At 39.7% G+C, this 144,179-nt stretch overlaps 2 protein-coding genes and 1 long non-coding RNA gene across 5 annotated transcripts; 1 reads left to right on the top strand and 2 right to left on the bottom strand.

The window, feature by feature from the left end:
- Nucleotides 1-40,161: 40,161 nt before the first annotated feature.
- On the bottom strand, nucleotides 40,162-45,169 carry LOC115947403 (uncharacterized). Its single transcript, XR_004081332.1, has 4 exons — nucleotides 45,038-45,169; nucleotides 43,822-43,968; nucleotides 41,327-41,534; nucleotides 40,162-40,447 (listed from the first exon to the last, which is right to left on the bottom strand). It is a non-coding gene; the product is annotated as an uncharacterized lncRNA (long non-coding RNA).
- A 2,999-nt stretch (nucleotides 45,170-48,168) lies between these two features.
- Nucleotides 48,169-135,354, bottom strand: AKAP7 (A-kinase anchoring protein 7). Of its 3 annotated transcripts, XR_004549497.1 has the most exons (9): nucleotides 135,080-135,354; nucleotides 131,773-131,922; nucleotides 130,648-130,793; nucleotides 126,933-127,069; nucleotides 121,644-121,804; nucleotides 109,765-109,877; nucleotides 97,857-98,001; nucleotides 49,692-50,414; nucleotides 49,309-49,451 (listed from the first exon to the last, which is right to left on the bottom strand). XR_004549497.1 is itself a non-coding variant. In XM_034061079.1 (8 exons), the coding sequence occupies exons 1-8, from the start codon at nucleotides 135,264-135,266 to the stop codon at nucleotides 49,252-49,254; spliced, it is 1,239 nt and encodes a 412-aa protein (XP_033916970.1). In that variant the 5' UTR covers nucleotides 135,267-135,354; the 3' UTR covers nucleotides 48,169-49,251. The 3 variants fall into 3 exon arrangements, 2 of the variants coding, with proteins under 2 accessions (XP_033916970.1, XP_033916969.1); XM_034061079.1 differs by lacking the exon at nucleotides 49,692-50,414 and having other exon boundaries at nucleotides 48,169-49,451; XM_034061078.1 differs by having other exon boundaries at nucleotides 49,315-50,414.
- Nucleotides 102,922-105,351, top strand: MSH5 (mutS homolog 5). The gene has a single exon (XM_005154737.1). It carries the CDS (start codon nucleotides 102,922-102,924, stop codon nucleotides 105,349-105,351), a length of 2,430 nt encoding a protein of 809 aa, XP_005154794.1.
- Nucleotides 135,355-144,179: the final 8,825 nt, after the last annotated feature.

Raw genomic sequence — 144,179 nt, 5'->3', positions numbered from 1 at the left:
AAGAGTGTAACACAGACCAAATCAGAGTAGTCCCGTGGTTTGCATAGAAGTTCAAGGTAGACGTCCATGGTAGACTTTCTGCTCTTCCTGCCTCTGAATCCAGGACCATTTCATTTGATTCAGCCAGTGAAGACAGCAAAAGGGGAAAAAAGGTTAACCAGTCAGCTTGTCTAAGGGAAACAGCTGTGTCAGAGAATAAAGGGATGTTTAAATGTCCCACTCCAGTTTAACAAGTGCCACTGGATCTGACTTTGTCTGGCTTTCCACTGGGATGGCTCAGAGCTGTGTGAGTGAGGTTACTGGGGAAGTCAGAGGGGTGGCCACGGTGTTGTCTCATCTTTGGAAGACTTTAGCTGTCTGAGGTGGAAAAGGGGGCTGCCCTCGCTTCTGTCCTGGCCCTCAGCTGCTATGTCACAGCAGCCATGAGCTCTGCCACTTGTTCCAATTTACACCTAATTCCCTGGGTGGAAAATGCACCATCCTCTGCTATTCAGGCAATAGCTTGTGAGTGAGCAGCGGGAGCCTTAACCATTGCACCTCGGGCTGTGGCTGCATAGTCAGTGCAAAGGCAGTTTGCCCTGGCCCACCCAGCCATTAGCCTGCTACAGGCTACATTAGCTCCAGCTACACCAAGGCATGCACTGACCCCAGAACGGCTGCCCACTTCTTGAGCAGAAGAGCAGCATGGTGAGGAAGCTTAGGGAGCACTTCCAGCTTGCTCATTCTTCAGCTGGGCCTGGGTCACCATAAAATGGCAGAAGCAACAGTACCAGAGCTAAGCAGTAGGTGATGAGAGGGTAGAACAAGTGGTTGGGGAATGCAGGAAGTCAAAGATGCTTGAGTCAGTTGAGGCTGGTCAATGCTGTCAGCCAAATCCACAAGCAAATGCATTTTGCAGCCCTCCTGGCACTGAGCCCAGGCTGAACCCACTGCTTCAGTGACACTAGTCTGAGCTGCCCTGTTTAATGCTAACTCAGGTATAACTACAGAAATCTCAGCCCCATCTTACATTGTCATACAGGCATAGAATCATAGAATTATAGAATCGTTAGGGTTGGAAAGGACATTAACATCATCAAGTTCCAACCCCCTGCCATGGGCAGGGACACCTCACACTAAACCATACCACCCAAGGCTCTGTCCAATCATTTGTCCATCACCAAGGTATGTCCTGTGAGAGTCTCATATACTGTAAGCAAGCTTTCTCCCTAGTGCCTTTCATTTGTCCCGAGTATTTTGCTTGAAAAACAGTCTCCACAGGAGGAAGGAAGCACCCTGGGTGCTGGGGCTGTGGGGTAAGCTAGTGAGGAGCAGACCTGCACTGGGTGCTCCCCAGCCAGGTGCCTGTAGCCTTTGAGAGAGAGGCAAAGTGTCAGTTTGCACAACCTCTGTCATTGGGAAACTGTGCCCAGCACTTGCTCAGAACACGCTGAGAGGTGATTCAAGACACATTTATTCCTACTTTCTTTTCAGATAAGCATTTGGTAAATAGGTGTCAAGGTGCTGGGGCTGTTGTAGTCTTCCAGTGGCAGACTGGCTTTACTTGAGTACATATGTGACTGGCTTTGATGCAGTAGAACACCTCATATTTTCAGTATTAGAAATGGGGAAGCTATTGATCTGAGCTGGCCTGTTCCACTTTTCATCTCCCAGCTTGAGCCATGCATTGGAATTCAAAGATATAGTCTAATGCTATGTGGCTATACTCCAGACAATGATGAGGGGGAAATGGACGATGCTGGTATTGCTCTTCTGAATTAAAAGTGGCACCCACATTTCTGCATTTTGCAACCCGGTGTTACATGGCTCTACAAGGAATAGCAGTGTACACTGTGGCTGCCAAGTCACATCCCCAGAAAGTGAAGTCCTGGCTAGTCTGGTGCAAGACTAGGCCAGTGCAGCAATCTACTGGCTCAGGTTAGGGTGTAAGCTGCCCAGTTGCTTACGGTCTAGCACCAGTGCTAAAAGGAAGTCCTTATTGCCAGATCCTGAGTAAAAAGCATCTGATCCCTGGAGAAGGGCAGGATCATTCTGTGTGACCTATTTTCTTCAATATTTTTTGGAGGCATGATTAATTTTCCTATAAATGTACACAAATGAATAGGGACCTTGCAGAAAGTTGTCTATTGCACTTGCAACACAAGAAACCCAACAGTTTCCCCAGGTCTCTGGTGCGACCGGCCCAGCCCCACTAGTGCAGGTACCTGCAGGCTGCTGGGGCCACCTTTGGGATGAGCAGTGGGTGCAGCCCAAATTCTCCTTCTCCATGTCACAGTGCAGTCTTTGCTGTTTCACTGCCACACTGCAGCCAAAGCTCATTTTGGAAGCTTACCAGCCTATGATGTGGTCCCCAGCAGATGCCTTACAGAAGACCTGTGTGTACCTCTGCTGATGCTGTTTTCTTTCCCCATGTGACCCCCCTGCAGACACCAGAGGGAAGGAGCTGCTGGCTCTTCCTGAAGAAACTGCAGCTCAAAGGGCCTCATGCTAGCCTAGAAAACATAAGATAAAAAGAAGAGCCCAGTTTTTATGCAAGGAAGAAATAAAAAACTCTAGGGGATGGTGCAGGAGAGATCTTTAAATACTAGAAAAGGTTTTAATAGCAGTATATCTGCCTGAATCAACACAGTCAAGCAATAGTGTTACAGAGTTAAATATCACACTAATTTCCTTCATATCTTCCTCCCTATGGTCCTAACCTTTACTCTTCCATCCCTGCTACCTGCCTTCTGTGTTTCCTATCTTCTTTCTCTTTCTGAACCTGTTTTGCTTTCCCTGCCTGATGCCCACATGTTTCCCAGCAGAAATACCAGCTGCTGTTTGGAAGTCAGCGATGGACTGGGAATAAAAGAAGCTGAAGCCAAATTTTCTGTGCTTATTAAAAAGCACTCAGTCTGACTCTGGAGACTCACCACTCTGAAACCCCTGGTCTCTCTTGTCAAAGCTGTTGCCCAAGGAAAACTTGTGTGTGGAGGGGGGAAAGCTGGTGGTCTGCACATGGTTCACAGCCAGGCTGGTACCAGTCTCTGTGTGAACGGAACAGAGCAGAAGGCAACACCTAAGTTTTGCTCTGCTTTTCTTGGGAGCCAGTAAGACCTACTCGGAAAGCAGTCACCCATCTGCATGGACTGCCCAGAGGACATACCTGTTTCTGCCCTGGGAGGTGTGTTAGTGAGGGATGGGACAGGGGCTCCCAACTCTTTGCCCAAGTTTGCATCTAATTAACAATGTGGTACTGTGAAATTTCCTTAGCCCAAGCAATACAATACCTGTAATGGGCCTCAGAAGGGCTTTTGGGAGGAGGCTTTGATGAGGATTAAGCTGTGCAGAATAAAGGAGTTGCTTTTCACTTTGGCAGCATGGACAACCTTAGTAGTTATTTCACTCAGCGAGTCCTGTCAGGGTTTAATGATTCAGATACTCAGCTGGGATTTATTATTTAGTCGAAAGCAGAGACAAAATTAGCAGGGATAAAGCAGAATTTACAACAGCTATGTGTAAACCTCTATCAAACACCCCTTTTGCTAAGAGCTTAACCTACAAATATGCCATGTAGCCCTCATTTTCTTTGCAGAACAAGTGTGTGGCGTCTTTATAGTGGGAGATCTAGCATAAGAATAAAGTCTCTTTTGCACTCATCTTCAATCACACTGATGCAAACACGCAGAGGTGTCTGTAACTGTGCTGTAAGTTAAGAGCTAAGAAAACTGGCATGCATATATTTTATTCTAGACTCCCAGGAGCTGTGAGTCAATCACAGCTGAATATGCACAGAAAATCCCAGATAACCTAATTTCATTACAGGCACTGTGCAAAAATTGTGCAGAAGTACAGAGGTTCAGTTAGTATATAGAAACCATAATATAATAGTTTTAAATGTTTAAAAATTTTAAATGTTTAAAATTCATAAATGTTTAAAAACTGCTGGTAAATGCAAAGGAGTTCTGCAGCCAGCCTTCATGGGTATGGTTTTCTCCTGTTATTACTATAATCTTTAGCTTTTCAATCTTCATTTCCTCTAATTATCTCAGTGCAAGCATAACACAAGTGTCAGCAAAACTAGTCTTCTCTTGGCATCCTAAGGGCCCACAGTGAGTGTGGTCCCTGAGAACCCACACTGATGGGTACATGAGAGTGATGGTCCCTGTGGGCTCCCCTGCCCCTGTGCACTCTTGCCAAGCTGTGGTGCCACAGCTCCTCCTGGGGAGCTCTGCTTCCTCCCATGGTGGAGACAGATGTGCAAAAACATGTCATGACAAAAAAAGGATTGGCATTAGCTCAGATCATGGCTTCACCTTCAACAAGGTGGAAAGCAGAGCAGGGATAAAGGCTTGCAACGTCAGCATCCCAAATGGGGCAGGGTCAGCCCCTTGCTCAGCCCCTCTGGAACTGGGTTAGGAGGCTGCACAGTGGCTTGCCCTGAGCTGTAGCCAAATGCAATGGCACTAAGAAATAATAAGACTTGAAGGCTGGTGTGATGATTTTCTCCTTTCTGCTTTTCCTTGGTGCTCTGTACCATCCCTAAATAAATGAAGCAGAGTCCATAAACCCTGCTATTAATTTAGCCGAAAAACATGCTAGCTTGTTTTTCAGTGGCATATTAATTGAATAAGATATTTGGATAGCAAGGCATGTGAATAAATACATGTATTACTCAGCAAGTATTTAAAAGATACGTTATTTGTTATGTTCTGTTCATAGATATTTCTCTTAGATATGTGTATATATTGTAGTTAATGTCTTCTGTATTTTGATATTTATCCACATACATATACATTTGGGGAAAAATGAATGTGTGTAACTAGTTTTTAAGATATTAAGTATGCACTCACTCATGTATTCTGCAACACCTTTTCCATCAAAAGTATGATTGTTTTACATGCTCACAACTGGAAAGGCTTGAGTATTTGGCCTACAGTTTTCTGTGCTTGAGTAGCCTAACCAAGAATGATGTTCTTGGAGGAATAAGTAAAATTTCTTGAGATTTTTTTTCCTATCATGGAAAGATAAAAACTGAACATCTCCTGTGTTTGTTCTTTTGAACCTGGATGTTGATATTAAAAAGTTGTCAAAGGTATTATTTAATTACTTACTGAGGACTGCGATGTTAAAAATCACCATCATAACAATAACAGCAATAGTAGAAGTAATAAATAACAAACAACAATGATATTAATAAATAATGCAGCAAGGGCCTGGCCATCCTCGGGATCCCCTGCAGTGCAATGGAGGGTGCTGTGTCTCACTGCTGTGGACAAAATTCCCCATTGTGTGGCTATTCTGGGAGAGGAAGGGAGCCAGTGTCAGTCTGCTTTTCCAGGACTTCCTCCTGCAACTTTACCTTAGGGAACCTAAGTGAAACCTGACTCTGTCTTTGTACTACCATAGGATTTTACTCCTTGTTTAACTTTCGTCATCTTGAGATTTTGAATCAAAAACTAGAGAAATTGGTGTCACTATTTTACAATTTACATATTTCATTAATGGAGCTTTCTTCTCTTACTATATTCAGGACAACTGATTGCCTGGGTTAGAGCAGACCTCTATTACAATATCCTTTATAGGAAATGATCCAGTGCAAACCATGGCTTTGAAGGGGAAGCTCTGTGACTGACCCTCACATTGCTTGGAGAAAGGTTCTGCTCTGCCATGTATTAAAGCTGATTTAAGGGTGGGCTAGTATCAAAAGAGTTGGTTTTATCTTCTCTCCTCACCCTTCATCCTGCCACTGGCCACATGTTGTGATGTCCCTCAAACTGGTACCAGTGTTCACATTGCCAGCAAATGAGATGGATCCCACAGTTTATCTGGCTTAGGGCTAATCTTTACTTTTGTAATGGTCATTGACAGATTAAATTTCAGCAGCTGGCTGGGCAAAGGTAGTGTTCACTTAAGGAAGGCAGTAAGGAGTGAGGTCTACAGGACCAACCCTCGTAGTAAAAAATAGGTCACATACTTGACGACCTTGGCTTGCAATAGGTAATACTGTTAAAGGACATTTCCTCCCGTCCTCTCTGTTCAATTTGCACTAAATAAGCTGTTTTCTAGACAACTAAAATACTAAAAAAATATCGAGTCTGTTTTTTCCCTATATTTCACTGTTCTTCAATTTTCCAATAAAGCAAAGAAGGGGAGGCAGTGAGGGAATTAAGGAAAAGAAAGAGAAGATAAGGGAATTTAAAAATGGGTCTTTGACCTCCAAAGCAGTGGTGAGAAGAGAATTTTCTCTCTAGTTATGGAAATTACAGTCTGCTGCCTAGATAGAGATAACTGCAGTGCAACTTTATTCTTGCTGAGCTTTTCTTTCCTTTAATCCTGCTGACTAGAAACAGTCTATTTCTGTTCTGTAAGCATCATCAACTGAAAAGCCTTAATTTAATTCTTCTAGACAGGACTGTGATGTGTTTTTGTGGCTGATATTATTAATAGAAAAAAGCTAGTGAAAACTATTTCTTTCTTAAAGATAGTGACTGCAGAATTTAATCCTATTAAATTGGGCAGCACATTTTTAATTCATCTGTATCACCTCCAGAGATTCATATATGTGACTACTGTTTTCTGTCTCCAGAGAGAGAATAAAATTTATAAATCAAGCACTGAAGTTCATCTGCATTTCATCTGCTGGGAAAGGGAGAATAACAGCAGGAGCCCTTGTGAAGATTCATCTGCTAACAAAATTATGAATTAGACGCTTGCCTGGTGTCAGCTGTTGTGACATGAGGAGTGCAAAGGGGAGTACAGAAATGCATAGCTAGCTCATGAAACTTGTCATTGCTAGCTTAATTTCACTGATGGTGCTGGAACTGCCTCCGTAGTTTTTTCCAGATGAAGAGCAAAATAGTGAAGAGCTTCCCTCAGAAGCAGTGTAAAAATGTTTTTCACAAAGACTTAAATATTGGGCTGATGGGTTTGAAAGAGGCAGAAAAGAAGTCTGAGAGAGAGTTTCTCATTTGGGAGAGAGTTACTGACACAGACTGATGCACTCCAGATAACTGAGTTAATCTACTCAATACCACTGTAGGAAAAGATGGAGGAATTGCCAGTGTTGGTGAAATGGCTGGCAACACAAAATGCTGCAATGCTGCAAGAAGCACTTCATTGTGTGGCCCTGCTGCCATGGTCATCCATATAATTTAAAAACCAAGTTGGTTGTTTTTCCTGCAGCACTGTAGATTTGTGAAAGCTCTGACCATGGCTTAACAGTGCATGAGTGGTTCCCAGCAGCTGGGCTCTCTTGCTGCAGCAACCATGGCTGTCACTGCACATCCATCCCCCGTGAAAAATAACCCTGTTCCCCCAGTGATACATTTATCAACTTTAAATTTCTGGTGTGAGCTAGAATTTTTATCTAAGGTCTTTTGAGTCTTGACCCATGGTTTTTGTCTTTGTCTTTGTGGTTTTCTTTCCTGTATTCCTTACAAACAGGCGGAGAGTCACTTCACTCTCTGCAGCACCCAGTGCACAGCTTTCAGAGGGTGTAAATCATGGATATAGTTTTGCAATAGAAATTGCAATACCAGTTATGGATATCATGGATTTGTCATCTGCAGTTCACACACCTGTTTCTGTAGTATTGGTTGTAAAATATGGACACTGCCACCACAGGAACCTTATGTTTTACATTTGCTGCCGGGGTTGGTTTTATGAGTGAGAAAGCGGAGCAGCAAATTTGAGCATGCATCTCCAATATATGTATACTTATTTACAAATTATACACAACTGTACTAATATAGCATGAACATTATAAAACATACACAGAAAATAAAATTAAAATAGGATGAGATAAATGTGAAACAAATGTTGGTTTTATTTTATTTTTAAATTTAATTAATTAATGATACAAAAAGTATTTTCTTCCCACACCCCAATGGCTTGTCCTGAGCAGCTTTGATGTGCACATACCTTGCTTTTGAGACCATCAGGGTGCCCTCATGGTTCAGGTGCCCTGAAACCCTCTCTGGAAATCACTGTCTTCCCTTTCCCCACAGGGGGCCATGGATGTTTGCCTTACATCTAACCACCTCCTCCTCCCCACCCTCCTAGTTCTCTGCTGAGCTGTCTCCACTCCTGCACCTACTGCTGCTCCTGGAAAGCATCGCCTTTAGAAATCCCCTGCCCTGGGCACCTCTGTTAACCACTTTAACATTGCTTGTATCAGATTAGTGCAATCACTTAAGCAGCAGGTGTTGAGCTTTTAATTACATCCACAGTATGTTCTGGCTGCACAGCACACAGATGTGTTATTTTTCTACTCGATATACCCATCAGTTCTAATTATTCTAAACAATTGGAATCAGAACAGACAAAAATGTCAAGGTATACTCTTTTGACTCTTTGAATTACTAGTGTTCAGGCAATAAACTAACCCCAACCCTAAGACCTAACAGAAACTCAATGACAGCCTGGGCAGACCAGATGCCTGGCCATGGATCAACTTGCAGCATCACCCACCTTTCCTCTTTGCTTTTGGGGGTTTTTCTTGCATAAGCTATGCAGGAAACCTAACCAGAGTTACTCCCCCTGCAAGATGATGAAGATGTTTGGCTCTGCTCTGTACTAGGGCTGTCCCTCACCCACTGGGCCCTAGAGGAGGCAGCCCCTGCTGTGGCTTGGGGGTGCAGTCTCCCACGCCGAGGAGATGGTAAGCAGCTAGTTATCCTAGGTAGGAAGGGCTTTGCTTTTCTTTCTTGGTAGAGTTTGTGCCAAGTTATGGTTTCTGTGAGGGTTATAAAAAAAATCCAGACCAAGACCCAAGAAGTTTGTCACGAATTTAGTAGGACTTCGACCATCGTCAGCAATGTAGCTGATGGTGATAACTGAGGGGTTTTTGGTGCATGCACCTTTGGGTGGGTCTGTGGGCTGTCATTCAGCTTAGGACTAGGCTTTCATAGGGTAATTGAATCAAACAATCCAGAACTTCCAATTCCCCAGGTGGAGATCTCACTGCACAGGAGGCTGAGCTAGGAAGGAGGCTGGCATGACTCAAGTGCAAAGCCTTTTCTCACCTTTTACAGTCTGAGTCACATAGTGTACCTCAGGGATCTGTAAGCTGATCACAAATCTAGGGTTGAACCCTGTGGGGAAAGAGGACTAATGACCTCACCAAATGTCTGCAATTGCACTCTTCATAGCTACTTATGCCCCTAAAATCTGATAACTACATTTCACAGAATCACAGAATCCCAAGGGTTGGAGGGGACCTCAAAAGATCATCTAGTCCAACTCCCCTGCAAGAGCAGGGTAACCTAGAGTACATCACACAGGAACTTGTTCAGGCGGGCCTTGAATATCTCCAATGTAGGAGACTCCATGACCTCCCTGGGCAACCTGTTCCAGTGCTCTGTCACTCTTACAGTAAAGAAGTTCTTCCTGATGTTAACGTGGAACCTCCTATGCTCCAGTTTACACCCATTGCCCCTTGTCCTATCACTGGATATCACTGAAAAAAGCCTAGCTCCATCATCCTGACACCCACCCTTTACATATTTGTAAACACTGATGAGGTCACCCCTCAGTCTCCTCCAAGCTAAAGAGACCCAGCTCCCTCAGCCTCTCCTCATAAGGCAGATGTTCCACTCCTTTAATCATCTTTGTGGCTCTGCGCTGGACTCTTTCAAGCAATTCCCTGTCCTTCTTGAACTGAAGGGCCCAGAACTGGATGCAATATTCCAGATGCGGCCTCACCAAGGCAGAGTAGAGGGGGAGGAGAACCTCTCTTACCCTACTAACCACATCCTTTCTAATGCACCCTAGGATGCAATTTGCCTTCTTGGCCACAAGGGCACATTGCTGGCTCATGGTCATCCTCCTATCCACCAGGTCCCTTTCCCCTTCACTCCTTTCCAGCAGGTCAACCCCCAGCCTGTACTGGTACATGGGGTTGTTCTTCCCCAAATGCAAGACTCTACACTTGCCCTTGTTGAATTTCATTTGCTCATGTCTGCAGCACCTGAGGAGTTATGAAAGTGGCTGCCTTCAATTGCAACCCATGTTTTCTCTCCTTTCTTAAGAGTAATTCTCCCCCTGGATGGATATAAGGGCAAGGTACTGGTGAGAGCTGGAAAATCAATAGCCTCAAGAATGAAAGACATCGCTGGCATTTGGATAAACTGGAGTTTACAGAAGAAAAAAAGCTGGCAGTATTAGCCAAAGATTTTGTTCTCTTCTTGCTCTTCCTCAGTGTGTTATTCAGGCTAGGTTAGGATTTCTTCTAACTGGCAGTTAGGAAACCTGCAGCCAGATTTCTCCTGGGCAGGGCTGGACAGGGGAAGCTACTTAAGGGAGCCACAATCCTTCATCTGTTGGAGCAAGGATCAGTTCCCTCACTAATTACTTCAGGTTAGCGTTGGAGTTATCTATATTTTCCCCTAGGGTCAGGCAAACCTGGGAACATTACAGAACAGAAAAATCCTATATACACAGCTTCTTCAAAACTATTTCTGTACCAATACTAAACTAACAGCTGTGTTGCACAGCCTATTAGAAAACGAGAAGGCAAAGCAAGACCCCTGCTGTTGAGTCTGAGGTCCAGTAAACATGCTTTGAAATAATTTTCCAGGAAAAGTTTCATTTTTTTCTTCCTGAGAAGTATTTATAAGAGGAGTTAAATCTGTAAGACCAAAAAACACTGATCTCCGGTAGAGCTATATTCTTTCAGTATCTTAGAAAAGTAGTTTCAGGGGAACACATTTATATAACCAAACAGTTTGACTAATTTCCTGAGTACTAGTCTTAATTCCTGGTTCTAACACGAAAATGGTAAACTTTGTTGCTGGTACACAAGGATCAGGCCTGTTTCAGTCTTTTGGGGTTTTTTAAGTAGCTGAAAGAGACCAGAACTCCTTCTGTTTCACAGCTTTAAGAGTTGGCCTTATTTTAATAGTTGTATCATTGAAGAGGGTGTTTTCTTTCAGATTTCTAGGTGAAAATATCAAGCTCTGAAATTCTCACAGAATGTCCTTTTTGTCCTCTGCTTATAGCATTTTTATGGCACATGTTAATAATTCATGGAGAAAAAAAATAATTGTGGTTAAAATTCTACTCCTAGCTGCATAAAGGCAGTTTATTGACCTTTCTAAAGGCTTTTATTTTCATCTTTTTATTGGCTTATCCATACGTTTTTCTAAAAGTTGACCTTCAGAGCTTCCTGATGCAAAGCACAACTTCTTGTTTGTATGACTCTGGATAACCTTGAAGCGCCCTGAGCCAATGGGTAACCTTGAAGCACCCTGAGACAACTGAAAATTCGGGAGGGACAAAATAGAAACAACAAATTGAATCATTTCCCAGGTGCCTAAAACACACCTGCACCAGCAAGTCAGGTTGTACACAGTGGGGTATCCTCTGCTGTCAAGGATGTTTTGGAACTGTTTTAATTATGCAAAAGTCTGTCATCAGAAAAAAAGGATGAGTGCTGACCATGAATACTATCAAGAAATGTGTTCTTAATGGTACACTATATCCAGAAATGCACAAATACTTTACATGATTCAGTTCTTACGGTACTGCTTTGAACTAGCAATATTTTACCTAGCTGCACACAAAGATGCGTAAACTGAAGCACTGAAGAGCTTCCTTGTCTTATATTAAGGCATTGCCCTGAGTTCTCTGTTCTGAATTCCAGTTTCTGCTCACCCCATCAGCTATCAAAAAGGCAAATGGAAAAGACAGCTTGTAGACACACTAATGACATCCTGGTATTGACAACTGCCACTTGCTGCCAGGCACACAAACTGATTCATTTTCACCCATCTTATGTTCAATGTGACACAATGGCAGTTTTGCTGGTCTGCTCCTAAAATTATAGCCCCAGTCTCTGGAGCTTTTAATGTAATGGGATATTACATGGGGACACAAGTACCAGAATTCTCAATGATTTTCCTGAACTTTTCTGGGGGTAGGAGGTGGCAATAAGGGGCAATAAAGCAGTGATAATTGGGAAGATTTTTTTCCTGTGAACTATCTGTATCCTATGTAAGAGCTAGGGTAAATTTCAACACTGCATGTGGGATTATTTGTGTTGACAGTGAACAAGGATATCTTGTATCTTTTTTTCTCTTCTTAGCTCTGGCCTAAGCCTTGAAAATAGAATAGTTTATGGCTGACTGTAAGGAATTAGAGCCTATGTGGAAAATTTTTCTAGAAAAAGTTTTCTAGAAAACTTCTAACTCTACCTCCACATTATCATTCAGCTCCATGATTGAATCTAGCCTACAGTAAACAAGAATTTACTGTAAAGCAATCAATATTCTGTTCTAGCTGGGTCTGGAAGAAGAAAAGTTCCTGATGAGCCATTAACATTCGTAGTGCCAGCAGAATTTACACTATCTGAAGATCTGAATTCTACAGTCTGCTCACAGCACTGTTTTATGTCTTATCCTTCCTTCCATTTCCTGTGTTATTGAAGCCTTTCTTGGATGAGGTCCAGCTCTCCCCTGGGAAGTCAGCTGTATGGTATCAGATATACCAACACAAGCTTCAGGCTGCTGTGAATTCAAGTTTTGCATGTGAAGAAGCTTCTTCAACTGTTGCATTCATAACACATAGCACGGGATGTTGGTTAGCAAGGACCCCGCTGCCCATGCTGGCTGCATGCTGCTCACACCTGGAGAGTAAATAGAAGCACTGTGTGCCTCCCCAGTCTATAGGTACAGGCAGTTGTTTCCATCACATTCAGCATCTTTTGTTAAAAAAAATATCACACATACACACTGCCTCAGGAAACTCAGTTTCATTTGTAAGTCTGGGGATTAATCCACTGTAAATACACCAGACACAGCAGTCAAGCTAAACGCTGAAAGGCAGTGCTGTACCATCACTGCATTAATTCAGCAGGCTCATCAGTATTTTAATCGCAAGACCCAGGTGGCTTTTCTGAACCATGGGATTATTAAAGCACAGTGGGATATCTCCTATCTATTGACACTCTATTCAGGAAGCAACTATTCTGCAGTAACAATAGATTTACTTCCTACAGCTGCCAAACATTGCCACCAGTACATATTAATGTTTCTGAAGAGAAGCTATTCCTTCTAGATAGAGCATGTCAGACCACAGGGTTGTAGCTGCAACAGACATCTCAGCTCTGCAGCCTGCGGTCTAAAAAGTCTGAGAAGTAAATACCAATATTAAGAAATTAAAACCAAAGTCATGTTTTCTCATGGCCTGGGAAAAAATCTCCACAGTTCAGTTCCAGCTTCAGCTCCCTCTGCACTGAATCTGCCATCTGAAATGGCTTATTTTAGCACAGGAACATGTGGAGGAAATGGATCGGGCCAGTTCTGTGTGCCAAGCTGCTCCCAGCTGCTGCCCAGTGCCAAAACACCACTGCATCCAATGGCATGTATGTACCATCAGACTGAGAAGGAGGGCAGAGAACAGCAAAGATGCTCTGGGGCACCAACATTGCATAGTGTCTTGTGCAAGCCCTGGGCTACAGGACCATAGAGGAGAAGCTGAGGACAAATGGTAAACAACACCATGACATTTTACCTAGTCTTCTTTAGATTCTGATCATCAATTAATGTCTTGCAGAGAAGAGTTGTGATTCCCCATCCTTGGAGATATTCAAGACTAAACTACACAAGGCTCTGAACAACCTGATCTAAGTTATGTTGCTCCAGGTACCCCTTCCATCTTAAATTGCTCTATTACCCAAAAGCGCAGGATAATAAGTAGATAGCAGATAAAAATAGAGAAAATATTTGTAAGGAGACATTGCTATGGTCTCTATGGTTATAGAGATGTGATGTGAACCCTGAAAGGCCACAGTGTTTCTACTTCCAGAAAAGAGCTGTGAATTAAATACATCATTAAGAGGAAACCTTCACAGTATGGCTTTCTAAAAAGATGTATCACATGCTCTATTTTTCTCTAAGAGAATAGGCTCTCATTCTCATTTTCCTGTGTATATACTTTATGGCTCTTCATTGAGATGCAATACCGGGTAAGCAGGTACCATTACACTAGATTAAGTAAATGTGAATTAGTACTTTGGCAAGACAATAGAAAATCAGCGATCTTAGCATTTGTTTTTGCTGGAAACTCATTTCTTAGGGGGAAAGCAGTAGCTTTACTAAACAATTAAGTAATAGATGTGAATTGACTAGACTTCTTCCATGTGTTTTGGAAAGTTCTGTGCTACTTAGGACAGTTCACAGCTTGGCTACAGTCTAGCAGCACCAAGCTCCACCAGGTTTATAGTGGATTCCTGAAGTGCTTTTTTGTTATGTGTCGAAGTTTGTACTACATATCTTATATATTCCATGTGCCCCTACTGTTCCTATTTTAGAATATATGTATGTACCTTTATCTTTATGGTCTTTATAGAGCTGAAAATTTTTTATTGACTTCACACGGAGGAAAATCACTGACTTGATCTTATGATCATGTGCTGAGCTGGCAAGCTGCACTGGTAGACACAATGCCTTTGGGGAAAGATGTGTAAAGAACAAGCAATGTGAAGCCAAGTCCTAGTCTGGGTCCTATTGCTGCTTCTGAAACTCAGATATTCAATGATTACGAATCTTATCTGGATCATCAGCATCACATAATTTCTCATCAGCATTGGCTGTACTGTGTGAAGACATAGGCAAACAGTCACAGTGGTGGTCCTTGCATGTAAGGGGAAAGAGACACCAAAAGGCATCAGTGACAACTCACCCCCCAGAAAACACTAATGGGAAGGTGCAGCCAGCAGCAGTGAGTGGCAGCTCTTCAAGCATTCAAGTACCATAAAAGTGCTTTATAGTTACAGTATAGTTTATAGTATAGAACTATTTATATAGTTCCATATATTCCTTTGAATGCATGCCATGCTTTTTTTCCCTCCTTTTCCATGCCTCATGGAAGGCTCTCAGAGTCATTCTGCATCCTCTTTATTGCAAGGTTTGTGGCAGCAGCATCAGCTTCTCAAACCCCAGAAAACCAAGACAAAGAAGGGCAGAGGGGAAGGAGAGGAATAAGTTGTGCATTACCATCATGGTGAAAAATGTATGAAAGAAAACCAAAGGCTTGCAGCAAAAATTTGCCTAGAAACATGGTTTTGCTGATCAGACCTGTTTAAAATACAATGGGAATTGAGCTCATGCTCTTGCTTCTGCTGCACATTACAGAAGCCTTCATAGTGCATGGTCCAATGTACCACACTCTTGTTTCCAGAGCAAGGCAGGATGAAGAAAGGCAGCACTGTGGTTCTGCTTTGTCATCTTCCTGTACTCTCTCAGTTTATGTCAGAACATCAAATTGATTTGTTTTGATGTGTACTTTTCTGTTTAGTTAAAGCTAAACTGACCTTAGCCTGTTCAGTATGCTGATCTGAGCCAATGTAATTGTGTCAAAACAGGTTGATTGAAGAAGTGCTTCTTGTTGTATTTATAAGGTTAGACCTGCTTCTGCTTTTGAAAAACCTTCGCTGGAGTTAAGTTTCTGCAAAAGACAAGCCCATTCTCCCTGTTTCACAGCTGGGCACAACCTGACACATGATTCCAGGGGTTTAGAAACATCTGACAACTCCCCTAAATCACTTCTTTGTATAGAAAGGGTTGAAATGAAAAACAAATACTTCAGTCATCATTTCCCATGGCTCTTTTTATTGATATGAGATTATTGATTAAAAAAATCAAACTTATTTAGAGTTCTGTTTATGTTGAAAATCTTGCCAGTCTGTTTTCAGTCAAAATACTGTTTAAAAAAGATGGAATAAGTAAGACACAGAGAGAAAACTTCACACAAAACTGCTGGCTTTCAATCAGGAACATTTTAAAGAAGAGTTGTAACATAAAAAAAAAAAGATTACTCTTAGGCATGACGATAAGACAAGGTTTGTAGATAAAGTCAATCTTTTTAGTAAACGAAGTAGGTTAATTGGAAAAAAATAAGGTTTTGGTTACCAAAACTCTGCTCCAAGAGTCTCTGAAGAACCTGGATATTTGAGATTGCTAAATTTGTTGGTATCTATTATTTTAAGAGACTTCTGTTGGAGAAGCTCCCAGACTGCCTCCTCTCCTTAAGCTGCCTCAGCCTGGAACATTCAGACTCATTTGAAAAACAGGGTTGTAGAAGATGTAAAATAGGCACAGAAAAAGGGATTAGCCACCTAAATAGCATAGTTAGAAAGAGACAGTTAAGCTAAATTGTATCTTCTTTAATTTCACGGTCCTTATTAACTTCTGAAGGAGCTTGGCAAATATAACCAAGGGCATGGTTTGGTGTTTGAAGTGCAAATTCAGCTCTCCTTGTCCCAGTTGGAAGCTCTCGTACCAGTTTGTAAAACCTAGGAGTACTTTTTTCACGCTACTTTGGTAATATATTCCACAAATTGTACCCACAGTGGCAGTGTTATTACTGCTCACGAGTCAGTTAAACACACAGCCTTTCCGACACTGGTGCACAGAATTCACCCCAGCCATCACCCTGCTGGAGGTAACATTGATTCCTTTGAAGTCAGTGGAAAAACTTCAGAAATTCACCTTGAATTTCTGTGGAATCTGTGAAACATGAGATGAAAAATATCTAGAAATACTCTTAGTGCCACAGGGACTAATAAAGACTCTTGCTTGTGTAATTGCCACTTCATTAGACATGTAATGATTTCATGCCTGGAGAATTTGGAGGAACAGCGTAGCAAATACACATGCCAGCACACATTTTCCTTGCTCTCTTCTGCTAAAACTTTCTGTGCTGACAGCATATCTGAACAGCTGGAAGATTCATAATCATTGATCTAGTTTAACGCCTTCATGGCTGAATCTTTAATCCACAGCAATCTGCACTTTAGGCCATGTGGATGAGCATACTCCCACATTAGAGCAACTTCATTACAGTTGTTTATCAAAAACTCCTCTATGCTCATCTGAAAAAATAACTGGGCAGGAAATGGAGACCAAAAAAAAGATATATGTCCTACCTCTGCTTAATTCTAATCCTGTGAGAAGGAAAAGCTCTTGAAGGGTCTTTTATGACTATTTGAAAATATATAACTGACTAAAAAGGTAAATGTTTATATTATTGCCTCCTACAGTGAGAAAAGAAACACCAAGCATCTAAGCTCATCTTAAGTAAAGCTCCAGCACCCACAATTACTTAAGCTCTTGAGACCATTGATAACCAGTGCCTTCACTTCTCTTTCCCTTTAGTTGCTCTCAGTTCACCAACGGCCACCAGCTGGTGACAGTCTTTGTCACCTCCAGCTGCCAGGCTGTATTCCTCCTCCATCATCCTCTTGCACCCAGTTGTTCTCCATGAAGCCTGGCCTGGCCAAGTGAGAGGGGAGGGAGGTGTGCCTCACCAGCATGAGCAGAGCTCACCCTGCGAAGCCCAAACTGTGTTTTTGCTGTATGAATCACCCTCAAAGCACACACTCAGCAGCCAGCTCTGCACGTCAGCTCACATCTACTTGGAGCAGCAGGGCCTGCAGTGCAGGAACACAAAGGGCATTCAAGAGACTGAAGGGAATACAGTGTACAATTCAGAGCGCAGAAGCACTTTGATGTCCTTGGATAAAAGCATAAAATATTTTCTGACACATAACAGATAGGTCAAGGTGGGGTTAGTCTTGTTTCTTAATAAGATAAAGATACATTATGTTCTTGTGAAAACAACTTCTAAAATTCACAGATTTTTCTGAATGCAATGTGCTACTGAGCTTTCCTTAGTGGTTTTCAGACCACAACAGTGTGCTGTTTGTCTTTCTTCTTTTTTTGTCTCTAAATGAAATCCAGACTAATCTACTCTGAATATGCCCCTAGCACCAAGAACTTTCCTTCCTGCCTCATGCAGCCTCCCATGTTCAGTGACTCCCTGATTGAATTTCTAGGGTTACTAGCAGGAAAAGGTTGGGGGGACAGGGACAGAGATGCCTCCCCTGCTCCAGAAGTTGGGAAACAAGGTTCAATTGAAAAATGCTGCAAGCCTCATGGGCAGCATCTCTGCTGAGGCTGGTGTCAGCACACACTAAGTCCCTGAGGCTGGAGCAGAATGAGGGAGAAGCAAGTAGGGCTGGCTGTTTTTGTCTTCCTGCAACCTAATTGAATGGAAATGTTTTGGGAACACACAGCTGCCATTACACATGGCACTGGCCCATATGTGGAAGCAGATAGAAATGTCTGTTTAACCAACCACAGGATTTCTATGTGGCTGCAGGAAAATGTGCTTTTCCTAACCCTGACAGCCAAGCCCTTGGCAATTTCTCCATCCACAGCAGCCATCTGTTTCAATAAGGATCATCTGCACCCAAGGACAGGTGGGACCATAAATCTGCATGGCAAAGCTAATGTTTTCGCTCTGTCTCTAAAGACAGATAGTTGCCAAGTGACACCTCTGCCATCATCAGCCTTTTAATGAGAAGCACTGATTGCTGGAGACGTTTTGGGAACCCAGTTAACATCTGTCCTTTTCTGCTCCTGGACTAGAGGTTCCCATCAGCAAAGCTCTTCTCTTTGGTACTTGACTTGTACGTGCTGATGCCACCCCAGGAAACACCCTCCCTCCATCTGCTCTGTTGCCAACCAAAGTGCCAGGCATGCACCATCCCCATGGGCCTTCTGCAGCTCATCCACCCTTGTGCTCTGGGTTAGGAGGGAGACAAGGGTTCATCTCTTCACAGAGGGATTACTTAGTTCACATGCTTTTTGGGGGTCTGTATGTTACTTGACTCCACTTTTCCGCATCAAACTCCCACAGGGGCACTTCAGCAGTGCCCTTTTACCACACCCCATCTCAAAAAGATACTGGAATTAAGGCTGAGAAAATGTGGCCCAGATTTTCTTCAGCCTGCTGTTAATTAGGAGAGACAGAGCAGTCACTGGCTGCATGCAAATGTAATTGTGAGGCTTTTTAATGGATTTAAATGGGTTTAGCTATTCCAAAGCAGCTTTCATACATGTCTCTCAGCTACAGAGTGTTTAGACCTCCATGGAGAATTTGACTTCTCACAAACTAGCTTTGTTGGTTAGTTTACGCAAGGATTTAGGCATTTTGGGTGTTAGAGAAGCTTTAAAACGTTATTGGCTGCAAAGCAAAAGAACCTGGTTGTCAGCCCAGGGTAAAGGCAATAGCTGATCTGCCTGATGAGAATGGTTTATTCAAAATTAAATTGGTCACGCTTACGGCTTACCCCAAAAAGTGCTCTCCCTGATCACCTCATAAATTCAAAGGAAGCCTGTGCTCTATGTATGCACAGAAACTGAGTACCTTTGACATGGAGGCAGAGAAGAGTCAGATCACAGCCTGCCCCAAGGTATTAAACTTGTTCAGTCCCCTAAAGTTTTCAGCAATGACAAGCGCTGCAGGGAAAATGCCCTTCTTGAATTGCAGCCACAGCCTAATACGTGCACATGCTGCTCAGCCCGTATTAACTGCTGTTTCACACTGGCTGCTCCATTTTCTTCCCAGGATAATATCTCAGTGGATTTGCCCAAGAGGATCATGTTATCTGTCTGTAACCCAAATACTTCTTTCTTACCTTGCTTACCACTCAGAGCCACACAGAGTCTGGTGGCTGCACTGACCTTTGGTATGTTTACTATTGCTCACCAGTGAGGCAGCCCTATAAATCTACAGTGTTTTATGAATGTAAATACATTGTTCCTGTTCAAGGCCAGGTTGAACAAGGCTTTGAGCAACCTGGTCTAGTGGAAATCGTCCGTGCCCATGGCAGTGGGTTTGGACCTAGATAATCTTTAATTTCTCTTCCAACCCAAATAATTCCATGATTCTGGAAGTGTTTTATAAATCTGTTCTGAGGAAGGACCATATCAGTTTAAAAAGGGCTGTGCCAGGAGAATAGTTGGATCAAGGTTAATAAGCTAGTCAAGTATGATCGGAGACAGGTCACATGTGTAAGGATGTAGGTGACTGTTTTAATCTCAGCCCGGCAGAGCTAAAACTAATGCTGCTCTCACCTGGTATTACGAGAAATAAAAGCCAGTTCAATACTTAGCAGTGTTGAAAAATTGAAGCAGAGCATTCAGTACCAGGCATTTTCCACCTTAGTTATCATTTCTGCAATAAAACCTGGCTTTCCATGAGGGAGGCTGCATGAGAAGTGAAAGAAGTGAAGAAAGAAACAGTGATGACGAGAGGAAACTTCCATAGCATTTGCAGCTGAGCAAACTGGTTGAAACTCTTGTGTTGCTTTGGTTCATCAGGACACACAATTACCCCCCCACTGGTGCTACCTGCCCTCCTCACACCACACATTGCTCTCACAGCAGAATAGGTTTCTCCATCACTCAGCTGGAAGCTGAGAGAGGGGTGGCTGCAGAAGGGGAAGAGACTGCACAGAAAACCTCTCCAATGCCTCCTGGTTGTATGTGGGAGATGTGACTTAGCCTGAGACAGCCCACAGGGGTTAGAGAACTGAATCTATTTTGAACTTTTTTGTCTTTGGAATAATCTTGATGTAAAAATCTGCTTGGAGTCATTGATACCCTTTTGTTCTTCCTCATACCTTTTTCTGTTACAGTGAGTGTCATGGTCTAAGACCTTTTCATCTTCTAGCCAGAGCTCTAGCATTTGCAGGGTTTTACCTCAGATTTCAGAAATGTGCGGTTTTTCTGTGAATGTTGAACAAACCATAGTGCACAATTACCTACAAATTGCCATCGGATGGATGTTGATTGCAACAAATAAGAACTGCAGAGATTGTACAGAAGCAACTTGAAAGCAACAAAAATGAAGCTCATTTATGTTTTCTCAGCCTGCCTTCAGTAGCTTTGTTGCATATACACATTTTCTACCCTGATTGAAATTCAAATTAGTTTTTATGTGGGTAGGTCTAGTGAGAACTAAGGATACCCTTCATCTGCAGATTTGGGAATCTTGTATTTAAAATGCGGTGTTTAGCCAAAAGGCAGGTTTTCAAGCCAAGCAGCCTGACCTGAGCAAACAAAGGGGAAGTACCTCACCAAAGGGAAAACTTCACCGTGGGGTTTGGGCAGAGTGAGACCCTTGCCCCGACCCCATCTGTTCATTCACAGAAATCTGTGAGTGCTGTTGAATGGACTAAGCAGCACCGCAACAAGGAAGCAAGAGGGAAAAGCACGAGAAATGAGCCTCATGTTCAGCATGTGTAACTCAGCAGGCTTCCTATCTGCAATTAGCCCTTTTACAGAACTGCTGCTCCAGCACAGCAGAGCTTGCCTATGAACTGAGAGCCATTAATACATTCTTTTTCTCGGTCGCTTGCTGTGAAATTGCAGTGACATGGTATGAGGGAAGGAAAGCGCTGGTGCCATTGATGAAAGCACTGAGATGCATCTTCAAAAGAGGATGAAATTTTATTCTTCCAAAAGAGAGAAGGCAAGAGATAAAAAAGGCAACAGCTCCCACCACCTGCTCCCACTTCAGTGGTGAGGGATATTTGGAGAGTGGATGCTCTTTAATATTTACAGTACCATACGTGAGAGAAGACAAACCCACTAGTGCTTTGCTCTGTTTCACAAGCCCAGTTAGCTCTGGGGGAAACAGGAAGCTCTCTCTGCTTTCTGAATTGTAGGGATTGTGTTTGAAAAGCCACTCACTCCTGAAGAGTGCTCACACAACACAAGCTGACTTCACTCATTCAGAAAGTACTCCCTGCCATCTGACATTGGGATGGTTTCTAAGTGCAGTAACCAACTTTTTGGGTCCATATTGTATGTTCATTTGTAAGCAAATCACCTGACTCTTATAGTGAAGGGTTATGACTTGTGGCTCCAAGTCCTGTACTTGGGCCACAACAACCCCATTCAACACTACATGCTTGGAAAGAGTGGCTGGAAAGACCCTGGGGTGCTGATTGACTGCCAGCTTTACATAAGCCAGAGTGTGCCCTGCAGTGTGTGCCCAGCAGCCAAGAAGGCCAATGTCATCCTGGGCTATATCAGCAATAGTGTGGCCAGCAGGGCCAGGACAGTGATTGTCCCCTTGTACTTGCCACTGATGGGGCAGCACATCGAGTCCTGTGTTCAGTTCTGGGCCCCTCACTATAAGAGAGATATTATGGTGCTGAAGTGGGTCCAGAGAAGGGCAACAAAACTGGTGAAGGGCCTGGAGTACAAGTCTGATGAGGAGCAGCTGAGGGAACTGGGGTTGTTTAGTCTGTGGAAGACAAGGCTCAGGGTGACCTGATCACCCTCTACAACTGCTTGAAATGAGGTTGTAGCAAGGTGGGTGCCAGCCTCTTCTCCCAGGTAACAAGTGATAGGACAAGAAGAAATGGCCTCAAGTTGTACCAGAGGAGATTTAGTCTGGATATTAGGAAAAAATTTTCCAACTGAAGGGCTGTCAGGCATTGGAAGAGGCTGCCCAGGGAAGCAGTTGAGTCACCATCCCTGGGGGTGTTTAAAAGATGCAGAAATGTGGGAATTAGGAGCATGGCTTAGTGGTGGATTTGTCAGTGTTAAGTTTACAGTTGGACTCAATGATCTTAAAGGCCTTTTCCAACATAAATGATTCTATGATTCCATAGTTTTGTTTCAGGATACTTTGGCTGTGTTCCCCTTCTAGTACAGCACATTAAAGACATAACATATGGCGCTTCAGGCAACGACCAAAAAATTCTTCTACAGGCACTTGTCCTGATGTCTTCCTTCCTCAAGAAAATGCAGCTAAAGCTACACAGTGGACACAGAAGAAACCTCATGATTAGAGAGGAATGGTGAGAGGCTGGATCTGTTTAACTCGATGCTTTCCCACTTGCTGAAGAAAAGTTATATATTTTTCCCCTTTCATCCTCTATTTTTAAATGATCAATGCAATAAATCAGCAGTAATTAGACTCTGTAGCTTTGCATTCCTCAACAGCCTCTAATTAGCAATGTAGCACTCTGCACAACCAGCCTGGCCCTCAAGCACTGTGTGAGGTTGCTCTTCTGAGGCACACTGCATCCTCACCATGTGGGAACTGGAAGCCATGCCTTTCCATTCAGAAAGAGGGCACACCACAGGGGCAGCCCCTCCAGAGCCTGAACAGGGCTTTCTTTTAGTCAGAGTTTACAGCTGTGTCTCTTGTCCATGGCCAAAGGGTGGAACCTTCCAGCTACGGTGGCTGACCTGGGCTATGCTCTCTCCTCCCCTCCTTCTCCTCATTCACAGTCACCTTGCTGGTGAGCAGAAACACTGAAAACGTGAGGAAATGTAAGACTGTAGCAGACACCCTTAAGCAAAAAGGCCTCTGAAAGCCATAGCTATCTCTTGACAAATGTGAATTCTCTTTCCTGATGACTCCAATTTAAAGTGACAGTTTTTAAAGCAGCTTTTTGATCTGATTTTCAAGGTGTCCTGTGCCATACCTTTTTCCCTTTTGGCCATGACAAGGTCAGGAGCTATATGTTGAACACGAACTTCAATCCTGATTCAGACTCTAGAGCATGGTCACAGTAGAAATGAACCTATTTAACAAAGCTGGAGGTGTTCAAGATGCTTGCCTATAGATGCTCCTGCCGTTTTTCTGAAGGTGAATAAAAGATCTTCATGTATGTGAATTAGGGATTTCTTTCTTTAATGATTACTTTCCTAGACAATAAGTGCCTGGGAAGTCAGATCACACCCCAGAGATAGCTCTACACAACATCATTTTGTTTTTTATATTTGCCAGTTAGGTGTTTATTACTTTGCTATTTTCACACCTAAATCTTATACAGAGATTATGAGCTTTGTGCCATAGATAAGAAGATACTTAATCTATCTTGGTTGCAGTTGTGTTTTTTTTCCTTGCTACTCTTACAATCAGTGCTCTCAAACATGCCTTGATGTTTCAAACTCATGCTCAGAACATGCACTTCTCCACTGGGTGTTTGTGCTGCTAATGAGCAACAAAGATAATACTACCCCATATTAATAGCAATGCAAGTGCTGGGCAGCTGCTGGTGGTCCCTGTCACACCAAAAGCAAGTACTGTAGCAAGGGCTTCCCTTGTGCCACTGTCTACTGTGCAGGAGGATGAAGTGGTGCAGTGGCACAAGGGCTTGTGCAGCCCAGCTGAAAGCCCAAGGCCTGCAGTGTGCAGAGGAACAGGGATAACACAACCACACAGATCTGTTCTGGGAAATGTAACCTTCAGTCCATGCTCCAGGATTGTGCTGGCATACTGCACTGAAAAAAAGGCAGCGGAAATATCTGATACAAGAGCAGACTGATTCTGAGCACAAAGAGAATGAGCAAACAGAGAGGAAGCTTTACAAGGAAGGGCAGTACAATAGGCAGGAGTACTCTTTAAGTCGTAAATGTGACCCATGTAGTCAAGGAGTACCAGCAGCAACTATTTCAAGCCAGATGGACAGTTATGCAGTAGTGCTTTCTTCTACTGCATCAATGAACTGGCAAGGCATCATCTGGAGTCAGCCTAGGACAGCAAACCCAGACCTCCCCTGGCTACTGCAGCCACTCTTTTATAGGTCTGTTTCCACAGTTTTAGGGGGTCAGCCATGTAATGCTGATAGTTATGTCATCCAAATATGGCTTTGTGAACTTCAGTTTTCAGGCATTAGAAAAAAGATCCACCCACTCTGCAGATTCCATGTGAAAATCTATAGCATGCTTTAAGACAGGTGCATTTGATGCAAATAAATGGTGCATTCAGAGCTTCAGAGTTCCACCCAGCACTTAGTTTTTCAAATTATCATAATCATAGCTAATATTCCTGAGAATATTCTCGAGGTGTTGTGACTGATGAAAAATCTTTAATATCTCATGACCCCATGGATGTGCACAAGTCTTTGCAAAGTAGTATTTGGAAATGCTCTCCTGTTCCTGAAAAGCTTAATAGGTGGTCAGCAAGCTGTTTACTCATCCACAATGATTTAGATAAGGATTTGAGAGCAAGTAACACTTCTATGCTAATATTGCTGTCTTACAGCACTGATCTTACTGATCATAAGTAAGTATCTTACCAATACTTACTTATGCTAGTAGTGTTGTCCTACAGCACTGATCACTGGTGCTTATTAATCAATACTTACTGTTAGTATTTCTGTCCTACAGCGCTGATCTTACTGTGTCAGGAAATACAGATGAGACTTTTTCAGTCTGAAGGCATAATTCTTTTCCTGCAAGGTTTGAATGCCAAAGGTTTTTCACAGTTAAACCCCAAAAGCCCAGGAAACACCATGGTTATTGCATGATTTTTGCTACATACAGCTGGAGCATCCAGGAAAAGAGCTGACTGGCAAATCCCAGCCTGGGAGAGTCATGGCAGCAGGCTTCTGTGTGGTCAAAGGCACCAGTCTAACTGGGGTGAGTTAGCACGAGGTGCTGAGCGATGCCCCTCAGGAGCCTGCATCATCTTAAGAGCAAACTCAGCTGTTTTTTTTCACTCTGATATAAACAAACACTGCCACCCAGACTTGGGGCCTTGTCCTCATATCACCCTTGCCTCTACATCACACATAGCCACATGTGCTCTGCCCAGGACAAGGAGAGATACTCCTGAGCTCCTGAGCCCTGCGTCCCACCACTCTCAGCTTCCACCATCTCCTCAGGGCTGCTACCAAGCTGATTTTCTTTACAAAGGGGGCCATTGAATCAGTCACAGCAGGAAGCCTCTCAGAGCAAGCTCTTTTAATTGATATATTTATGGCACTGCAATGATGGCAGTAAGGCAGATATAATCTGACTGATCCTTGGCTGATTCAATCATCTTGAGCACTTTAGAAAACTGGCCCAACTGATCTAATCATGATATGGGTGTAGACTAATGAACCATCAGAAGTCAACTGGAAAAACAGCAGCTGCATCTCTTTTCCCCACACTCCTACCGTCTAACAGAGATGCTGGATGAGGCTCTTTGCTCCTGTTCCTGGCATTGTTTTCCACGTTCTCAAAATGCAGGTGTCTCTGTCCTGCCTGCTGGATATATATGGACTCTGGTGTGTATCTTCTCCAGGCTTTGGACCTTATAAGTCTTTCAGAAGCATAAAAACTGTGTATCTGTGGAACAGACAGAAGGGGATGAGGTTTCTAATAGTAAGACTTCGCTTGTGAAATTCTGAGCATTTTCCATGCCTTTGGTGTCACCTGCCCACAGAAAGGGTTGAGAACACTCCTGGCAAAATGTGTTTTCTTTTCACAATTCAGGGTAGAAATCATGCTAGTGAAAGATTATAAAACACTGGCCGTTGTGTATTGAGAGTACAGGATACCCATAACAACTGAAAAAGCTTCCCTTCCTCGGTGTACACTCTTTATATTACTTGCATGTGCTATTCAACTGTACAAATGTGTAAATACTGGGCAAGCCTTGCATAGATTTTCTAATGTGCAAAATAGATCAGGGGAAAAAAACACCAAAACCCAGAGGAAGCCATTTGCACAGTGTTCCCATAACTTAATTGTGCTTGCAATATCATCCTTCTGGTGCCTGAAGCAACGGTTTGGTCTTGCAGAGATATGTGTTCAAAGATCTATTTCTCCTTTGATGTTGTTAAATATGATCTTAAAATATATCAGCGAAACTGTTAAAAGCCTGATCGAATTTTACTGCCAGTAGGATCTCTTCATTTTATCAGTATTCATTTTGAGTCCAAATTCCTATTATTATCAAAGAAATAGGCTGAATTAACGACTGATGCAATAACTCATTTTGGTTTAGATCTTTGCTACTGAAGCAAAAACAACCCCAGCGTTAGTCCAGATAAGTGACTGAAACAAAACTGAAGCAGAGTGATGAAGGTTTATATTAATGGACAAATCTGTACACTTATTTTATGTTCAAGTTCTAGATTGACAGGACACAAGCCACTTCCGGACTAGAAGCTACAAACCTGTGACTGACCAAATGAGCCACAGAGCCAGATTTGTTCCATGGTGTCAAGATTGGGCCTGCCTCATGTTCCTCCAAGTTGGAATGCTCAGAGTGAGGTGTTTATGTAAGTGCTCACCTCTCTATGATCTTGTGGATGGGGTCCATTAGTTATAAAATAATCTTAATGGTTTTAAAGTATTTTTTGTTATCAAAGGAAATTGATTATAAACAGATACATTTGCTAAATTAAAAATGTATTACAAACACTATACAGTTATTTATTAAAGTTATGGTTTCAGAAACTAGCTCTGCTTCTTTCTTCATTTCTTCCATCCCTTCTTTCTTTCTTCCTTCCTTCCTTTCAAACTTTCTTCCTTCCCTCTTTAATTTCTCTCTGTTTTTCCATAATTTTTTTTTCTCCCAGACAGATATTTTTCATATAAAATGCTCATTTTTTATCCATTCTGCTGCCATGCACTGTAATCAGCTGGCTGGGGCCATCCAGGGGGGCTGTCTCCTGGTGGGTAGCCCCATTGCCAAGCCAGAGAAGCTGCAGGTACCTCCTGCTGAGATCGAGGACTTCCACTCCATTGAAGCTCACTCCTCAAGGGAGGGTAACTCACACATTCAGTTTTGGTTTCATAAAGCCCCAATTTTTAACTCATGGGATTTCCCATTACTTTTTCTTGAGCCACGTGAATGCACTGCACCCTCTGGTTTGGTGACCTTATCTTCCTCTGCATGCAACCAGCTCACACTTTCTTCTAAGGAGATTTTCCACTCCCCTCTCCTTTTATGCTGTTCTCAAAACATACTTCCCATAGCAACCACCACATCAATAGCCAGGGATATCATCTCACACAGTGCTGCTGGCTACAAGATCTGCCAGAGTATTCTTCCTAAAGCTAAAAACCAGCAGACAGTTTTCATTGTCAAATGTTTCTTGTGCCATTAGTAGCTGGCCTCTCCCCGTGGACAGTCCCTCTGCCATTTGATGCATTCACCATTGCTGTGCCAAACCCAATTGTTGCAAACAAGCCATACAACTAAGATTACAAGTGTTGGTATTTGTTTCAGCACTTACAGCAGGACTATCTGGCTGGCAAGGAATACTGCCCATGGATCAGCAATGTAAGCCTCATCTCCCAGAGCATTGTGGCTGTAAATGAGTTTCTCTCTCTTCTGAGCACATTGTGCTGACAGCCCTTAGAGTCTCTCAGCTGCAGTAGCATCACTTCTGTTTGGTCTTCCGTTCACTGGCTGTGTTGCTCAAAGTGATTCAAATCCCTTTGGTAATGTTCAATAAGATTTGTGATTTTACACTTTCTGGCTGCTGTTGAAATTTCCAACTAATACCAAAACCTAGGGGAACCTACTAACAAAAATGGCTGCATATACCTGTGAATCCCAGTGACAATTAATCAACTGTTTAATTTCTATGAATAAGTAAAAAATCCTTCGTATTCAATACAGCTTTTTTTTCCGTATTGGGAAATTGGTTAAGCTACCTGTAGCCTATTATGATGCTACCCTAAGGAGGTAAATCATTTTGAGGCAATAAATTCAATCCAGTAGACAGAAGCAAACAATTCCCAACTCCTAAAAGAGTTTGCTAAGAAGGCTTTTCCCCATTAACAGCACAGAAGTTTCAGATAACATGGAAGAGTGATGATATACTGCCAATAGCTTTTAAAAGACTATCAGGGTGAACAATGCAACACAGCAGCCTGCCACAAATCCTGGGGAAAATAATGATGGAAAATAAAAGTGGAGAATCAGTGCTGGTAGAATTTGTCCAGTCCATTTCATTTATCAGGTGATAACTGTGGCGATAAGAGTGGTCTGATTGCAGCATGTATGTATCTTCCTAGGTGGAATATAAAAGATACAAAGAGCTTCTTTAATCTATTAGAAAAGGTAACAATAAAAACCCTCATTTCCTGGAACATAAATTCAGAGAAATTCAATCAACAATTAGGATTGCATTTCTACCAGCAAGAGCACTTAGTGAGACAAGTTATTTACAGCAATGATGGATTTGCCATCTCTTGATGTTTTCCACAGAAAGCTGAATGAATCGTAGGAAAACAGGTCTGTGGCCCAATGTGTTGTTGACCATGCAAAACAAGTGGGACTGTGTGGGACAGGGAGACAGAACCCATGCTGGCAGCACAGGCATGGGCAAGCTGCCCCTTTGCTCTTAGGAGAGGTAAAAGTCATCAAGTCCATTCTAAAATCTGGCCTACTGCCTTTCAGCTCAGATGCTTTAGTCCAGATGGTGGCTGAAACGTAAATGCTTTGAGATGTCTGACAGGCACTGCTTTGGTGAGCTGTGGCCACCAATATACTGTTTACTTCAGGTAAACAATTTCCCCTTTCTCAGGGGCTCTGCACTCACAGGCAGGACATGGACTCCTGGTACTCCTGTCAGCCACAGCTGCTCACATGCCAGACTCATGTGCCCAGCCCAACCACACAGAACTGCACTGGTTTTGCCTGGGGAATCCTTCCTGCACGTCAGTGTAACAGGACTCAGCACACTGACTGTTCTAGGCTTAGTTTTCACTCTTCTTTCAGGCATGGTGTGATTATTTAGGAGTTTCATATAATGAACCACCCAATACCTGTGCACCAACTGGTCCGTTTCACCTCTACAAATCCGGTGTTTAGGTGCAGTGACTGCAGCATCATGTTTTCACTGTTGTTTCAGCCTGTTAGAAAACAGAAAGGTTCCAAGCTGCCTTTCAGAGCTGCCTCCCCAAGGCGTGATTATCTGAGTTCTTTGTTTGGTTTAGTTCTGTATTTGTCACCTCACTTCCAACAGACATTCAGGTGGACTGGACAGAAATGAGAAAACATAACCTGCACCATCTGTGGCCCCTGAGGGTCTAAGGACACCTTAACTCAGAGCCCAAGTATTCATCCTTTGCCAAATGAGCTGATTTCTTCTGCTCAGTTAGCTGCTTCCCAAGCCAACTGTGCAAAACTAAACCCTCACCAGGCTCAGTCCCAGGTACCTGGCAAGCCAGTGGCCATGTTACTTCAGCTAGCCTTTGTGTGTGCGGCCTTTGGGACCTTGTTTTGAGAAGTCCTGAGTAGCCCTGTGATGCAATGCATGCAGCCTGGCTCTGGGCCAGCAGGATGCTGAAGGAAAAGAGCTCTCATAAAGACATGAAGACAATGACAGCTTTTGTCTGGATGCCATTAAAAATTCCTCATTTGTACAAACTGCAGTAGAGAGAATTGTGTTTGTTTTAAGGATCGGAGATGCTGAGACCATCAAGCATTTGGTTTCTTAGGGGCTTCTGGCATCTCACTTTGAATGCACAGAATGGCATTAAGGGGCTCTGCAGGGAGGCTACAGGTGGAGGTGATGGATCTGCAACATGGGGCTGGGCTTGAAGGCCCTTGGTCAGCCAGGAATGGGTGTGGCTCACACAGAATGCTCAGTTTCCCTGAAGGAAGATTGAGAACTTGTCCCAAGACAAGCTCAGTGACCTTGTTTCCATGGGAAGGGGCTTTCACAGAATCATAGAATAGTTAGGGTTGGAAAGGACCTTCAGATCATCTAGTTCTAACCCCCCTGCCATGGGCAGGGACACCTCACACTAAACCAGGTCACCCAAGGCTCTGTCCAACCTGGCCTTGAACACCGCCAGGGATGGAGCATTCACAACTTCCTTGGGCTACCCGTTCCAGTGCCTCACTACCCTTACAGTAAAGAATTTCTTCCTTATATCCACTCTAAACTTCCCTGTTTAAGTTTTAACGCATTACCCCTTGTCCTATCATTACAGTCCCTAATGAATAGTCCCTCACCAGCATCCCTATAGGCCGCCTTCAGATACTGGAAGGCTGCTATGAGGTCTCCATGCAGCCTTCTCTTCTCCAGGCTGAACAGCCCCAACTTTCTCAGCCTGTCTTCATACAGGAGGTGCTCCAGTCCCCTGATCATCCTCGTGGCCCTCCTCTGAACTTGTTCTAACAGTTCCATGTCCTTTTTATGTTGAGGACACCAGAACTGCACACAATACTCCAAGTGAGGTCTCATCAGAGCAGAGTAGAGGGGCAGGATCACCTCCTTCGACCTGCTGGTCACGCTCCTTTTGATGCAGCCCAGGATACGGTTGGCTTTCTGGGCCGCGAGTGCACACTGAAGCTGGCTCATGTTCATGTTCTCATCAACCAACACCCCCAAATCCTTCTCTGCAGGGCTGCTCTGAATCTCTTCTCTACCCAACCTGTAGCTGTGCCTGGGATTGCTCTGACCCAGGTGTAGGGCCTTGCCCTTGTCATGGTTAAACTTCATGAGGTTGGCATCAGCCCACCTCACATGCATGTCAAGGTCCATCTGGATGGCATTCCTGCCCTCCAGCGTATCAACAGAACCAGACAGCTTGGTGTCATCAGCAAATTTGCTTAGGGCACACTCAATCCCACTGTCCATGTCACCATTTTGCACTGGATGAAGCTATTTCTGGTCAAGCCCAGAACTGAAATGTGGTGTCCTGGCCAGGTGGGAGGCCCACTGCCCACCCAGCATGGTGGCCAAGAGACACTGTGTGCTGACAAAGAAAGGAGATGCCTGGGAGCACTGAGTACAGGGCAAGGAAGTCCAAGTACACTGTCAGGAAGGGTGCTGGGTGTCCCAGCCTGTGCTTTGGATGGTCAAAGCAAAGCTCTGCCTGCCTGCCTCACCCTGAACCATGGCAGATGAATGGCACAGAGGAAATAGAAGAAATCTGCGTGAAGAAACCTTGTGGACAAATGAGAAGTGCTGGGAAGTGTGGGCAAGAGACAGAAATAAAAACCAGACCAAAAGCTTCTGCACTCATGTAAACTCTCACCAATATACCACATGACACCTAGGATTTCCATGCTGGAACCTGGGACTTTGGCTCTAGGATTTCTTTGCTGAACTGGGGTGGAAACTCTGTTAACATCTTCTATTAGCATCAGGAAAAGCCTTTGCAATGGAGAATGTCACCACAACAGCTTTCTCATGTCTGCCTTACTACTTTTCTGATCAAAAAAGGTTTGTAATAACAACAATTTAAATTTCAGGATCTGATATTTTCAGTATTTATTTGTATTTTTTCTTTAAGTAACATATGGCTGAAGTTGATTCATTCTGGCAGAAGGATTCAGCGCTGATGAAGTGGCATGTTGCCACTTCCAGTGACTTTCAGTTCTGTTCTGTGCAGGCCAGGGGACATGAGAAAACATATATATGGCAGTTTAGCACAGTTTTGTCTTACTATCAAGTTCAACTGTCCTCTGCTCCTAAATCTTGGTACAGCTTTCAAAGTGTATGTTGAGAGTCCCATCCTTGCTTCTCGACCAGGTAACATTTAAGACTGTGAGAATTATAGGCCTCAGTAACTCATTAAAAGCTGTAAATTAATAAATCTGTAAACAGCCTGAACACTGTGATGCTGTCAAACAATTGCAACCCTTTTATTTGCTGGCAGTTACCATTCAGTGACATGCTACAGCTACGCATTGTTTTGTGATGCATCAGACTGTTGCATCCATGGGTATCCCTGTGTACATGTCCCTGTAAACATGTGGCCATCTTGCAGTGGAGACTGGCTGTGTCTGGCAGCAGCAGGAGCTGCAGCACATGTTGGCAGCATCCTATAGGTACCAGCTTATCCCAGTCTGCAGTACTTGGTGGTGAGCCACCAGATAGGCCATACAAAACATACATATGTATCTTTAGCTCTTCTAAGGTGGTTTGGTAGAACAAATCACTCTCTTCTCCACTGTTCTTGTTCTTTCCATACCAGGTCCAGCCTTTCTGGTCCTAGTGGGGCTCTTCCTGGATGCCTCAGCCAGAAGTAGATTGGACACATGTGCTGCCTCCTCCCCTGAGGGAAAGCAGCTCCTTGGGGACACCTGAGAGAGGCTTCTGAGGCCACACCACCCCCAGAGACCTCTATCCCTTGCGCCAACACCAGAAGGCACAGGGAGGGAAGGGAACATGTGTCTCAAATGCCCAGACTTTGGGGCATCAGTTGCTATTAAGGGGGCAAGTTTGTTCCTCAGTAGCTACATGGACTTTGGAACCATGTTCCGCTCCTTCCTGACAGCTGATCCCTGCTCCAGCAGCTCACCTAAAGACTCTTAAATCCATGTATGAACAATTTAAACTGAATTGTTTAAAATACAGAGTATCGACTTGTCAGGGTTTGCCAGAAAAAAAAAAAGTTTCACTGTTGAAGTGAATGAGATTTTTAATTTGAAAACTGAAAAAAGAAAGTCCCGCTTTCTGAAGGCCACAGAATTGGAGCAAAACACAAAACACGAGGCAGTGGCATCCTCCATGGGGAGCCTGGTGTAGCCCCAGTTGCTGTGAGCACATGGCCTCCAAAGGCGTGGATTTTCTTCGCCTGAGGTGGACAAGCCTTTTTCCCAGGGGTCAGCAAATCTCCTAGAAATAGAGAGGAGGCACCAGCTGGAGAAATGGACATGCCTGGATGGGAGTGCTGTGGCTTTATGCCACGAAAGAAAGCTTAGGTCTGTGTAACAGACTGTATTCTGAATTAACGTATTGTAATGATCTCGTGTAACACCCCCGGCTGGAACAAGAAGTCGGGGTTTTCCCATGGCTCTGTTAGGGTGCTGTACTTCTCAGCATGTGCTAGAGAGTAGCCTTAAAGGGCACGCTACAAAAAAAGTTAATGAATGCCTCCAGCTAGGTGGTGAAAACCTCCCACCTCCCAGCTTAGTATTTAGTTTAATAGATGCTGGGGGGAAGGCAGGGAGAAGTGATTTACTAAGTGTTCAGAATAAAAGAACTTGCAGAGACAGGTAAAATTGCCTAAAAGATTGCTTTAAATAAAATATGAAATAAAAAAGTTGTTTTAAGTACAACTAGGAAAAATTAGCATCAAATATCATCAAAATGCCAACAAAACAGTAAGAGGGTTTTCTTAAGTAGCAACTAGGAACAGGAAATGTACCTTTCTCTGTACAGCAGGGAGGAAAAGGATCAGATCGATACGGGACTAATGAAAGTATTGAACAATTAAATTGCCTCTGGCACTGCAAATGAGAGCTGTAGACAACTGTAGATATAAAACTCATTTTACAAGGTCAGAAGAGGACTCATGCAGCCCACAAAGAAGTGGCATCAGATCACGCTTAAGAGATTAAAAATATTTTAACTGAATGAAAATCCTCAGCTGGAAAAACGTATGGAGATCCTGTGTTTGTTTCTCAGTGTTTTCAGCATTGCTCTGAGGGAAGAGAGATTATTCCAAGCAAAGAAAGATGTGAGCAGGTTTTCCTCAAAGAAAGGTTTCCACATTAGGTTTTCATTTCAAAATCAAAATGAATGTCAAACAAACTTTATGGGATTTTTAAGACTTTCTAATTTTGGGGTTTTCATGAGTTGTTCTCTGTTTCACAGATGCTGTGAGGACTGGAACTGCTGCATAGTTGTGTTAAACTGTTCCCAAGGACTATTCAACCCAAACAGAAACAGGAAACCCCAGCAATCATGAGGAAAACTTTGTTCTAATTCAGGCATATGGTTTAGGTGCTTTTTTACTTGCTTAACTAAACATCTGCTGTTATCTCTAAGTGAATTTTCCAGGATTACTTATCAATGGGAGCTGTGATATCTGGAGCCAAAAACTGATGCATTAGTTTGAAATTTATTTAAAATATTGACAACACATCCTGTGAACCAAAGTTCAAATGTTTGTACCCTTGCAAGTGGGGAGATGTATGCTATGGACTACATTTAAATATACATGAAAATTTTTGTCTGGATAGATCTGTTTCTTTGTCATTGTGGAAAACATAATCCTAGAGGTACATTTTCAGGTAGGTTTGCCCTGATGTAGAATAAAGCCAAGTCAATAACACTACATTGACATATGCCAAAGATGTTCAGTGCTGAGCTTTGCGTTTGTAAATAAAGACTTAAATTTGGTTCTTGTACCTGTTACTCTTGCCACATCCCTCAGAAGCCTGATGGGATCTGGAGTCTTTCAAGTTTGCCTCTGTAGAGCTAAAATAGCAGGGAGGGTTGCCACCATATTTAGCAGGTTGGGATCAATCCATGGTGCGAAATCTTGTTCTGTTTCTAGCACTAGCAGAAGGGAAAGTGCTGTAACAGGCTCCTTGCAAGGACATGACAAAAGAAATTAAAGCACATTAAAGAAATGGAATCTCTGAAGAGAAAATCAATCCAATATTTGGTGGTCAATATTTAGTCTAACTTACGCAATATTAGTATCATAACTGAATTTTAGAGAACACTGAAACTAAGATAGGAATCTTACACAGGAAAGAAAATATTTCCTGCCTGAAAACTGGAACAGAAGTCCAGATGGTGCAAAATGGCTTTAGTATGACAGAAAATTGAAAGCAGTTTTCTTTCTGAAAGCCAAAAATAAATTTTCTTGTATAAAACAATATTAACTTCAGCATGTGAGTTTTTCTTTTTGTTAAATTATCCCTCTCCCACAGATCCTTATTTCTTATCCCTTGAGTTGCCTAAATCTAAATACAAGCAAGAGGAAATGAGTCTAGACCAAAGTTATTGTAATTGCTTGGAAGATCTCCCATCTTCTCCTTCCGACAAAGAACTGCTGTCTGAGTTTGTGTCCTAATTTCACCTGCATGAGTCTTGGCAGAAGATTGAAAGGGGAGGCCCATGCAGTTTGACCTCTACCAGTACCTCTGTTTTCTTCCCTGAGGGCTCACCTTGCATGGGAGCTTTGTTTAGCCAAGCCATTTCCTGAAAGGGAAGAAATACTCTCCTTCTTTCTTTTTAGTTACAAGGCCATGTACGGCCCAAGGTTCTTCTGGTTATTGTTGTATTGAGAATTAGGTAGATGTATATGAGCTCAACTTGTGGAGACAGTGTTCTCACAGGAGAATGGATATTTGGTACATGAGCTCTGAATAACTCCAAGGGATACGGCAAGGCCGTGGGAGGCCCGAGGAAGCCTAAGCAAGCAAGATAAGAAGAAGCTGTAATTCACTGACTTATGAGAACTGTGGACTGTTGGCAAGCTTTTGAGGTCAAGTTCTCACACCTGTGCTTAACCAATTATATGTTAGTCACTAAGGGTCTTCAGGACAAGTATCCAATCATGATATGCCAAATTGCTGTAGGTGTGTGTAAGCAATAGTATACAAGGAGTTAATGCTTTGCAATAAATTGCTATTGGTCTCTGACTGAGTCCTTTCCGTGGCATCAACTATCTGAGCTTCTTACACAACAAAATCTGTTGTGTAACATGCTAGTTTTGTTACACTTGGATTGATAAAGGATCTAACACAGCATATTTTGACACAAGGACAACTAAAACCTTTCAGTTGGAAGTGCACTGTACACTCAGCTAAGGCCACTGCCAAGAGGTACCTGTTGTTAATACTTTCTGTTGAGCCTTTATAAGTGGTCTAACAATTCCAAAAAGTCCTGGACTTGAAAGCAATTGATACAAGGGAAAGTTGTGCTCATCTGCAGGTGAGTGAAGTGCTAAGCCTGCAGTGTGGCACTGCTTTTCCTTTGGTATTTCCCACAGCAATGCAAAACACAAGGTGAAATCCAGCTACCAGACCATGAGTAAGTTCTGCTTTGCTCAGGCCTAGGATGTTTTGAAATGACCAAACTGTACCCCATTGCTTAAAATCACCTGAGATCCCAAGGACGGGAAAATGATAAATGCGGCATTAGTATTTAATAAACCCCCTGAGGAAATGTGGAGAAGTACAGGGAGATAAAGCTGACTTGTATCCTGAGCAGATTAACAGAAAGAATATTAAAAAATAGATAAATGTGTTATACAGGGAATGAATCAACATGACTTTTAGAGTAAAATCTGTTGGAGTTATCTGAATATATCAACAAATGTACAATTAAGTATGAGCTAATCACCAAATCATTTTAACAATGCCTCACTTCATAGTGCATTGAAGCAATTATGAATATAAACTTAGCAGTGTAATAGGAAATTTAATAGCTGTAGAACTCCATAATGTTTGTAAGTGATCATGAGAAGAATGTGAAGAATTAGGAGACATACTTTGCTGATTATATTGAATTATTCACAGTGAAGATCTGTAAAAAGATATCAGTAAATAATGCAACAGCTGAAGAAATTCAACATTGATAAATACAAAGTAATGCAAAACCTACCCTAATTACACATTCACAATAACAGTCTCTCTATTGCTAGCCAGGAAAAAAGATCCTGCAGTCACAGAGAGTATTTCTCTGAAAATTTCAATTTAGTTCAGGGCAATAACCAATAAGCTAAACTGAAGGTTAGGAATTATTACGAAAGTAATAGGGATATAGAAGAAAATATCATCATGCCAGACTGCATGTGTCTCTGGAATGACAACTGTGTCTTCAGTTCTAGTCACATCAGCCCAGAGGACCTGTCCTAGAGCTAAAGAGGCATAGCAATGGCCAACAAGAATAAAAATACATTAATACAGAACAGTGCCCATATGAGAAGAAAACACTCCCAAATAAAAGAGAAATAGCAAGTCGATTATTTGTGTTAGTAAGGAGCTCTAAATTGATCTAAGGGGAAGAAGGATAATTTTCTGTGCTGGTAGTGGGAAAGATACTGCTGAAGCATGAAGATTCCCTTGGGCTATGAAAGAGCAATCTGCACATCTTATCACCTCCAAAAGGCTGTCCTGAATTTACCAAGACTATGTTTATATTTTTATCCATAATCTGATCGCAGCTTGGTAACAATGCTTTTTGTGTATATTATCATATGTATAGTCCAGCAACATTTCAAAGCTCAAGGAGTAAGGATAACAAATTCTTACAGCTTTTACAGACGAGCTGAATAAAAGACTTTAAAAAATTCGTATTTTAAAAGGTAGAAATAGTTTTACAGTTGGGACATTCATGAAGTAGATATGGTTTCTGTATCAATCCACAGTGGATTTCCCCTCCAAATACTCATCCATTCATCCCCCTGAGCCATGTAAAGTTTTTCCACTAACAAGATCCTTCTTCAATACGTTCCACAGATCGATTATCTGCTGTATGACAAACCCGTTGCTTGTTTCGAGTCCTGACAGCTTCCTCTGATGCCCCTTACTGCAACACAGAAAACTGAAAGCATTCAGGCTGTCAAAGCCCCAAATAACAATATGCACCCAGCCTGTTGCCATGTATTTGAGAAGGACTATAATTTAAAAGAACATAAAAAAGGATCATAACAGAAAGGGAATATGAATAATACTTTCTTTCAGGTTAGCAGGTTTGGTGCATTAAGAAGAACCAGACTTCTGCTAGCTGAGGCTTTGCTATTTCACCCCCAAACCAAATGAAAAAAAAAAGTAATTTCAGTTCTAATTGCTATTCAGACAACATTTCTCCTGACCTAATAACACAGCACGACCATTTTCTTTCAAAATAAGTCCTTATTTTCAGGAGCCACAACTCTATCATACATTAGCTGTTTTGCCTAATGCATTGCATTTGACCCTCTGGTCTCTTTGAAATACATTTGCCCTGGGAGGGTGTAAATTATCCAAATTGCTTCTCTGTGAGAAGAAATCTTGCTAATGGCAACACATCTATGCCAGGCAGAACCACATCACTGCTCCTCTGCTGGTGGCCGTGGCCTCTGGGCCTCCCACCTGATAAGGATTTGCAGTGTCCTGTTTGAATAACAAAGCTGTCCAACAACTTGCTGCAGGGAGCATCCTCCTTACCACAACAGCCAAATGTTTTTGATTCAGCTGGGCAATAAAAGGACAGTTGTCAATCTCAGTATTTAAGTGCTTTGGGCAGCTCTTGCCATAGGATGCTAAGAACCATGGTGTAGTATGAGCTTTGCCATTTCCTGTCCATGCTGCAGGACATGGACATCCATGGACAAATTCATAGATAATAGCAGTAGAGCAAATGAGCAACCCAAGCCATTCAGCATCTTGCAGCCCACCTCAACTGAGAGGTGGGACTATACCAAATAATACTCGATTCATTATTGTTAAATAGAACTGAGTTTCTCTCTAGCTCATTAATTCACTTATGACTTCAGCTGTCTTTTATCATCATCTTCCTTTGTCTCTTCTCTGCTCTTTGGAAATAATTTTAATTTTTGATAATCAGAGCCTCCAGCTCCAGACACAAGCTCCCAGTCACAGCATCCCTGAAGGGTTGATTGCTCGAAACTGAGAGGATCTGCCAGGGAGAGAAACATTCAGCTGCTCCTGTTGAAGCAGCCATTGCTGGCTGCTCCTATAAGGCAGCAACATGGAGCTTTGCTCTCTCTTAGTTGTTATGTTCACATGAGCAAAGCAGATGGGGAAAAATTCTGGTTTGAAATATGCTCCTGCATGTAAACTACAGTTTGATATGTGCAATACCTGTTAAGACAGAATGGATTTCCTATTCTCATTTGGCTCTGAAATTATATAGGAAGGGACACAGTCAAAACAAACAAAAATGCTGAGTTCTTCTAATGTTATGTTCAATTATTCTTGCATAGTTTTATGCGTAATGATTTTTAAGCCCATAAAATGCAATAATGGGACTTGCGGAATGACTCTGTAACGATGTTCATGGATTTATTTGCCATTATTTAACTGTGTTTATCCCAGAGGCTTGGAACAAGAGTTTTAAAGTATTCACTGTTGGCTTAAGCTTACTTCTATTTCTGCTAATGTAAATGTCAGATCCTGGATATGTTTTTCCTGTAGACTGTTAGGTGAATTTACCTCATGTGGGTAGCAAAGGCATTTTCAATTTTTGAACACACTCTAGTCTGATGAAAAATACAGCTACTGTACACATCAGGCAGCAGCCCAGTCTATAAGCAGCTGCCTAACAAATGCTGAATTGTTCAAGTTTGGTATTCTACTTCTCTATCTGTCCTTTCATCTGATGAAAGACCCTCGTGATGGTTACTTTGATTTTAAATCTAACTTTAAATCTAATCTTTAAACTAACTTTGGTGTCTCTTAGCCCAGGTTTGCTCAGCTTCTGTGTTTGCTGCCACTCTGAGCTTCTTTTTCTCTCCATTGAAGCACCTTATGGTGCTCTTATGTATGACCAAAACCCTCCTTGTCATACAAGACAAGACATATGTGACATGGGCTGCTGCAGCTACAGTATGAAGTGGAGGAGATACAAGTGACCCCTGTATAGCTGTGAAGGAGTCTCAGCATAGCCACTAGGTGAGACTTCCTGACCTGTGCTTGGTGCAGAAAATAGTGTGCCCACTTATACAATTAATACAATGTGTGGTAAGATTCTCACTCTCTGGTTTAAGAAATGTTTCTTTGGAAAGCTTCTTAGTTCGTCTGTATGATTTCCAGGGTAAATGTTGGTAGGATATGAAGTTTCTTTAATATGAAGGGACTGGAACTCAGCTGTTGCAACATGTTCACACCAGACTGTGCTAGGTGTCTGCAAGGCTTATGTTTATTTTTAAATTGGTCTTACACAAAACTACAAGCGAAATAACACAGACAGTGAAGGATGAATTACACGAACCAGCTGAACATGAGCACTTCCATGTGGCATAGCCGCCACCAGAGGGGCACTGCAAGATGATTCCTAGGCAAATCAGAGAAAAGACAGGATTACATGTAGTACAGAGATTTTATCTGTGTGTTCAGCATCCACCTCCTCAGATTTCCACTTGATCTTGCCCATATTTCTCCTGTGCCTCTGTGATTAACCTTCTGAGGCCAGCCATGGCTGAAGCAATTTTCTGCTTGGATTTCTCTAGAGTGAGAAAAGGAGAGAGGGTAAGAATCATTTGCCAAACACACTTTAGCAGAGCCAAGTGTTGTAGGGCTTCTTTCAAGAATAATGATTAACTAATGTTAGCTAAGACTGTTCTGAAACCTCCTTTTTCTAGTCCTTACAAGGACCAGTTGAGTCTAGAATATTAACAGTAACATTAATCCACTCATGCATAAGCTAATGTAGTGTTTGTACGGAAATGTCTGCTGGTATGGGGAATGACTCTCATGACAACATGGGGGGTGGCGAGGTTGCCAGTCATGTTGTGGCACTGAGGGTGCAGGAGGCCACCTACAAGCATGTCTTTCTTAGCTCCTCTTCCCTTTCTGTAATTTTACCTTGGCTTATGGCAAAGTTAGGCCAGCCTCTGTAGTAAGTGTCCCTCCGGCTGGGACTCAGCTGCTATCCCACCCTGGTGCCAAAGTCCTGCTCCAACACACCCTCCCTGAGCAACTCTGATCCAGGCTGCTGAGAAAGATGTAAAACACTGCAGCAGGATCCCCGTGCCAGGAATCACTGTGTCATACAGTCAGTGCACCAGCACTGGCAGAGGGGATGGCAGGTGACAGCTTAGCATCGTGGAGGCTCCAGTCAGGAGGACTCTGGAGACTGACCCTTTTCCTCCCATCCAATGCCCACCTGGCCAGCAGAAGCTTTGGGGTGGGAGGCATGCAAATGATTAGCTTAGCAGCTTGTCTACTCTAATTTTTAAGTTGGGTTATGTTACAAACTATCACTTCTTGCTCCTGAGTTGTACATGTCCTGTTTTCAGTCTCTTTGTGTCTGGTTAAAGATGCCCAAACAAACTGACAAAGAGAGGCCATAACATGCTTTGAGCTGAGACCTACTTGTGCTCACCTTCCCAGCCCAGGTTTTCCTGTGCTGATGGGGTAGGCTGTTCACCCAGCTTTGTAGAGCACATTGCTCTTCTCCACAAAGACAGGAGAGTCCCCATACATCTTCTTTTAGTCTCTCTTCATGAGCCTGGTGACTTCAGTCACTACAGGGAAGATCCTAATTCCCTTTGATCCCATGGCTTCCTGCCTCTGGAACTGCATCAGACTCCCTAGTGTAAATTATTAATGCATATAAATTATTAATTGGCATTGATGGTCCAGAAATGCTACACTGGTAAAAAACCCAGAAACTTAGTAATTATGAAGGATCGTCTTTGCAGTTACCACAAACGAAAGTGGTCTTCCAGTAGTCTGAAATTACAGGATAGCAACAAGACAAAATGACACAAATTGATCTGTGGCTTCTTTCTGCATATCTTTTGTGTGACTCACTAAATCCAGTGATGTCCAGTAACATGTTTAGTCTGAGTTATTTTGCAAGTATTAAATCCTGATATAGCGAAACTGTCTAGTATGTAACTTAGTAAGCTGATTTCCAGTCCCTCAAAGAAGTGCATAACTTCATTTGCTTTTTTAAAATCTTTAAAGGTACAAATTAAATAAGTGCCTTTTGTATTTCAGTGTTTTCCTTGTATTTCTAGAAAAAATATTACTATGTCTACATGGAAAATTACAGAATAAGTATGCAACAAAAAATGCCAGGTAATTTATAACAAATGCTAGCTTGATGAGCAATGAATCTATTTTTATATGTCTGCTACAAGTACCATTAAAAGTAGTTTCAGCTGCGTGTTTCTTTGATTAACACATTTTTTATGGTTCAAGTGTAATGGAGTTATACCTGCACTTGAAGAGACCTGTCCTGCACTTGAAGTTTTACTGGGAAGTGTGAAGTTAAGAATATCTGAATTTACTAAAAAACTAAATTGCTTTTTCCTATTGCATCTTCACTTTTGAAACAATTTAATTATCTTTGCAGAATTATTCATTTAGAATGTTGGTTTAGCCACTCTCCATACATTCTCTTAGCAATCATTCTACAAACATGAGCATCCACCCTGGAGCAGTGATACATCTCATTTCAGAGTATAATTGTAAAGCAGATTTTGTCTACTTATCATATTTGTTTGATGATTCTGCCTGGTCTTGAAGTGGATCTTCTTTTGCTATTAACCTAAGTAAGTTTGCTGATGTTACCTATACAAGGAATAGAAATTTCAGTTCCTCTTACCCCTCATTTGTATTCCAATTTACTGTACTTTTACAGGCATGAAGTAAGGCAGCCAGCAGCCTGATGCTGCAGCCATCACATTCACCCATTTGCAAGCATTCAGTCAACCATTCGTTTCTGGAGAAGGAAGGTTGGCTTCCCACGCTGCACTGCTGGCTGGCAACATGGGTACCCCTGAATTCAGTATTATTTGCAATTAATTTATGTAAATCTCTGTGCACACTTAAGGTTTGACTACTTAGTCCACTTCGATTTCTAGACACAGAAGTTCAGTGGTCCTACACAATGACAAAATGCATTAGCAAAAGGAGCTTGTCCTGGTTTGAGCAGTAGCAGTCATTTTTCTCCCTCTTGGTAGCTGGTGCAGTGCTGTGTTTTGACTTTTGGGCTGGGAACGGTTGCTGATAGCAAGCATGTTTTGAGTTACTGCTCAAATGTTTGGTTTGTCCAAGGCCTTTTCTGAACCTCATGCTCTGCCAGGGAGGAGGGGAGGCTGGGAGGAAGGAGAGACAGGACACCTGACCCAGGCTAGCCAAAGAGGTATTCCATACCATAGCACGTCATACCCAGGAGGTAACGGGGAGAGAGCTGGAAGGGCTGGAGCTCTGGGGGGAGGGAGGAGGTATCAGTCGGTGCTTGGTCGGGCAGGGTGGGGTGAGTTATGGGTCAGTGGCTGGTGAGGTGTTGTATTCTCTTCACTTGTTATTGGCTTTATCATTATTATTTGTAGTAGTAGTAGCAGTAGTGATTTATGTTATACCTTAGCTATTAAACTGTGCTTATCTCAACCCGTGGGGGCTACATTCTTTGGATTCTCCTTCCTAACTCTCCTGGAGTTGGGGGAGTAAGGGGGGGGAGTGAATGAACGAGCTGTGTGTGAACTTGGTTTTAAACCACGACAGAGCTTCAAATGAGTGCTTTGTTCCTTTGCTTCTTCCTGCTCCCCTAGAGAACATGTCCCTGAGCTTTGCCTTGACTTCACCTCTATCCTGAATACTTTTTGTAGCCCTTCATGTCAGTGCTCTGCCAGAGCGGGATTTCAAGGCCACATGCTCATCCAGCCTCCCCTCTCAGATGCATTTGATTGGAAAATGTGACTGGGAAATAGGACATTTGCCTGTACAGTACAGCTGAGTGACAAACACAGGTGTGCACCATTCCACTGACCAGATTCAGGGAACACTATCATTTTGCTTCGTTGCACCCTTCAGACTTCTAAACATTTTGACTTATTACATCTTTTTTTTTTTTTCAGAGGCAGTTACCTTCAAATTTTATCAATAGCTGCTAGTTTGTTCTTGGCGTTGTTCGTTTTGTTACATTTTGGGTGCATGAGTTATGACTGAAGTTAAATCATATCAGCATGTTTTCTTCTCTTCTGACTGTTCCAGTGCCAGAAGTTCTCTGTATAGCTGGGGGAAAAAAAAAAAAAAAGAATTAAAATAAAAAGGATTCTGCAACTGCAGAGCTGTCCCTGGCTTTGAATTCTAATGGTACTTTTGCTAGAATCTCTAGGGTCAATCCTGACCTCAAAACATCTCTGCCTTTCCTACCTGAAAGAAAAACTCCTTTTATTTCAAGTACGCTTCTGCTGAAATGTTCGTGTGTAGCTTCTTTATTAACTCTTTTTAACTACCCTAAATCTGCATTTTTGATTAGTTTAATCCTTAATCACCAAGACCAAAAGAGGGCTTTATTTCCCAGCAATGAGGAGAGTCTCTTGCAACAAACAGTTCTGCTAATGCATTTTGTGCCCGAGTCACTGAACAAAGCACATAAACAGCAGTGGGAGCAGAGACCAGCACCCAGCAGTTAAACTCCAGTCTCTTGCTGCAGAAGTATTTGATTATCAATGCCAGTGTGCCCTTTTTGCTATGCCAGAAATGGCAGGCATATCACTTTTTGTTTTCCTATGTATTGTTCTAATTACTGCTCCTCTGTGAGTGTGTTTTATTTCTCAGCCCAGCCATCTCTCAGGACTGATTTTCATTCAGTACAAATGTTCTCATTATAAAGACTTAACATGAGCAGAATATAAATGAGAAGATGAGTACACGCTAAGAACTTGCTTATACAGAAACTGTATTGATCAAACGAACAGTGGAGTAAAACACATGTCAGCATTAACGTGCTCTATTTCCACGCTTCAAACAATTTCTTTTCCCATAAGAATGGTGTGACTCCTTGCTCCAAAAACCAGGCCAATGTAATGATTTTGTTTAGCTGAAAAAGTGCAAAGCACTTTTATAGAACATCATGGTACAGCACTAATGAGCTCTTTGAAAGCAAATGCACCTTCATCAGTTTCAGAGATTAAGACCCCTTATAACTCACTATATGAAAACTTAGGGAAGAGTCAAAATTCAAAAGGTTTTTATAAATTAAATTACAATATGACTATGACTTAGTACAATTTTCATAAACCTAAAACACCACTTGCTTTATCCAACTGCCCACTAATCAAGCAGTTGACCCACTCACCTTCTCAATTCTGGAAGGTGCACCCCTCAGGAACTGCTTATGTCAGTGGTTTTGGGCTGTCTCTGCTATCTCAGAATCAAACAGTAGTCATCTCTAGATGAAGACTTCAGCAAACAGTCACGCAGAGCCTCCTCTGACCTCTGCCAGCTTGAGTGAAACCAGAGTTGTCCCTGCAAAGACATCAACCTCTTTGGGATTTCAGTGACAACTTCCCCCCCTCTTCCAAAGGGATGGAAACAGAGGAAAGCTACAGTATGGATTCAGCCCCTTCTTTTCTCAGGCCAAGGCAATATGCCATTAACAGCTGAACAGAGGCAGAGGCCATTCACAGATAAAAGACTGCTTTGAAAAATATTCTTCAAAACAAAGCCCCAGATTAGAAGCAGAGTGAAGCAACCCAGAGGAGTCCAGGTCCACCTTAGGTAACCAGATTTCCTCCTGGCTTCCACAGGGCTGCACCTGGCTCTGCAGGTAGTACTTCATCTGCCGTGATAAAGTTTCTGTTTACACTTTATTTTACTAGTGTGTTCTGAGACACAAGTGAATTTTGAAAGTAAGTATATATTTTTACTAAACTTGAACTTACAGCTCTACCGTGTGCTGTGGCTTTGCTCTTCTATTTTTACTGCTCGGAGACAGCATAAATGTGTGGGATATCTCTCAACACCTTTATAAAATCAGAATTCTAACAAGAATATATGAGTCATGTCTAGACTGATATAAAAATGAAATAGTATCATTCTTGTCACCAGAATGAAGCATGGCTGACACCCTTTGATCCATGACACACTCACATAGCCTTTAGGCTAAAACAGCATACACTAAAGTGTGCAGTTATAATCAGAAACTCCTATAAATATATAATGTGAAGCCTCTTGAATTCTAACTGCCAGATTGTATAACCTTGCCATAAAGCAGTATTTTACCACTCAAATCATACTTACTTCAGTAGGACCATTAGTAGATATGGGCATTATCGAGTGTGGGTCCCATATCTGTATATCTGACTACAGTGTCTAAATCTGACCTTAAGCTCCAATGCTTTTTAGAATTGTATCACCTTCAGTCAACACAGAAACACAATTTAGTTTCCTTTTCACAAAGATGCACATTCATCTGCTACATTACTATCTAGCTACCAGACTGAGCATCCTTATGGCATGTCCAGCCATGCTTGGAGATAATTGTTTTCTACAACAGCCTTTCTTCCTACATCAGAAAGTTGATGTCTGTTGGTCAAGGACTTACATGGATTTAGTGAATTCTCTGGTTACTCTGTCAATTCTTAAACACCCCTAATGTACAGCTCAACAGTGCAGGCAATTTATGGCAAGGGCCACTCAGGTATCAAACATGTGACTTCTGCAGTTCCTGTGCTCTATACCCAGACCAATCATAGATGTCAGGAACAGTTTCTCAGTGGGTCATGAGCAGTCAAAAGACTTCCAGCTAGCCTAGTCCTGGAAGCTGAGCTACTGCTTTTAAACCTGTCACAGACACCACTACAATCAGCAGTATATAAATACCCTTGAGTATGAACAAAGTAGAAGGTAGAACTGAAAATAAAACATGGGCAAACTTGCACCATCTGTTTTGAAATGCCAACACTTTCCCGGAATAACCTGTGCATCACTGCCTCCAGACATACCCCAAAAGAAGCACTTAATTGGAAAAACAAATTGTTGTATGAAAATGATTTATAAGTGTGAAGAAGGCAACATATTTGTGCTGGTGTGTGCAGCTCAGAGCTTCACAGTCTCTATGTATCTGCATTCTTCAGTGCTCATCTCACAGTTCGATACAAGAGATTTATGCTTTAATTTGGCAGCCAGGCTTCACTACCAGCGGAAAAAAAAAATTAAGAAGAACAGAGAAAGCAAGAAGAAATGCTGCCATAACAGAATTAATCCAGATGCAAGTTTTGGGTTTCTTTTTTTTAAACCCTGTCCTGTTTTCAAGTAAATAGCAGTGTCTCGTCAAAACCAGAAATAAAGGCTATGGTTGGCATTTTAAAAGAGTGTGAATGGTTTAGAAACAAAAGCTGATTTGCGTCGGTCAAGACATCTGAAAATCAAAGATGGGGTTTAGTTGCTTAAACATAGGTATCCAGTACCTTTTTAGAGGCTCTGGGATATCCTCTAGTGCTGAGTTCCTGATCCAGAATACATATTTCCTGTAGGGTTTGTGTCATATTTGTCAGATCCATGCCAGGATCACTCCAGGGTGTCTCAGATGATACTGCCTATACTGAGGCCATTAAAGTCTCCTATATTTCACTTTTTTTTTTCAGAGTTGCTATTCTTGATCCCATCCATAAGAAGCAAAGTCTCTAACAACCAGGTCATTCATCAGTGTCTCAACATAAATTCAGTGATCAATTTCTACAGTTTTACTTTAAACTAGCAAAGACTCTTACAATCTGAATGACGTAGAAAGTCACTTAATCATGGTAATGACTCGTATAGTGGAAAGGGAAATGCCAACCTGAGATTTAGACAGAATACAATAAATTACTTTCCTGTTTTCTCAGCTGCTTGTCTGGTTTTGTGTCATTGTCTGCAAGTTGGATTAAAAATGCTTGATACCATATGAATAGCTATCTTTGAATGAACTAGTACTCTGTAAAGTTTGATACAATAAAGAAATTTCTCTCTTCAGCCTATGGAATAAAGGAACAAGCTGAGCTCAGAGTCACTGTGCAGGGGTGTATAGATCCACCTGTGAAAGCTTCATGTGTTTTGGGGTTTTTTTTTAATCTCCAGGGATGACTACACATTTTATTATTATTATTCTAATGCAAATCTGAGAGTACTCATTAAACTCAATTTTTGACGCTGAAGAGCAAACCTCTAGAAGATGTACCAGTACTTCCACCTTACACCCACACTGCCCAGAATATACATTAACGGCTGGAATCTCACAATTTTGCTATTTAAACCAAGAATTACTTGGGACTAACTTATCTGCATTAATGTTTTCACATGATTTCAGGACCCAAGCTCTAGGTCAGCATCTTGGCACAACAACCGTAGTCAATACTGTGATTCATTCAAGCACTGTTTCTGTCAACCCTGTTATTTGCAAGTGCTCTGTTTTACTGAAGTCCATTTAGAGATAGGTAAAAACATACATAGGGTGCAAAAGAAAAATACTTTATTGTGAACATAGCATGTATGAAACATTTCTGAATATACTGTTATGTATGAGAAAAAAGCGCTCTGATGCATGAGATAAATGACCAGTGCTTGAGACCAACGAAGTATATGCACACAGTTGTTCGAACAGCACAATTCTGATACCAATCACAACACATATTTTATAGCTTTTATGATCAGAGGCAATTTTAAACAATGTTTATAAAAAATGCAAATATTGGACCTACTCCTGCACTGTTGTACATCCAAAGCTTCAGTGAATCTTGCAGGTGTGTGGAGGGAGCAATGAGAGCAAACTGACACCCCACCTCAGGCAGCAGAAGGCAGAGATGGAGGAAACATCAGAAACAAAATACAAACCCACTGTTCTACAAAAGTAAAAAGGCAAGTATTATCCCAAGGAAAATTATTATTTTCACGAGAAATCTTAATTGCAGCATCCTGACTCCATTAAAGCCAATGAGAGTCTGCCATTGAGATTAGTGGAGCCTGAATTTCATTCAGAAATTTAAAACATTCTTGCATTAGTGTAAACATCAGCAGAAACATGTCAGCATTTATACATGTATCCAAGTGCTGTTTTAAAAAAACCCCGAAAAACAGACAATGCTAACCCAAAATGCCAGTACATATCCAAAAGGCAGATAATTAAAAGTTTCTTCTCAAATACACATTTAAAAGTATTTAAAAGCATCCATTTTTTAATATTTGTATACCATTGTTATGGAAGGGATCTGTGAGAAAAATCTGAATTATTCGCAGTGATAAAGGAAGGGCACAGTGTTTGCTCAGATTTATTGGAAACAAGTATTTTTCCACTTTGGAGTCATGACATATACCTGCACATTCAAGCATGTTTCAAAGGAGTGCTGAGGAGTGACTGCACTCCATCATTATGAGACATAGTCCTTCTGTGCAAGTATTCCAGCATGATCCCTCATGACCCATTTGCACCCATTCATATTTTCAGTATAAAAGAAACAGAAAGGAAAGTTCATTGAAGAAATATTTTCTGTCTTTAAGCAACCTGATGACATTTCACATCATGGCAATTTCTAATCATGCATTTGGAGATCCAGAGTCAATACAACTTTTCCATTTACTGTTAGACTTGTGCCTGTCTTCAAAAAGTTCTTTCCTAATTTTCATGCGGATCTCAGGACTGGATAACAGCTCCTTTATCTGATTCAGTCTGGATAACTGGGCCTGTGTTTCTCTGTGTAAAGCTTCCTTTACTAAGTCTGCTTCATGGCTCTTTCCTAGAGGAAAAAAAACAATATAATATGTTTTGTAACAACTAATGTCTTTTAGGATCATTAATGTATGAAGAAAAAGAGATCATATCTGGCTTTGACAGTAGTAAATGCTCAGCCTTTTTGCACATATTTTTAATAAAAAGGAACTTTGTCAAAAAATATAATTTACATCAACAAATAATACCAAAAAGTAAAGAACAGTACAGTGTCACATTTAAGAGAAACTCCTGTCATATTACATACTGTGTAATAGTATCTGCGATGAATATCTGTAGTGGTAATTTTTAGCTTGGGGTTGACTGCTGTTGACTAGGAAACAGCACGTGCTCTCACATGGAGTAAGCAGCCCTGCAGCAGTGCCAAACCCTCGGGCAGAGGGCATTGCTTCCACTTATGGCCAGGCCTCTTCCATGGCCATTCATCACAATCCAAAAGGCAAACGAAAAGGGTTCAGTTTCTCTTCAGAAGCAAGGAAGGGACTCTTGGTATCATGAACAAGTGAAGACTGGAGCAGCCTGCTTCACCATTCCTGTCTTTTTTTCCTGCGTCCATCCCTCCCAGCATTCAACAGATTTTCAGCAGTGCAAGCACTTATTACACCAGTAGACTGTGTCCTTCAACTCAGAACAAACTTTTGATAAGAGACTCACAAAGCAGAGCGCCTGTCACCCAGCACCACTTAGCAAATTTCAGCAGGGAGCTAGGACATGTTTTTGTGGTTATTCTTGGTGGGATATTTGCTCCCGGGCTTTTTGTGCAGCGCTCACTTGCTGTTATCATTGTCGCTCTCATTCTTACTGCCGCTTGCTGCTTCTTCAGTTTTCACAGGGCTTCCATCAGTCTGTCTGGTTTTGTTTTGAGTTTCTTCTAAATATTGCTGTACAGCCTTCAGCACTGCGTTCTCCACCAGCCTTTTGCTGAGGCTCACCAGCTCTGCATCATCTGGCTCTGCTGCATGCTTTTCACCTATGCGTCACAACAGACAAGAGAAGGAACTCATTTCCACGGAAAGATAGGAGCTTACTTGTATCAGGAGTCTCTGTCTGAGCTGGATTTTAAGTTATTAACTGCCTCTTCTTGATTGCAAAAAGTAACTCCCCCCCTCCTCAAGCTCTGAATCAGAAGTGTTTCATGAAAATGTATACAGTATGTCATAAAAAATATTTCACTGTTCATCTTTATTGTAACCCTCAATAAAAGCCACTGGCTAACACTATGAGCACCCACTCAGCTTATAAGAGTAAGTGAGCAAATTTAATTTCTATTGGCCAGCAATCACCTGTGCAAAGATGAACACGGCACATGATAAATTTACATTTTTACAGCATTCTTAAATTTAGTTGCCCCTGTTTTGTGATTTTGCTTAATAAATCTAAAATCTATTTATTCATTGATTGTAATGAAATAGTTTCTCCTGGGAAAATTACTAAATTACTCTCAGCACAGAATAGAAACATTCTTGGAAAAACCATATACTCCCTCCTTGCCTCCCTTCTGTCTTCTAACATAAAGCTCTCACTCTGAAGGAATGCAAGCTCCAGCAGTCTATTCTTAGATATCTGCCTATAAAAGCAAGAACCTGGCATTTCCCTGCTTTGTTACAAGTTCACATGAATAAATATATACAACAAAATAACTGTATACATAGAAAGGACTCTCATACACCATTACATGCATTTTGAAATAGTACTTTTCCATGGTATTTTTCCCAATTAAATATATAGCCTACTGCAGCATCCTCCTTTCATGAAGAATGAAATCCTCTGAATGAAGAATGCAAATTTTCACTGGCCATGTATTTGCCACTATGCAATTTTTTGTGTTAGGTATATAACTGTTTCCCTCCATCTATATTTAAAGGTCATACCTTTAATGTCCTTTTCTGAAGTTAGCATTCTGCAACCAGTAATAAGAGGCTGCTTAGTCATACACATCTGGTGAAAGAGATACTATTGTATGCTCTCAGCACAAAGCTTTGTACTGTTCAATTATCTAAATTTGTTCTTTTTCATACAAGTAAATTTATTCAAGTTTGCCAGCACATATAGATTATAATTATAAAGTACTTTTATTAGTCTTCCTAGTGGCTTGCACAACCCGGGAGTGATTTCACTGATAAAACATAATTCATATGGGGATTTGTAGGGGAGATGGAGAGGTACACAAAACTCTTGATTTTCAGAGGCAGCACCTTTATAAACTGCTAATACAAGCACCTCACTCTGGAACAGCAAGATAGACCAAACTCTTCCTGTTTTGTGCCTCAACAGCACCATTACTGTGGGGAAGGAAAAACTGCACCCTCCATCTCAGAGGGCATCAGGCTAGAGCTTGGCAAAGCATTTCATTGTATTTTGGAAAAAAAATTGGAAAAATACTCTAAAAAATATTTTAAAAGGCTATGGGAGTAGTTTTGGTTAAAACAAAATATAAAAACAAACAAAAAAAATCCAACCCAAACAAACCCCTTCCAACAAAACCCCACGAACCCCCTACCCCAACCAACCAAAACCATTAAAACAGGTTTAGCATTTCCAAAACCAAACATTCTAGGTTAATAGGAGAGTCTGGGAGAGGCACAGGCACTATTCTCAAACCCACTCAAACAGCTACATACTCCATGTTGTCTGGCCCACTGCTTACCATGTTCCTTGGCTACCTGTAAATCCTGGGTTTAAGTCTATCCTTTAGTTTATTTAGAGAAGGGACCTAATTCACGCTCTTATCTCTCAGGAGACCTCAGATATGTATGAGCAGCATCTCCTCCCAGCTTTTACGAATTGATCTCACATGTTCCTTTCAGTGCAACCCTTTGATTCTAGATTTCCTTCACTTTTATTAAAGATGCTTGAAAAAATGTTTTTGTGGTTTCCAGCTGGAGAGCTTCTCATTTTTCAGAACTGCTAATGAATCACAGAAATTGTTACTCACAAACCTCTAACGATCTGTCCATGTAACTCTAAACAAGATCAATAGGAAATATGCTGCTCAGCCACTCTAACACTTGACCCTACAGTATTTAATATGCAGAACATGACTAATCAGTTACAGAGGCCTCCAGATACCACAAAACAGTAATGATTATATTTACTCAGAATGTAATTTTACTTGTTGTTGTACTTTATTTACAACATATTATGTGTTATTCTTACAGTCTAAAAAAGGACAGAACTCTTCTCTTATAAATATTTTTTGTGAAACAGTTCTCATTTACATATACACGTATAAAATCCATGTACCTACTATTGCATTCAAAACTTCAAAGTAAGTAGGTAGCTCACTGTGCAAGTAATTTCTCAAGCATGAAAGAAAAGTCAGACTACTTAAAATAAGCCTTTGAAAAATACAGTTTATATAGTTACTGAAGAATGCTTTTGGGTTTTTTTATTTTTAGTATTTTGAGATATTCACAGCTCACCAGCAGACTGGAGTTGAGCCTATAGCACCTCCTAAGCGAGCTCTACACTCCCACTGGGAAGACATACATGTGGTCTGACCAATAGGTGAGGGCGAATGAATGCACATCCCTGAGAGTGCCCTTGGATTTATTCATCTGGCCACCTTGGTGGACTGGCACATGGGGCTACATGATTCACTCATGCTCTGTTTATATTCTCAGACTCCTGAAATAGGATTTGTGTGAGTGTCTGTGCAATGCTGAGGCTCATTGGTGAGGTAGCTGCATACTGTTGTATCATTCCTATTTGCAGCTGTTGACAGAAAGAAATAGGTCACTTAATAATAACAGGTATTGATCCTCTATATTCACTGGTATGTTTAACACATATATATGTCCTGTTCATATCTCTTTCTCCATGCTGCATCTACTGTTTGCCTGCTTCTTATATATATGTGATTCTTTTGCAGCATGTAAATGCTTCTTTGTGTGGACTGTCTTACATTACTGGAATTATAAGAACACCAATGACAAAAAGTCATTGTAGATATGAATGGTTTAGATTTAAAAGGGAGGTCTTAAAAGTAGAAACTGCTTTGTTTTTAAGTTCTGTTCTGAAAAGGGAACAGATATACCATGCGCACTGTATCTGCATCTATGCTGTGCCTCTCCGTACGTGCTATGCCACTACTTTACTTCTTTGTCCATGAATATAAAACTTCCACTGCATTCTTTTGTATGTGGCTCAGAATAAAAACGAAAAAGAAAAGCTTTCATTTTGTTTATCCCAGAATTCTCTTCCAAGCTTTTCAAAAGACGAAAACAAATCCATGATCTGTGAAGGTATCTCAGCGCATCCACACTAAGCAGTGCTTTTTACTACTGAAACTGAAGCATACCTATTGTCCTGAAAAGACCACCGATTTTTACAAAAAGGGACAATTCACCTATACAGAATTGTTCAAAAGGGGTTTTATGATGCTACAGCATGCTGCTAGCAGGTATGGACATGAACCACATCTGCAAGTGAATCCAAGTTGGATTCAAAGTCACTGCTGTATCTCTCTACTGGACTACATTTATTCTCCAGCTCTACATCTCCTTACACTTTTCAAGACTTTGATGAGGATTTTGAAATACTGCATTGGAACACATCAGATTTTGTGGTGCTGGTACAGCATTTTCATGGTGACACGGACACAGCCTGTTTCAGAGTCCATGTGGATATCTTGGATTTGGAGGGAGACGGGACAGTTACTTGGATCCCTCTCCTATTTACACTATTAGAACATATTTTTTTTTGTGAGAGATTTAATTGAAGGAACCAACAGTGGATTCCTTTTACAGGAAAAGCCAGTTTTACATCCTTTTACCACCTACACTCCAAGGCAATGTTCTGCAATACTTGCCTCAACACACTGGCTTTTGTTTTTCCTTTCAACAAACTTTCATCACAACAAAATAATGCCAACACTGTACAAATTATAAAGAAGACCCTTGGTATTCTGAACAGGTGACTGAGATCAGCTGGGAAGTCCATGCTCTGGCAGCAGAGGTTACAGTGTGTACCCTGGGTAGGGCTGCAGTTTAACAGACATGCCTCTGTCTACCTTTTGGTTCATCAGTTTTCTGTTTTTACAAACTCTAGAAACAAAAAAAAAAATCCATGAGGGACTCAGGCAATCTTTCAAAACCTAAATGTTGAAAAAAATCCTTATGAATGCTGGAAAAGTTAATTTTTCTACTTATACTGTACCTCTTACTAACAGCAAGAGGATAAGCCAAGTTGCTGTTGCATATATGCAAAGCTTTCACCACAAGACTCCTTTTCTATGGTGACTCCTCAGTGGCTCCAACTCATAATAATCCCTTACTGTAAGATAATTGATTATTAATGCCTCTGTGCAAGGCAATGCTGGTGTGCAGTAGAAGGAAGGAGACAACTACCCTAAGCCATTGACGGACTAAGAAACCTTCAGCAGATTACCATCAATTATTTCTGCATATGGCAGGGTTGGAGGAAACACAGGTAAACAAAACAAATGCCAAATAGACTTCAGCATGTGAATTCATACCGTTTGTGATGTCAATGGCTGTGCCTTTATCATAGTTCACTGTCTGTATGTTAGCATGAGAAGACCTAAGAATGAAGAAGTAATTTATACTCACAACACTTAGGGAGATGTAGAGTATTGAAAGGCTGCCATGCTTGGCTGCAGCCTGTGGAAACATCTAGTTTTTTGCTACACTATTGTGTCTGCAGAATCTGATTCAAACTTAAATTAAATCTCATTGACTCCCATGGGAATCAGATAAGGTTCCCACACCTATATACTGAACTGCAGTGTCCCATGCATCAAACCAATGTGTTGAAGATTTTATTTACCGAGGACTTTTGGATAAATTTGGTAGGCCATATATATTGACAGAACTGTAGCATTAGAGAAATACCATCCCCCTTTGCCCCGCAGAGACAATGAGTTGACAGTTGGTAATAAACTAAATAACAAGCTATAAAGAGGCACCAGACCATTGCTTCTCACCCTTGCCTGTGAATGAGCAGGCACATTCAAGATCAGGGTTTTGAAGTAATGAACACAAACAAGAACATGTGCCCATATCTAATCAACACAAGAAGCATAGACAGGAAAGTCACAATTCTGAACACTTCCTTGTTAATTAGGAAGGACTTGCCTGAAATGTCTCTTGAGTCGTCACTTAAGGAATTGGCACAAATAAGGAGCTGTGAGGAACAGTGAAATCATAATTTCATTATGACATGATGGTGGTGACATTTGTGTTGCTGGATGTTCCCACCTGATATTAAGCAACATGTTTAGTTTAGGTCTCCTCTTGGAAATCTAACAAACCTCTTTAGTTTTATGTATGTTGCTCTGGGAGTACAGGACTAACAAGGCTATACACGCACTACTGTCCTTCATGCTCAATACAGTAGTTTCTAGTCTGCTGTAAAGATTTTTAAATTTGATATGGACCACCATGGAATAAACCCAACAAAACTGGAAATATCAAGGAAAGACGAAATGGAGGCTATTGCAGTTACTCAGGGAAAATGGTGCTTTTCCCAGTCTCAATGGTGACAGCAAAAATACCTACAGTTCCCTTTGAACTGGAGGCTTGGCAAACATGCCAAAAGTTTGTTTTGTTTCAGACAATACCCTTTGAAGCTCAGTAATCTAAAATTTCTGACTATCTCTAACTGAAAGTGGAGAAACAGGATGTGCTCTGCTAAACCTATTCTTCCTTCTGTGAGCACTGGAGGATATGATGCCACAGGCATGAACCTTCAAAACAAACATAAAAAAAAGGTAACTAAGACTCTACTTCTGGTATACCTCAAGCTCTGTTAAATACCTTGGTTTTATTTTCTATTAAGAGACACTTGCTGACAAAGAAATTTCCAGACTTCCTGAATGATGTAGTCAAATGCTTAAACTTAATCAGTTTATAAGAAGTCTAGTGTAACAGGGAACAAAGATAATCTAACAGCTGAAGGTAAGAAGATGGCTTAAAAAGCTATGAGTTTTACCCAATTTTCTCATCAATACGCAAGTAGAGGAAAAAGCCCACATGACAGAAGAGATTTTACATAACCAGAGGAACATCCACTGTGCACGCTGATAATGGGAGAACCAAAACATCCAGTCAGATTATAATAGCAAACACCCAGGCAGAATTATTCACATACACCCCCTTCATCATCCACAGTGCTGTGTGGTGCTAGCAGCAGGAAACAGTGAACAGGAGCTGTCTGGGATGGCAGGGCTTAGTAGGAAGAACAGAAGAGTCCCTACTCCTCCAAGACAGAGCCTCCCACTGTTTACGAAGCCTGAGAGACCAGGCTTCCTGGCATTTGTGAGAAGCTGAATTGTGGAATAGGACAGACCCACCATCTTCAGTGGCCCTCCAGAAATACACTGAGAATGTAATGCATTATGGAAGACAGTGTAGATTGCTTCCCCATCAATCTTGGTCACCAGCAACCACAGACCTAGATGTTCTTGAAGGCAGAAAGCTTCCCTGCTAGGTTACTAAGTTGAGAGGGAGGTCTAGGCCGCAAAAATTCAGCAGCTAACCAAAATAGGATGTACACAGAATTTAATTACCAAAGTCCAAATGTGTTGCCAAATCCTCCAAGTCCCTGCTCATGGACCAGTCAACTGCAAAAATCAAATGTTTACTCGCAAGTATGATGAGGGAAGTCATTTAATAACCATACACATCAGTATATCATAGAATAGTTAGGGTTGGAAAGGACCTTAAGATCATCTACTTCCAAGCCCCCTGCCATGGGCAATGATGCCTCACACTAAACCATGTCACATCTCCAACCTGGCCTTGAACACTGCCAGGGATGGAGCATTCACAACTTCCTTGGGCAACCCATTCCAGTGCCTCACCACCCTTACAGTAAAGAATTTCTTCCTTATATCCAATCTAAACCTCCCCTGTTTAAGTTTTAACCCGTTACCCCTTGTCCTATCATTACAGTCCCTAATGAATAGTCCCTTTCTAGCATTCTTGTAGGCCCCCTTCAGACACTGGAAGGCTGCTATGAGGTCTCCATGCAGCCTTCTCTTCTCCAGCCTGAACAGCCCCAACTTTCTCAGCCTGACTTCATACGGGAGGTGCTCCAGTCCCCTGATCATCCTCGTGGCCCTCCTCTGGACTTGTTCCAACAATTCCATGTCCTTCTTATGTTGAGGACACCAGAACTGCACACAGTACTCCAGGTGAGGTCTCATCAGTGCAGAGTAGAGGGGTAGGATCACCTCCTTTGACCTGCTGGTCACGCTCCTTTTGACGCAGCTCAGGATACGGTTGGCTTTCTGGGTTGCGAGCACACACTGAAGCTGGCTCATATTCATTTTCTTATCAACTAACACCCCCAAGTCCTTCTCCGCAGGACTACCATGAATTTCCTTTTTGCCCAACCTGTAGCTGTGCCTGGGGTTGCTCCCACCCAGGTGCAGGACCTTGCACTTGTCATGGTTAAACTTCACGAGGTTGGCATCAGCCCACCTCACAAGTGTGTCAAGGTCCCTCTTCCTTCCAGCATATCAACCGAACCACACAGCTTGGTGTCATCGGCAAACTTGCTGAAGGTACACTCTCATAGAATCATAGAATAGTTAGGGTTGGAAAGGACCTTAAGATCATCTAGTTCCAATCCCCCTGCCATGGGCAGGGACACCTCACACTAAACCATATCACCCAAGGCTTCATCCAACCTGGTCTTGAACACTGCCAGGGCTGGAGCATTCACTACCTCCCTGGGCAACCCATTCCAGTACCTCACCACCCTCACATTAAAGAATTTCCTCCATATATCCAGTCTAAACCTCTGCTGTTTAAGTTTCAACCCATTACCCCTTGTCCTATCATTACAGTCCCTAATGAATAGTCCCTCTCGGGCATCCCTGTAGCCCCCCTTCAGATACTGGAAGGCTGCTCAGAGGTCTCCACGCAGCCTCTTCTCCAGGCTGAACAGCCCCAACTTTCTCAGCCTGTCTTCATCCCACTGTCCATGTCACCAACAAAGATGTTGAACAAGACTGGTCTCAACACCAATCCCTGAGGCACACCGCTCATTACTGGTCTCCAGCTGGACATTGAGCCATTTACCACAACTCTTTGTGTGCAGCCATCCAGCCAGTTCTTTATCCACCAAGTGGTCCATCTATCAAACTGATGTCTCCAATTTAGAGACAAGGATGTTGTGTGGGACAGTTTGAAACACTTTGCACAAGTCCAGGTAGATGACATCAACTGCTCTATCCCTGTCCATCAGTTCTATATCCCTATCATAGAAGGCCACCACATTGATCAGTTGGGGTTTCCCCTTAATGAAGCCATGCTGGCTGTCACCAACCACCTCGTTGTTTTTCATGTGTCTTAGCATGTCTTCTAGGAGAATCTTCCCCTGTCCTCCTTAAACTCTCTCTGAGCTACATTTTTATTTCTTTAGAATTGTTCAATTGTTACTATGCAGCTTCCAATGGGACACTGTTTAGGCTGAGACTTCTTCATGCTTTACTCAAGTTGTCTAAAAAAAAGGAAACCTTTTTTGTACTAAGACAGATATTAAACAAGTATTAATAAGTGAATCTTAACAAGCTGATCCTGTGTTGTTGCTCCTCCTGAGCATAGAAAAATATTCCATACAAACTCATGCTATCAGACAGTTTCTCACACAGTATGTGGCTTTCCTCAAGGAAACCAATTTTGAATATATTTGTAAAATGTGGAGATAAATTCAAATTTTAATCAACATGCATTTTCATTTATATATTTCAGTTGCAGCAACATGAGTTGTGAAAGACAGCTGCATACTGCTTGAACTGCAAAAGGAGGATGAAATCTTGTCCAGAAAGGATTAAGATGAAAGCATAATTGCAATTCAACAGGATGTCCAACAGTGTTGCACACATCCCTAAAATACTGTAATACGATGCAATTTTTAATGGAAAATGTCATTTGCAAGGTGTTTTTAACGTAACTGTAATCATACTTATTTAGACCCTAAATGTAATGGAAGGTTAGCATCACCTCTTTTAGTAGGAGCATCTTACATAGGTTTGAACTGGTAGTGTAACTATATTCTAAGGCTGTCAAAATAGTTGGGTCTAACCCCTTTTCCCTGGGATTTTGCATGAAGGAACTGCACACACTTCATCAGTTTCTTAGGCAAAACAGGAGGTTATGTATTTTGGAATGTAAGAGTAGTACTGTTGGTGTCTTTCATTTAATGGATCAAGCCTACAGAATCTGACTAAATTTGTTAATAGTTTTGGGAACACCCTTAAGTCAATTTGAATGTCATAAAAAATCAGTAATAGCAACACTTCTTCCCTAAGAGTAATTTCTTACAGCTCTTACACTGTACTTTAGCAAAAGAGTAACTCCCTTCCCTCTCTTCCCCCATATTTCTACTTCCTCAGACTCAGTGAGTCAAAGCCTATTCTAGCAGTACTTCAATGAAATCAATCCAGAAAAAATACAACTGCTATGCCAAAACCTGAACTAATCCTCACAACTTTTACCAACTTACACTATGTACCATAACAGACTGCTCATTATCATGCCTTAAAACTGATTATTCTCTTTCATTCCTTTCTTCACTCAGGAATTTTATCTCTTCCTACACAGTATATGCACTTCCATCCCTTCCTCTTCAGCTTCCTAATAATTCTAATTCTGTCCCATTAATATCAATGGAGAACTGCTTATTTATGCCAGCTGGTCTTTTGGTCCTTTAGTTCTATCAGGCTTAACAGTTCTAAACTGTAGTTTCATCTGTGTTTCTTTATCCCCTCTTACATTAATATTTTTCTGTCTTTCTTCAACTCACATTAAAATAATAAAGGTTGACTATTCATGCCAAAACTAATTTTTACATTTCTCTTCACCACATTCAGAACTAACTGTGAAATCAAAAGCAGGTATTTCTTCTTGCTCCTGCTAAACAGCAATGCATTTGATTCCATAGTTCCCTTTGCCTTTATGTTTTCCACATAGAAAAGTTCTCCCACTTCTAAGTTTGGATACAGGAGACAAGAAAAGTTCATTAAGAATGAGGAGAAGGAAAGAGATGGGTATTCAGTCACTAGAACTCACCTTAGTCACAGGTTCTACTTCGCAGAACTACAAGAATAAACTTTTCATTTGTGCTGGAAAATATTCTCACATTCTATTAATGACGTGTATGTGAAAAGTCAAAGGTGCTGAGAGCAGAAACAAAGAAAATAAACTCTTTTTGACTGCATTAGGCTATAATGGATGGCATTAGGCTATAATGGATTTTTCAGGCAGCAAAAAATGTTACTCATTTACTCATTCTCCTCAGCCACAGTAAGTGCTGCACAAAACATGCCTGATACAAAATATGTTTTTGTTCAATCCTTGTGCTTTGTACTAAAGTGGAAAATTGGATAAAATGCCTTTTAAAAATTATTGCTACGATGTGAAACAGAGTGAATAACACAATAATAGACCATGGCATAAGACATTTCTCATTTTAGCAAAAGGATACAAGTTCTCTAGCAAGAGCAAGTGAATTATCCATGCCTGAGGATTTTAACTCCCAGGAAACTCAGCAAGTGCCCAGATGAAATTCACCTGAGACTGGCAGACATTCAAGGGGATTAAATCACCAGCAGAAAAGATAAAGTTAATAGTGGATTTGGGGATTGGATCCAGAGGAGATACCTGAGAAGGAGTAAATTTTTTCTATACCGATTTATGACAGCAGTTCCTGAGATTCATGAGAGTTACAGGTAGGGTGAAGGACCTGACAAAAGTTCAGCTGCATATGCTAACATCCAGATAACTCTAAAAGCTTTGACTATTGTAAAAGTTTGGCAGTGCCAAATCCATCACTGGTAGAGTGTACTTGTAGCTACTTAAGGCCCAAGGACTTAGCCTGCAATCAAATGTTTATCAATTGAAGGTATGTGAATTTTAAACATTTGTGACACCCAGCCCATTTTCCTTTCATTAAGGCAGAATCATTTCCTAGCCCTTTGTCCATGCTAGCTTCTACAACATAAACAACCCTATATTCCAAATCCCCCTAAATCCCAGTCTCTTCTGCCAACTCTACACTTGAAGCTTACAGAATCACTCACATTTTAGGAATGGCAAAAATTATTATGCATGAAACATTACTAAAACAGTGATAATCAGCTGCTGACCAAGGTGCCAGTATGCCTCAGTACAATACATTTCAAGATAACATATTTTCCACTCTTATGTATAATTCCACAAATAATAACAGATCAGTGTCATCTAAAGGACAAGCCCTCACTGGACCAAGGACCTTTCTTCGCCTTGTTTTCTTTGTCTGCATTAATCTGAAAATCTTGGTCACAATATTGCAAAATGTAGAGACTCTTCAGTCCAGCATCTGTCACTGACAGGAAGCTTTCCCTGAAATATATACAAAATGTTCTCTCTTGTACTTATTCCACATGATGCAACTGAAGTAATCCCATGCTATCTTAAGAGTTGCTTAATCATGTCAACCAGTCCCCCCTCTTGCTTTCCAGCTTTGCAGCTTTTTTTTCTGTTTTAACACCAAAACTAGCTGGTTCCTATTCTCAGAGCACGTGGGTTCCCAAAGATGTAGCTCCCCAGCTCCCTAGGCATTTTCTGCATGTGCAGCCTTGGCTCTTGCTTCTCATTTGAAGCATTATCGTCTTTTGGAAATGTAACCCTTCCTCCCAGCTTCTTCCTCTGCTCCAGGATTGTGCATCCCGAGCTTCTAGGACAATAGTTACACAGATCTTCCAGGGCACTTTTAGCTAGCACTGCACACATGCCACTTCTGCTAAAATGTTGTAGGTTTGGTGGCACATGATTTTGCTGGAAAAGAGACAGGGTTTGGCTTTTCTTTTTAACTTCGAGGGGTGAACCTTCCCATAGATGAAACCTGTTTTCCTCCCTTTGCCCCTTATCCCTTTTTCAGAGAGGACTCAGTACAGCCTCCTGATCATTCCAGGTCAGTACAGAAATGCCGAATTTGAGAATCTGATTATTTGTTTCTAGAGACCTTTAATGAAATGAAATAAAATAACTTATTTTGTCTTTCTTAATTATATGGTATCTTTAAGAGAGGCTGTGCAGACTAATTTTATTTTTTATATATATTTTATTGTAATATTTTAATGATTCCTGGAATAAAGGTTAAAACCTGCCTGCCTACTTCCAGGAATAACCTTCTCCACTAGAAAATAAAGCACTCCATTAGGCAGCATTAAGCACCACAAACAAGAGAGTATAAAAGAAAAACACCCACATTTAAAACATCAGGTTAGGAAGAAGTAGACAACTGCCACATTTTGGTTGTATAACACTTTCCCACTCCCAAGTATGGCTGTTCTATTTCTGTAATAGATATTTTTTTCCATATGTTACAACTTCTACATTGTGACTGGCTCCACTGTAAACTCACAGGGATTAGGTTACAGTAGGACCTGTCATATAGCAATACAACAGGTTGAAGCAAACAAGTATCTAAATTAGGGTAGTGGTTCATATATAGTAACAGAGACCGCTCTTTCATGTTTAGCATGTAACACTTCTTTTTTAGCTGTTATAGGGATTTGCTCACACACCACTTTCAAGCAGAGAAGAAAAATTCAGCTTGGGTTGTATGTTAAAATTAGTCAAACCTCCTCTCCTCACAGTAACATCTCTGATATTCAGTGTTTTGTTCAGAGGTACCTGGCTACATTTACACAAGTGAGCTCTGCAGTGCCAGTATTTGTTCTTTGGTTATGAGGTCAGTTAGCACAGGTAGCTCAGGTCCATCCTACCCAGCTCTGTGAGCCTCTGAAATGGTGTGGCTGCACCCAAACTGCCCACTGGGAATGGATGTGGGTTGATCCTAACTCCTGCTCAGCTGCTGCAGAAAGTGCCCTTTTGCCGGGGTCAGAACTATATCTGGGTCATGGCATGGGCAAAACAGTCCCAGTGTCCAGGCACATTCCCCAGACACCCCACTGTGCAGTCCACAGGAGTATGGGACATGTAGAGTGGTCTGCAGAGCCAGGGTGTGTCTGTAGGTGGCAAAGCCAAGAATACATTTAGCCAAATTCCACATTCATGAAACAATTACTTCTGTGGATTTCTACTGGCAGAGGTTTGGACTCATAACTTCAAAACAGCCCTGCACAATGAAAACTGATATATGAACTAAGAACAGTTTCAGAGAGTAATGCAGTAGTAGCTAAAGTAATGTGTGCCAGAGGGCAGGATCTGGCTCGTGACTCCAGTAAAGCTGTGGGAACAACACAATCCCAATTTCTCCTTCCACTATAACGAAATCCTACTGTGTTACTGTTGATTTGATCTCCAGAAGTAAGGAAATGGAATAGTAAAATTCATAACTAAATATTTAAACTTTGAGATGCTTTCTACTTTTCAGGGCAGGTCTTACAGCACCTCAGAATACCATGCTGCTCCTTCTGTTTGGTAACAAGCGGCACAATTTGTATAAGAGAATTGAGAGGCACTGTGTCAGAGTATACGTAAAACTCAGTAAACTGAGAAAGAAGCATATAATAATGAATATGAGAAAAGATACTAAGGGGGTTTCTGGACTTCCATGGTACAAAGTAAGGTATTTGGATGTTGTTCACTGGGAGTATAGGGCAGCTTTTCATATTACCTGATAGCAACAACCTGTAATTTACCCTTTGCAAATCAACAGAAAGATTATGTTGTAGCCTTTGGCTTATTCAATAGTATGCTTGGGTAAAGAAGTTCCTTTGAGAACCCAGCCTTCCCTATGTTGTGCGAATGGCATTACAAACATAAACTTTAAATCATCTTAACTGCTTAAAAGACAGAATCTTGTATGTAGGTGTAAATGGGGTAAATAAAAACATAATTTCCATCGATGAGCAATAATGTTTATCCTGTGTACTTACAAAAGTATGAGAAATCTAATACACTTCTTCTTAAGTGGAACATCTGCATATAAGACAGTCAGTGAAGTTACTCTCTTCAGTTCACCCATGTTTTCTTTGTCTTTTGCTCTTTATTCTCCCTTTCAAACCCAAAAGGATATGGGATAGCAGCAGACTCACTGCTTAAGCACACTAGTGTAAATGCAGAAAATTTAAAAGTGATCTTATTTTCCTTCCAGGCTCACCCTTGCTTTAAGAAATCATGCTGGAAGTCTCCTGCAAGAGCCATGGGAGCAACCTACCAGCCTGATTTGTAATGCCCAGGGCTGCAAGAACAGCATTTTACCCAGGCTCCTTCCTTTATTATGCACATACATACAAAGAGGATTCCAGATGGAGTTGGCAATTTGTTGGTTTGCCATCTGAACCAATCTCTCTGATATTATTTATAGAAGGTCTGCTTTCAAATGGGCTAGTTGATATTCTCATCCATCTCGCTGCAGCCCTTGACTCCAGGGGCTGCCAGTGACTGTCACAGCCATGACACTTGGCAGGCCAGGTCATCGGTTGGTATAAATCAGCACTGTTCTTGCTCACTGCTGCTAAGGATTTCACTTGACATTTTCACTACGGCTTGATTCATGCTCCAAATAATCTGTCTCATGTTCATGGGTTTACTTACTTGTTTAGCAAAACCCTTAAATGCTTATTTTTGAATAATAGCTTGCTTCTAATTAAATATTTCAACTGAAGTGTCCTTTTAGAGAGCTTCCAAGCACTGAAGTGCTAAATGGTATATTATAATTGAAATTATTTTTTTTTTAGTGAGTATAAACATTATTAAAATTTCCAATTCAGTTACTGTGTGTTGGAAATTTTTCTGAGATTTCATCACTATCAGAAAAGTATAATTTCTATTACACAGAAAAAAATTTGTAGGCAAAAGCAACATGTATCCTTATTTACATTATGTTGCAAACTGACAGATAATAGTTAACTATCATTATTTCCCCTATATAAAAAATGAGAAGTTACTGTCCATTATAGTTTATTTAAAAAGAATTATCAATTTCTATTCAAGTTTTTGTTCTAATTTTATGCTGGAGATGCACAAAACAAACCAATTGCACTAGGAAAATGTGGCCCAACAAGAAAGAGTATTCAGCATTCTTTGGTCTGTGCTACTGTTTGGTTTTCTGAACCAAGAAGCAGCACAATTTGGAATATTAAATGCAATTTTCAGCTGTAATCTGCCACTGCAGCTGGTGGCCCACAGGAATGTCCAGGGATATTTGAAAGCTATTACAGCAGAACTCACTCATATTCTAAATCACTGTAAAGCTTCCTTTCTCCTGGACTGCCATATGGAGTGTTTTGGATATATTCTTGGGCCTCCCCCTCCCTAAAAAGGCAAGGAAATAACCTGTGGTAGATGGAATTTAAGCCAATATCTGTATTACCCAAGAAATACAGGGCTCAATCCTGTCCCTAACTTAAGCTTCTTGTCTCCCCAAACATTTGCCAATCCATTTAATTGAAGGAGCATAAGTGCACTCAGTAAAAAAATCAAGAAAATACTACTGGACAATGCAGCATGGAATCTGCTCTTTTATTCATGTACTTCTTTGAACGAAATACCTTCCAGAAACAATTAATAAAATGTTTGGCTAATGTCATGGTTAAGCATCTCCACATAAGCAAGTTTTGGTGCACTGCTTCTCCAAGTGGACTGCCTGATCTTATAGCAATTCTAAAGTGTACTAAAAGGTTACTTGGCCATAAATTTTAAAACAGTCAGCAAAAGCCAGGAAACGAAGGAAATAAGTCCTTGTATCAATGTGCAGTAAAATAAATATTTAAGGAAGGTGCCTCTCTTTGACAGGGGATTATTTTTTCTTTCCTTTACAGTGCTATACACATAATAGCAGCAATACGGCATGCTACTTATCATCATCTCTTCCTATGTTTTATTTCCACCTAGAACGATTTGCATACCCATAGTATACCTAATAGTGCCTTTTTCACAGCCCGTTCAACCAGCAGCCTCTGTTCATCTGACAAGTGTGCTGACTAGTTCCAGCAGTGGTGACCTTTGCATGGGCTCACTGAGATCACAGGCTCAGTTCTCATCATCTTTAAAGAAGCCTCACCTGTAAACAAAACTATTTCAATGCTAACTGTCATCTTTGCTCAATGAAAAAAAATCCCATAACAAAGTTATCGATTGCAGTACTAACATGACTAAACAATGAAGAATCTGCTCTGGTATAAAATAGATTATTTAGCCTAAAAATCCACAAATGGCTCACACGATGGCCTTCACAGAAGAAATGAGATATAAGCTTGTATTGCTTAATCTTTTTTCCATGGCTCTTAACATTCCTAGACTGGCATTATTTATAACTTCTTTGTCAATAAATCAATTTCTGGTATTCTCAGAGAATTATGGTTTTGCAGATCAGAAGAGGATGGGTAAGCATACAAATATGAAGATAACCTTCTTGTGAAATATAAGCATGATAAACAGTGCAGGACCTTGGAAGTTAGCCAACCAACAAGAAGTACAGCACTTTATCCTGTGGGGCAGAAGCCACATGAGGCAATACAACTGAGAGGGATGGCAAAAGGGAGATACATAGTCCATATACCTCTTAGAGATTCATCCTTCCAACTGTTCTTGCTGCAGCTCATGAAAGTGTTGGACTACAGTCAGGCAGATTCTCCCTGTTCTCTCCATCTGACCAAGGGTAGGTACAGAGGCATCATTTCACTGTCCTGAGAATGCTGAACTTAGTGGGAAGGCTGGGCCATCTGGTGTCTATATGATTTAGTGTTTGATCCACAAGTGTCAGTGTATCAGTCTGTACAAAACTGAGCTTATTGCTTTAGACACAGGGAGTAGTGCACCAAGGGAGTAGTGAAGTTCTACATTATCTCAATATAAATATTACTAATAGAGTCTGTTGAGAAAGACACCATAATCAACCTATTCTGATCAGTGTCCCTTCCCTTGCCCAACTAATCCTTCTCACATGCAAGAAAAGCTTCGGCTCCTTGTCACTCCAGCATCCTCTGCGGCAGCAGGAAGCCAGCATCACCGCATGTGTACATGTTCAAAAGGTACTGAGGCTGCTCAGCACTCTCCAAGACTGACCCTGTGCATTTCTGAAGCAACAGATATTCTTTATTAGATCCAGTCATGCAGTGGAAGAAGTTATTGTGGCTAGGTGATGGCTACCATCATGCATCCTTGTATGATCACGTACTTCTTACTAGAACTCACTATGAAAGACGGCAGCTTGTAGCAACATACTGCAAAGCACAGGCAGGGTTACCAAAAGTGTGGCCAGTTTTCATCTTAGTATCAAGGAAGGCACATAGTGAGTAAAGAGGAATATGATCATAGTGAAAGTGAAAGCAAAGCATAAGAGTTATCTTACACCCCCTCTGCCAGTCAATTTAAGCAGATACAAAACATATACATAATTCTCTCTCTCCCAATGTGTTTGGGATCTAATGCAGTTGCAGAGGTACTGACAGGAAAATAATAGTGGCATATGAGTACATGATGGTACACTTGACCTCAATATGGAAGATACATGCAATTCCAACAATATAGGAGGAATCTTCTGCAAAACATTTTATCACCCTATAGCAGAAAAGATCCTTACTTTTTCCACCTGCTTCAAGCGATGGTCTGGCAAATACACTGACCGTAAGGTGGACATTTAGCTATTTACTGTTGAATACTTCAGATAATGGACAGTCTAGATAAACCTGACAGGAACAAACTGCCCCAAAAAACATCCAGGAGGGAAGTTTTAAGAGGATCTTAGCCATCATCACAGGTATTTTCTTTAGGCAGTTCCCAGTGGTACCAGGGGAACACAGAAAACAACCAAGATACTGAACTAAGAGCAGGCTGCCCTGAGGGACTTGGGCAGTTCTCGTCTTGCTACAAAGTCACAAATCACTGGGGGCTGGCTCTTTGCTGACACCTTTCTTGAAAGGTGATCATTAAGTTAATTGAAGTTCCAACTCTATCAACATGGGGTCAATTTTAGCAACCTCATCTCCATTTCAAAGTTTCTCACTAGGGTCTTCTGAACTTGTTCATTACTTTTTTTTTTTTTTTTTAATTTTCTCATCTCTTAGCATGATCAAGAAGTGTTGGTACCCATCCCATCACAAAACTCATCATAGTCACCTATGGGCTAGTCCTGGTGTTTTGCTTGCTATAGCTGAAATGAAATCTCTTCTTAACTTTCCATGGCTAATTCTTCAAGTTGTCTAATACAAACAGGTTTGGTTATGGGCTTTGCTCAAGTTTCTCAGTGTTCAGTAGTTATGGATCACTGTGGTCCAAAGTACTCACACGTGTCTTCATCTCAGACATAACTGCAAGTTATAAAGATCAGACTTTTAATCTAATTTACAATTTTAATTGTTTCAAAACAGTTACAAATTAGGCTGGATATTTTTCTGATTATGAACCAAAGAACTCTCTGTCTTTGCTCATGTTTCCTTTCGGGGAAAAAGCAGTTCTGCCGTATCTCTAAAGAAATTCTATCATAAACACTGCTGCTTTTTTCCCCATCAGTAACATAACTTGATAGCAAGGCAACCACATTTGACTTGATTTATGTCCAGAATTTCAGGTTGCAATAAATTTTACAGAAAACATCCTGCCAGGAAGGAGGAAGGGAGCCTAACATCTGCAATTTAATAGTTTATAGAGCACGACAGTCTGCTGCATACTCATCAAATAGGAAAACATAGCTTAGTTGTAAAAACAATACAATTCTGTGCTTCAAAATGTAAAAAAAACCCAACCCAAAACAACAAAAACAAAACACCAAAACACAACAAAACAAAAACCAAACAAGCAAAAACCGAAACAAACCAACAAACCCCACCACAAACCCAAAATATAGAGGCAATTTCATTTCAAGGAGAACTGCCTAAGGATGCAGCTAATATAATTTTAAAACCTCCCCAATTTCACGGTCACTATTACTTTTATTCTCTTAAAGATTACTACATTCTTTTTTTTTTTGAGGCCACAAACAGGCACCCACTGCTGAAGGCTCTTTAAAAATCGCTTTCCTTCTCTTCCTCCACCTCTGCCTGTGCATTTCTTGTGTATATGAGTGAATGTATGTGTAGGAGTGAAGAAACAACACCACACACCGAGATTGGCAAGACACAAAAGAGTATAAGCACTGAAGAATGGAGTGTATTTAGGACTCACCAAGTTTATCTGATGAGTGTGTTTTCACATTTTGGGAAGAAGGAAAACTTATAATGTCTTCCTTTATACTGCCACAGCAGGTATCACTCTGATCAACTAAGAGTTAAAAGCTCACAAGGAAAAGGACATACAACCTGCAGGACAGTGAGCTACCAGTATTGGAAACTAGTTTGACAGCCTGGCAAATGTACAAGGGCTGTTCAAAAACAGGGATTGACTTACTATTTGTGTAGGGAAACCTGTCCTTTCTCTCCTGACAAAGCACCTTTTGTACTATAGCCACATAAATGCAAAATAATTCATAACTTACAATGAACTGCAGATTTAACCAAGCCATTGATTTGCAAATGTAGCTTTCAGGACTTTCAAAATCAGTATAAGAACTAAATAAAATAACTGCATGTCATTCACTGAACTTTCTTTTATCCTCAGCGACCAAGCCCTAGTTCGATGCAGTTGGGTAATTTTTGGTCAGGCCCAAAAAAGTAAGATCTGGCCTGAATGTCATTGGCCTGGCCGTGTGTTGGAGCTCTCCTGGTTCCTGTGCACAGGGCACATAACCCTAGGCTCTGTGTTCTTTTACTTATTTCCACAACTATTTGCATGTGTTATATTCAATATGGTGCACCATAAGCAATAGTGTGTAATAGCTATCAAACAAATTAAGGGCTTAATCTCATTAAATCAATACATGTAAAAGCACTCACATTATTATTCTCTGTCCTCTCAAGTTGTGAATCACGTATTTCAGAATGCAGATAAGTTTCGCATTCTATTTTGATTTAACCAGACTTATCTCATGTCAGTAACTGCCTGACATGGGAATTCTGTATGTACCCAATATTCAACAGCCTTTTTTAGCTATTTCTGGCCAGTACAACAAAGACTTTTATCTCTTGTTTCCTATTAGGTAGCAAATGGGCTAACACATGTACAGCTAAAATGAAGTGTAACAATGTTTAGTTTGTAAAATGCTTTCTTTTATGCCACATTAAAAAGTGTCATCCTATGAAGTTAAAATAAACAAACAACTTTAGACCAAGCTTTCAATGGTCATCAGCAAGCTTTCAATGACATAATTTCAAAAAGCACTTAAAGATCATTTGAGATAATTTCCAAAATGAAAGAGTACTTATTTAGCATTAACACAAGCAAATCAACCTTTAACTCCAGGGTTATCATACAGGGAATTGCTTAATGAAGAATTAATTGTTTGACTATACACTAGCCTTTTTTTGGAATATACACTCTTTCAAAACCTCCTCCTTATTCACAGCAAGCCAAATTTTGAAACCCCCACCAACCTCACTGGAATTTAATATTTTTGAATGAGAAGAAATACAGTTGGGATTTTTTATTGTGTTGTTTGGTTGTTTGTTCTTTTTTAAACCAACCAACCAAAACCCCAGATGGTTATCTTAGGACTTTTTATTTTGAAGAAAAAAAAAAAAAAAGGAAAGGAAAGGAAAATCTTCGTAACTTTAATAACATTTCAAACTTCATGTAACCTCAAAAATTATTATTTCCATTCACAAGCATAACTTCAATCAAATTTATAGGAACCTGAGGCATCTCTCGCACAAGATCAGGATAATAATATTGATAGGCTTCATCTAATGTACCTAAAATCAAAGAAAAAGTCATTAAGCCACTGGTTATTTAAGAAGAGTTGTCTGGTAAAGGACTCTGCACAGGATGCATAGATGAATAGATGTAAAGGCAGCATCTGGAGATGCTGAATCAGGTGTCTGCATCACTGTAGAGAGGTTACATGACAGTTCACTGAGACAACTGAAAGAATAGGCTGTGAAGGTCCTAAATGTCTAAATTACAACAACTTCACTTGTGCCTCTGTTCTACAAACAGTGGTGAGGACTGATCTTTGCTTCCTTCCTTCTTTGCAGAATATGCTAGCTCTTTGCTCCCCAGAGTATATTCTGAGAATTGATTTCTATCAAGTGTGGTGGAAAAACTCTTTATTTAGATAGTACTCAGTAAACATTCTATTTGTTGATATGGTTAATAAGATTCTTCACCAAATATGTATTTAAGCATTGCCAGATGTTAGCAGAAATACTAAAAGTTTACACAGATTCGAGAGGTGACTGGAAAAATTCTTGGAAGAAAAATTTATTAAAGACTTATAATTATCAAGGATGCCACCCACTTCACAAAGTCTAGAAGCTTTGAACTGCTGCAGCACCAGGGCTGTGTTTTGAGAAAACACCTTCTTAAGTCTGCCCTTTCATAATGGTTTTATAAAGCACCCTGTGCCTATGATGCTGAAGAGAGGGATCTTAAACCTCATCCAGAACCATTCTCTTTTGATCTTACCATAACCATAACTTGTCTACAAGTTTTCCAAGGTTATACCTGTATCTGAAGAGAACAAAGAGGGATGTGAAATACATACTGTGCGTGGATACAAGATGCAAGCAAGTAGCTGTTCAAACTTAATAACACAGCTTAGCTTCCATTTGTCCATACTTTGGTGCATTTCAGTCATAGGCATCTCTTAATTTCCAAATTCCTTTCCATTTTCCTATTTTTTCTTTAAACAATGAAGATCAGGTAATAAGTTGAGGCTGAATTCAATCCAGACTTGACGTAAAATAGATCTAAATTCAAATTTTAATAAGCGCACCATGAAAGCAGTGAGCAAAACGAATACATACTATGTAACAGTACCAGATAGTATAATCCACTACACCTTTTGAAACTATGCTGTACATGAAATGGAAACATTTTCTTACTGAGTAAGCAATGAAATCTCAGCAATTCAATAACTGGTATTTGTCAGCTCTGTTTAATTTGAAGAACCTCAGATGAAACAAAACTTACAGGAAGACCATAATGAAGTTTGGACTTTTTCATCTTCACTGTCACCAAAGCAAGTCAGGTTGCCTGGCAAGGTGCTGTTTGCTGCAAATGCTTCTCTTTATTTAATGTACTTTTTGTTTCTCATACACAATAATCACATGATCGTGATTTGCACCTGCATGTTTGCTAACCAGGATAATTTAGTGGTGATAAAAAGCCCAGGTTAATTTCTCAACACAATTAGTTTAAAGGCCATCATGATAACATGACAGGAAGGTAAAAATGGATGTGAAAGTCATTCCCTTCCTCCTGTTCTGTGTGCCCAGCTTCAGATGGCCTGTCTGACGGGGCACAGCCACGCTGGATACCCAGCAGCATTTCCTCCCACTGCCCAGAGGGAGAACCAGGTGAGGCAGAAGAGATGGAGGGGGGCCATGGGACTAGCTAAAAGGAGAGCCCTTTCTTTTATCTCACTTTCCTCCAGACTGGGCTGGACTGCCAGAATAGCCAATCATATCCACTGTGCTCATCACATACTTCCTCCGTCTCTCAGTCTTTAGGGTGTCTCAGTCTATTTTACTCACCAAGGAACACTGGTAAAACAGTGCCACACCTACTTTTTCTCATCTCAGACACCGGTCTCTTACCTCATCCATAGCCAAACCTTGCTTCAGATTCCCACTGCCCTTCAACTATGCTTTTTGTTCTTCCTCCACTCTCAGGGGTTTGTGCCACACCTTTCAGTTGCTACAGGCTAAAAGCACACCTCTTCCAAAAGCCTTTGTGACTTTGCATGCAGTGCCATCTCACGAATGATTTTTTCGACTACAAGCAGTTCGAGGTCATGCTATGCTAAACATTACATTCAGTGTATATTCCATGCACTCACAGGAGCTCATATGAAGAAAGCTGGTGCATGACATGTAATGCCAGAAAAGTTGAATAGCAATGCAGAGAGGGGACTGAGAGAAGCAGGACGCAGAAGAATCGATTGCTTTTTTGTATCTTGTATTCTGTGTCAACAGAACAAGCTTAAGAACAGTTGGTATTTGTTGTCTTCACCTGTTCTGTATATTAGAACTGAGATGCACTAACTACTTGCTTTTCTATAATGGCTATGTGATTAAAAAGTTCTGAAATGTAAAAAAATTCCTAGCCATTTCCCCCATGCAATACTTGCAACATTTACCCTCATACCATGACCTGTGAAGGAAAGATATTTTAAAACAGCCAACTCATTTTCTTGAGGTTTTCTTCTAGATTTCTTGCACTACTGGTGTACACGTTTACTTTTTAAACGCTCACTTTATTTATGCCTAGGCAGATTTTCCTGAGTATCAAGAGTGAAAGATAAACCAGATCAGAAAACTGGATTTTCTCGCCTACAGCTAATGAATTACATATATTTAGTTAAAACTCATTTCAGACACAATGTGACAGAAATTTGGCTGTATTTTCTAGAAGAAAGGTTGAAAATATTTCACTGAGCAAAAAGTCAACAGTAAATATTTTATTGTGTAACCAAACTTAGGACAAACATCATTTTCAGCACATAATTTAACAGAAACAACATTCCAGCCAAATTAGCTAGCTTGATTCAGTGCACCAAAGGATAAGGCAATTGGAACTGCTTCCTCTAATTCAACTTGTATTTACCCAACTAAAAGCAAAACCAGAGATACATACTTGCTAGTCACTCCAGGCACTACCAGATGAATACACAGAGATAAAGTGTAACTATTACCTCACTCATCTGAAAACTGCACATCCAACCAACACCCAAATGGAAAATGTACTGATGGTTTCCTTCACTATCCCTCAACATTGCCACCAACAAAATATCCATTCTATCTGTTGCTAATGACCATGTGCACCCCAGCATCAAACCGTTCTCTTACTCTGAATTGCACTTGTGAAAATTGCACTTGCATTTCGTCCTTTTTCACCTCTTACTCTACATCACACTTACCAAAAAAGGAAGATTAAAATGCTCACTTTGGCTACATTTGCACAGAGGAATGGGCTGCCAAGAACGCTCAGAAACAAAATCAGACATGATGACTTATCTCTATTACGGAGAAACCTTAATCTGCTTAGTGGAAATGCTGCCCGATTTGTCTCCACCTATCCCCACCCTTTCCCTAAAAAGCAAGCGGTTAATTTTCCAAGAGGAAACCCCACACCCCAGGAACGCCGCCCGCTCCTATCCCCGCAGCTCTCCCCTCCCCGCGGCGGCAGCTGCCCGCAGCCGCTGCTGCCCACTTACTGATTTTTTCCTCCCCTCTGGAGAAAGGGAAGCAGCAGAGCTGGCCCATGGCATTTACTGCTCTCCTCTTCCTCGACCCCTCTGCGTGCACCGCAAGCTAGAGCTGCAGATCAGGCTGTAGTCCGTGCAAAAACTGCTTGTTCTGCTCGAGGAGAAGCGGGGGACCCGGAGCGAGCGGTAGGGCCGGCCCCGCCCCGCTCCGCCCCTCGGCTCCGCTCCGCTTCGGCACCGGCACTGGCAGCCCCAGCCCCGGCCCCGGTGGGGGACCGGGCACCACTCACACCCCGCGCCCTCCTTCTTGCCACGCACTGTGTCTTAAGAGACAGCTGCACGGTCTTCCCTTGCTCGCCCTTTTGCTATAGGAAGGATGGGCACTCAAAAAAATCGGCACCCTGTGGCCACATTAAATAAGGCACCGGCCGGTTAAAAGCGACAGTGTGGCCGGGCGCCGCCTGACACCACAGTTCCCCGCCCCTCCCCAAAAGCGAGCTGAGAAAGGAGATAAAATATGGTTAAGTATATATTAAGCATACACATTAAGTATTTATACTTAATAAAGGTGTTCTGGTTTCCCCCAGAAACAAAACTGAGATTGTAAAACTGAGATTGCAAGGAAAAAGCTCGTGGAAGAAAGATGGGGAGAGCCTTTTTAGCAGGGGCTGTTTTGACAGGACAAAGGGTAATGATTTTAAACTAAAAGAGGGGAATTCAGAATGGATGTGAGGAAGAAATTCTTCACAATGAGGGTGGTGAAACACTGGAACAGGCTGCCCAGAGAGGTGGGGCATGCACCATCCCTGGAGACATTCAAGGCCAGGTTAGATGGGGTTTTGGACAACCTGAACTAGATAATGTCGCTGTGCACTGCAGGGGTTTTGGACTTAATGACCTTTGAAGGTCCCTTCCAACCCAACTATTCTATGATTCTATGGAGTGGCAGGAGGAGCAGCAGCCCTAGCAGGAGATGCTGAGAAACAAACTGGGATTATTGCTCCTGGATGAGTGGGGATTCCATACCCACTACAGCAGAGACAGAACTGGTCACCTTCAACTCTGGTCACCAGCCTTCCCTCCCAGCAGGGTGTGTGTTACAGGTATGGGGGGTGAAGGTCACCTGGGGGTGTAATAATCTTTGTCTTCTCTCAGGTAATAAAAAACTAATGGAATGCAACACCAGTAAGGAGTAAACTAGTGATTAAAGAAGAAAAATAATCAAGGAGTCAACATTACCCAACACAGTCATTAATTACTCGAAGTAAATAAGTAGTAAACCACCTAAGAATGGAAGCTTGGCACACACAGTGAGACAGAACAGCAAATGAGCACAGCCTGAATGGCTTGTTGGCCAACTGGGTCTATTCATTCAAAGTATGTAAATAAAACCAAATGTAAACACATGCATTTTGTTTAAGTATTCTTGCATTCACCAGAACCAAAAACACAGGCTTTCTACCTATTGTGTGTTCTGGTTCATTGAATTTCTAAAGGAATTAGACAAACACTACTGGGGTGTTCACAGGCCGGTGGCTATAGAAGCATCCTTGCAGGGTAAGCCAATTGTGAACATCCCAGCTTTTGCTGCAAATAGCTGTCATCACCAACTGTTCTGTTAGACAACAAAGAAAGCACATGAGGTATGTTGCTGGGAAGTAGCTCTTTGGTGTCCTGTGAACTCCTATGGAAGACTGACCCACAGTAAACCACTGAGAAGAACAGCTGCTGGATGCCCTGTGGCTCTTGAAAGCTGAGCTCATACTGCAATTTTTCCTTCATTGTGGGAACTAATAGAATCTGTCACTTCTACCTCGATGTGTATTTCTGCTAACATGTAGATATTTAATATTTTGAGACTTCTATATCTGTTTAATTTACCAGAAATTTGCCAACAATTCTTAATATTATTGCTGTAATGGGCAGACAATACACACACATACAGATCATTAGGCTACTAACAAACACATGCACATATGCCTAGAAATTGTGGGATTACAGTCTAGAAAGTCTGCACACAATTTCCTGCCCAGGAGATCCAGGAAAACCATGGTGTTTCACTGAAAGACCATCTGCATGCACTGGAAAAGCAGCCTTTCATGCCTGCAGTCACTTTGCCTTTGAAAGTGGTATTTTTTTTTTTTGGTGTGTTCAGAATGCTAAAAAAAAAAATGAAAAGAGAAGAAACCAAATCTAGACATACTTTCCATTAAAAGACCTACTCTTGCACACCTCCTCTGATAATATCTGTAGGTCACTGATACATTTTGAGTATTGATACATTTTGGGTATTGAATGTAACAGAGGGCCTGTGACAGCAACGGCTCTTGACATTTAATATTAATATGAAGGATGGATAAAGCATGTACTTGTTTTCCTTATCACACTGATAAAATAAACAATAAGATTTAGATGGCTTCTTCTTATATTCTTCTTTGTATACTAAAGAATAATGTTTACAGTTGAATAAAGAATCCATTTATCACAAAATGAGGGTATGAATTCTGCTACTATTAACCTGCATTTTTATAGTGCTTTAGTTTGTATGACACCAATAATTTCACCAGTAGCAGAAATTCCCCACAAAAATGTCTAGTGCTTCATATTCAAACTACAATTTGATTCACAAAATTATATGTTCGTTTTCCTACATGTAAAGATCTCAGACTGGAGAATCCTATGAATATTTCAGATTTCTTACAGAGATAAGTCAGCTTATCTAGGAAGGACATGTATAATATATTTAATATATTTGTAGGGCATGGTTCCCTGTGAAAACAGAACTCTCTTTAGTTTAAGTATATTCCAATACTAACATGCATTAAAATAAGACTAAGAGGTTGTAATTTTTTTTTTATTCTTTTCCATCACTACTCTATTATTAACAATACTTAAATCACCTATTGTTTTAAGAAATACTATCTTCCAGCAGCAGAAACAAAAAAAAAAACCAGGATGGTATGCAAGTTTTTAAAATAACTGTAACAGTTATTAAATTCTATATTCATAGAAATTCATTTCAGCTGTGCCATTGCCTCACTTGAGAAGATGCTGGCAGCCTAACCAAAAGCAAAAAGGAAAGAACATGACCCATATTCTACAACATCAGTGAATTAAACATGAATACTACAGGGCATAAGTGAAGCCAGTCATCAAAGCACAGAGAGACTATTTCTAAGAGTGAGCAGTATCTTCCATTCTGCTCAGGGTCAAAATGAGAACACAGGCAACATTTTAGGCAAGAAAACAAATATTCTCCACCAGCAAAAATTAAAAAAAACCCAACCAGAAACAAACAAAAAAAATTACAACCATTCAAGTAATATACCCAATAATTTTTTTTGGGTTTATGTAGGCATAATCTCCTTCTATAGGCTGATCACATCTACATAGAATCTAAATGAATATAAAACTCCCAGTGTGGTCTTTTGACAAGCATATTTAACAAAGCAGCATAGGAAGCATAAAGTCCTCCTGTACTTAAAACCAAGCATCCTTCTGTTAAAACTACTGTTCTTATTGATCACTTTCTAAACAGTCCTGGCAATCCATGAATGTCAGACTGACAATACTCTACTAAGGAATTCTGGAATAGTCATAATCAGTGACAGATCTCTTTCATCCATCTACTAGCCATCTTTTAGCTAAAACTAATTTTAAAACACATAAGCACAGATGTGGATACAGGGAAGAAAAAAGAAGATACAGGGAAGAAAAAAGAAGATTCAGGGAAGCTAATGGCCTTTTAACACTGGCTAGATCAATGCACATTCTCTAACTTGAAAGATACAGGTAGGGACCATGAAGTCAACAGAAACATCCAGAGCTTCATCCACCTTAAGTCCATTGTAAGTATTTGGGCATATATTTAGTAAGAAAAGCAGCCCTGATCCCATTTTCAGTGTTTCACTAGCTCAAGGTCTGTAGTATGTTCCATTTGACATCTCTTGAAATTTTGGTTAGATATACAAAATACATTTTGAGAGAAGTTACAGCACAGTGTCACAGCTCTCAGCTGTTTCAGGTACATAAGTGTGACTGGATATAGAATAGTAATAATTCTAGCTATATGAGGCCTAAAGAGCCAAAGTATTATTAAAACTGAACAATCCCCAAAAAACACCGGCATGTATTTTGCTGGAAGGTGGAGAAGCTGGAGGGTACCTTGGGATTGAAATTAAGGGGTAGAATGTTTTCCAGGTGGGGAGCAGCAAGGCACTGTCTGTTACCAAGGATGGATAGCACTGTCTAGACTAGCCAAGACAAACTGGTGTAGAACCAGCAAACAGGAATACTGGCTGCCACCAAGCAAAACCTGTAATTTTGAATCTTGGAAAATGTCTCTTTTCAGAGTAAATAAGGACTAAGAGAAACTAAAAGGTTTTCGTTCTAAGCAGAGGCAATTTCAGCCTTCTTAAGGCTCCTGAATATTGTTCAGCTGATGCAGAAGAAACCTAGCAAAGTTTTTTTTAGATTATGCTTGTGGTGCAAATCATGTATAAAGTGGGTGAGGCAGAAAAGCTGATCTGCATTTCAACTTAAAACTATTTCTGCACTTAAAACTTAAGCTGTTCTGAAGCCTACATATATAAACACACATACATGCAGAGAGTGCAAAAGACAGTGTGTCACTGTCAGTGTTGTTTTGGGAGCACCTACCAAATCAGAATTACAATCCTGTCCTGGGTTCAGCAGTAGCAGTCATTTTTCTCCTTCTTAGTAGCTGGTGCAGTGCTGTGGTTTTGACTTTCAGCCTGAGAACAGTGCTGATAACACCAATGTTTTCAGTTGCTGCTCAGTAATGTTTACTCTGACCAAGGACTTTGTGAGTCTCATGCTCTTCTAGGGAGGAGGGGAAGCCAGGAAGAAATAGAGATAGGACACCTGACCCAAACTAGCCAAAGAGGTATTCCATACCACAGCATGTCATGCCCAGTATATAAAGTGGGGGGCAGTTACCCAGAAGGGGTAGATCACTGCTCGGGTTGGGGTGGGTATCGGTCAGCTGGTGGTGAGCGGTTGCATTCTCTTCCCTTGTTATTTCCCTTATCATTATTATTATTGGTGGTAGCAGCAGTGGTTTGTGTTATACCTTAGTTACTGGACTGTTTTTATCTCAACCCATGGGAATTATATTCTTTCAATTCTCCTCCCCATCCCTCCGGGAGCCAGGGGGAGGAAGAAGGGGGAATGAGAGAGCAGCTGTACTGCTGACTGAGTTAAAACCATGACAAACCCCCATCTAGAATTAAAACCAGGGATAAACAAGTCACCTGTTGGACTCCTCAAAATTCAAACATTTTCCTACTGTGTTTGGTGGTGCAGACTACACTTCCTTTTCTTTCTGATACTTGGTTTGTAATACAATGTGTAATTTCTCAAATTTTCAATTGTGTCCTTCTGAGAACACTTCCAAATTTTTTTTTTCTGGAGAAAATGCTTAAATGATTAGACTAAATTACTTTTAAAGTATTTGATTTTCTTATTCTCCAATGGCTTAAAGATATTCCTAGAAACATGCATTATAAAGAAAAAAATGATACTGAGTTGGCATTTGCATTGTAAACCAGAAGTGCCTAATTTGGTTCTGCTTTTTAATCACATTAAAATTCTTCCAGGGAAATCTCACCGCTAATATGTGTTTTACAACACTGCCTTCTAGAGAGAGAATCTTGCTTTTATTCACTGTGAATCGCTATTTCTGGAGTTCCATTTGCTGAACGCGTTGTACCTTCACAGCAAAGGCTGGGGCACCAGCCACAGATATGCCTGTCATCTATTTTAAGTGCAACCTCAGGGCGAGGCTCAAGACCAAATCTGCCAACTGTCTAGCCCGTTACTGTCAGAAATACATTCAGAGTTGTGTTTAGAATAAGCCATTGAGCACCTCTGGGTGAAAACTGCAACTATATTCAAGGTTTGCGGAGTACACATGGCACACTTCTTTGCAGAGTGGACGTGTCTATTTGTGGTGTGTACATCCAAGGTATCCCATCTAAACCTGCAATGATTTTGCCGGAATGAGTGCAGGTGTATATGATGGACTTCATAGTGGACTCCAGCATATATGAATGTGTTCCCCTTGACATATGATGGTTGCAGGTAAGTGACAAGACAATGACAATGCGAATGCTGGGGCAAGGTACACCTCATATTTCAGGGTCTTCCCAAGGCTCACCTTACAAGGCTAAGCCTCTGAAGTCTATCAAGCATTCATTCAATTCAATTTTCAGCTAGTTCATGTGAAACATTATGGAATGTGTAAAAGTTGGAGGACAAAAAAATAACCAATACGTTAGCTATTGTGAGGGAAAACCTCTCGAAAATCACAAACAGAAACTGAATGTCTTATTTTATACAAATTATCAAATGCCCTTTTTAAAAAAAATAGTGCAATTTAAGTCAAAGCAAAAATTTTAGTATTTATATACTTTTCCCTTCTAAAATTTCAAAGGTGAATTGAATAGTCGAGATAATGAAGGTTGAAAAGAGGTATGTTCATGGCTTGGCAGTCTCTCAATGATCCTGCCAAGCTGTAAGTAGCTGGAGACAGCTAGCATTGTCCAATGACGGCTTACTGAGAGAACCTGTTAGAACACCAAAAAAGTTTTAAGGAGAATATGAAACCTCTCCCTTACTTTCAACTTCTTTACTACAGCAAAATAATTATTTCTTTTTCTTATGTGTATAAAAATTAAACAAGAGACAGATGTGGCAATGGCAAGGCTCTAATGACTATGTCCTGGTATTTACATTGGTATAAACCTTAATTTCCAACAAATTATTACTATGATGTTGTAACTGCCTTTTTTTAAGAGGAATTCCAACATTCCAAAGCTGCTGTTTTGAACAGTTTCTTTACTTCCCTGATGGCGTTTACCATTTTTAAATGCTTATTTTGAAGAACTAGAAAGCCTGGCTACCAAGAAAAAGAAATTAGAGATCTGTCCTTGTCCTTCCTTCTCTTGACAAATTTTTACACTTAAAATAAAATGCAATATGAACACAGCACAGTGAGATACTTTTTGCAATACATATGTATTATTGATCACATGGTAAAACTTGCTTTCTAGAACACTGAGTGTTATGCATAGCCTAGAAGGAAAATTCTTGCTAAAAAAAAAACAAACAAAAACCCAAAAAAACAAAGAGTTAATTTTCCACTAGAAATTAACATTTTTTTAAAGGCAAAACCAAGGTGACTACTAATATTCTTTCCCTTCAAAGTTTGTCAATAAAGTCAGTGAAATGCACCGTCATTGTACCACAGTGTGTCAGGACTGCTAGTGAACTAGCAGTCAGTATTTTATTGCTGATGTACTGCTCTTCATTATCGTTCTATACCAGAATTTTTCTGGGATTTGGATCACTTACGTAAGTTGGCTCACTGACTGTGCCCAAAATTTAGCTGGCATAAGGTTGCACAAGGAGGTCAGGATTACAGCCCCCTTTCCATTCCTGTTGCAACACTCCTCAGTGTTGCAATTTTTCTCCAGTCTACATTGGAGCTCCACAGACTGATTTGTTAACTTTCTGAGAATATTACAAAGTTCATTTTCTCCTGCTTGTTACAGCTGTTGGTAAGAATGCAATTCAGGACAGAGTTGAGATTTAAGGTAGTCCTTAATTCTCATTTATTTAAGAGGTACTTGATAGTGCAACAGCAAAAGACTCCTTAAATGTGTATTTTTACAGTCGGAAAAAAAAGTAAATGTTGCACAGACAGTTGCCCTATGCTCTTTGAAGCTCTGGAAATCAGCAGTAACAGGTTATTTCTGATGACTTTCTGGTGACAACAAAATCCTAGCATTTTGGGTCAATTTTTGATCTTTTGCCCTTTTACTCTGCTATGCCAGTGAAAATGTGGTATTTGGTGCTGTGCAAATGAATACTTAGCATTATAGAACAGACATGAAGGGATGGACGCTAGTTACTGTGCATTACAGCTGTTTTTAAGATCGTATCAAAGGCTTTTCATGAGTCAGCAAAGGAACCCATGTGAAACTTGTAATAAACACAGCAAATGAAGTTTTGATGTTGTCAGCTGATAGCACTTGATAGATTGCTGCACCTTAACATGGTTCACTGAAATCCACCTGTGTGCTGTCATCTGCTTTCATAAACAGCATAGCTAACCAAGGAACACACATTAACCAATCTGTTTGTTCAGATTATAAAAAGAAATATATATTCTGAGAGAAAAGGATTAACCCTTGACTCCCTTTCCTTTGAAAAAACATATTTCACCTGTAAGACTTCCAGTAAAGGAATCTCTAGATTTGAATATATCCTTAAATACATTGTTTTCTTTCACAGCCAACAGTCCTTTGAAAAAATGAGCCACAGTAAGAAGAAGGCCTGTGAATGGAGCAGTGGGGAAAAAAGGATGCTCTGATCAGTAACTAGGTACACTAAAGAGAACCCTCAATTTTAAGTGCTTGACATATGGCACACATATGAAACATGCAAAATGTCAGATTAATGACCAAGACTGATGCCCAGAGGAACTCTAGCTTCCTCCACAACAGTGAGATGGAAAAGTAGCTTAGTCTTCTAAGCATTTAATTCTCCACCACTGCCAGGGCTTTGAGCACTGGCAGCAGGTAAACAGCCTTGATCCATGCCTGCACCATGCACCTGTTAAGACTCCATAGGAAAGTCATCTTTGCAGCCTACCTAAACCCATTCAGCTCAGCAAAGGGCCAGATGGGCTAACAGCCCACACTATAGCAGAGATCAGGCTAGACTATGGAACCATCTCTGGCTTTGTATTTCATGCAGCTTCAACAGCTACTTTTGAGAAATTCAGCAGTCTCCACCTTGAGTTTCAAACAGAAGTCAAGTACGGATCATTCAGGCTGACCTCGTTTTAGTTGTTCATGTGCAGCACCATATCTTTCATGCACCGTGTAATTTCAAGCAGTATGTACAAGGTTAAACCCGTATCTATGCCAGCTAGAACTGATACGCGGTGTACAATCTTTTGCGGATAGCAAATGTGCTAAACTGTTAAGCTCTGCTCTGAGTATACTGGTGAAACCAAACTCATTTCAAGAAAAACTTTGCTCTCAGTCCTTTCTTAAAAGACAAAAATGGGGCAATGGAAAATATTTCAGGATCCAGCCCACATATATTCTAGATTACTGCAAACATTTAGTCAAGGAATCATTTATTGACTGTAATTTTAAGAAGCTGTTTCTTTCCTTCTACTTTTTTTTTCCTTGCTGCTTTAATTTTCACTATAAAAAGAAAAACAGCATGGAATTCGAAGCGCTCATTCTCACAAACAGGCACAAAAATGTATTCATTATTAACGCATCTTTGCAGCACGTGTATTGAATAATCTGCATTTATCATTTGCAGGTGACCACTTAGCATATGGTCTACCCACACATCATAAACACCTTACCAAAGGATTGGAAGTTGAATAACTGCTGGTGTAATTTTGACTAATAGGTTTTACACTGCCATGGCTGCCTGCGTGTGATTCTATCAGCTGGAGTCATCATCATGAAGAGAAGTGCCAGATAGTCTCTACTAAAAGATCAGGACAGGCAGTAACACTGACTCATTTCTTTTGGTCTTCTGCTCCAAGGTTTTCTTGAGACCAAAGCAGAAAACTCATTCTAAATGTAAAGGAAAGGAGAACTGGGAATGTCAGCCAGCTTTTGCTTTCTCAGATGACTGAACTCCTTTTGGTTAGTCATACACAGATTCTAGTTATTCCTTTTAGATATTCTTCTTCAAAAAACCTAAGTAACACACAAATCATGTCCTGCTCCAATGTTAACAGTTACTTCTGCAGGAACCCAACCATTCTTTTTCTACAGATCAGCAGCCTCCTAATTTTAATATTGATTTAAACAAATAGTTTTTCCAGTGTTCTACTGGTCTCTGACTCCAGATGATATATTAGAGTTCATTAAAATCCTGTAAACCTAACTAAAATACCCAAGAGACTCAAATGTGAACAGAGCATACTTACAAATTTAAAATTAACACATTTTCAATTTAAAATAACACAATTAATTAAAAATAAACACATTTTAAAATAAACTCATATCAAGAAGTTATTTTGTAAGTCATTATGTATAAGAGTATTGACAACAATTAATCTATGTTATGTATAACTGGAAGAAGCAAAACGTAAAGTAAGAACAAGTGAAACAAAGCTTGTGCATTATGATTTTCTATTACATTTCTATAAAAAGATGTAGAAGTGATGTCTACTTAATGTGAAGTTGGTAACACTGAAAATGTATAACCTGAAAGCCCTCCTAAAAACCTATGGAGTCACAAGTGGGCTAACAGCTAGGAGTCATTTACTGCATGGTTCTCAAAAAAACCCAACCAAACAGCTAGCACTACACCTTGTATCTTCATCTAAAAACATGAGTTCTTTTAACCTCAGGTTTTAAGATCTGTGAGAAGAAAGTGTTCTGGAATTTTAGTTTCATATATAAACACCTATTCAATTTGTACAAAAATTATATCATTGTGAGAAAAATATTTTAATTCTTCACAAGGAATTCAGGAATTGGGAGCTTTGACTAAGATGCTTATATTAACTGAGTACAACATAAGTAACTGAGTGAGCATATTTCAAGGATACAGTGATATTTATAAAGGTCAAAATAAAAGGAAAGTGTTTCTGCATTTGCTGTCAGAACGAGAGGATACAATATCTACTAAGTGAAATAACAAATTCTTTCTCCCTTCCTCAATGTATTGAAAAATATTTCTTTACAAAATGTACTCATGTATAATCAGGTTTTAGATTAAGTAAAATGGTTTCCTTTGTTTGCTCCGGATCCTGTTTCTTTCCATTAAATTTCTGTGTACTGTACAAACTACAACTGTGTTTCCCTCCTGGAGAAGGGAGAGAGACATCTGTTTTCATCCTTAGCAACAATAAAATATGTTTTGGAGATAGGAGAAATCACTGGTTATACCTTCAGTATATGCTGCTCGGATTTTTAAATTCCTGGTTTATACTAATTAATAAAATAGGATTTATCTACTTATTTTATTTACAATGTTAAACATGAACTTTTTATTTAAGTGCTAATTCAGCTTTTATGTAAGAATGCAAAAGATAGCATAGCTTGAAAAATAAGCTCACATGCAAAAGACAACATCATATGACAATAAAAAAAGATGCTTCTTTAAACGGACATTCATAGGCATGTCAGTGTATGAGACTACCCCAACTGTTTTCAAAGAGAAGGAACACGTCAATGAATCATGTACTAGCAATACATGAAAAACAAACATCTGGGCTGTACTCAGTCCAAAGCCTATCACAGGGAATCTACTGTGCAACTAGTAGGAAGCAGCTTTGGTATATGTCAAGGTACAACACAGGTCCCATAATCAAAGGCTGTCCAAGCCCACATTTATACAATGCTTTTCTGGTGTGATTTCGATTAACCTCCTCCTTGTGAACACCACCCACTTCTGTGGCTAAACTGATTAAAAGGTTTCCACCAAGAAAAGCGCTGCTTAAAAGGAACCTTTCATATGTTATCTCACAGTAAATACCAGAACTTATGCTATGTAGACATGCATGCCTGAGCATATAAACCAGCTGTTCTGTATATTTCTGAAAAGAAATATAAGAGAAGCCCTGACTAGATAACAAGATAACTACAAGACAACTGTAAGATGTAAATGATTGAGATAAATTAATCTGAATTATGAACTGGTCATTTGCCACGGTGAGCAGCTCCAGAGAGGAAACCTTCAACACTGGAGCAAGGGGAAACACAGTGTCCAGAGCCTCAGTTCTGGGCAGTGAGAGCCAGAAAGGGAGCCTCAAGTTCTCAACAGGATCTGCTCAGGGGCCGGTAGCTCATCAATTTGATGGATGGACCATTCAGTGGATAAAGAATTGTCTGCACACAATGAGTTCTGGTCTGGTTCAGTGTCCAACTGGAGACCAGTAACAAGTGGTATCCCTCAGGGATCGGTGTTAGGACTGATTTTGTTGAACATCTTTGTCACTGACAAGGACAGTGGGATTGAGTGCACCCTCAGCAAATTTGCTGATGACATTATGTGGTTTGGTTGATAATGCTGGAGGTAAGGGATGCCATCCAGAGGGACCTTGACACACTTGTGAGGTGGGCTGATGCCAACCTCATGAAGTTTAACCATGACAAGGGCAATGTCCTACACCTGGGTCAGAGCAATCCCAGGCACAGCTACAGGTTGGGCAGAGAAGAGATTCAGAGCAGCCCTGTGGAGAAGGACTTGGCAGTGTTGGTCAATGAGAAAATGAACATGAGCCGACTTCAGTGTGTACTTGCAACCCAGAAAGCCAACCATATCCTGGGCTGCATCCAAAGGAGCGTGACCAGCAGGTCGAAGGAGGTGATCCTACCCCTCTACTCTGCACTTGTGAGACCTCACTTGGAGTATTGTGTGCAGTTCTGGTGTCCTCAACATAGAAAGGACATGGAACTGTTGGAACAAGTCCAGAGAAGGGCCACGAGGATGATCAGGGGACTGGAGCACCTCCCGTATGAAGACAGGCTGAGAAAGTTGGGGCTGTTCAGCCTGGAGAAGAGAAGGCTGCGTGGAGACCTCATAGCAGCCTTCCAGTATCTGAAGGCGGCCTACAAGGATGCTAGAAAGGGACTCTTCATCAGGGACTTTAGTGATAAGACAAGGGGTAACCAGTTAAAACTTAAACAGGGAAAGTTTAGGTTAGATATAAGGAAGAAGTTCTTTACTGTGAAGGTGGTGAGGTACTGGAATGGGCTGCCCAGGGAGGCTGTGAATGCTCCATCCCTGGCAATGTTCAAGGCCAGGTTGGATGAAGCCTTGGGTGACATGGTTTAGTGTGAGGTGTCCCTGCCCATGGCAGGGGGCTTGGAACTTAATGATCTTAAGGTCCTTTTCAACCCTAATCATTCTATGATTCTATGAATCATAATAGAGATATTTAGAGATTAGCGTCTCTCAATCTTGGGTACTATGTCAGGAAAAGAAATTACAATGTATATAAAAGAGAATTCACTGATAATACAGATCACAAAGGATTAAACATATGCTTTAAAAGAGTACATTCATAAGTAGGTATATTTGCCATGTAAAATAATGATTACCTTTACTTGCTTTCTTGTGAAAATAATATCTCTAATATTAAAGATACACTAACAAGTCTCCTCTTCTCACAAAGGTTGTAGAACATCCTAATCAAACGATGCAAATTTTTAAGATCCAATGGGTTTTGTGTTTACAGGATGATAGATAGGTATGGGAAAATTATAGGGCATGCCTGCATTTGAAAGTTAAAACAGATTAACACTGACTGTGAATTTTAAAGTACTAAGAGCTGTTTCTGAATAAACCCATATGTGAATGCTCTTATTTTGGAATAAGAGTGCTTTGTTCCTGTTCAGCTTGACCCACTTTCCAAATGTATTTAATTAGGAACAGGTTTATGTGTAAGAAAGCCTTTTGTTTGTTCTCTTTATTAAAGCAGTGAAGTTCAGTATCTAGGGTTTTGGATTCAAAAGAGCCTAAACAATTAAAAAAAACAAATAAAAGAAACAAGCTATGTAAACAGTGCCTAGGTATCAAAATGCAATTGTGACATTTTCACTGTTTCCTTAAATAAGTGATTTCAAAGGTAAAAGGGTTTTTAAAAAGTTTTCAGTCAGAAACTACTTTCACCTGTAATTCATAGGCTGTGGATGGTTAATCAAAATTCTTTAAGACAATCTGCTCTTTGCAAAACACAAAGTTACAATAGAGGTTTTTGAAAGTATGTGCCAAAGGGTCTACTGTAGTATCTCAGCACTTCAGAAATTGTGCTATTTACCTAAAGTAAACCCATGCAGTCTAGAGAAGACAAGAGAAGCTTACTCTTCCAGTACTCACAGCTGACTCAAATCCAGGTGAACAGAATCTGATGCCAACTCAAGCTATCAAACTCAGTAGTGGGCCAACCACATATACTCAGATACCTGCATAGAATGCAAGCGGTCTGAATCCACACTCACTCGGAAAATATAGTGCAGGCGAGTTTAGAAATGCAAAAAATTGGAAGCCTAACTTCAGGTGTCTGTAAGTATGTCTAGCAAGTGTAGGTATGTACACCTGATTGACATAGGCCTGGTACCACCATATTGGCCACATAATCCTGACTTGGTGATGCTTGTGCAGAAATTAGTACATCACTAAACACTACAGCATCAGTCTAGAGATGTTTATTAAGCTTCATTAAGCATTGTCATCTCCATCTGATGCCAATGCTCCTTGGTTCCACAGCACAAGCAAGCTGGGTAACATACAGTAAAGTAATATCAGATAGTTTACATCATGAGTGGGTAACATGATTAACCTTGCAATGGAAAAATGAGTAATGTTCACACAAGATGAAAGGCAGTGTAAAAAAGTTATTTCTCATGCATTTTGCAGCTGTTTATTACTACCTGTAAATGGGAAGTATTGGCACTGTTCTGCCTGCAGTGGCTCTATTCTAAAGTATTTCCTCTGGTAAATTTTTAAGCTGTGGGGAAGGGGGATTAAGTGAGATGCTGGACTGTCCCCAACAGGATGGTTGACAAATAAGGGTCCACATGCAGACTCAGACATACTTCTCTAGGAAGAAATGGAAACTCTTCACTTATGTAACAAAGCAACGTGTTTTGAATTCATCCCAGAAAATTCTCCGTACTCCATGAGTGATATCCTCCAACTGTTCGTACCCAAGAGATCTTCCTAACTGTCCTATAAACGGAGCAAGGGTTCAGATTTCTCTTCTGTCATTAAAGCTTAATTCAGATCATGAATGCTTGGTCTTCATTTGAAAAACAGAAGATCACATACTCTGTATTCAGAAGGTACTGTGATGGTCCTTTCTGAAGTGTTTAAGAACAGATTAAAACTTTAAGTAATTTGGCAGGCTACTGTTAAGACAGTAATGCTATGTTTTAGCTTGTGGTTTATGTTATCTTACTCTTACATTCTATTGCTTCCATAAGAAACAGCCCATTGCTGCTTTTTAGAAAATAAGAAATAACACCATATGCCACATCAGCGATGCTTCTTCCAAATCTTTCACATTTTACCTTGAAATTATTCCCACTTAAAAGAAACCACTTTTGTCAATATTAGGGGCTTCCAAAATAGTTTTATAGTCTAGAATAAGAAAACTACTAGAAATGAAATTATTCCATGTTTCTATTTGTTGCTGAGTACTATCCTGAAAAAGAAATGTAGGTTGTGTTATTAAGCAAAACAAGCTCTTTTCCTCAACAACTACATTTTTATGTCAATGTCTGTATTACCCCTTAAGTACAGATCTCTACTGATCTGCAACCATGTCTTATTTTGGAATATCTCACAGAGATTAGGTAAGAAGCATAGTAGACTCTTTCTGTTTAACCATGCAGCATGCTGGATAAGCTGTTAAGATCCACAGTAATTATCAACAATTGAAAACTATACAATAAATACAGATAAACACAAGCAACAGCTTAGCTAGGAAAATTTTAAGAATAAAAAGTAGCTATCTTTTACTGATCTATTCAATGAAAGTATTACTTATTTATTTCTCTCCTCCTAGGTGGTCTGTTTACTTTCTGCAATTAACATTAATTAATTAATCAACATATCTTGAAAATAGTGGTTTACGTATTTTCAATGTATTTTTAATATATTTTATTTATGAATAAGTTAGTTGTTTGGACACCAAAGTCTACTTGGAGAAAAATGTCTTTAAAGCAGTAATACGTAACTTACAGAAAAGCTGCCAGACATTACTAACCTGCATTTTATAGCATACAATGTTATTTTGTGAGAAATCAATTCTGCTTTTTTATATACTCGACTAAATTTTCAGTCATGAATCACATTCTTCCTTATGTCAAATATGCTTTTGTGCTTTCCTGTCAGATTTACTTCATTAGTTTTATCCCATTGCCTGCACATATTTTGAAAGTAATTTGTGGAAAATCTTATTTTTACCTACTTTCAGCTACTGATAACAGCTCTGGCATGAAAACACATCACTGCTTCAAACACCTTTTTATTTAAAAATAAAAGACAACAAGTAGCCTTTTGAATAGAATTACATTATGTTATTTTTTAAAGAAAATTGCAAAAATTACTCTGTACAATAAAGCAAATACTACATACATCATAATGACAGAATCACGAATCACAGAAAGTGATGAGAAGTTTTTACTTTCTTTCAGTACTGGGAGATGAATGATTCAATTCTAAAGCTCACATTCCTGTTTTTGAAGCTCCCTGTCACTTTCTAATTAAAAGTTTGTTACACATTTGCAAACATTAAAACTCAAACTCCAGAACATTAGAATTTGCCCTCAAAACAATTAAATATTATTCTGAAATTAAAATTTTCACTTTCAAACCATGTTTACATTGGTTATTTCCCTCTCAATCAGCTTGTTCTCCTTAAACACACACTGAATGCATAAATACAGCTTTTAAGTTACAACCGGCATTACAAAATTTATATAAAATGTAATCTCATTATGAAAAATACTATACCAATGGTCAATTTTTCAATAGCAGAAAAATTCCAAATAAAGAAGAAACTACTCAGTGTAGTGATACAAGATACTAGAGCGTAAAAGAATATCCCTCAAGTTTTAATGTAAGACTAGTGAAAAGAAATTAATTAGGGGCCACTCTGTTATCAGTAGTGAATGGAAAGTATTTGATGTGTGTAACAAACTACTGGATCACCATTTTCTATTCACTGTCCCTAAAAATCCTGGCTTCTATGTTAATACCTAAAGTGTCAGTATTTCTTCGCCATGTTTAAAAGAATCGTTTTTGTAAGTTACACCTCATGACTCTTCTAAGAAATAGTGGTTTAGGGAAAGACTTTTCTGATTAGCACGCATTACCTGTTGCTTTTTATGTAGGCAGAGTTATTAAGCATACTGCATGCACAAAATTGCAGCAGCTGTGCATAAACTCAACACAAACAGTGAATTAATTAATAATTTTGAATGTTAAGAGATAGACCCTGGGAAGCCGCCCAAGACGTTTTTATCCAAAAGCTGTATGACTGCTATATTATTAATTAAAGTTTGGGAAAACTGCCAAAGATATGCAAGAAACTAAAGAGCAGTTACTCACAACCTAACAGAGTGGAGAAAGTAGAAGTTAGACTACAAATAGACTATCAAGGAAAGAAAAATTAAGATGTGAAAGAAAGAGACATAAGAGCATTCTGAAATTACAGAAGAAGAAAAACGGACATATAAAATCAAGGAATGACTGATTATATTAGAAGTGAGTTACTGTCATTAATAAAATCAATCACATGTAGGCCAAACTATCTGTAGACAGAGAAGCAGAACAGTATCTAAAGGAGACAAATTATAGTCTTTCTCTTCATTTAAGTCAGTGCCACTTTAAAAAGATTTCAAACTGGGCAAACTTCATATTGCAGACTATATTTGAACTCTCTTTTTCCATTATGCTGAAAACAAAATATTACTGCATTTTTTGCTTGACACCATGAGTGTATTTTTTAAAAAAGAGGAAACCAAGGGCTTTTGATGATCTACCCAACTATCATTTGGTTTCCAATTCTTTCCAGTTTTCTATTTCTTCTCAGTTTTTATTTTGAATTCACAGACAGATGTTATCATATCTATTTTGTGTTTCAGATATAGGTGACTCTTTTCTTCTGTTCTTCTTTCTTCCATAATTCTTTCTTCTCTGTGGGTATCAGCCAAATCTATTGCTGAAAAACTTATCTTCAGTCTGGAGAGCTCTTATACAAGGCACCACCAGGAGCATCTTCGTGACACGGGTGTTGAGCAGCTGCCTGGCTAACATCATAAAATGTAATGTGGAAGCATAAACTGCCCCATTAAATTCTAACTCAAGGTTATTAAAGTTTAAGTAACTGAGAAGTTACTTAAATTATTCAAATAGCCTACCAGCAGTAATCTGCAAGAATAAATTTTGTTTGTAACATGTTCCATTCGTGACGTTATTATCTCCCAACCCTTTCTCTTTTAGTTGAATATTTGCATCCTTATATACATATATAAAAAATCAGCTAGCAAGCTAATTAATGAATATTAACAACTGTTCAAGTAGTGCATCTGAGACTCACATCTTGCCTATGTCTGACACACTTTTTTTCAGATGGGATGAATGACTTTCTGTAGGTTTCCCATTTCAGGGAGACTGCAGAAGGTACCTTGATGACAAGGTCAGACTGAATCCTGAACTTGTACATACTAGTTGCACTGAAATGTAAATCAACCCAGTAGTGTTCTGCTACTTACAAAGGCAACTATTTGAAGCATTATTTGAGCAGCAAGGAACATCATCTTTTACCATATTACTGAACTGTTATCCAGATAAAATCGGTATTTGTAGTCTGATATTTCAGTCTCCATGTTGCTACTGCTAGTTTGCAATGGTTAAGGGAAACTGTAACAGCACTTCAACCTTCAACTCGGCACACATTCCAGATAAACGGGTTCTGGCTGTGCAGAAATTAAGACTAACCTGCTGGATGATTTCCACCAAGGAACAGACTTCTTTAACTTTTTCTACCTCAGAGATAGCAGAGGGGAAGTCTGATGCATAAACTTCTTACTAGCCACTCAGGAGAACCTTATCATAGTTTACAAGCTGAATATAACTTGGCATATCATAACTTTGTTTAATGTGTATTTAATCTTATTTTATGATACATTATTATAAACAAATTTTCTTAATACAAGTCTATTAAAATCTTCATGAATGGATTCTGAAAATATTTAAGTGAGATACATAATGCTAAAGGTATATTTAACATAAGAAGATTTACATAATGCTCCCTTTGATGGTCAGAGGGTCTACTCAACATCTATACCATGATCTAAAGCTCAACTCATTTCAGCATTCACTGGTCTTCCTTGGGATATAAGATGACATACAAAAGCTGCTATGGGGTGGGTGGTCTGAAGAAGGACACTTCGTTGGCTTACTATTTTGTCTGCTTTAAAAAATAAACTGAACTCCACTTTGAGGATGAAGCTTCCACATTATTGTCACTGTCACGTCAAATTTTTTTCCCTGCATGCAGATGCAGGGAAATCTTCCAGTGCAACTGTCTGCAGGGCTCTGCTGAAGACAGTGCATGCTGCTCTGTAATATACTGTCAAAGCCTGTTTACCTGCTGTGCATATTGCTGCAGGTCAGCAGGTGCTTCACATCTGCTTTTATTTATGCAAATCTCTTATGCTCCCCATAATCTGAACATTATTTTTAAATGTGCAGCTACCAAGCTATGTGTGATGCCACTTATAAGCAATTCTTTGTCATGTATCAATTTCTGCTTCTAATATTAGGTCTGATCTGTTTTGAGATATTTTCATCTTTTTAGATGCATAACACTCAAGTCTGGCCCAAACTGTAGCTAAAAAAAAACCCAACTAAATACTGTTTTTGTATTTTCCATGCACTTCAAGGAAACAAGATAACTGCTTGAGCACATGTGCAGGTAGAAAGAACTAGAACTGGATACAGTGTGTTGTCTGTCTTACTTCTCATTAACTCCCTCCCATGTTAACTTTAATGTCCTGGCTACCTGTAGTTACTAAATTAAAATTTAAAATTAGTTTTTCAAAATTCATTAAAATATAATTTCTTTTTAAATGAAATTTAAAAATAAGTAATTCAAACTTTGTTCCAATATGGCTATTCCCCTTCTCCTATTGGTGTTAGATAGATATATATTAGCACGCACACATCCAGAAAATTAAATGCATGTATTTGGGCAAGACACACCTATGTCCATATAGGACTGAGGAACGTGGTGTCCTGGTGTCCCCCACGACAAGTGGAGATAATAAAACTACAATTTGTAAATGTAGTGTCAGTGAAGAACACCCATTTTAGTCCTATGGCTAGAGAAAGACAGATGCAGTACTTGTGTGAAAATAATTCTAAGGACAATTCTGTTAGGACTGTGAAAATGACAGTTCCCTTAACTTCTTTACACACTGTCATAGCAGGATTGAGTTAAAGCCAAACAAGCATCTGATTCTTGCTTTGAATACCAGTTGATTGACTGCTGTTATAAACCATTTAATGGGACTCATATTCAAAAGACAGCTGAAAGACTGACTGTCTCATTTTAGCATTCTGAGATGTCAGTAACAAGACAAGTTCAAGAATAAGGACTTAAACAAATGTTTTGAAAAAACACTGTCAGTATCTACCAAATACAGCACTAATCAGCTTTTATTTAAATGAGTTATTTACCAAATTCCTTAATCAGATACATATTCCAAAATATTCTTATATATATTTGTGAACAGTGGAGCCTCAATTTCACCTAAATGAAAAATTTTATACCACATTATATAATCTTGTAATTTCCCTTTCTTTAAACATTTGGATGCACAGAACTAATATTTGAATGTATAAACATGAACAGAAGACATTAGTTATATACACAAATATAAACATGAGACATGCATAACAAGGTAATAAATATGATAATATATTTAGATAGATACATATATCTCACTTTGGTTTGGACTGGTCTGGATTTTGCAATAGTGTTGACACTAATTTAAACAAATATGCTACACTTTTTTTAACTCTTTACTGCTTTTGATTTGTTTTGTAACAGTCTACCTAAGCTAAATAAAGGTGGCCCTAAGTGCAAACAAAAGCATGAACAGCAACTAGCATTTTCAAGTGCCTAAGGTGTTTAAAGTGTTGTATAAGTATCTAACCACTAGTCCCCAAAATAGCCCTAAAGACAAGTGAGCACTTCCACCAGCAATACTGCAGCACAGGAAAACAAGTTATCTCAAGGCAGAAACCAAACCATAACCAAAGCCCTACATGGAGACCTGGAAGCAGCATTAACTTTTAACAGTGGCATTTCTGTAAAGTGAGTCCAAACAACAGGAATTTAGAAGTAGTACTAACTATTCATGAACATCCTTTGTCTCTACAATGGTGTTAGTTTTATAGCATTAAGAATTAAATGATTCAGATCTCAAAAAATAGCTGAAAAACAGCAAGTGAGGCACCAAGTTATAAATTGGTTATACAAAGTATAACAAGATATAACCTGCTTATTAATCAGGTATAATTTTTATGATAATGAAAATAAAGCCCAAACCAGTATGTGTTTAGGAAAAACAGAGTACAATGCATTATTCACATGTATTTCTGTCAACCATAAGTCTTTTAAAGTTAGATCTTTCCAACAAAATTAGCTCAACAAGAATAGGAGGTGCCTGAATTAGAATTTTCCTTTTATTTTATGCTCACCTTTAAAGGTTTTGCAGAATATGGGGATAAACACAGTAACTTCATAAAGTCTTCATATTCTTGAGATTTCTTATTCCTTAACAATGTATCTTCATAACAAACAAAAGTTTTTATCTTTTCTAGGTTTCTTAGTCCTTGAAGATGTATCTTCATAACTAACAGAAGTTATCTTTTTGAGATTCCTCATTAATTAAGGATGAAGAGAGGTCCTTCCTTTAAAACTGTTCACACAAGATTCCAGTGAAGATGTTTCTATTTGTCTGTTTGGAGTGGCAATAGTCTTGGAAGATATCCCTGACGTTGCATGTTTTGTTCTTTCTGAGGCTACGATTAGTCTTCTTAATGAGTATTTTCATTACTAAGGGTAGTAATGAGTGAGAGTGGGAAGCTGAAGTGGGAAACATTAGATCCACAGAATAATTTGCTTGTTGGAATGATTTTTGGTCAATTTAATTTTTTTTTATATTTCTGGCTACTTTCAGAAATCTGGAAAATGTTGCAAGGTATATGAGAACAAATTTATCATAGCCTTGAAGCAGGCATTTTATTGTTGAGCGTCCTTGTAAAAGATTTTTTACATTTCTTTCCTATAATTAAAGGATCCATACAAGAACAGATGTTCTCTTTTTCTTAAGTAGGTCACAGTTAAGACTTCGCTTTATTAAGATTTATTAAGACTGTCCATATTCTTGTTGAGATGGAGCTATTGCACACTGAAAACATACCAAATACAGTTTTGCTCTATTTCTAAGTTCTATTTCTAAAGAAAAAATACAAAGCTAAGTTTTCACATGAACTTTTCGTATGCATTTCAGTACCCCATTGTCTTCCAAACCTTTGACATGACTGCAGAAAAAAAAATAATCCCCAAAACGTAACACCCAAACTGTACCAATACAAAGATCTAAAAATACAAACTGGCCGCCAAAGACCATGACCTGTTCCTGGCTATAAATCTTGTCTTTTAAGACTCACCTCTAACATGAAATATATAAAGAACGAACCTAATTAGGACAGGTGAAAAAAGCAATTAATACAAAAAACTTTTGCATTCTGCTGTATTGCTACTATTACATCTTCCCATGTTGTCTGATTTCTTAAAGATCTGCAGGTATAGGAGTGGCATTTGTAAAAATATTCTAAACACATTACACAATATATTCCTAGATTTAAAGGGGTGACTGCATTTAAGAAGAAGTCCTCAACATTCTATTGTTATTCCAATTAACATTTTAACTCATGTTCTTAACATGATTAGTAGCAGCTCCAGCTAACCATCACAGAGGCATTTATTGTACAAGCCATTTTGCCATAGTCTCTTAGTCCACAGACCTCCTATGTTTACCACCTGAAGTTCCAGCTATACACAACTTGTGGCAGAAATTAGTATTAATCATAGGGGTGTGAAGTTCCTGTTCAAATAAAGCAGCAGGACATAACTGTGATTTCTAGCATTGTACTGATCTAGGTAAGGCATTTGTACAATATTTAAGTCCTGATGGGATGCTGAATGGGTCTTATGAAATCTGTTTTATCACTGAAAAAATCTCTCTGTACATGAATATAGTCCAAGTAAGGTCACATCTCTGCCAAACCAGAGACATTTCACCTAACTTTAATCATCTATAATTATCGCATCTAATCCAACTTAGTCATACAGGCTGTCTTCATAGTCAACAGAGATGAGCAGCTCCGGAGAGTGATACATCTAACTTACCTTAAACACTCATTTTAGAATGAGAAATTGAAGTGGATTCTGGGGATGCATAGCTGAACATAAACTTTAGCTGTCAGCAAGAAGCAGTGCAGAGTGTTCCTGGAGGGCCAGGGTTGAGGGACAGACTTCTGTCAGACTCTATGGTTATTATTACAAGAATCACCTAACACAGACTTCAGAAAAAATGGCTTTTCAGGCATACAACTTAAGAGACATAATTACATAAGAAGAAAATTAAGATGTACTTACCAAAAACAATAGAGGACTCACAGTAGTAGTAACCATTTGGTTGCTTTTTTTTCAGCATGGAGCAAAGATCTAAGCGGTGCAGGATTTCATTTCCAAAATAATGGCTTTTAAAATCTTCATACAGGCTTGGGTCAATTTTTTTCACCTTTAAATAGCAACATAAAATTCAAGTAGGCATTCTACTAGAAAACTGAATTTTCAGATTTAATTCCTATAGTTTTTATTTTAACCAGAGGTATAGGTAGGATGGAAAACTACCTCAAGATGCAAAATAATACTGAGAGAATAATGTGCCAAATCTTATGTTTAAGTACTGTCCACTGCAGAATTAATAATATGAAATAAAAGTGTCATTCTACCTCCTTCCTACCCCTCCCTCCTCAGTCCTGTAGGAAACAATTCAACATAAATGCTACAACAGTTTTAACTTCCAATGGCTTGCAATATTCTTCATGGAACATATAAGTGGAAATTATTCTTGCTGCCATCACTGGACATGCTACTAGAAGGAAGAATCTCAAATGTTTGTGAAGGCCATTTTTCTGGCTCTTCAGAATCACCAAGCAGGATAAATACAACCAAAATGTGCTTATATTTAACTTTACTAGACTTTATCTCAGCAAATCTAACTGGAGGTCTGTGACTAGTGGAGTCCCTCAGGGGTCGGTGCTGGGACCAGTGCTGTTTAATATTTTCATCAATGACCTGGATGAGGGAACCAAGTGTACCCTCAGCAAGTTCGCTGATGACACTAAACTGGGAGGAGTGGCTGACACACCAGAAGGCTGTGTTGCCATTCAGTGAGACCTGGACAGGCTGGAGAGTTGGGTGGGGAGAAACTTGATGAAATTCAACAAGGGCAAGTGTAGAGTCTTGCATCTGGGGAAGAACAACCCCATGTACCAGTACAGGTTGGGGGTTGACCTGCTGGAAAGGAGTGAAGGGGAAAGGGACCTGGTGGATAGGAGGATGACCATGAGCCAGCAATGTGCCCTTGTGGCCAAGAAGGCAAATGGCATCCTAGGGTGCATTAGAAAGGATGTGGTTAGTAGGGCAAGAGAGGTTCTCCTCCCCCTCTACTCTGCCTTGGTGAGGCCGCATCTGGAATATTGCGTCCAGTTCTGGGCCCTTCAGTTCAAGAAGGACAGGGAATTGCTTGAAAGAGTCCAGCACAGAGCCACAAAGATGATTAAAGGAGTGGAACATCTGCCTTATGAGGAGAGGCTGAGGGAGCTGGGTCTCTTTAGCTTGGAGGAGAGGAGACTGAGGGGTGACCTCATCAGTGTTTACAAATATGTAAAGGGTGGGTGTCAGGATGATGGAGCTAGGCTTTTTTCAGTGATATCCAGTGACAGGACAAGGGGCAATGGGTGTAAACTGGAGCATAGGAGGTTCCACGTTAACATCAGGAAGAACTTCTTTACTCTAAGAGTGACAGAGCACTGGAACAGGTTGCCCAGGGGGGTTGTGGAGTCTCCTACGTTGGAGATATTCAAGGCCCGCCTGGACAAGTTCCTGTGTGATGTACTCTAGGTTACCCTGCTCTTGCAGGGGGGTTGGACTAGATGATCTTTTGAGGTCCCTTCCAACCCTTGGGATTCTGGGATTCTGTGAATACATAGTAATTTATAATATCAGTAACATTATGCAGTTTTGTATGTATGAAATGGAACATAATAAGTATTCTATTAAGCTGGTTTTGGTAAACCTAACTTCAGTATTTATTTTAAGAGTGTAGGGCTCCTTTTTCCATCATATTTTCATTAAAAATACATGATCTCTGTAGAAACTAAGTATTTTCTCCTTCAATCTACTTCACAGTAATGCTGTTTGCTTTTTAAAGACTTACTATATGCTATGGGATAAGTGACCACTGCCTCCAGCAGCTCCAGCCCAGGCTGTCAGACTACTGCACCCATAAGCCCCATTTTACACAGGACCAGCCCCTTTTACAGAAAATTCTGCCACTCCTCATTTGTTCCTCCCCACCCCCTTCCCCTGTACAAGCCCCATCCATTTGCAAGTACCCTGAACCCTCAGTTTTACAACCCCAACCGCTGCAAAGTCCTGTTTTGCCTGTGATTTACTGATAGCCCATCAGTGTGACTGATGAGGTCTGTTTCTTGGTTTTGTGTGTTATGTTTGACAGGGTTTTGTCTCTCTATTTTGTTTATGGCTTCCCCTTCACCCTTACTGTCTTATTCGACAAGGTCCACAACCAGATAATCCTATGAAAATAAACATCCCCACACTCCACATGCTCTTATCAGTCCATGTGGCAAACCAGCTCTGGCTCTTGTTATTACTTCCTTCATTGTATGTTGGTCAGGTTTGTGTCACTGTATATGCTGTTTAAGGTCTCCTCCTTTTCTTATTATCCCCTCCTGCACTTAAAAGGTCCTTTACCAGTCACCCTAAAGGGTACAGATGCTGTCTCCTTCGTCATACCCTTATGCTATATCCATTTATCTGAACATCATCACACTCATGCATTTCTTGTGGTGCTTTCTTTACAGTTACTCATATGCAAGATAGGCTCGGTGTTGTTACATCTACTGAGCTCCTACTCTAGGTACAAAATTACTGACTTCAGAGGCACTTTGCTTGAGTAAGTACCTGTCTATTTGTTCCTCTACTAATTTAGAAAGTCTAATTTAGAGACTTTCCATCCCCTTTAACAAATTAGACTTTTAGTCCTCTAAAGTCTAAGTCAGTGAAGGTCAGAAAAAGTCTTTCCATTTCCTTAATCTCTGAAACGATGACATCTAGTGGTAGCTGCTTTTCATTTCGGGTACACAATCTCCTTGGAAGTACACATTTATTCCATCCTCATTGTCATTATTTAAAATTTGATATTCCATGGCTAGATTAGTCCTTATGTACTCAACTTATTTTGACATTAAATTATAATTCTTTGCCTTTTTTTTGGCTGACATTTCTTTTAAATATATTTATACATGCATTAGTAATAAAAAAGGCTTTTTCAGCCAGTAGAACACTTGTCAAAAATGTGAAGCCTTGAGTAGCACGGAACAAAATGAGGAAAATACCACAATCACTCCAATAAAAAAAAATACCATTTATGAGCGGTTGGGATGTTGCTTGTCAAAAACTAGTAAGGTGTGAATCAAATGCTGAATGCTCAAGAACTTAGTTATGCTTGTGATGTGCTGCTGAACGATATTTGGAAAAGCAGCCATGGCAAAACTGTGCTATTTTTAGTAACTTGGAGCATTTCTGGAGCACTGTTTGTAATGAGATGTGAAAGGATGAAGCAGTGCAGGTGCATGGGGAAGTCACAGTTCATTTCTTAATTGAAAGGGTCTGGCACAGTACAGATGAAAGAGTTGCTGTCACCACATGGGAAAGATATAGATGCTGATATGCTGTAGCTGGGGGAGGGTGAGAAATAGGAATACTTGAGAGGCCACTGTGAAGCTGGAAGGGAGGAAGAAGACACCTGCCTCTTGAGGAAATGTTGTAGTGAATGGATGGCTTTAAAGGGACACAGCTATGTAGCATGGGCCTGGAAAAGCATTATATGTGGAGCTCTTGCAAGACTGGCAGGGCAGCAAGGAGACAGCATTTGGTAGCCCTGCCCTGTCTGTCTACTCTCAGTCTGAGCCTCTTCTGTGTGCAGGTAGTTAAGTGCCGCTTGCTGTCCCTGGCCTGCAGTTAAACCCTCCAGCTGCATGGAGTGCCCACAGCTGCTGGCAGCAGGGGGCCAGGCAGTGTTCACTCCTTCATGGGACATGGGGCAGGAAGGCTCAAGTGGTGACAGGCCTTACGCAGCTGGAAAACAAGATGCCCAACAACCTCCTGTCAGCAGCTTCAGTTTCCACATACCAGACCCCACAGCCAAGATTACCAGCTTCAGCACCACACATCCAGGTCTCTGAAGGTGAGGGCTGCACAAGAAGATTATTTAGAGTTGCTTGAAGTAGCTTATTCAGTGAAGTACAGCAGATGCAATGGCTAAAAAAGGAGAGCAGTGGCAGGGACAGAGTGCTGGCAGACAATTCAGAAGCCAAGTGGCTGCACATGGGGCTTCTTCCAACTGCCTCCTCTTCCTTCTGCACTCAGCACAGGGCTCCGAAGAGGCTGGGCAGGACGTAGTGAGCTGCTCCCAGGGATGGGCAAGGGCTGGCAGGAGGAGCTGAAGCACAGAACAGTGGGCTGGAAGGCCGCAAGTGAGGCCGAGATTCCATTCCCCACATGACGGCAGGGACTTGCTGCCACGGGCCTCGGCCGCGGGGGGGCGCCGGGGCGGCCTAGGGCAGCGCGGCAGGGCCGCGGGGGCTGGGTCAGAGCTACAGCGCGGCCCCTTCTCGACAGGGCCCGTCGGCGGGGAGCCCAGCGCCCGGAGCGCCGAGAGCGGGCCGGAGCGGGAGGGGAAGGCGAGCAAGGTAAAAGCTGCGGGCCGCAAGGAGACGCAGCGGGCGAGTCGAGCAGCCCGGCTGTGGGGAGGAGGGTGAGCGGAGTGGGAAAGAAGTGGGTGAGGGTTTTAAGGGTGTTGCTGACTGCGATATGGGTTCCATAGGGAAAACTGTTCAGCATGGTTGAGCCCTGCAGCTTGATCTATACAAGTTGTGAACTTGTATAGAAACTGGTACTATGTGATGGTGCTGCATAGTAGGACCCTGAAAAACAGTTGCTGTGCGTGTATCGTTGTGAGGAGCAGGGGTCAGCACACATGGGTGGCCTGTACCTCTGAGAGAGGATGATTTTGTACGTGAACATACATGTACATTACTGTATTTATCAGTATTTAAGTATATATAAACTTAGGCAAATAATGGATAAAAAAAACCCAAAACACCAGACTGTAGAACTATTCCAGCATTGCTGTAGTTAGCTCAGTTACACCTTGCTTGGAAGCAAGATGGCTTCCAAGTAGTTACTGGCTGCATCTTTGCACTTGAACAGGTAACATGTATCTTTAATTGCAGGTAGCATCTCAATTTCTCCAGGGATGAAGGAGTGAGTGCTAACCTGCTGTTGTCAATTAGTTACTTCTGAGGACTTTTGGGATGAGTTACGAATAAAAATGTCTTTTTCCAACAGAATGACTGCCACATCAGCCATGAACTGTGCCTTGCCACCAGTGCCTGGGCCTGAACAAGAGGACCAAGAGTGCTCTGAGACACACATGTCTGTTATGTGGTATGCAGGTCAGCTTGCAATTACTTACTATGATACAGAAGATTGCTCAGTCTACTTCATGCCTGATGTACCTGATAATGAAGACCTTAGGCTACTGCAACAAGTAATTGGGGAAATAAATCCTCGGTGCATAGTGACCAGTGCAAAACAGGATCAGAATATTGCCAAATTCCTGACCAACCTTACTGCTGGGGACACAGACATACGAAAACCAGAAATCGTCCTTTTTCCTAACACAGATTTTGGCCTAGAAGTCAGCAAGCAACGGATCCTATCTAGGCAATTTCCATTCATCCCATCTCATATGACTACAACAGAGAAAATTCTCTACTTGTCCTCAGTCATCCCTTTTGAGAGCCCACTTATGATACGAGCCTTAGGGGGACTCCTTAAGTTTCTAGACAGGAGAAGGGTTGGAGTTGAGCTTGAAGAAAGCTCTACTGCAGTTCCTATTCTGGCCTTTAAAAAGTTTGTGCTGTCAGAGATTGTGAATATGGACCAAGACACTTACAGTGTCCTGCAGATATTTAAAAGTGATATCCATCCTTCCGTGTATAAGCTGTCCAGTGGATTAAAAGAAGGATTCAGTTTATATGGAATTTTAAACCGTTGCAGATGTAAGTGGGGAGGAAAACTGCTGAGGCTGTGGCTCACACGACCTACAAGGAACTTGACAGAGCTGAACAAACGCCTAGATGTTATCCACTTCTTCCTGCAGGCTCAAAATCATGAAACAGTCCTCACTCTTCAAGGCTGCCTCAGGAATATTAAAAATGTGCCTCTTATTCTAAAAAGAATGACTCTTTCTCACACAAAAGTTACTGACTGGCAAGCACTCTATAAGACAGCTTGCAGTGCGGTGTGTCTTAGAGATACATGTCGCTCTCTGCCCAAGACTATTGAACTCTTCCAGACTATTTCACGTGTCTTCACTGATGATCTGCACTACATTGCTAGTCTGATCAGCAAAGTGGTGGACTTTGAAGGCAGCATCTCAGAGAGCCGCTTCACTGTTAAACCCAATGTGGACCCCACCATTGATGAGAAGAAACGAAAGCTGATGGGCCTGTCAGACTTCCTTACAGAAGTGGCACGAAAAGAACTGGAGGACTTGGACAACCATATTCCCTCCTGTTGTGTGATCTACATTCCTTTGATTGGGTTCCTTCTCTCCATTCCACGGCTACCAAGTATGGTGGATAAAAGTGACTTCGAAATTGAAGGCTTGGACTTCATGTTCTTGTCTGAGGATAAGCTGCACTACAGAAGTGCTAGGACTAAGGAGTTAGACAGCCTCCTGGGTGACCTGCACTGTGACATCCGAGACCAGGAAACACTTATTATGCACCAGCTGCAGACAAAGATCTTGGAGAAGTCTGAAGTGCTTAACAGCGTGATTGAGTATACTGCACATCTGGATGTGCTTCTGGCTTTGGCACTGATGGCCCGGGAGAATGCCTACTGCCGGCCAAGCTTTACTCACCGCCATGGCTTCCACATCAAGGATGGAAGACATCCACTCATGGAACTATGTGCAAAGACTTTTGTGGCCAATCCTGTGAACAGTGGAGAGGCCACCAGACGCATAAAGATCATCACAGGGCCCAACTCATCTGGAAAGAGTGTCTACTTAAAGCAAGTAGGTCTTATAGTATTCATGGCTCTAATTGGCAGTTATGTCCCTGCAGCAGAGGCAGAGATTGGAACAATTGATGGGATTTACACAAGAATCCACAGTAGGGAATCAGTTTCTGTAGGGCTCTCCACGTTCATGATTGATCTTAACCAGGTTGCCAAGGCAGTTAACAATGCCACAGAGAGGTCCTTGGTACTTATTGATGAGTTTGGTAAAGGGACCAACACACTGGATGGCCTGTCCCTTCTGGCTGCTGTCCTGAAGTACTGGATCAGACAAGGAACGCAGTGTCCACAGGTCTTTGTCTCCACTAATTTTCACAGTTTAATGCAGCTAGAACTCCTGCCTGAAACACCTCTTCTGGAGTACCTGACCATGGAGACCCACCAGGATGGAGATGAGCTGATATTTTTCTATCAGATCAAACAGGGCATGTCCACTGTTAGTCACGCTGCCAACATTGCTGCATTAGCAGGAATGCCAGCCAAAATTATTGAAAGAGGAGTGGAAGTGTCAGAACTGATTCGCAATGGAAAAGCTATCAAACGTATTGATGATCCTTCAAAAGGTGATCGGATGGAAAAATGCAAGTCTGTTGTGGAAAAGTTTCTTTGCCTAGACCTTGATGATCCCCATGTGGACTTAGAAGAGTTCATGCGTAAAGAGGTGCTGCCTTCTGCAGCCTCAGTCATGTAACAAGTCTGATGTGTATAAAAGCATAGATTACATCATGTCTACCATGTTCAGTCAGAGAGTTTGGTAATATAAAGAATGATCTCTATGACTAATGCCTCACACTGCATTACTACATTGTAACATACTGTCTATAGTTATGTCCTTTTTTTAAAAAAAAAAAAAACAAACACAAAAACCCACCAGCTACTGTAGTTACATGTCTCTACAATATGGTATATGATATGAAAGCAGGAAGACTGAAAGAAGGGAATCTAAGAACCTCTTCCAGCCATGGAGTCAACAAGTTTGTGTGTTTTCTGCCCTTGTTAGATCTTCAGATTAAAATAATACTGTAGAAAAATCACAAAACATTTCTGCTGATCTCATAACAAGGTGAAAGCCAAGTGTTTATTGTTTTGTATTGTGCCAAAGGGATCCTTTCACCCATTTTATGATCAGCATCTAAGATTCCAAATAAGTATGTGCCCCAGACTCCCGTATCAGCAAGTAACAGTTGTCACAATAGAAACCAGTGACCTACAGGCTGATAAATGTAAATACAGAGGGATTTAATGAGCTCTGTGGCTCTTCTTATGCCAGTATTCCTATTTAAAATGCCAGAGAACCCAGGAGTTACTGTAAAAACAATTCTGGAGGTAATAACCAGCAGGGACTGATAAAGGAGAAGTGCTTTGGTTATGCTGAGAATCACTCTCTTCTCATGAGGTCCTATATGGTACAGCTGTGTATCTATGTATATGGGTATAAATAAAAGCAAAATTATGAATCTAGGAAACTGAAAATATACTAGGAATGTAATACAGAAATCCACATTTTATATTCTATTTTTGAGTATTGACTAAAACTTAATATTAAAGGAGTAATACCAGAAGGGGAAGATTTCCCTTCACTTCTCTTGTCATCTTTACTGAACACAGTATTTCATGCATGCACATGCAACAAAATTAATTAATAAATTCATGACACAGGAGACATATTATCTAAGTACAACAGAAGTAACAGCCATTCCTACAACAAGATAAGTGCCTGAGATTCCTTATCTAAATAAGACAGAAGAGACATGAGTTTGCTTATTGTCTGACTGCCAAAACTTGCTGTAACTTCTTACAGTATGGCTAATAAAAGACATCAGCAGATGTACTACATCTCTCTTCCGCTATCTTTGATTTCAAGAAGCCAAAAATAGTAACATCACATAAACTGAGAGAAAATCCACATGCAAAAAAAAAAGTAATTACCTTCATAATTATCAGTATTAAACATCTGTCATGTCTACCTGAAAACAGCAACAAGATGAATGTGACTGCATAGCAGAAAGATTTCAATTTGGAGACATTGCTTTCAGTTTGATTCAGTGTGGAATTTTCCCTCCGTCATGATGAAGGAATTATTATTATTACTATTATTATTGCTATTGCTATTATTATTGTTATTAAATAACTTATTTAATAATTTATTTGTTATCTACATATGAAACTAGGATAGTGGCAAAAAAATACATAATTTACATTAAAAAATATAAGAATAAATAACTGAATCATGCAGTTATTGCTATTTCCAGTGCAATCATAATAATACTGTCTCCAAAATAGTACCTAGCATCCTATGATGTTACTGCTGAAGCTGAATGGTAATAGCGAATCAGGCCATGTACAACACTTATAAGTGCTGTAAATACAAATGGATTTTTCTCACTAATATATTCCCTTTTACTAATTATACATACAGCTATATAAAGATATACTGTACAGAAGAATATGATACATTAAGTAGTCGTAATTTTTTTTTGTATTTTTTCTTGTCAACTACTGTATAGGCTAAGGATATGCTCCATACTAATTAAGCAGGTGCTCTCAGAGTAATTTAGCTGTCAGTCATCTTCTACTTATGAAATCCATTTCACAGTATCTGCAGTTCTGGCAGTACTAGGTGTATCAAAGGATATCCAAATGTCATACAGCATTTATCAAGTGTGCCCCACAACATGCCCCAAGGTAAACAGCAGTCTGGATGAATGAAAACCACAAGGGTTGTGACAAACGTGGCCACACTGCAGGCTAGGGAAAGAAGCAGGAACAGAAACGTTATCTTAAGTGCAGAACTCCAGTTGCTTCTTTCATTGTATTTTATTAGGTTCTTTGAATAGAAGATGATGCTAACTCGATTCTTATTCAAACAACTGGGGAAACAGCTGAACATGTGCAAGTAAATTATATCCCTTTACCTCCTTCCACAAGGACACCTAGAAGCACACAGTATCTGCTTATTCTGAGGAAGCTTCCAGTGGCACATTTGATCTCAGAATTGCCCAACTAAACCTGAAGAATGAGCTGCTCTCACTTCTGAGTAGGTAAATAAGTTCTTTAACCTAAGAAGCTGAAGGGAGTATAGTAACCCAGACAGCTCTTCTCTAAAGCACTTTATTTCACATTCTTACCCTTTATTAATGGCTGTTTCCAAGTTTTTTGCATTTACTATTTTTAGCTTAATGTGTCTTCAAAGTGGAAAGCTGATTTCTTAAGATATTTACTGATTTTAAATTCTCAAATTCTTTTCTTTGTAAATATCATTAACAGTTTGGGAAAGTTAAAGTCTTTTCAGAATACATGCATTTCAAAAATTCTTTTAGCTATATTAGGCTTTAAAAACAGGTTATTTTTCTTTTCAAAGATAACTTTGGTGGGATTTAGATGCCATTATGAGGAGAAATGCTTAATAGAGTATTGATTCAAATAAGAAAACTTACATTTAAAAAAATATTAATATAGCTATAAAACAGTAGTTGTGACCTATACTCAACTACTTTAAGTTCTATTTTCTCTTTCTTATGCTTTCTCATGTAATCTTCATCCACTCCCCCTTTCTTGATTTTCATACTGTTGTATGATCTGAAAATGCAATTAGACACTATATTAAAACATATTACAAAATAGTTATTCCTTTTGTTTCATGCTCTTATTATTTTCTGTAAATGCATAAAACTATCTCACTAAATGCACAGATACAATAAAACAAAAGATAGCAAAGACTGATGCTTATGCCTGACAGTGGACTGACAAGAGAAAAATTTACAGATTTATTTATAGAAACATGGTATGTTTCTATACAGTGTATCTTTATAAAACTATAGCTGCTGCATTATCCAGCATTATGGAAGACTAAGGAAGATGATTTGGAATGACACTGACCTAGTTCTGTCAGCAGTAGTAAATATCAGAACACAGAAAGTATGCATTCTGACTAATAGCTCATGCAAGGTAGATAAATATAAACAAAACAAAAAACAGCCCACCAAAACCAAAAAGAAACAGAACAGCAAACCTCCCACCATGGCTTTCTCAGATGTTTTAAACAAAGAGGTAAATTAGTGAGCAGCCAATACTGTAGAAGAGCTGTGGATTTCTAAAATGAGTGTTAACATCTGTTACTACAAGCAAAAGCTTATGTGAACTTACAAATTTAGTAGCTATAATATACCACCTACAACTTGTGAAAAAGTCTTTATTTCTGTTTCAGAGAAGGTACGTGTCTCTTGAAGTTTCTCAGATCTCATCACCTTCTTTCAACTGATTTCAAAGTACTAAATTAAAATGTGCACCTTCAGCATTTTTAGAGTTATTTCTAATGAAATTTTAAAGTATTTTTCTTTAATACATAAAGAAAAAAAACCTCAAAATATTTACATTATGTACTTCAATTCTTATTTATTTTTTTTCCCTGGAAATTATTTTCCTAGTCAATGTTAAAGGATCACGTAAAACATTCTATATAATGTCAGAAAAAAAAGAGGTATTCCTTATGTTAAATAATACAGTATTTCTGTTAAATTAGTATGCAATAAAATCCTAGACACATGAGTATTGCTCATATATACTTATCATCGCAACCTACTTTAATGTATTTGTATTATTTTTTTTAAAAGGTAATAAATAGGCAGGAAATAACTACCTGCAAGAGAGACTATACAAGATGAGTTTTATCCCTACTCTGAAATTCATCAAACCATATTCAACAGACTGAACCGACAGTCTGCCTATTATGCATAATACAAATTCCACTGTTTATTAGCTTATTTCCTCCAATTCAGGAAGAAAACAAAAGTATCCGAACAAACTGCATACATATAATCTACACCCTCACAATAATTGTGTAATTTTGAACAAGTATTTTCATCCTGTGGTCTTGCCTAACAAAAATAGAAAATAGTACCGAGAACATCAAGAGTGTTAAAGTACAGATGTATTACAGATGTACTGATTATTTTCTTCTTTAAAACCCCAGTATTATAAAATCTTACCTCTTCAGCTGGTTACAAAGTAGAAAGTATGATGCTACTGCATAAGCAACCCCTTTGTTCGACTCCAAATTAAAACTTTCTAGATTTCTGCTGAGCTGTGTGAAATGTGAGCTCACCTGCTTACGTAGTGGTGTGGATTTTGACAACTTCATGAAGGTCAGATGTGGTTTAAAATCTCTTTCTTCTCCTGCCAAGATGCCCTTTTCTTGAAATATCTTCTTCATAGTCTCTGAGAGGAGAAAAAATGCAGAGGTACAAAGATGCTGCACGACAGAATGCTTAAAAATGTGCTTTCAACTGTAATATGAGTTACAGCCACTCCACATAGAAGAAACAAGATGATGAGTACTTTAAAAGGCAGAGAGGTTTCTAGTTAACTTCAAATGTACATATTATTTCACATGGAAAATAGTCTTGTATTTGCAGTTAGTATAGGTCACAAATTTGGCTTTACTGAAATAATGGCAAGTAGAAAGCTGTCCATGTTGTCTGCTTTTGCTACCAAAATAGGAATGTGACAGAACTATTCAGGAAGTACTCTCACTGGAAGCTTTGGAAACTTCAGGAAAACTCAGAGTATCTAACAGAATTGTCTCTCTTCAAAAACACTGTTCTATGGTGAATTCTATTATGTGTATTTGGGTAACCTCTCACTCAGACCAAAGGAAATCTGAAACAGAAAGCTCAGAGTTCTTGCCCTGGATTTACACGGCAGAATTAGAGAACATACAGCTAGAGAGGGACTATTCATTAGGGGCTGTAGTGATAGGACAAGGGGTAATGGGTTGAAACTTAAACAGCAGAGGTTTAGACTGGATATAAGGAAGAAATTCTTTACTGTTAGGGTGGTGAGGTACTGGAATGGGTTGCCCAGAGAGTTGTGAATGCTCCATCCCAGGCAGTGTTCAAGGCCAGGTTGGATGAAGCCTTGGGTGATATGGTTTAGTGTGAGGTGTCCCTATCCATGGCAGGGGGGTTGGAACTAGATGATCTTAAGGTCCTTTCCAACCCTAACTATTCTATGATACCAGGTATGTTGATGCTTTTTGTTGGCTGGGTTTTTTTTCATGCTTCACTGCTGCATTCCAAGCTAATTTACTGTTTTGAATGTATACTTTTATCTGCCTACAGAATAATCTTAAAACCCTTTTTTTTCCTTTTAACTTTACAGTTTGGCAGCAGCTATAGGTCTAGATGATTCACACTATCCTTGAACTAAAATCAAAATAGGGGAAAAAATAATCCTATCACATGAATTTAATTAACCCCTACCATAACCATCTATTTGCATTCAAGTGTGTTATTTATTTGGCTTGACAGTTCACCTGTAACAAAAAGATCTGGTGCTTTATTCTCCCAGCTGGAAGAAGATTCATTACACTGCAAAGTGAACAGCATAGCTGGCTGAATGAAGAAAAAAAATAAGGGAAGGCTCCAGGAATGGGGATACAGGCACTTAAAGCTGGCTAGCATAAGTCTGCCAGCTCTGCTCCTGTAACACATCATTCCAGAATCCTCACTCTTACCATTTTTTGTTTTCTATAGTAACTATTTAAGTGAGCTACTGTGACATCACACTTTAGAAGATTTTATAAGCTTATGCATTACTTTGCAACAGAAATGTTCTAGAAGCAGCTCAGAACATTCATTTGGGACCTGGAGATCAAAATTCACCTTCTGTGCTATGTATGATTTATAACCTTAGGCTCCATAGGCTATGCAAAAGTAGGGATTCTGAAAGCAGCTAAGGAAACCAAAGACCCAAATGCCATCTTTTACACAGACCCACTTGAAAATTCTCTTTTAACCTCACTCCCCACTTCAAAGATGCTGATGTATTTTACTGAAAAGTATTAGCCCAACCTTTTATTCTAACTCACAGGATGCCTAAAGGACAAACAGATTAAAACTAGTGAAGGATTTACAAAACAGTAATAGGGGTCATGTTACTTTGGAGATGCTGATAAAACTACCACAATGGTTGAGGTGGGAAGGGACCTCCGGAGGACACCTGGTCCAACCCCCCTGCTCACGCAGGGCCACCTACAGCCAGATGCCCAGCACTATGTATGATGGGTTTTGCATATCTCCAAGGATGGAAACTCCACAATCTCCCTCAGCAACCTGTGCTGGTGCTTGGTCACTCTCACAGTAAAGATGTGTTTCTTAATGTTCAGAGGGACCTTCCTGTGCTTCAGTTTATGCCCATTCTCTCTCTCTACCCATTGCCCCAGGTATGTATACATGTACAGACAAGCATAACTGCTATACAGAACTACAGACCTATATATCTAAATCTATACACTCCATACCTAGATGGGTAGACCTACTATTTATTTATGGATACAGCTATATATCTATCCACAAGTACAGCTTACCTACTTGTATTATTTTAAATTGTGCCTGTGAGGAACATTTCTAAATTTAAACTGAAGCCCCATTAAGCTATCGTGCAGCTCTGCACACAAATGCTTCTAAACAACTTTATTAACATATCAAAATAGAACACTACAAATAAATGTTTGCTACTTCTTCAAACTGAGATACAGAAGTTCAAATTAAGTCACTTAGTTATGGTGTGCACCTATTTCCATGCATCTAACAGCCTGCTTATTTTCTGATGTTGGCAAGCTAATAAAACCCTGCATTTATTTAAAACTGAAATTGTCTATAACAAAGCCATTTTCTGGTCCCTGTGTTTGGATTTCTGAACTGCATAATTTGGGGACTCATGGATGTTGCAGCAAAGTCTTACCAAAACCAGGTTTATGCTACCCTGTGATATTCTGGCTCAGTCTTGTGGATTGTTGTCTTTTTTTCTCCCCTAAAAGATCAAATTCTTTCTGCCATTGTGTCTTATTCCACGCCATGCTTTATCTCCCAGTCTGCAATTAAGATCTCTGCTGGGGAAGATTTCCACCTTTAAGGGTGTCCCCCTTACCCCAGTAAAAACTTAGGGTCAGACCAGTGGTTTGCCAACGTGCATCTGATCACAGGATTTAAAACCCAGGGTTCTCAATGGGGTAGACAGATTATATGTCACTGTAAACATGTGTTACAGGGGGCAGCAACCTGAACTGAATAGCTTTGTTCAATGGCTGCTTCTATTTACCTTTCTAAATTCATCTTTTTTTTCATAACTGGAAAATAGAAAGAAATCTGTGCAGATGGGGGGAAAGAGTGGGGAAGGAGAAGAGAAACAAAGGGAAATGTTTTCCTGGCAGCACACGAAGGTTAAAAGATAATGCAATACTATTAATAGCCATGTAGCATTTTGAGGAAGTGGCCACAAATAAGGTTTAAAATAAATGGGGGAGGAAGGATGGATGCTGTGGGCAAGAGAAAGTTCCAGACTTACGGGACAGCATGAAAGTGAATTTGAAGACTGAGCAAATACAGGAAGGTTAAAGTTTATAATAGCAATGGCCCAAACTGAAAGAAATTAGAGGCCAGTGACAAGTCATAGAGAGACAATGCCCATGGGTCTTAACAAACAAGGATCTGCCATCTTTCCCCACTCATCATCATTACTAGCTAGACAGAAAAACAAACAAGATCTATGTTTTCCTTTATTAGTCTCAGGATGCACAATGTTTGCAACATCAAGTATACCCTAGAAAAGTCAAGGCTATTTTTACAAGCTCAATGACTTCCTAGAACAAATTTTTGGACAGCTTTCAGACTGTCTTTCATGCCATCTGAAGTACTCTGCAATACCATTTTGTACCTTATTTTTATAATGTCAAAATTACTGAATGTCATCTGCCTCTCTTACACTGGATGCAGCTGAATCTATTATACAACTGTTTCCCCATAATTAGACTTGAAATGTTATACATGAAACTTACTCAGAACTACTACATACTGGAAAGGCTCAGAAATTCAACAGCTAGATTAATACAGAATGATTCATGGAAAAAATTGCACATTGAGCCATATTCTGCAATACAAAATGCCATCTTCCTTTTCCAAGATTTCATGAGATATGGAAAACTGCAATGTGTGTACATTTTCTTCCAGTCTATTAATTTCTTCTTGTCACTAGGAAATGTTCCCTCAGTTAAAATGTTTAGAATTTAGAAGAGGTATTCTGTCTCTTTAATGACAAATATTTTGACTTCACACTTGGAACAGAAGAAAAGCCAAACATCAATAACTTATAACTGCAACTATCAAGTTAAGCTGTGTTAGATTTTTGAAGTTCTTCTTTTTTAAGAGTATTCCATTGTCTGACAGCAGAAGTTTGGGGTTTACAAAGAAGGTCCTCTGGTCAACCTTTATTTCCTAATACCACTGAGAATAATGCTGATGCTAACATTTAGCACGACCTCAACTATATGTCACCAGAGGTGACCACCCCAAATTAAAGAAGTATATCTTAGATATCATGTTATGCTTGAAATATACAATATACAATCAAAGGCTGCATCAATCACCAAACTCTCTACCATGATCTAGCTGAAGATGTTCGTGCTCATTGCAGGAGAGTTGGACTAGATGTCCTTTGAAGGTCCCTTCCAACACAACTATTTCTATGATCCTATCATTAAGACGATTATGAAGGATAGGATCAGCGTGGGGAATGCCCCTGGCTGCTGCCTGGCAAAAACTACTGACTCCTGAGCACCTCAGCAACCCCCAGTTTCTGATGAAAAGAAAAAAAAAAAAAAAGGTGGCTAAACCAGGGTCAGTCATTACCTCCTGTGCTGGTGATTTTTATGTACAGGATGTAAGAAAAGGAAAGGCCTTGTTTCTCATCTCTTCATATGAAAAGTGGATATTTTTTCTCCCCCTCAGTACTAGCAGTTCTCTAGTTGTTAGCTTTACTGTGCCAAAGCAACATCAAAGTAACAGCTTTTTACTGTGCCAAAAGGTAAAACAGAACCAAGCCAATTTCATAATGATTCTTCCACTGCTACTTGGTTCTTTATTACTCGGGCTTTTCCCAGTGAGTTGCCACTGCACCACACCACTATCATGTATCAGTGAGCTATACGATTATTTCAAACATGGATCAGGAGAATGCATGGGTTCTGTTTCCATCACCATACATACATATAGAAGAAAAATGTGCTCATTCAATTCATAAAGTAGAATCCAACGAACAGCTGGACCAAGCAATCCCCACTTTGTGCATAGATGCCAGTATGCAAGGTAAGCCTTACAAGACAAACAATGATAGGCTCAAAGTGCTAGACTGAAACAGAAACTTAGGTAGCACTTCTTGATGCTACCTAAAAAGTTAATTACCTAAAAGTTAGTTCTTTTACTGGCTTTAATGTGTTCCAATACATCCTAAAAGTTTGTTGCAATCACAGAAAGAAGTGTGTGAGAGTACCATCTTTTAAATCACAAAAAACATATCTTATCACTTTATTTTAATGAGGCATTTATCAAAGTTATTGTTATTCAGTGTTTGGCAGCATAATATGAAGAACATAAATGAAAATCTAAAAGCATTTGCTATCCTTGCTTTCGGAGTTCCATCCCTTACATTTTTAGCATTAAAAAATACAAACATGGAGATCATTAGTGGGTGTTTTAGAGGAATGAAGGCAAAGAACATAGTGAACAGCACATCCAGTTCCATTAAATAATACAGCTGTGGTTACTAGCCTTTAAGCAGATCGGTGTATTTGTTCTGTACAGAGGGATGTTAACAAGCACATCTCATAATAAACAATCAAGGAGAAATTAAATGGCAGATTCAGAGACAGGCATGGACATTGTTAGTTTGTTTCATATATTTTACATACCCGTATTCTTCCCCTTGTAGGGAAATCTACCCTCTCTGTACCTTGCTAAAAATGCCATTATACAGACATATCATATCTTTCATTGATTTGGGGTGGGGTTTTTTTGGTGTTTTTGTTTGTTTGTTTGTTTTTTTCCCTGCTGGTTATATTCATCACACAACACAGTAAATATATATTTGCTAGCACAGATAATTATATTCGTCAGACATCAGAACATTTCAACTTTTAACTTGAGAGCATGCTTCACTTCTTGCTGTGGATGGAGACAAATTTCCAGGATGAACCCAGTAGTTCTGCTATACACATTAGTGGGAACTGTAACTAATGGCACATGGACTAGAAGAAAATCTAACATGTCACAGCAGTATATTTTTAATGTAACGGTCATTTGTACATTTGTTATTTGTAACTGGATTTGAACTGGCAGCTTTTTGTTCACTTTGTGCAAATTAGTTGTTTTAATGGAAAATTACAACAGTTTTAAGTTCTGAATTTTTCTGTCAAGTGAAATGACTTAAGAATAACTGACAAGAGACAAACTCAATTTATCTTAGTTTCAGCCATCTGGAACTAAAGTGAACTAAAGTAACTGAACTAAACTATGTCCTTAGGCTCTCTGAAGTCAGGGCAATGTAACTCACCCTAAAATAAATTGTAAACGTGTGGTTTCGTAATTTTTAAAGAAGATCATAAACCACCATCCTTGCCAAAACATACTAGTCCTCTCTAGCCCCAAGCCTGCCCCTGCTCCTATCTTCTCTGTCAACAGTCATGTAGCTATTCAGTGAAATATACTGCAAAACAGTGAACAGACTAAAAATTAGCTGGCAAAGGTAGAAACATTAATTTAACAGCAGCTGAATTCACCTTGTAGCTGCACAAATTCCCAGCACAACAAAAAGGGACAGACTGTTTTGGTATGGTGACAATGCCAGCTTATGCTTGAGTAAAGCTGTAATGTACCTAGAGAAAATGGGCAGTACAACTCACTTTCCATTTGTCTCTCCAGTATGGGCGGTTAGGAAAATCCATTTAGTGAAACTGAACTAAATGTCATTTATATAAAACTAAACGAAATTACTAGTTAGGTGTACTATATGTCTGTCCAGTGCATTCCTTTAAAACACTTGACCCAATACATCAACATTTCTTAAAAACAAGGGACCAAATGCAAAGGAAATAATTATCTGCATAAACAGAAATGTAACTCTTTTATTCGTGAAATACAAGCTCCCCCTCATGGTCATGCCATAACAAGCATCACTCATCCATAAAATCAAAATCTGCAAATCTGTGGGTAAAAAACAGGATTCAATTACTCACTTTCATCAGCTTCAAACAGCATTCATAATATAATAATCAAAATGAAAACTGAAGCCAAACAATCCATTACCTTTTCCAAATTCACTTAGTACTTGTGCTGGTTTTGGCTGGGGTAGTTAATTTTCTTCATAGTAGCTTGTATGGGGCTATGTTTTGAATTTGTGCTGGAAATGGAGCTGGTAACTCAAGGATGTTTTTGCTACAGCTGAGCAGTGCTTACACAGAGTCAAGGCCTTTTCTGCCTCTCACCCCATGCCACCAGCAAGTAGGCTGGGGATACACAAGAAGTTAGGAGAGGACACACCTGAGACAGCTGATCTCAGATCATTAAGAGCTGTGAGAGAGCTGATCACAGGGATATTCCATACCATATGATGTTCCTGGTAGCACATAAAGCTGGGGGAAGAAGAAGGAAGGGGGGATGTTTAGAGTGATGGCATTTGTCTTCCCAAGTAAGCATTACATATGATGAAGCCCTGCTGTTCTGGGAATGGCTGAACACCTGCCTGACCATGGCAAGTGAGGAATGAATACTTTGTTTTGCTTTGTGCATGCAGCTTTGCTTTACCGATTAAACTATCTGTATTTCAACCCAAGAGTTTTCTCACTTTTCTGATTCTCTTGCCCATCCCAACACTGGGGAGTGAGTGAGCGGCTGAGTGGGGCTCAGTTGCCAGCTGGGGTTAAACCACAACAGTCCTTCCAATACTCTGTAGTGTAGCAAAGTACAAGAAATGAAAACTTCTTTTTAAAAGATCACTGTAAATGTATACATCGCTTTTAGCTCAGGATTTGTAAAAAGACTTGGACAAAGAGTGATTAAAATACTCCTCAAACTTCTGTCATAACAGTTTTGCACTATTTCTGGTAGATACATCTATAATGCTAATGTCTTTTAATGGATCATTGGGAAAAAACTAGCAAATCACAACAAACAGAAGATCCATATTAGCTCTGCTTTTCCTGAACTTTTGGTTCTAGCAAACTTACATTTAAATTGGTGTTAGACATGCCCTTCTCATTATAATGCTGTACCACACTCAGACATTATTGGTATCAAACAAACTTCCATATAGTTTGTGGAACTAAATGGACTCTTACAACAATCTAATTTAACTTTATATTTTTTCTATTGCTTGTTACAAATGTTTTTCCTACAACATTCATGCCGAACACAAAATAACACATGAAGTCAAAATTCACCTTAAAGCATAACAGAAACCAACCATGATCTTGAAGTAGCAAAAGAGTAACTTTGTAATGAACTGAACTTAGGTCTTGCAAAAATATCAAACCAGCTGCAGAAGTGTTTTCTCCTTACTGTTCCATGGACAAAACCAGAACGATTAACATCCTTGCAGGCAGTACTGTATATATCTTTTTCTTTCTGCCAGGCTCAGTTTTAAAGCAGCAGCTTTATAGGGACACATTTTATCAAGGGCAAGACATACTAGGAGCCAGAATAAACTTGTGACAGATAATTTGTCAAACATATATAAGCTTAAAACAGTATAGATGAAGAGCTGAATAGCAATCTTGACAAAAGATCCTGACAATAGCAGCCCAGCAGAAAAGAATTTACAGTATTTTCTCCCACAGCTGTATAATTGTCCATTCAGGATACCATCCCCAGAGCAGGAATACCAGGCATAATTTTGACATACAGCCTGTTTTGAATTAATAATTAAATGTATTACAAAAAATAAACTCAATGACACATTTCTGCTAATATGATTCTTTATGTTGGAAGGTGTATTTACTGTGTCACATACAACCCAGAGGAAGTACTACACGTTCTTTTCTCCAAGATGCAACACTTCCCATGGGAGGTTTGGCCCTTAGAGGTCTGTCTGCTAATGTTTTGTAAAAACTGCACGCAAACTAAACTGTGTTGCAATGAACTCTGTAAGTGTACTCTTACATTAAAGGAATTATACATATTATACACTTGGGGAGGGGAGAGAATCCTAACGACTCTGTTGTTGACCTCACCAGTTTTGAAGACTACACATGGATTCATTTAATATTATTTTCTATTCCAAACTGCACTGCCCTAAAGGGTGTCTATGTAATAAGAAATTATCTGGCTTTATCAGGTTACTTAGATTAAATGCTTTGCTGTTTAATCTAATGAAGACATACATAGAAACTATTCAGTGTATTAATTTTCTTCCTGCTCATACCTGGCCTTTCCACTAATTTGATGTGTGACTAAGCTAACTTTTTAAACATACTTGTATAATCTTCAGTGTTACCTAGTTACAGACACATTCTTTTCTTCTGGCAAAAGCATCAATATAAAAACTGAATTTGCTTTCACAAAGGTTATGTGTTAGGAAATCATATTAGCACTTCCAAGAAGGCACAAAAAGATACTCCAAAATCAGCAGCAATTCAGAAGTTAGGTCAGAACAGTCACTAAGAAATGTTAAGACAGCATAAACTAAAGTCGTGCCACTAAACATTTTCAGTCATTTTATCATTTTCTCCTGGTAATGTTCAGCTTCCTACCTTGTTTCAGAACTAAAGCCAGAGAAAGTGAACATCACTGTAGAAGCGCAGAGACTGAAGGACAGGCCTAAGGCCAAGAAATGCTTTGCTGAGTTGGCAATATTTAGCAATGAATTAAGAAACATTTTAACTAAACAGCAGAGTTGTGAAAATAATGATGTACAGCTGTAGTTCTAATACAAGCAAAGAATGCTCACCAGTGAGTGTCAGTAGCTATGCTTTACAAAAAAAACATAGGTTTGCTTGTTTGCTGAATTTAACTGTACCACAAGTTTGTCTACTAGGGACTGTCAAACTGAAAAACAGGTCAAAATCTGATCTCACCTTTTCTAATTCTTTATAAAAATCTGGTTCACTAGTTTCAGCTGTGTAAAAATCATGCATAACAAACTCCTTTATTACCTGTAGTTACAAAGATATTTAGCTCTCTTATGTCTAGCAAATTAATTATTTTGGAGTTCTTAACTATAAACTTCTCAAAACCAAGTTTCTGTCACTAACAAAAAATATTCATCTCCTTCCACAAGAGGTCCTGAATGGGAATACCTTTTATTAATTATCTCAGTTTACAGAACAGCACACATACAATATTCTGTCACCCTCAAACAAATGTAAAGACAAACTCGAAGACAAGGATGAGGAAGCAACGTCCAAAGGACTGAAGAAATACTTCATAGATTCAATCTTGGAAATAATTATAGGATTATTTGAGAACAGAAGCCTCTCTGGAACTCTAACAATCATTCCATTTCTACCATACTGAATATTAGAAATACACTGCTATCAAACACTGCTTAAAATAATAAAGCATTCCTCAATAACAGTATAAGCAATTTAGTAAGCTGAAAAGCTCAGTGTTCAATTGTTCTTTAAAACCTAAGTTAAAAAATAATAAATATTTTTTAAAGGCACTTCAGAAATTAAACTAATGAATTCCTAGAGAAAGGACTGTATTAATAATACAGACTTTCCCCATTTTTTGTCTGTATTGGACTGCAAAGAGGTAGTGTGACAGCAGCAGTCTTTGCTACTCTGCAAAATGTCCTATATGAGATATTATAGAATCATAGAATAGTTAGGATTGGAAAGGACCTCAAGATCATCTAGTTCCAACCCCCCTGCACTACCAAAAAATGGTGTGACCTCAAATTCCTCAGAGCACAAAAGATAATTCATCAATACTGAAAAACTCCTTTAAAGAAACTTTTCCAAGGAATACTTGGAATTGTCGGGATAGTTTTAAAGGACACCAATGAATTACAATCAGTACTGTTCTCTGAGAATTTTTATTTAGGATCTGTAAACAACATACTTTAAGTATAGACTCATAGATAAAATCTCCACTCCACCTCAGTTTGGTCTAGGTACTGAGAGATGTTTCTCAGCTGGTATTTATACTTGTTTTAATTTACAGACTCCTGCTGACTTGAACTGTATCTTTGGATGCATTTTATCTGACTGGCAAAGGCAGTAGCTTTAGCTCCACTGGCAAGACAGAACTGAGAGGTTTGCTCTCATAGTAGCATGCTTCTGCCACATCTTTCAGTAACTTCCTAATTGTTACAGGAAGGCAATTAATATTGAACAAGCCACTGACTGATTCCACAACTGCTTAAAAAAAATTTAAAAATCATCAAGCTGAAGCAGCATCAAATCCAACTTTGGCAGACAAGTCATGTCCTTTTCCTGAATGCCCCCTATCCTCTAAGGGTGCAGAGAAAGCTCAGATTTTACTTCATACATATATGGAAGTATAAAAGTACATTTTATGATTATGTTATTATTACATTTATTTCATATTCATAAAGTACATACATACACCTATACACACACACACGTGTGTGTGTCTGTATATGCGCTTACACAATGTGGGAGTTGTAAGTCACAATTAATTGGCTGTGATTTAAGTGGTATGTGTAACATGCAGGAAATGCAAATTTAAAAGACTCCCCCAGATCATGAAAGATGAAAGAACATCACTGTCCCTCAGTGCCTTACTCAGAATACAAATGAGAGGATTATGTAACTTTGCAAGCCAGGTAAGATGTATCAAGGATACAGTTCTCAAAGTCAGGAAGTATGAATATGCAAACTGAAAGGGGTACAAATATCAGCTGAGAAACAGCAGATGGTACTTGAACCAAAACAAGGTAGAATATAATCTTTATATCCATCTACAACTACTATGCTTTTTACATTTACTAAATATAAAGATATAGAACAGTACTGCCTGTAATTCATTAACATCCTTTTGAACTATGCTGGGAAATTTGTTACATAGCCCTTACAGACATTAAAGGTAAATTAATGTTGACTACATTATCACCAACTTATCTTTGCGCTCCATTCTCATCTAGGTTGCCAAAACGTTTTTAAAGCATTTAAACTAGACTGACAAGTTGTACCTGCTATTTCTTTAAGTATAGCTGTATGATCATTTTCTGCCAACTTCACAAATCCAACTTCATTTTTGAAGTGATGAATTCCTTGAAAAGACAAATCCACTGTTTTTCCTTTCAGGAGATCTTCTATAAAATCCTTGCTGTCTGAAAGAGCACCAACTGCTCTGTCAAGAGGAAAGAAAATATCTATTTGAAAATTGTTTACATGGCTAGTAATAATTATTCTATGATTCTCTATAAATAAAAAAAATCACAAAGTTTTATTACTATCAATTTATTATCTACTCAGATACTTTTTCACTACTTCCTGTCAATGAACTCAGTATTATTACCATTTTATAAACTAGTTCATACACCCAGCTGTAAAACCACAGAAATAATAAGGCAGACCTGGCAACAGTTGTAATTCCTCAAAAGAGTGTATCTCAGTCCTCAACATGACCACATATTACGATGACAGTGGTTCTATTACTCTGTGCATCTCATTTAAATAAGATTCTTACTTGGAAGCCCTTTGTTTTCCATCTTAAAATAATTATTTTTTTTTCATTAATTTTCATTAATTTTTTCAGCTGAGCTGTCAGGAATTTCCGATTATTAAAAGAAGTAGCATTCTAAACTCATGCTTACTTTCTTTAAGGGATAAGTAGCACGCACACATAATGTATGCATAACTTAAGAAAGAGGCATAAATCTGGTAGCTTTTTAAAAATTTTATTAGCCACATTAAGTGTACGTATGACTACATGAAATATTTGTTTTGACCTGCACTTGAAGTGATTCACTTGCTAAACAAAATCCATATAAGCATTCTTAGTGTCTTCTAAAGTACTCTCACATGCTCACAGTTTTTACTTCTACTGAAAGAAGCTGAATTTTCACTAAACCTACCTTACTCTCTGAACGCTAGATGGCAGTAACAGGTTAAAAACGTTCAAGAGACTTTTTCACTTTTTCTGTCCTATCTAGATGAAAACCATCACTCTGATTTCTAAAGCAGGCTAAATTATAGTCTTTACGCCTGTACAATTACAAATAACTCTACACACGTTTCCATGTGTTTAACAAGATGGACTCTTGATGAGAACTATGCATTTAATTAAAACCTAGGCCAGGATAAGAAAGGTGTTAAAGTGGACTACATGACAAAATACCTTTATTTGATGTAGTCCTCCTGTGGCTTTTTATGCGGCTTTAATCTACAGCCTCAAAGTACTTTATATCCTATATAGCCACTTTAAACAACAATGCCATTACTTGTTCCTTAGCAAAGGTATTTTTCTTTCAGCATAATCTCTGCCACTTAGCTACCCTTTTATTACCATTAAACAAGCCTGTTCCTGTGTCTTCCATATGTGGTATACTTCAAGACACTTTAAACCCATCATCTAATATTGATTATACCTGTCAGATTACTTCTCAGGTATTTACTCACATGAGGCTTATTTACTCACATGAACCTGAAAACTGCTCCAAACCAAATATTCCAAAGGCATTTCAAATACTCTGTGTCAGACTGCAGCAGGCTTCTAAGTAGTGAATCATGCAAATACCCAAAACCAATCTCCAATTTTTTTGCATCTGAGAACTAGTACACAGAGAGCCATGGAAAGCTCTGATCCCCAGCTGAACAAAGTATTATATTTCCACACTTTCGGATGTGCAGGAGAACTCACTGACCAGGTCAACTCCACCTGATTAGGTCTATGAAAGGTCAATTTAAAGAGTGGAGTGTGTTTTCAGTTTAGCACTGTGTCACTTAAGATTTAGTTCTTTTTCTTTATAGATGATCTTGTATACACTAAAATATTTAGAATACCTGTCATCTCACTCTAGCATATTTTGTATTTTTGTATTCTATCAATCACTTTATAACATCTAACAATTGCTTTCTAAGAATAATGCACAAGGACAAACATTTCCACTGAAGTCAACAGTAACAAACACAACAGTGCTATCTTCTTGTTATTTCATACCAAATAGTATTTACGATGCCAAATAGTAGTTACACTCAGAGCAACTAACCCTCAGGGATAACAAAAAAGTTTACAAGCATTTTGCTCCAAAGTGGGGAAAGAGAATTAAAACAAACAAAAAAAAAAGCCTTAAGCAGAATATTCTAAGTGAATACGAACTAGGATTACAGAAGTAGTGCCTGTTTTTTCTGTATTGTTGTAATGTTAACATTACAGCATTGAAGTTCCAAGTGATTTTTTTAGAAATTTCTGAATAGTTTATTATGATTACATGTTAGAAAAAGTAACCCTGAAAAAATAAAAGTGCCAAACTGAATCCTTCCAGCTCTCATGTTTATAATGAAAATGTTAGATTTACAGAGTCTTTGACATATAAGAAGGAAGAACTTGACACTATGGTCTGGTAATGAAGGCATTTACTGCAAAGGCAGGTATCCTGATTTCTAGTACCTGATCACATGGCTATGCATACAATTAGCAGGGACTAGAAATCCTTTGCTTTAAGGGAGTGCTTGCTTTTCTTTCTTTTTAAAATCTCACATTCTTGATTTCATATAGTCCTACAAAGAGAGATGTGACGTGTATTCATGAAGGCTAGACCGCAGCAAATCAGTCGGGAAACTCGCATGGGTATTGCAGGTTTGGATTCCCTTAAAAAGGGTGGCCTGGAATACAGATAGTCCATTTTCAGGGTGAAAGCTGTATGTACTAAAATACCATACAAAGGGCTTTGTGCTGAATTGAATGTTATGTTTAGCACATTCTTATCACGCATTTTGACTTCAAATAGCATTCAACACATTTCATTGCTGTATAGACAGAGGCACTATTGTGCAAACACAGTAGAAAAACTGTAGATATCTAAGTAATTTAATGGATCCAAACCTAAGGATCTGTGAACTCTCCCTTACCCAGCTGACTACCTGAACTTTATTTGAGGGATTACTGTCAGCCTACATTACACACAGGTCCTTTTACAAACCTGGATCTTGGTTTCTTCCCATTAACCTGCTATCAAAAAATGGTGAGGTAAAGAAAAGAAAATTCAACTTTTTACTCTTCAATTTCTCCCAAAAGATTACACAGAAAGCAGAATCCCACCTAACAGAAAATGCAGTCTAGAATACCTGAAGATATCTGAGCTAGATGCATACAGGAGGCATCTGGCCAGGGAAGGGGGTGAATCTGGAGAAGCTGTTGCTGACTAGAGGACAACTCCTGGGTGCCTTGACTGTGGAGTTCTGCTGGGAGAGGCAGAGAAGAACTCCGTAAGTAAGTGTTTGGGTGGCAGTCAGACAATGAAAGCTGAGGAGATCCAGGAGTAGCATAGTATACTGAATTTGAGAATCTTTGTTTGATGTAGTTTAGGACTTTAAAAATTATTTATGAAGAGGCATATTTGCCTTCAAGATATCCTCTCACATTACCTTTTTAAAAAGTTCATGCTTCAAACCCTTTTTAAAAAAAATCTCAAGCATGCAGTCAGTGGTTGTTCCCATCCATGTTCTGGTGCTACTACAGTCTGCTCATCAAGCAGGACAGGAGGAAGCTGATCTGTCTACCCCAGGAGACAAAAGGCACATGGAGAGAAGAGTCTACCAGATGTAATATCCTCTGCTTTCCTTTACATTCTATGTTCCTTGCTACCTGTTTCTCTCCCTTTAGATCAGACCATTGGAGACAAGGTTGCTGACAGACTTGCATACTCACAGTGTAGAGTCCTCAAGGATATAGAGTTCAAGGAAATGAGTGAGAAAAACAAGCAGGGCAATTGATTTAGATATATTGATGTATGTCATTATTTTTAGATGCGTTAAATATTTTTAGCTAAAATACTCCTTATTAGAAGCATGCCCTTGACTACCAAATGGTTATTATGTTCTGTCTTGGATTCTCTTTCTTATGAGCAACCTGCACTTTAACAGCCAAACCTCTGGAGGAAAAAAATATTCAACATATGCTTATTAGACACATTATTTTGTAACTGTACCATAACCAAAGCAACATCTCACTGCACTTACTCAGTATTTTAGTTAGGTAATTTAGCACACGGACCACATGCATTCTAACACTGCAGAGAAAGCCAGTAAGATATATATATATATATGTATACACACATATATATGACAGAGGGGCCTTGAAAGAACACATCTGGGGGAGGCGAAACCATGAGAGTTCTCTTTCACAGACTGAAAAGGATATGATGAATTTTGATTCATTAGCAATGCAGTACAAAACTGACACATAAGCAACAGAGGATTCCCAGATGTTCTTATAATGCCAGTAGGCCATTTATCAGCACTTCACATAGTATTCTGTTAGTTACCAAAGTGTCTGTAATATCAATTCTGTAATTATAATATGTGAATATAGAGACATCACATATGCAAGCCATTACATACCACATCTAAACAGAAACTGCCAAGAAAGTCTGTATAAATTAGGACTATTAAATACACTGTTTGTTTTCACTTCAAAATTACAACTTGACACATAAATTATTATTCCGAACATTTATAAATTATAGCTGTAGAGACAGACTTAGAAGCCTGAACATCTTTGTATCAACCGTTGAACTTGTACATTAAAGTAGGCTTGTGATAAATAGTAAAAAAATAACCAAAGAACTGCATTTTATAAAGGAAGCAGTTGAATCATAGACATGACAGACATCATTGTATAATAATATGTACATCTTTCTACAACTTTTCTAACTTTTATATGATAAAAATTCGGCTATGTCACTGAAGTGACATAAAAATTATACTTTTGATAAGGCCTGATAGCCACCTCACTTTTAAGTGTACTTAAATTTTGGGCATAATAAATTAATTTAGGGACATTAAAAAAAAAAAAGAAGAAGCAAACCTGTAACTGCATGAGGCATAAAAAAACCTTGGAGTTAGGGTTTATTCCACTGAAGTCTTTCAGCAACAATTACTAATTCGGCTTATAACATTTGCTAAACTACGAAAATTTCCCTGATAATCTGCTCATTGCACTTTGCAACAAAACAGTTTTAAAATGATTGCTTTAGCAAACATGAGATTTGTGCATGCAAGTTCAGCACACAATAAGGAAAATGCAAAGGCAAAAATCATACTCAGTTCAGAGCTCATGACATACTGCAAATTATGAAAATTACTAACATTAAGATTAGCATTTTAAGAACAACAAGAATTAAATATTCAGTAACCCTAGTATTTTAAGGCCCTGTATTGCAAAAAATAACTATCAGTTACCCCTTCTATGAACCCCTCTTTATGAACTCCAGCAACAATACTTGTATATTCCAAATTGAACACCAAATACCTACATGCTAATTTCTTCTTTATTGGATAAATGCATCACGAACATGGTGACATGCAATGAGCCGGAGTGAACCATTGCTTTGGAAAATCTTTGATCCTTTTGTATTACTGCATCTTGGACAGTCTGAATACTTCTATTAATCTGGGAAGAAAGACGTAGAAACAAGAGTTAGCAGTTACAATTACTGTATCCCATCATGCAAGTGAAAAGAAAACACACAAAATGAAATCAAACTTTTATGTAAAAAACATTCTAGCAGGAGAAAGTTTTATCCTCTGACAAAGCTGTGTTAATTGAGCCAAGTAAACCCAAAGTGGGTACAAATGGAGTGATTAATAAATCACTGGACACTCCCAATCACATCTTACTAGGAGTCTGCTTCCATATGTATGATAAATTCATGGAAAAGATTAAGATCAATCAGTTTTATACTGCCATTAATCCAAATAAAAAGCTTCTTCAAGGACTTTCTCTGCCTGCTTTGCTAAACTTGTGTGCTCCTATGTGTAGACGTCTCTGTAAAGACATTTTTCAGGATCACGCACATAGGATATATGAAACAGGAATATCTAGTAAATAATTTGTGGAGATACCTGATCTGGAATTCTGATTATACTACGCAATAGACAGATATAATTTATACATTCTCTTCAAACATATTTCAATTAAATTCCATACAATGTGTACACAGTTCAAACTTCAGTCTTTTTCTTTAAAATTAGTTGAATTATGTTTTCTTTGTTGAAAATCATTTGTATGGCTATACCTGCTTTATAAATTGTATACAAAATATTAACTGTGCTTGCCATTATAATAGTTTTATTGTAGTGATTTAAAAAACCAAATAAACAAACAAACAAAAACAAAAAAAAAACCCACTAAGACCAGAAAACAAAATAAAACACAAATCAAAATCACCCAAAACACCAAACAAAGCAAACCAAAAAATCTGCAACAATTCTTCAATATGTTAATGGAAATTAAATTAAATCAAATTCAATAACCTTGACCATCTGACAAAACGAGTTACTTCTTAAAGCATGGTAAGCAAAGACCTAACAGAGAAATTAGTTTTGGTGCAAAGGTTTAAAACCCACAAAACCCCAGAGGGGTTACAACAAGGCAAAGAGATACGTAGGCTCACACCTATATAAAATCCACTAGGAAATCAAGCTAATAATGTAACAAATAACATATCTTTGGAACAGGATTAATTCCAAAGATGGACAGTTAGCAGTTCAAGAGACAAGCTACTGCTGAACCTACCAAGAAAGTATAAAATAAGCTGCCCTTCTGATAAAGGCAAAATTTCTATTGAAGACTGTAGGTTATTTTTGTCTGCCTAAAGTGACATTATTCTACACAATCTAGACTATTCAGAATTAATAAAAAAATGATCAAGTATCTTTTTGTGAATTTCAGGAGTTTATTTTTAGTGTTTTCCCAGAAGTTATGTTGTCAAAATGTAACACAATAGCTGTAGCCTAGCTGTGCCATCACAATGCATAACAGAACTTCAGATACATTCTGTTTTCTTCAATAAATCTAAGGTGCAATTGACAGTTGAGTGTGCTGAATTTTAATTAAGCGAAACAGGACTCTTCCAACTTCTCTGTATAACTAGTTATGACCCACTGCATAAATGAAAACTTTAAATTACTATTTAACCTGCTACTTACGTTACTTTACAGAGTTTTATGTTACATATCAACTACTATCATGCTATTTCTTTTAACATGATATTTTCTAACTCAAAGAAATGTCAGAAGGCAGATCATACTTAACAATTTCCCCCTCAGATTATTTTAAAAAGTGCTCCAAAATAAGGCCTCAAATTCTGATTTCAAGGTCCCCTCTCTCATTACTTGGCAAATGTTATTCTGAAGAGTAATAAAATAACTTAGCTCTGCTTACTGCACGGATGCTATTAGTAAGTGACTATAAAGACTGTAAGCTTTAAAGATTTAACTGATTAATTATGTGGAGGATACTGAAAGGCAAACTGAGCAAGTGGTTTCATCAGATGAAACATAACGTAAATTCACAAGAAAAAGATACAATGATAATCATCTAACTATTTTTGCACAAGTAATAATGCAAAGTTCAAGATAAATCCAAAATTAATGGTACACCACATTTTATTTCTGAAGATTCAACACATAATTAAAATGAAAAAAGGGAAAAAAAGGGAAGTGTTTAATTTCCAAGAGGAAGAGTTCATTAAATGACCCAGAAACATCTCTTATTACAAAATGATTCTGTGTAAAGCTTGTAATGCTACAAACAATATAAAGAAAGAGTGCTTATGCCTAAAACGCTTCAGTAAAATAAAACCAGATGCTCAAAAAAAAAAGAAAGGTCTCTCATTACTAACTGAAATACTACCAGTAATTATCAGATTCCCTGTGGCTATCAAGAAACCAGGTGTCTTAAGTCTAAATTTTGGTTAATGTTGCTCATACAAATTCCAACATGTATTTTCTGTTTCAGAACAACTCTACATTTAAGGAGGCAAGTATAAACAAAACATTCTAGCAAAGTCCTGGAGTTCCCAAACACTGTGAGATTCAGTATAGTTGCTCCTTTACCTCTGTAAATTATATAAGGCTAAGTATATGATATACAAAAAAGCATGCACAGTTAAGAATTTTCCACTCAACCAGCCATTTAACCAACCATAGTAACAATTGTGAGCAGAAAATCTCAATTATCAGACTATATAACCCCTACATTATTCTTGCACTTGTTAAATCATGGAACAGACAGGAAGAAAAGGTATCTCAGACTAAGATGGCACAAAAGATCTCCCACAGTATCTGTGTCGAGCCATCCTGGAACTTATGAAACCAGCCCCTGCAGTCTCTTCTTCACACAGTATATTTTAAAGATTCAAAGACTGCACAGTAATTTTCAAACCTATGTTGGTTTATTTTCATTTTGGATTTTTTAATATTTGACTTTGTCAGAGAACAGATAGTGTAGCTGTTTGATGAGTTAAAATTCACTTGAGATAGCTTCTGGTATTAAAAAATACACCTAAATTTGGAAATGATGGTAAACTGATTTAACATTATGTATCTACTTTCCTTGTTTGCAGACACAAAAGGTATCAAAGCTGTACCAGACATCCTGCAGCATGCAAGAAATCATTCTCATTTACTGTCCAAATCAGACAACATGTGCTATTACAAGAAAATACATTTTCTTAGAGAGCTCTCTGTACTTATTGAATCCATTTGAACATTATCTCACTAAAACAATGGACTGTTTGAATTTTAAATAAAATGGAAAATGTTAAACTACAAACTGACTAGTTAAAACAGTAAAAGATCCAAATTCCTATCCATAAGGAGAGCTAAAAATATTGCTAGGGGTTTTCTTATTAAATTAAAAAGGAATGTCTCCCTTTTTCTAAGTAAATGATAAAATAAGCAATACTGGAACAGTACAAAGCCAGCTTCAGGCAAAATAACACAAAATCCACAAGACTGACAAACTGAATAAAAACATATTTTTCCCCTACTCTTTTTCAGGTAGGCAATTTTATTCACAAAAATCTTACACAATATAAAGTTATTCTTTTAATAAGCTTCTAATATTCCTTTTAAACTACCTGGAAAAAATATTTTGCTCAAAATCAAACATTGTTCTTCTTATAAATATATGCAACTGATGAAATAATTCTGGTTATAACAAATCAGTATAATAAAGTATTTCACCTCTGGATTAGTAATTGGAAGAGAAATGAAATAATTTGGCTTATGCTGTTTTTTCTTTTTCTTCTTTCTCTCAGTGTCTTCCTCAATTTCCTTCCCAGTAGTCCTCTTTCTTTTCTTTTTTATATTTATTTCAGAGGTTGTGTGCACTGAAGAGATAAAAACAATTGCTTTCAGCATACAGAAAATCAAAACAAAAACACAATATCATGACAACAGGAGCTGGACTTCAGTTAACTGGCTGGAGAGTGTCTTGCCAGACATCTAACCTGCCCATACTCTGAATTGATAGATCCTACTCCAGCCTGAATTACTGTAGTCAGACAAGTGGAGAGTATACCTGAACTAAGAGCCTACACTTCTAAGCAGAGTTTACAAGCTGCTAACACCGACCTGCAGCTTCCAAACTACTGTGTTTCATTTCATCAACTCCAGTGTAACGGACCTCCAAACTGTCTACTTGAATACGGATATGACTTTAGAGCAAAAGGGCTAATATTAAGTTTTAAAAATCCCATGCATTCTGCATTTTGAAATAGAAAGCACAATAAAATATTACCTAATACATACATAATACATAGGAATATTAAAGAAAAAGGCTGTATTAGACTAGGACTGGCCAACCTATAGTTCAAGGACCAAACTCAGCCCAGAAAAAAATTTAATCCAAGCCAGACCTATTCTCTACCTTCTTTCCCAAAGATACCTTCCAACATAGTGAAAGTGTGTGTCCTCAATTCTTCTTCGGCACCATAAATTATTTTTCTCCCATGTACTTCCTCAGACCTTTGCAGACCCTCTCTCACCATGCGGCCTGACACATACCCATAAGATGATCAGGCTGCAGACATCCATTGTCTAATTACAGGTGTACTTCTAGCCCCATGTTGGGAATGTACATATTGGAAGAGAGATCATAAAAACCGTCATTTCAGAAGTTCACATACAGTAATGTGACATACAAGGTGTCTTTGTTCTGTGACTCATTGTTGCAATGGATCCCCAAATGGTAAATTTTTAATGTACTCCAGTACATTATTTGCACGACTGACTCCTAATAAGACAGACTCTGTTCCATGTGCACAGCTCGCTATGTGCATGATGTAAACTACTGTTTAATGTACTTACTAATAAATTTATCCTCAATATCTGTGTCGACAAATGGCATTTCTGCCATCAGAGAGTCCACTGAATCAGCAGGATATGGCTCTTCCATCTGTTTTGTCTCTTTCTTACTCTCTTCAAAGATTTTCTTTTGCTGTACATTTTCTAGCTCACCTGAAAGATATTAAGATAACACACTGGGTCTTCCGTTTTGACAATGAAGAGATATCATACACAGGCAATATAACAAGTATATGTTTCTCTAATTATCAGTAAATAAATATTGACATATAAGCCCCTTCAGAATGCCACTCTTCTTCCTTGTCAACATATCAGCAAAAATACTTTACTGCTTTATGTGGAACAGCAACAACAAGGGACTTGAGCATTCTAATTTAACTGTTTCTGGTCTTGCGCGATTCTAAATGAAAGCAATTACATGCAAGAAAAAAATTATACAACTGAGCATAAAAAAAATAAAGTCTTCAGACATCACATAACATTAACTTTGGAAAACTGCATGGCATATGAATTCAGTGCAGACAAGCACTGGCAAATGAATTCCAATGTGTAAATACACAGAAAATGAGGCTTGAAGGAACAGGAAGGGAATCCTACCATTCCTCATAAAACAAAGAGTTTTCAGCTCACTATATCATTTAGACAAGAGACATTTATTCTACCCCTGAATCTCCCACACTGTAAAACATTACAGACAGCAATTATCTGAACGTCTCACTCTGAAAACTGACTTTTAGTATTTAAGCTAAAGAAGGAATCAATGCAAATCAAACTTCATCTTGCATGTATAAAGATATGCATGCAGTTCTATCTCAGAGTAATACCACAATGACAGAATAATTTCCACTAACAAGTTTTTAAAAATGTCTTTTCTTCCCAGGAGTACTAACTAAGCATGACTCATTTCCTTAAGCCTGCTTCATGTTTCTGCATCACTAAACTTTAATATTGGCATATTGAGTTATACCTTAAAAAGTGAAAGAGTAAATTCTCTAGCAGCAAAAAAATGTGCATATAACAAGGCATCCAGCAATACTCTTTTGGGACAACTCCACAATGGGATTACTGTAGTGGAAGAAGCCTTATGTCAGAATTGCAGTTTATCCCAGGACAGCTCATTACTACAGAAAACACATTTTCAAAGCTCCTTCTGTGAACAGTGCAGATAGTTCAAATCTGGCCCATGGGGAAAATTTGGCAGCAAAAGTGCATATTATATTCTTGGGTCATGCAAAGCTACACTACATATATAAAAATAAACATTACAGACCCAGTCTGGGTTATTATCATCCTATGGAATGTTTCTTGCATATATTGCTTTATGCTAGATAAGTAAAAGAAGAACATGAACAAAGGCTAATTCACCCCAGTCTACAGCAGGGAGTCATAATCACTCTGTGGTTGTAGTCTGGCACCTGTCTTTATCCTTGAGGCTATTAAAGACAAACAAAGTATTTAGATTTGTTGCTTGTTCCCTATGTTGACACTAAAGAAGTATGCACAACAAACATGTTAGAGCAATAATGAAATTAGTATTTAACCTTTAGATTAAAGCTCACATAAAACAGACTGTTGCATACAGAAAACAACAGCCCTTCCTTTGAAGAGATCTCACAGTGAAGGGCAAGACAGAAATCCATGAAGCCAACAAAAAAATAGGTCAGTCTGAGGGAGAAAAGTTACCAACACCACTCAGAAATGCAGAATCAGAACCAGCTAGGAGCAAAAGGGATTTTTTTCAAGGTATCATCAGCTACAGAACAAGGACTGTTATGAACCTAAGGGGTGTATTTTGCAGATTTACTGTTTACCTTGCTCTGTCCACTCAAAAATCTGAGATCTAGAGCAGTGTTCAAGGCCAGGCTGGATGAAGCCTTGGGTGATATAGTTTAGTGTGAGGTGTCCCTGCCCATGGCAGGGGGGGTAGAACTAGATGATCCTGAGGTCCTTTCCAACTCTAACTATTCTATGATTCTATGAACAAAATCAGCTTCCATAGGAACTCCTTGACCATTGAATTGTTAGAAGATAAACTCCTTTTTCTTAATTGCATGCTTAATTAATTAGCCTGAATTTCATGTATGAACAGGTGCATACGTTATTTCCATATTTGTATTTAAGTGGCTGCTGATCTTCAGCAGTATTTAAGTCATTTGTTCCAACAGAAAAAAAAAATCCTCATACACTTAGCTCATAAAGGAGAGAACACAAACAATAAGAAACAATAAAATCTATCTGATTGCACCCTGTTCCTGGCCCTCTTCCCCCACACATAGATTACAGTTTCAGATAATTTCAAATAAACTTCTATTTTTTGACACCTACACATCACAGATCACGGTGAGATTAGGTCTCCAGGAACCATTCCCTGTTCAGTATGTTTATGTTAATGTTTAATATGTTTATGCTATACATAGGACAAGAGATAATGGCTCTAATCTGAAAGACGGTAGACTCAGATATAAGGAAGAAGTTCTCTATTGTGAAGGTGGTGAGGCACTCTCACAGGTTGCCCAGAGCTGTGGCTGCCCCATCCCTGGCAGTGCTCAAGGACAGGGTGGACAGGGCTTTGAGCAACCTGGTCTAGCGGAAGGTGTCCCTGCCTGCGCAGATGGCTGGAACTGGATGAGCTTTAAAGTCCCTTCCAGCCCAAACCATTCCATAACTCTGTGTTCATATGTTTAATAACAAAGTAATCCTTTGGACACAATTTAACTTAAATAGATGGTCTTACTCTCCAGGCATTCTGAACCTCTGGTGCTGGCACCAGTGCTTAACCTGTTAGAGAACTGAAGGAGATTGGGAAAAAAAAAAAAAGAAACATACAAACAAAACAACAACAAACAGAGAACTTTGGAGAAAAGACCTGCAGATTTAGTATTCGGCCAGGTTAGACGTTTACACTGCCTGGAAGCCCAGAGACAGAGCTGGGCAGGCACGGAAAACAAACTCCAGACATTTTAGCGACAGCCCGCACTTATGTTGAATCATTTTCCCCTACGATCTCCACAGCCCCCGCTGTGAACCCTTTCCATACTATTCCTGGATATGCCTATTCAAGCCATAGCTTTTACAGCCGATCTGCCCAGCGTGACCGTTTAACGCCTAATGGACATCACGCAACGGCGGGGGGACCGTAAGAGCCCCACACTGCCCTTCAGCACAGGAGGGCGCCAGGACCGCACTGAGGCGCCTGCGAGGCCCCGGGTTCACTTCTCCCGCCTCTCCCTCCGCAGCCGTCCGTAGCCCGCAGGAGAGGCGGAACCTGGGGCCTCGCAAGCCCCTGCCCCTTCCCCTGCCGCCTCCTCACCGTGCTCCGGGGTCTCGCCGCCTTCGCCTAAGAAGCCGCCGCCTTCTCCTTCTCCGGCTCCCGCCGCCGGCCGCAGCGCCATGAGGCGCAGGAACGCGGGTACAGCCCGCCGGGCGAGGAAGGCGCGAGCGGCCGCCGGCCGTGCTGCATAAAGCGGTGGGAGAAGCCGCCGCAGCAGCCCCTGCATGCCCGGTGAAGGCGAGCAAGGCTGCCCGCCAGGACACCGCGGCGCCGAGGGGATGCAGCACAAACGCCTGCACCCGGCAGAGCAGGAACGGGGCCGCACGGCCGCGGGACTACAGCTCCCGGCGTGCTCCGCGCCAAGCGGCCCGTGTGCGGCATGGCAGGAGGTGGTCTCGGCTGAGCGGCCGTCGGGAGTTGTGCGGGTTCGCACCCGTCACCTTTGTCCGCATTTTGCTCTCTGCTGACAGTATGTGGCAGAACAGACCGGTTCACAGCGAAGGCACTGGGATAGCGTGTCCCGAAACGTGGGGTCCGCGTTTCAGTGTCCTGCTTTTCACCCAGTATTTAACTGACGGTGCTCGTCCCACAGAAGGGTTGCAGCCACCGGGAGTGTTTTGGGCTGGTGTCTCCCCAGAATAACCAGTTGTTGCTTAGGGCTGCACAACAATAATTGACGTCTTTAGCTGCGGTCTTGGGATCTGCTCTAAACTCCTTCCTTTACACAGCTGTGCTGGATGGCCCTGGCCTGTCCTGACTGCTGGCACTAAGGCCTCTGAGGTGACCACACAGTCTCCTGTTGGGAATCTGCTTCTGGAGCATACAGGAGAGCCCCGGGAGATGCGCTTTTCCTGATTAAATAAAGACTTGGTGCCACTGGGAGGCCATATCGTGTCCTTGTGTTCTGTGGGAAAAGCCAAGTCAAATGTTGCCTGGTGCTTTTGATCAGCCTGTGCCCATAGACCAGATCTGAGGGAGCCAGTTGTTGGTGGAAGCTGCATGAGTGCTGGATGTTAGAACCTGCGAGTGAAAAATTAGGTCAGTTTCTGTATTTGGCTCCTTCGGGCCTTCACTTTGTGGGAGATAAAATCTGGAAATATTTTACCACTCTTTTGAATGGTTTTGTGTGGTGTTTGCTTACACCGTCTTTCACACAGCATATTAATTTAGCTGCATAGTCCTGTGGAGACCAAAGTCTGTATGTGAGACACAAGTCCAAGTTCTGAGGGATCCAAGAGAAGCTTTAGGGTGAGGCTTCTGGCAATTTTTCTTACTGTATGCATTTAATCTGAATGTCAGCTATCATTAGGAGATTAAATATGTAAGTGTTCACCTCTTCCTAGCCTGCTAGCATTAGCAAGTAAGGCACCTCCATAAAAATTTGATTCCAGAGAGTCAAATACTGGGAGAAAATCTTCTCTTATCAAATGTCTTAAAAAAAAAAATGTAAAATGCAGTTTGGGATCTGAAACTACTCCAAATCAATTCATTAGGTGTTTCACAGAAATCTTCAGCAAGAAAACACTGGAGAAAAACATTTCTGTTTGTTGACAAGGAAGTCCAGTGCAATGTTTAGGTACATTAGCATTTAATGGTTCTCTTGAAAACAAAATATATTTTTAGTGGAGCTAAAATAATGTATAACCCATTAGCCTAGCACAAACATGTACATGTATTGTTTAGGTTAACAATGTGCCTCCATATACTATCTCCAGGATGAGGGGAAGGAAGAAAAGTAGCTTAGCTGGACCCTAGTAACAGTTATCATGAATTGTCCCTACAAGCCCTATAAGTGTCATTGGAGGTAAGTGTTCAACTGAGGACTAAAAGATGAAGTAACGACTTGTGATTTTTCTGGCTGCACAAATACTGAGCAAGTTTCCCAGAGGTCACTGACCTGGTGCCTGGCAGAAACTATTTCTCACTGCTACTGAGTTTGGGGCCAAAGCCAGCACTGTATCAGTTTTATGTGGCCTTGCCTGTATTAAAGAGAGTTTCTGATTAGCCACTCAGCACTACAGTTGTCCCTTTGAGGAAAAAAAAAAAAACATAATGACAGTGAAGCTAACAAAAAGAGGAAGCAGTTGTGTAAGCTCTGCAAAGGTATTTGCTTACAGAAACACTGCTCATACCTGTTAGCCTGTCACCCACCTCATGGTTTCTTAATCCACCCTCTAACTTCAATTCAGGAGAGAGTAAGAGGATTCAGACGTATGATATTCCCACACCTCTCCTGCAAATTAGTGGTCTGGGAGAAAAGAGAAACTTCTTTAGCTTCCAAATGAGGAAAAGAAGAATCAGTGCTATGTGTATGTTTCTCCATGAAACAGTGGTTGGCCATGAATATTGGCCAGCTTGTTATATGATAGGTCATGATACATATTATCAATACCTACTATGTATTATCTTAGTCAAGCAAGAGATATAGGGGATTTGTTACTAATTCAGACATGACTCACTATGGGAAGTTAGGGAATAAAGGGGAAGGAACTGGATGCGTTACAGGAAGGCCTAAATATCGGAACATTGGGATATTGTGTCAGTCGTGGGAGGGAGGTAACATTGTAGTGGGAAGGCATGGAGACTATAGGGGAAGCTTGGGTTATTGTGATAAGAAGGGAGAACATAACTGACACAAAACAAGGCTTCATTAGTGACACTATGATTTTGAGCAACTTGTTTTCTGACAAGTGGAGAAGAATGGACTGTGATCTGGCAGTCATGAAAGATTTGCTAGGGAAACAAAAATGTGAGTTGCAGAACTGCAGTAAAAGAGGTGGTGGAGTGCTTGGGATAAAGTAATTTAATGCAAAGATCAAAAAGGAAATAGGCTAGAGTTTCTACAATAACTGATATAAAAGAAAGAAGCACATGAAGATGCTATCTGTTGTATTTGATGAATAGAAATTACATTTGACTGGCATCTAACACAAATATGAAGATTAATGTAAAAAGGAATAAGGTAAGTGGATATCTTCATGATCTGTTGATCACAAGCAGTTCATTTACATTGCAGGAAGAGGGAATGGAACAGTGAGAATCAGCTGAAAAAATTAACCAATTACCCAGAGCAGCAAGTCTTCACTTGCTACCCTCTAGGTAGTGACTGTTAGGAGGGACACTGGCTAAACATCAGCATGGACACTTGTATGCTATTAATGTCAAGGTGTTTTTTCAGACACTTCCAGGTTCCTGCAGGCTTTTTGATGAATGATGACTGTTGGGTGCAGAGAGGATTCACCTAACAAAGTGGGGCATGGATGTCTTTACCAACGGGCTTGCCAGCCTCATAAGGAGAGCTTTAAAATAGGTTAGTGAAGGATAAAGGAGTCCCAACAGACCTAAGCTGGAAGAAAACTGGCAAAGCTAGAAGAGGTGTGCTGACAGATAAGTGGTAGATAATGGGAAAGCAGATGCAGGATAGGATGGTGGCAGAGGCTATCCCTCAACCTGAGCAAGCTGCATGCTTGGGCACCCTTCCACATTCCTGCACACAGGCTAGCATTTAGGGGCACTTCAGCAGGCTGGAGAAGTGGAACATATGCTTGATACATGAAGTTCAACAAAGACAAATATAAAATCTTGCATCTGGGACAGATGAGGATTGGCAAAAGCAGCTGGATACACATCTGCACTAACTTACAGTCCATGACATTTTTTATTAACTTGGACTCTGCACTGGGCATTATTATAGGGTGTAATCTCTAGCTTGAACTCCTACAGCCCTTGTTTCCTGAAAAAAAAGCAACTATTAGAGCTAGCTCCTTTACCCATTTGTCCTGCAAATTGTATCTTACTGGCTAGTTTTAACATTCCCTCTTAAATACTTGAAGCAACAGGAGTAGAGTATGCTTTCCTAATCTAACTCTTCTTTTACCTGTCAACACAGAAAATTCACCACAGGTCATGTAGTGTAGGTAAATCCTTCTGCAACAATTACATCATTCTATAGTCGACAAAACCAGTCTTCCCTGTGTTGCTCCACCATCAGGTTAAATGATGCTATGAATTGCTTTACCATTGTCTCAGAAGCACAAATTCCATCAATGTGATATACATAGCTTCAGTTTCCAAAATATAGGGTAACTAGAATACAGATAATATAATGGAATACTTTACTACTTCATATTTTGTGATATGAGAAAATAGTTTTCTTTTTACTAAACATTTATACACACACAAACAAAATCATTAAATAGAAAATAACTTTAAGCAATTTTGATGACTACAATTTTGTTTTTCTTACTCTTGATATGTATAATTTAGATTTCAGCAAAAAGTTGCATATTCTGGAGACTATTAGGAATGGTAGTCTGCAAAGTGAAGACACCATTCAGTTTGATAGGAAGCCTTCACAGATCAGCAACATGAACTGAAATAAAAGCACATTTCTGTTTTAGGAACTTTACTAAACCTGATGGACATTTCAGCTCTAGAGGTCAAGTTAGGTTTGATCCAGAATCTCCAGCTTCCTGGAATTGCTTTTATATTCTGACTGAAATAAAGTTTTTTAAAAAGTACATGCAGTGGAAATGTGGAGGGAAAGTGTTTATTTCAAAAGACGCTGCCTGAAATGAAAAAACAGTTTGATTTTGAATGCAGTGAATATTGCCAACTACATGCGGAAGTCATACAGCTGAGACACTAGATCCTGCATTCTTCGAGCAAAAGACACTTTTACTGGGAGTCTTAGGCAAGTAAAGAATGCAGTTCTCAATCCAAAATTCATATTATTCCAGATGTGGGTGGGAAAAATACGTATTTACTGGCTAAAGTGAAAAATCTTGTTTCTTAGCTGCTTCTCTGTTGTGTTCCCTGCTCTCCTCTTCTTTCCTGCTCTTCTGCCTGTCTCTTCCTTCATCCACAAGCTTCTGTTTTAGCTGTGGCTTCCTTACCTTCCCCACTCCAGGTACTGCACAAACACACTATGTATTTGTCACTATTGTGCAGGTTTCATGTGTGGCCTTCTATTTTTTTTTCCTCTTTTACCTATGGTCTTTTGTAAAGTTATGATGTTATGTGGAATAGAGGCAGTATCTTTCATGCACGTTTGCAGAGCACAAAGTCCAATTAAAAGGAAACAAATCCAAGCTTCTTATTGCCAGAACCTAAGACAGTGTCTGCTGAAGTTCAGATCATCACTGTTGGCCCTGCAAGCATTTCTTCCTAAGAGCAGCCGAGAAGTTAGTTTGCAAGCACTACCAGAGCTTCAGCCAATTGCTAACTTAGCCTAAGATGTTGTTGTGGTTTAAACCCACCCACGCAGCTAGTTCACTCACTCCCCCCCTTTCTTCCCCAACTCCCGGAGAGTTGGGGAGGAGAATCCAAAGAATGTAGCTCCCACAGTTTGAGATAAGAACAGTTTAATAACTAAGGTATAACATAAATCACTACTGCTACCACCAATAATAATAATAATAATGATAAAGGGAATAACAAGTGAAGAGAATACAACACCTCACTAGCCGCTGACCCATAACTCACCCCACCCTGCCCGACTGAGCACCAACCCATACCTCCTCCAACCCCCAGAGCACTAGCCCTTCCAGGTAACTCTCGGTTACATCCTGGGTATGATGTGCTATGGTATGGAATACCTCTTTGGCTAGCCTGGGTCAGGTGTCCTGTCTCTCCTTCCTCCCAGCCTCCCCTCCTCCCTGGCAGAGCATGAGGCTCAGAAAGTCCTTGGACAAACCAAACATTTGAGCAGTAACTAAAAACATCAGTGCTATCAGCACCGTTCCCAGCCCAAAAGTCAAAACACAGTGCTGCACCAGCTACCAAGGAGAAAAATGACTGCTGCTGCTGAACCCAGGACAGATGTGAATGTACCTGCCCTGGGACTCCTCAGCCAGACTAAGTCTTTTCCAGAGGAAAAATGTAATTCACATAATAAGGGTTGTTCTAGAGACACTCTACTCTCTCCGTGGACAACAGAGTTGGCCAGGACAGCTTGGCTTGTGTCCTGCTTAGCCATGTCAGTTAGAAGGCTCAAATTGGGTGAAATGTATCAAGCCCTGAGTTTTGTGATCACCTTGTTCAGAACTAGGAAAAAAGCTTTGTGCTCTGCCTCAATATTTTAGCCTCTGGCAAAACCTGTTGGAACCCAGAAAATTAAATTCAACATCTACTCTCTAACTGGAAACACTTGTATCAAAGCAGCCTTTCTCAAATATTATATTAACCCTCGTCCAGTTAGAAGAACTTGATGATGGCTATGGCTAATGCTACAAAGCCCAAGAGCACAGAAAACTTCACGCAGTGTAGGTTTTGGGACTCTGCCAAGTTAGAGCCTACCTAGTAAGAAATAATTAAGCGGTGTTGTTTTGTGTTTCACATGAATTTTGAAATTGATTTACCCCTGGAGTTACTGTGCCTAACTGCGCAAAAAAATCCCTCCCACTGCTTTCATACCAGCAGTCTCTTAAGATGTCTGTTTATATTTAACCAGAAGTATAACAAAAAAAGGGTGATATTCAAAATACCTTTTCTAGGAGCTATTCAGGGAAACAGTAACTTATTGTTTGAAGGAGAAAAGGGTCCCTGACCTAAAGAGAAATGAGAGATCTCAGTTCTAACATTGTTTTAGCTGCCACTCACACCTGGAGCAATGTGATCTGGCATCCAGTTTCTGCCACTGAAATCTCTTGCAGTTATCAGGATCAGTCTGTATGTATTGCTTTGAGGTTATTCGCCATCTCTTTGCTGACCGTGAAGTTTCATTATCCTCTTCTTGAGGCTCAGGGTTTTAATGTATCAAGTCACAAGGATGAACCAATTTAAAGCTCCCTTATTTACTATCATTATTTCTAACTTGCATTAAGTGAAAGACTTGTGTCCACATTCTCATATTGTGACAAAGCACGAAAAAGGAAACAAACAGAATTAAACAAAAACGCCTAAACACATTCTGGATAATAGGGAAAGAGACAGGTTTTAATTCTCCAGTTTAGCACATTGCTATGTCTGTAACAGTCAGTCCCTTGCAGTTCTTGCTCAATCCAGCAGGCTTTTGCTGAGCCACTTTCAATTCACATTCACTCATACAGTAGCATTAGATATGTTGCAATAACTGAAAGGCAGGAAACCATTTCCATTTCCACTGGTAAATCTGACTTTCAGTCCAGGTTAGAACAGTGTTTTCAGCAGCCCTATTGCAAGGACCAGATTTGGGTCGTTTTGTCAGGCATCCAGCTCATCTCCATAAACCAGCATATGCCCATTACCATATATCTGTGAAAGTGGACTAACAGCTGTTTAATACAGTTAGTATAAAGGGAGGAGGAGAGGGTGAGGAAAAGCATCTTCCCAGGGCTCCAGAAGAACTGTAAATCATTTGTTCTGATCACAACAGCTATTTGGTCTTACCACAGGAACTTCTACCTGTGTAGGAGAGAAAAAAAAGTCTTATTTTTAATTAGTTTCTGGGTGATTTTCATTTGAAGAGTTGTATTTGCCAGACTCACTTCTATGTAAGAATATCAACCTACAGCTTAAAAGTCATGAAAGGTGAACACATGTTCTGAAACACTGAAAGGCAGGAGCTCAGGTGTATATGAAAATGAACTCTGTCAAGAGCTCTACTTTTGGTGGGCAGCCAGAGAATCAATGATGTTATTTTTTTTTTTGACACATAATTCAAACTCAGTTCAAAATATTTCAGTATCAGATATGCTTGCATTTTGATCAAATGATATGATAACTTCCCATGTAACATAGCATCGTGACATGGCTGCTCTCTTCCTTTCTAATTTGTATTGGGTCCTAAAAAACTTCATCATCGTTATTTTGAGCAAAACAGACAAGCATCAAAATTGCAAATAATAGGCAAATTGAAAATAGCAACAAATAATACTATGGGACATATAGTTGTTTCCCTGCTATGTCTTGGCACAATGATATCTACAGTCCTAAGAATAGACTTCCTCACAGTCTAGCTGGCTGAGACAGGTAAGCTGCATGGAGGCTTTTAAAAAGGATGAGATCCTGCCACAGAAAAGGTTGTGTTATGCTTTTGGGACAGTTAGGAAGAGCAGTAATAGGATTGCTCACTTGAGGGGCATTCGGTGAAAGAAGTCATGTTTTCCTTCAGTGGTGTAATATGGCCAGGACCTGCTCCCTTAATTGAAGAGGAGCAGGACCAGCAGAACAATAAGGCAGAAAAAAAAGCAAACTGAATTGCCAAAGGAAATGTTGAGCTGCACTTTTGTCAAATGTATGTGTGGATCTACAGCAGATGTTACCAATTATGTACTGTATTTGGAGGACTCCAGAGACTCATGGGAAGTACCACTAATGACAGTTGACTTGTCATATCCATGCAATTAGAATGATCATTAGGGAGATTTCAGAGCAAGAGAGAGTGATTAGACAGAGTTCACTGACTTCCCATAAGAACTGGCAACCTAGGGGGCCTTTGTCCCTTTGATGATAAGTCTGTATATACTTGCATTTATAGAAGTTACACATCTTACCCATTCAGCTCCAGACTCAGCCAATACACTGTTTACATTTGCTGACTAAATTTTCCTAAAATTGCATGTTCTACAGTGCAGTTTCTGTCTTACAGCTGAAAAGTTTTCACCCAAGTCTCAAATGTCCCAAGTACTAGAAACAAGACTCAATCATTATTCTTAGTGGCTAGTTGACATCTTGAAAATCATATGGTCAGATTTCTCTCACTGAAGTCTTGTCTTGCTTGCTTTTCTTATGACAACACTGACTTACGATCCTGCCATTTTTCAGTACTGCCTTTGGAAGATTTGTTTTTACCCTTTCTGTATACCCTTCACTTCTTACCCTCTTTCACTTAAAGCACAAGTTACCATCTTTATCAAGATCACTCCCAGGTTTTTCTGTCCTTTATATTTGTCTAATTAAGATATCAGCCTGTTTACGAGTCTCAATCTGTCTGTGGATGCCTGGCTTCCAGCCCACATACAACATCATGAAACACAGTTTGTCCTGTCTCTCCATACTCCTTCAGTCACAAGCCACAGCTTTCTGCCTGTCAGTTAGTACCTATCGCATAGGCATTGTTTGTCTCAAAGGTTTTCGCTCAATCTGTCATAAGATGTGTTATGCAGAAGCTAACTTTTTATATAACATAGAATCTTGTCAATGTAACCTACAAAGCTTA

The sequence above is a fragment of the Melopsittacus undulatus genome, chromosome 3, assembly GCF_012275295.1.
Source record: "Melopsittacus undulatus isolate bMelUnd1 chromosome 3, bMelUnd1.mat.Z, whole genome shotgun sequence".
NCBI lineage: Eukaryota > Metazoa > Chordata > Aves > Psittaciformes > Psittaculidae > Melopsittacus > Melopsittacus undulatus.
Note: the sequence above shows the minus strand (reverse complement) of the source record. Positions and strands in the feature narration are given on the sequence as shown.

Bases quoted from the DNA above. Each gene is read 5' to 3' on its own strand.
- MSH5 (XM_005154737.1), top strand. From the start codon at position 102,922: ATGACTGCCACATCAGCCATGAACTGTGCCTTGCCACCAGTGCCTGGG.
- AKAP7 (XM_034061078.1), bottom strand. From the start codon at position 135,266: ATGCAGGGGCTGCTGCGGCGGCTTCTCCCACCGCTTTATGCAGCACGG. The intron at 131,923-135,079 runs GTGAGGAGGCGG...AATATCTTTCAG, and splicing joins CGGCGAGACCCCGGAGCACG to GTGAGCTAGAAAATGTACAG. The intron at 98,002-109,764 runs GTGAGCTCACAT...TGCTATTTAAAG, and splicing joins CCACACCACTACGTAAGCAG to GTGAAAAAAATTGACCCAAG.